This window comes from Echiichthys vipera, assembly GCF_963691815.1.
Source record: "Echiichthys vipera genome assembly, chromosome: 14".
Lineage (NCBI taxonomy): Eukaryota > Metazoa > Chordata > Actinopteri > Perciformes > Trachinidae > Echiichthys > Echiichthys vipera.
Window position 1 is genome coordinate 16,282,794 of NC_139839.1, and position 121,896 is coordinate 16,404,689.

Sequence of the window (121,896 nt, forward strand, 5' to 3'; positions counted from 1 at the left end):
TAGTGTGTAACTTCTTCAGCCCAGAGTAAGAATGGTTTGGGAATTGCATTAATAACGCTAAAGAATATTTTAGGGTGACAAAAGAAATCAAACTTTGTGATAGTTTTTGCCGGTGTATTATTTTTTTAGTTGTCGGCAGTGAATCATCTTATCGCGATACTTGTGCTTCGAGAGCGTTGACGCTGTTGCGCGATTGCGTAGGTGCATGGAGCGTGACGTCACTTGCTTTATCCAATCGGTGACCCGCTCTAAAGCGGAAGCGCATTGTTCAAAAATCCAAACGCAGTCGGGTAAAATAGCTCAGCTGGGCTTCAGTGTGCTTCCAAATCGTGAGGAAGTAATAGGGTAGTGTTAGTTTATGGTAGCTTTCATACAAATTTAACCCAACATTGCCGGTTTTTACCAAGTACCTGAGTTTGGGCGACCTACTCAGTAAATTTATACATCAAGCTAACTTAACTTACTGGACTCCGCGCCTTTTCGACACTGACGGTGAGTTGGATGAACCTTTTTTGATGCTAACAACAACAAACCACACATTAAAGCGGACCTAAAGATAGATAATAACAGTTTTTTAACGTTACTCCAGCAAGTCGACATTAACAGTCTTGTGGTATTTTGTTGGGGGTTAACACGATTTTCAAACAGGTAACGTAGCGAGAACGTCACACACACTTCTCGTGCACGTTTTTAACGTTACTCACTCACTCACCGTTGGTAGAAACAGTTTTTATTGAAATTCAGGTTTGTTCATATAAAGTCAAATCAACTCTTTGTAAAGTTGACCTAAGCTGTGAAACATCTTAACTTACACGAATGTAACTGTCAGGATACTGTACTGCCACTGCTGCGGGCCTGGTTCAACACTATGGAAGCCCAGTGCAGTTGAAAACATGTTTTTAGTAGATTTCAATAATGTCCTTCTTCTGCACTGATACTTAACTTGTCAGGACAGGTGATAGACATTTTCCTGTTGGACTAGTCTTTGAATTGGTCTGTTTGGCTTTGAAGTGCACAGCAGGCTCAATCCAGTTTCTCTTGGGTTTACTCACCTTGTCTCACTAACCCGCTCAACAGTCAGTGAGTTGCTGCTTATTGCAGCATTAACTGCAATTTCCCAGCTTGGGATCAATAAAGTCTATCTATCTATCCATCCATGGGACAATTTTATTTTGTGTGACAGCAGTTGAGACAGGTGTTAATAAGCACTAAAATCTCATTTCAACATTTCTATTATATCCTGATACGTCTTGATTCTGATCTGCAAAGTGACATGCAGGGTGTATTTTGCATGCATTTCCTCGCATACAGCCACGTTTGAAATATGTTTCTATTACTTCATACTCATTGTAATTTGTCTTCTTGTAACAGGTAAACATGTCGCTGTGTTTGTCCCCCCCCTTTGGATTCCCCTCTGATGAGGATGATGAAATGGCAGTATTTGAGTCCACGGCAGCAGAGCATGGAGGCCTGTCCAGACCACGTCTGCCTGAGATCTCTGTCATTTCCCCCGGCCTGGGTCCCCGACCATCCATTACAGAACCGGTGAGAGTTAACATGAGTGTGATATTTCTCAACAAAACACAACTTTTATAAATGTTTTGAAACCTATAGTCTTTTTAAATTGACTAGTTGTTTCTCCTTCAGGAATATATATTTGTATAATATTTTATGTCTGCAACAAAACATTGAAGATGCTTTTCATTTGTTTCTCTAGAAACTAGAGGTGAAACCTGCAGCGGTGAGACAGGGAAGCTGTGATGGAGGTAACACAGAGAGGGTGAAGGTTTTTCTCCGCATCCGACCGCTTACTGAGACAGAGAAAAGCAGGGGAGAAGAGCAGGTAAGACTTCTGATTCTGTGTGCATTTATTGCTCTAAGTACACATGTGCTCCGTGCTTACGGTTCACTCTTCTTTTAGGGTTGTGTGGCTGTCCAAGATGAAGAGAGTCTGCTGCTCAAAGCTCCGAAAGAATCTCAGAACATGAGAACCGCAGAGAGGGGCATCACCCAGAGCTTGCACAAATTCAGTTTCTCGAAGGTAGGAGGGTCACATTTTGTGCATTGCGTTAAATTAACAGGTTGCTTGTTATGATGGCTGGAGGTTTTCTCATCACCCATCTTCCATAGATCTTTGGGCCAGAGACCACACAGCAACAGTTTTATGAGTGCATGATGAAGACAATGGTGAAGGATGTGCTAAAAGGAGAGAACAGACTTCTATACACTTATGGTGTCACCAATTCTGGAAAAACTTACACTATTCAGGGTAAGATTTTTTTCTTTGCCACATTAGTATAATGCCCCTGTTTGATTGTGATGTTAGTGTTTGCAGCTTCTTAATTCTCAGACCTTGACTTGCAGGCAGTGGTCGAGAGGCAGGCCTCGTGCCCCGGGCTTTAGTGTCTCTGTTCAGGAAACTGCAGGGTCGTCTCTATGGTGCAATGGACCTGAAGCCTGTCATGTATCAGGATGTGAGACAGCTTGACTCCGGTGAGGTCAGGGTGGAGGAAATCCGCAGAAACTCTCTGCTCAAAGAGGTGAATGGTGGAACAAAATTTAATGGTCATGTGAAATTTAAAAATGGAATTCCCTTGCTAAATTGTGTTGGCAAGTACTCTAAGGTCTCTTGCCGCAAACTGTCAATAATGAACTTTTGTATATTTCTGTCCTTTTCAAGCTCTTACTCCTGAGTCTGTCTAGTTTAATGTCAATCAACTAGTTTTAAGTTTCCAAAAATATCCAGCCACAGCTAGAACAAGTGACCAGATATAAAGTGAGTTTCTGACTTTACGCACCGCTCGACTAAAAGCAAATAACAACTAAGTAAGCAATGTAGCAAACGTACATAGTTCTCCAAGTTTACACAACATAGAAAAAAAATGAAATTATACACTACATTTTATGGAACAGCTGCAAATGTGAGTTCATGAAAAGTGTAGAGAAAAGATAATTTTACTGCATAAAATGGATCTACAGTGCACATTGTGTACAGCTTATTTTTGCGTAATACTCTTTGAATGTTTGAGAGAAAATTAGAAGCTTCTGAAGAAGTTATTTAGGAGGCAAGTGAACTTGGGTGGTTAATACTCTTTTATTTATAAATACTGTTAGTACCCGTTGTGCAGTCTAAGTCCTAATAAGTTTTGTACTTTGAAATAAAAACATTAAGCACCTCACAGAAAATGCGGCCTATTTTATAAAAACTGTTTTGAGGGTAAACCTTTTCTGTATTAGATTCTTTTTATGTTATTTTTGACTGATCACACTACTCATAAAGAATTAAAATGTCTTCTTGCGCACATATATGACTTGACATACTCTTTTGTTTGTTACAGGATGAGAATCAGACTTCTCGACGAGGTGGTAACACTACAGTCTGGGACAGCGGCATCGGAGGACTCTCCTCTACAAGTAATCTTGCCACCCAGCTTGAAGGTGAGGAGGACAGCAGTGTATTCCACATGGAGACACATTTGGCAACATTTTCAAAGGTGGTCACACCTTTTTTAAATAATGCTCCTGAGGAATGCAAATATGTCAACAAGGTTGCAATCTTACTTGTGCAAACTCACAATTAAATTCCATTTGTAGTAATACATCCAGTTCATACGTAGTAAACGGGACCATGCCACCATTACATGGAAATCTTTACTGCCAGTGTGAAGGCCCTTTCTTTAGAAATGCATCATACATTTATGTTCATCTCTTTCTCTGCAGACACTGACAGTGTTTGTCTGGAGCCTGACAGCCTTTCACACAGTGCAGGAGATGATCTGGAGGAAGGCGTGCAGTTTTCTATCTGGGTGTCCTTCTACGAGATCTACAATGAGTTCCTGTATGACCTACTGGACGCCTCGCCCTCCCTGCAGCCCAGAAAAAGGGTCACGCTGCGGCTTAGTGACGACAAGCACGGCAACCCTTATGTGAAAGGTAACACAGTATAGAGCTTTTCTCATCTGATGTATGTTACATGTCATTAAGCAAGAAATGATCTTCTTTTCCCCCACCTTTCTTTACGTTCAGTCTTTTCATGTGCTATTCAGGTGTGAGTGCATTACCACATTATAGGAAACACTGAAAGAGATGATGGTTTAGCTTTGTTTTGATTTTGTCATGTATATTTTGGTACAGTAGCACATAAAACATGTTTCTTTATTGCTGCTGCTTCTTGTGTCGCGGTTTTATTATTTTTGCTTCTTCCACCCTTATATCAGACCTCGCCTGGATCCAGGTCCGCAGTGCCGAGGAAGCTTGGAAGATCCTGAGGGCAGGACGTCGTAACCAGAGCTTCGCCAGCACTCATCTCAACCATAACTCCAGCCGTAGGTAGGAGCACAATACACTTTTTTGCCATGTTTCTGATTTATTTTTATATATATTTTTGATGCACATTCCATGTCTGATCATAACTGTATCACCTACTCAGCCACAGCATCTTCTCCATCCGTGTCCTGCACGTCCGCCCAGAGGCAGACTCAGCCCAGGCCATGCACATCAGCGAGTAAGTTCACCCTTTGTTACCCACTCCAAATCTCAGCTTCAGTTCTTTTTGATTTTAATTAGGTTTTTCTTTAAAAAAAAAAAAATGACAGTGGTGTGTCTTCTTGCATTCTCTCCTCTTTAGACTGACTGTGTGTGATCTGGCTGGGTCTGAACGCTGCAAAGAGCAACGTAACGGTGAGAGGATGAAAGAGGCTAACAACATCAACACCTCCCTTTTGACACTGGGACGCTGCATTACTGCTCTGAGGCACAACCAGAACAACAAGTACGTGTTTAACCATACCTTGGAAAGTCGTTTGAGTGGTAGTAGCTGTGTAGTAAATGAGAAAAATGTGCATTAGTCCAAAGTGGACCTTTGAGTTTAGATGTTTATTTTTTTTTGTTCCAAAGGTCCAAAGTTATCTTTCATGCTCAGATTCTTCCATGTTAACTTCTGCCATAATAAATATTGGCAGTGTTTGAAAAGGTGCTATATTTTAAAATATTCCTAACACATCCACAGATCACGACCCCCTCAAGTGGTGCCCTTCAGGGACAGTAAACTGACGCGGGTCCTGCAGGGTTTCTTCTGTGGTCGAGGGACCTCCAGCATGGTGGTCAACATCAACCCATGTGCCTCCATCTATGACGAGACCCTCCAAGCCCTCAAATTCTCGGCTATTGCTACTCAAGTAAAAAAAAAAAAACACACTCTTGTTCTGTACATCTGAACTTCTGGGATTTTTAGAGAAGCAGATGTAGTCTTGCATGTAGGCTTAGGAGGGTTAACTGAGAAATAAAATATCCCTCATGTCATTTCAGCTGGTCCATGGCCCGTCAACAAAGACCAGAGTGGCCTACATCCTGTCCCTACTGCGTGAGCCAACAGCAAGTGGTAACGATAGTACGGTGATGGAAGACGAAGAGGATGAGAGTGATGTTGAAGACGGAGATATCACCATGTTAAATACTGAGGTAACAGCCTCTGCCATCATATGTGAAAGCTAAATATATATTCCACAATCACTTCCATAGCTAATTTTCTTTACTTCGCAAAATATGGCCATCTAAGCGCCTGTGTCCATATAACATCTTTTCTCTGAACAGAAGTGAAAGAGACGTTCTCAGAAAAACAACACTATGTGGACACTCAGTCTAAAGCAATCATAAAATTTTGTCATTAGGGCTTTCAGTGGGAGTGTTTTGCACATTTAGACAATACATTTTAAGATCAACTCAAACCAGCCTTTTTAACCAGCATTTGAAATATCCAGTATAACAGACACTCACCAGTGTTCCTAACAGCTGACTGCTTTATTAAGGCTTTGCTGCAGGCCATTGATGTCCTAAAGAGAGAAGTGCAGCGCCAGCGGGAAGAGAAAGAGGTTCTTGAGGCAAATGTGAGAGAGCAGGTGGTGTCTGAGATGATGGAGGTCATCTCTGGGATGCAAGATGGCTTCAGGTGTGTTTCTGCTTTCTTTAAATGTTTTTCAAGGAAGAATCAAGGATATTTCCTTAAATGGAAAGTTGTACTTTAAAACCTTGAGAAAATGCTTGAATTTGAAATGAAATATACTGAGTTACTGAGTGGTGTTGTCTTCTTCACCTACAGTGAGACCTTGGAGGCGGAGAGAGCTCTAATCGAAGAGAGATACGAAGACAAGATAACTAATGTGCAAAAACATTTGAAGAAGTTCTACAGCCAGGAGTTGAAGGTGAGAGCTAAATGATCCGCCTAAAGTTGGCATTATTCAGGCAATGTTTGTCCTTGTGGCATGTTTCAGTACACATAATCTGTAAAAATCTGCACTTCAGTTAAAATAACATCTTTCCCCCATGTGTATCCCTGTTGCTGTATCCGTGCTAAGATATTGTCACTAATTATTTTTTTTTCATCCTCTCCTCTAGGAGCGTGATCAGGAGATCGAAGCTTTGTCCGCCGCCCTTGAAAAAAACAAGGCAAGTGAATCGGTCCTTCATGGAGACTCTGCTGCGCCTCGACGTTCTCAGCGCATCGCTTCTCAGGCAGATTTTGGCAGGCTGCAAGTTGAGCTCGACCAGTGTCGCGCTGAGCTGCTCGCCAAGACACAAGGTGACTGAAACACTACTTTGATGAATGCGTTGATGTCAGGATATTGGTAACAATATTTAATTATCTTGTTCTGCTTGTCTGCAGAGCTGGCAACGCTTAAGATGCAGCTGGAAGTCCCAGGCTCAACGGGCACCCTCACTGGTGCTGCTGATCGCAAGCTCGAGGACGGTCAACGGGTGAGTTACCACTTTACCGCGTGAAATGCACCACTGTTTCTGATGCATGCACGGCCAGAAAGACTAAAATTCAGACTTTTCTTAACAGAACCTGCGTCAGCTGCGCCTGGATCTGCAGAGGCTCGGGGCGGACTTACAGTCTGGTGAACGAGCCTGCTGTCGCAACACAGGAGGTGAAAGGCTGCGGCAGGCACTGACAGCTGCAGATGAAACACTGGCCAAACAGGTACAACCGCAGATATGTATAGTATAATATTGTCGTTCACATTATTTTATAAACTGAGCTTCTCTGTTAATCATTTAAATGGGTGCTTGCCGTTCTGTACTCTGAGAAAACGTGTCAAAAACATTTAAATTAAGACAATTGGTTAAAAAAAAATTCCACTGATTCATCCCATAAAAGTTTAATTTATCATTTGTTGGATAAGACCAATTTCATACTGGGAATAAAAAAAGTTTTGTTATCTACCGCAGACGTAAAGTAACAGCAGTAGCTCAGCTCAACCAAATCATTATCCCTGTAAGCACCTCTGCATGTCACATATCAGTTGAGGCAGAGTTTTGACAGTAATTATATTTCTTATCACAGACGCTGAGTTTGGCTTCTCTCACTTTAGAAAGCACAGATTATTGGTATTTTACAGCAGGATGTTTTTCTTAATTTAAAATACTTTTGTTTTTCTCTCCCTCTACCCTCTTCATTAACAACCTTAATGCACAGCCAGCTTTTTAACTCAATCTAGGTTTCTAACATCTGCACCAGGTGATTACTGTGCAATGGCATGTTCAAGAGTTTCATTTTGACTCACTTTTCTCTCTTAACTCTCACTTTATCCTTCACTTTAGAGCTGCAAAGATTGATTAGTTGTCACCTATTAAATTATAGTCAAAATTTGAATTCTAGCTTCTTAAATGTGAATATTTTCTGTTTTCTTTACTCCTCTATGATGGTAAACTGAATATCCTTGAGTTGTGGACAAAACAAAACACAAGTGTCATCTTGGGCTTTGGGAAACACTGATTAATATTATTCACCATTTTCTTACATTTTATAAAACAAACAACTAATCATTTAATCAGGGAAATAATCGGCAATGAAAATATTCATTGTGAGTTGCAGCCCTACTTCACTTCCCCCTCTGTGGTCTTGTCTAACCCTGTTGACTGACTTCTTCTTAGGACCAAATCCTATTGGACCTCCAGAATGGCCTGATGCTTGTAAAAGCTGACTTAAGGCGGAAAGCAGAGACCCTGGCCCAGACACAGGCCACCCAGCCCCAGCTGCCCCCCTCAGGCTCCGCTGCCTCCACCACACCAGGTTTCTGCAAGAAGAGGGGCTGTGGGGCTGCTGCGACAAGTGACACTGAGAATCGACCTCCACAAAAACGGCCATTTTACCATTCTCTGTTCCCGACGCGTACCCCAATGCGTAAATACAACCCCCATGCTGTTGAAGAAGCAAATGCTACCCCTTCCTCACGGATCTTGCGGTCTCGCCAGCAGTCTCCACCTCGCAGCCCTGCCCCCACCCCTCGTAGTCTCAGAGGAAAGTACTGAGCTCTTTGGAGTGTCTGCTCTGATGTTATGCAAAAAAAGGCTTTGTTTGCTGGTAACTTTATGGTATTTTATATTGCTTTGTATATATTCACTTGTATTGCAGTTATCTCAGTCATGCCAAAAACAGTTATGCTTTAAATAGCGATATACTACCGTGGGAATTGAGATGATTGCAGTAAAGCTGCTCGGTGGTTATAGTAAATCATTATGGACTGTTGGGAGGATTAGTGCATGTGTGTAATCAGCTATCTCTGTAACTCCTCCACATGCCTTTCCTGCGAGTAATTTTCAGTTTTCTACAATAAAATATATGAAACATTTGTTTTTAGGAACATACTATAGCTGAAAATGCACTTTATTTCCATGTATTGTGTAACAAAAAGAAAATTCCAAAGAATAACAGACCTAGCAGGTTACTTTAAACTATTTACATGTATACAGCATTGATGAGGCGTGACTGCAAGTCAAAACATGAAGTGTTTGTGTGGTGTGTGTGTGTGTATGTAAATAGTTCAAGGTGTCCCTTTGAGTGTCTGTGCTCTGAAGGAACTTTTGTTTGTGCTTTTTTTTTTACACAGTTGAGCTAGCCTTGCATTATCCAAAAGCTGCATGTGTATTAAATCTCCTTGACCACACCCATTGCAAGAGCTTCGATTGTTTTTACATTTGCAGCATATAACTTGTCTCATCCTGGACAGAAATGATCAGGATTACAAACAAATGTTATTTTAATGTCATTAACAATTTCTATGCGTCCACAAGTAAATCCTTCCAACACTGTCTTTTTGCAAAGTCAACCCCCCAAAGCAATTGAATACACAAATTGTCCACTTTAAAGCCAGTGAATACACAAATTGTCCACTTTAAAGCCAGTGAATGGTAGGGTGGGTGTCAGGGAGTAAAGGCGATGAGATTTAGTGGAGACAACCTTCTGACCGGCGTGGTGGTGTTTGAGAGTGGCGCAAACAGATCTGCTGATGGTGTCTCAACCTGATCCCTGACCTGTGAAATCTGCCTCAACAGGGCCTTTCCTTCTTCACGGGCCTACAAGCAGAGAGGGATCATAGACACCAGTTAGTGTGTTACTGCTGCAACTGGAACGCAGTACTCCCATTATGCAGGCACACTTACATCGTTGTAGTCGCAACAGCGCTGAGCGCAGAGGGACGCCTCGTCGTAGAGCTTGTTCTTGAAATAGTACTGACCCAGGTACCGCAGCGCTGTGCTCACCTCAGCGTGCTCCAGTTGTTCCTGGGATGACAAGATTTTATAAGGAATGGATGTATTCAAAAACACAAAGAACTGCTGGGACGCCTTTTTAAAAATACAAGAAACCTTCAAATTTCCCCAGTATGGTAATTACGAATGTATTTTGTCATAGAGAAAGCATGAAAATGAAGTATACGGATACATTTTTTTATGCAGTCTCTGCTCCCAAATCATCAAGTCAGCCCCACAGCTTGACCACGCCAAAGTTTGATAAGTGTCAAAAAGTAGTATATGTATACAGATACAAAATGCTTACCCCACAAGAGAAAATGTCTTGGATGTAAAGCATGTAACACTGGGCTGCATCATCAGACTCATTCAGCTGTTCATGGAGCCTGCCAAAAGAAGAACATTCACAATTAGCCTCCACGTCTGGGTGATACAATTAACCTAGTGGCACGACGGCAGAGAGACACAGCTTAGATCTGTATTTTATTACTTTATTTTGATTTTTCTTCAGTTGTATTTCCTCAGGATACAGCGACAGACTTGCTGATATCAGAACTGTCAACTAGTTGCATTGACACTTACTTTGCCAACTTGAGTAGAGCCATTTTTTCCACATCTCCGACTGAGTATGCCCTCCAGTAACACTAGACACAAATAGAACATGTCAAAAACAGGCCGCAACTTTATTTACAATTTATAACACCACCTAGGAATCGCTGGCAGTTGTAACACGAGTACCTTCTTGGCTTCCACTTGTTGCGACAGTTTTTCATAGCTTTCCCCCAGTGCGACCAACATGCGTGAGTCATTGGGCCTACCAAAATACATCATTGGATGTCAAAACAAATACTGAGCATTTGGTTTATGAGCATTGCATATTTCAACACCTACATAAAACACCTTTTTTAGTGTCAAAAATTCATACCTGAGCTGGTGAGCCTTTCGATAATAATACAAACAGTAAAAAGGCATCTTGAGGATCTCATAGGTCTGACCCAGGCCATACCAGGCACGGTAGTCCCTCTTGTTCACTTCAATGGCGTGCCTGAGAGAAAGAATTTACGTTACCCAAGGAAACAACACACAATAACAATACAGCTGGTATGAATCCTCCCCACTGCTGTGAAATGTCTGACAGTAAGTAAATACATAATTTATTAAAGAGGAGTGTTTTCTGGTAATTCAATAGTTTATGTGAAATAACCACATGATAAAGCCTATTTTTGTATGCTCCCGTGTGAATTAAATACTTCAAATGAAAAGAGTCTTTTTTCATTTCATTAAGAACTTTAGAGCAAAATAAACAAGCTTCAAGTGATATTATCCAGTTATACACTGACTATTTTTACTTGCATGCATACAAATAGTGTGGTGTAAAAACAAAACAGCAATCTTCAAATGATATTAACTCAAAATACTTCACATTAGATTTTCTGAGAATCTGAAATTTGAATTAGTATGTGATTGTTATCAGTTTAAATTGTCATTTTATAATCACAATATATGATAAATTATCATACTAAATTATTGCCCAGCCCTGCGATTCTCTACTGCATCTTCAGTCTGACCTGTAGGCCTGGATGGCAGCCGAAGTGTTCTTCATTTCCATGTATTCATGGCCCATGAGGGTCCAGGCACCAAGGCATCGAGGGTTCAGTTTGAGGGCCCGCTGAAAGTACAGAGCTGCCTTCTCATGCTGAGAGCGTAAACTATAATAATTACCTGTGAATGAGACACGTTACTTATTACGGAGCCTGTGAATGTTCTCATTTGTCCAGGTCATCGTTGTCCCCAAAGCAATTTCAGTCAAAAGCACCTGGACTTGGTTATTTGTCTAGGAAGACGTTTCACCTCTCATGCAGGTCATGTACGCAACTGACCAGGCTGGGACTGGTGCAACTATCTGGTGTGGAGATCCAGGTATTTAACCTCTCACAAGGCAGATGATGTCACTGGGACCCTTTGTGCTCCAAGTGCCAACGACCGTTGTTAGAGTGGCAGTCGATGGTGGGAAGTTACTTATTACGCAATTGACCATTATATTCAAAATCCAACTCTTAAAACAGGTTGTCTGGCCAGCTGACAAATCTTTACAAGATAGAACCATCTAATATTTTTGTTCTTTAATTGGCAAATTAAAAACAATTCATGACAAGATATGTTGCATTTTAAGTATTCATCAAATAATTGTTTCATCACTGCAAACTGGTGCTGGACTTAATAAAGTATTGATTGTAAACAAAACAAAAAACTTGCTGGAGAGTAACACAGTGGCATCAGTGCCGATTAAACCATCAACACTTACCGATAACACAGCACGTCTCCACTCTGTACTTGTCGATCTCCACCAGGTTGTGGGCTAAGTAGCTCAACTCTGGCTTCATGCTCTGTTGAAACATCAGAAAAATTTTAATTCTACAAAAATCTATATTTTGGATTTATTAATGAGACTTCCAAAGCATCCAACTACTTTTTTTCCACTTAGATCCTTTGCTAAAAACATGACTCACAAAGGTAAGACTAAAAACATCCATGGTACGGACACCTGAATGTTGAATGTAAAGGGAAACTGTCAAAAGTGGTTAACACAGCTAGTAAAAATATAGGGAAACCCCCAGGTGCAACTAAGCGATAGGCATTTACTGCATACCAAACAGGAAAGCTCTTGACATAACAAGTGATCCGTCCCATCCATTGTATCTACAATTTGACTTCCTGGCTTCCCTTAGGAATGTGCTTTAGACTGCCACGAGCCACCAAGCGTCTGAAGGAAATGATTTGTACCAAGCACAGTTAATTAATAGTCAATACAGGGCCACCCCCTGACCCTACCCCTTATTGGATTTGCACATTTGTTTGCATGTTGCCTGTGATTTGTTATAGGCCTTTCAAACTGTATGTGATAGCATATGACTAGACTCCAAGCTCTGCCAATGTTTTTTTATTTCTTTCCAATTGCCTTACTTGTAATTCATGTTGACTATGGAAAAGACAAAGACAAATTCACACATTGTAGACAATAACATTTCAGTAAGCATGTGTCCCACTTAAGTGAACTTGTGCACTTGTATCCCTACCGGCTGATATTATTTAGACCTCTAAGCTCCCTGTGAAAAGACACTTACTTTATACTAATCAGTAAGGCAGTAAGTTTTGAACTCACTTTGACATAGAGCAGGTTGGAGAATGTGTCCATGTTGTCGATGCGATACGGATCCTGCTCCCTCAACTCGTTGAAGAGAGCCAAAGCTTGGTCAATGTCTGAAATGAAAAGAGACATAAAAGCACTGTAAGAGTAAACCTGTCCCCATCACATTCCTCTTACAGGCAAATTCTTATTAAAAAGGTAGAAAATAAAACCTCTGATGTTGTGGTAGGCCACCGCGATCTGTGAGATGATGTAGGTGCTCTTAGAAAAGCCAGCCTCAATGAGGTTCTGGTACTTCTGCAACGCTTCTTTGATCATCTGCAGCTCTGTGTACATGTGGGCCATGAAGAAGTCTTTAATCCAGCAGTCTGGCAGAGACAGTGACTTCAGCTGGGGAGAAAGACCAAAAGACCAAGGTAGGCGCAATCATTTCGGTCCATAAAATTGCTTGATATGGAGCTTTTTTATTAGTAACTTTACATAGATTGAATATGAAAATTTTTTTTTTTTGTTTTCCATTTGTTCTGAGACAAAATTTAGATTCACAAGGCTGTGGTGGGGATTAGTTTGAGTAGTAAAGACACAATTCTATCTACAATATGCGTGTGTAAACACGAAGGTAGTTACCATTTCAATGTTTGTGACAAGGTTACTAAGCTCCAGCCAGGCTCCCCAGTGCAGAGGAAGGGCGTGAATCGCCTCAACAAATACCTCCACTGCCTCCTTCAGCAAATCAAGCTTGCGTAGCACCACCCCGTACCTGTGTTCCCACATGCACAAACACACACATACAGTTTATGAGCTGTCCACTTTATCCGTCTGCATGATCTGAGGAAGGTATGTACGCTTTGGAGGGAAAGTTCTTACAGGTACAGGGTGAAGCCATCCAACTCTCCTGTAGTGTGCTTCTTACTGAGCTCAACCCTCAGTTCTCGCAAGGCTTCATTGCGCACTTGACCCTTCTCCAGAGGACCTAGTACCACACAAAAAACACCAAAAAGCTCAGTGTTAAGGGGTAACAAAAGTGCTTTCATTTCTCTTTTAAATGTCCAAACAGACAAGTCCTCACCCAGGCTGTCCACAGTCTCATCGTCCTTCTTTTTCTCACCTGACTGTAGAAAAATAAGGAAACTTTCACAACTCACAATCAGAGTGTAATCAGTCTTGTCATGAAATAAAATAGAGCTGTTTCAATACCATATTTTCCTTCCCAGTACCAATTTCGATTTGCTTATCGGTGTATATGAATACCAGTCTGATACCACGTAACACACTGGAACAACTCTAAAATTAAATCGGGCTCAAAGGATTTAAGCATGACATATTCCTACGGATTCTTACCAGATATCGAGAATACATATAGAGGAAATAAGCCTTCTGACTGCAGCAGCCTTTCAGGAAGTAAGCAGCACGGTCGTACTCTTTCAGGTCAAAGTAGGATTTGGCCAGTGTAAGTGCATCCAGGTCTCGTGCATCGTCCTGTATTTGGGAAAGTCAATGAACAAGAAAAGTCCTCCTTATTACAAAAAAAAGTTTAATCTCATTGAAAAACACAAAAGCTATCACGTTTTAACACATTTTGCTTTCTACAAACTGTCACCAGAGGGCAGTATAACATTTCCCTTCCAGGGGAGGACACAATTGATTAACATTAAACAACAACAAATTCACAATTTACTCCTGTTTGAGTAGCTTTCGCTAAAAACATACAAGCTGTTCAAGTGAATTAATTAGCCTTTTGAGAAATTAAACTAACGACACATTTGTTTCCTGTTTTTAAAGACTTTATCCAGGGACCAATAAGGTTGAGGACTATTTGGTAGAATTTAGGCTGAATTTTGAGCAAATGTGTGTATGATACAAAATCATCTAGTATATTTCCATTTGATGGAATGATGATTCAGCCATGAAAGCATAGATTCTTAGGTTGGTATACGTCCCTCTGTCAGAATCATACAGCTTTAATAAAGAGCTGGAACAAGTGGATACAGATTTTACTTTTTACATTAGGGGTGGGACAAAATATTGATACAGCTATATATCACAACCTCTTGTGATACATTACTGATACACTGGCACTAAAGAAACGAGATAATTGAGTATTTTTTGCATCACTGTATTAGTTTTTTGTAAATTATATGCATTATATATAAGTTGATTTACATTGGAATGATGGCACACATGAAAATGGACAAGTTGCATTTATAGTGTGTGTGTGTGTGTGTGTAGGCACTAAGTTAAGACTTAATGCTGCAGTTTGTAGTACATCATTTCATCTCAGCTGTCAAATTCTGTGAAAGATTGACACCACAATACAGTTAATGAAGACATAATATCTGCTTTTTAGGGTTTATTTTTCTTTTTTAGTTACAGATATTGTGATGTATCACAGATGATTATCTTCCAATATATTGAGTATCACAGAAATGTGATACCATCGCTATCATGAGCAACATATCCTCATAGTCTTGCAGTTTAGTTACTCTGTGATTCCCACCCTGAGAATATAAATGATACGGATAGCATGTAATATACTGCTTATATATGATTTTTAAAACCTAAAGCTACATCAAGGGGGAGGTGAGGGAAAGTGGATGGTAGGTAGTTAAAAATTATATAAACAAAACAAAAACAAATAAAGCTCCAGGCAGGGAGTACACAAACCTCAGTAAAAGGAGGTGACGGGGGTAATTCATCCTTGGGAAGAGGATCCAAAGCAAATGCCAATTCAGAAGCCCTAAGATGTAAACACAGGAAGCATGTGACATAAACGTGCCATTGATATAGTTACTTTCACACCATACGACTTCTTGCAGCAAGCAAAAACACCACAAAGTTAGTTTCTTTTTAATCCATATTCATCCAGTAACGTAAACGTGATATGTTGTGCTAAATGACAGCATTTAACTGCTTAATGTAATGGTTAATGAATGATATAACGTTACCGTTGTACATCCTGGTCATTATTAAACGTAAGTGCCATATGTATGTATGATACAACGACGCTCTTAACGTTAACTAAGACGTTAATGATGTTGTATATTTAATGTATTAATCAGCTCAATTGTTATGAGACTTGTCACGGCTAACTTAGCTAGCTGACTTCCCTGACTGTTAACTAGCGTTAACGCTTAGTTACTAAGGTAACAGAGCAGAAACACGTGCAGTTAATGACACATTGGTCACAGTCTGTCTCACCATTTCCCGCTGTGTAAAAGTCCTCTTTCTTTACAAAGCGATATCACCGATATTAGCTGTTTTTTTATTTGTACCAGGTCCCCAAACTCACTACAGAGAGCCGCCATTTTCATATTTTGCGAAGCAAGGATGCTATTGGTGGAAGTTACAAAGAGATAGTCCCGCCCACCAAAGATGACATCACTTCTGCCTCCTCTTTGCTTTCAAAATAAAAGAAAAAAATTTCTTCTTAAATTTACGTATGTTTTGTCCCCATAATGTAAGATTGTAATGTTCATTTAAAGGAAAAATGACCGCCATAGATATATATCTGATGATGCAGAAATGTTCTATAACTGTGTCACATGATGATAACGTTGTGAAAAATAAATAAATATAAATAAATAAAAGAACAGTTGTTGATATTTGGCAGTGTCATAAAAACTGAGCAAATCTATTAAACCACTTTCTTTCAAATCATATCTGAACATATTTGTCTGCTTGATTACACACGTAACCTAAACCAACCTAAATGCAAGAACAACATCAAGGAGAGATGATTACATTTTTCAGTGAACAATGACCAAGCCCCCACCACAGCGACTTCCTGGATGATCCAATAAAGAAGTGCCAAAAACTGCCACTATCCACTAGGGGCAGGTTTCATAATAGAGCAGTTTCTCATTGATCACAATGTTAAATAGGCTGTTTTCGCAGCATAATTCAATTCAATTCAATTCAATTCAATTTTATTTATAGTGTCAAATCATAACAAAAGTTATCTCAGCACACTTAACAGAGTAGGTAAAGACCACACTCTATGCCTTATTTATGATTTTCATGGACCTAACAATTATTGTTAAAGCATTTGTTAAAGTATTGTTTAACATGACAATAAATCATTATAACAACATTTATAGGTCAGAGAAGATGGAAAAGCATTATAAATCCTCTTTAAGCAAATTAAGTTTCAAAGGTATGTACCAGTGTACAGATGCTCCATCACAAGCCACCGTAACAGTATAATGAATGTCAAGGTTCTCAAAGATCTTCTTGTCAACGTGTGCTCCGGAGTCATGGTGGTTTACCAACAAAACTAAAGAGGTATGTTTCACGATATGTCACGTAGGTGAACAGCACATTTAATCACAAGGTGAGCATCAGCCTAAAAACACTTGTTGCTTTTTGAGAAGAAACCTCTGCTCGTCATTTCAAGCCATTTGAACTCTGATATCATCTCTTGTGAAAAGCTTGTCAGCACTGTAGACATTGATGACTGTTACCATTTTATTATTTAAATTGCTACAAGTAAAAGGAGGTGATGCATTTGAAATGACATGGGGCCTAACAACCAACGCATTTTTTTTACAATGACGTTACAGTAAGCTAAGCATGTAGTGCAGCTAGCATGCACACCAGTGTTTGTATCCAACATTATGTGTTGTGTTGCACTGCTTTGTTTTCTTTGCCTGAAATCATATACTGGATAAAGACATCACAACATCATAAGGACTTTTCACCCTATATTAAGCATTTGACCCTGACCTCTTTTAGCCCAGGGCTTACAGCTGCGTTGGCCCAGGGCTTATTGTCATTTCATACTCAAAACTTCTATTGTGGGATATCCTCACTCTGAGCCCAGGGCTTAACCCTGCTTCATATGAAGGTTATCCCTGACCCTCCTTGGTAAGGGGGGCGCAAAAGGGATTTTGTTTTGCCCGTATGCAACTCATACCATGCCACCATAAATTCCAGCTTAGTAGAGGCTCTCCATATCATTCAAAAAGTACTGCACATGGATACATTTACTGTGATTACTGTTTATTTGTTCTAAACAGCCAACAGAGCGTATTACTGCTTACTTAACTGTTATATTAGGAAATCGTAATTTTAAGGGTCTCAGGCATGTAATGTCTACTCACCCCCAATTCTTCTCACCGTCTTCCTTTTCTACCAGTGTGTGGGACTACTTCATGCATGATTCATTGATATGGATGAATATCAAAATATGAAGCCCTTTTTTTAAAGCCAGCTAATCATCAGCGTCTTATAAGAAACTTATTTGTGTTGTAGCGGAGCAGACCAGAGATGGAATGTGGAATCAGAATTCAGATTTGTCAAACCACGACTTCAATTTTTTTTTTAGATGTGAATCTAAAATGTGAAGAACATGAAGTCTGAAAAGACATTTGTTAAACTTTGAATGATAAAGTGTTTTTTTTATTCAGGGAGACAATTCATGTTTTTCAGAAGGGGGGGGGGGGGGGTCCGCACCCATGCCATAACTTGCCAACCTTATGAATATCTATTAATGACTAAAGCCTTGCTGCTTGATAATGTAAGCCTGTAATGCACTATAAAATAATTGCTGTCAAAGGGTTCGCTCTTTATTTACGTCTTTAGAAAGACTATTTAATGCTCTGCTAAACCCCTCTCCTATTCTGTCAGTATCTGATTTGCTCTCATTGAAACAACAGTTACTTAAGTTGTTAATCAATATCTAATTTTAAGTAGTTTTGAAAGAGCAGCAATATTATAATTCTTTCTTGTGCCAAAAATATCTCATTTTATAGCCTGCCCAGCCCCCATCACTGGCCTCTGTGCTCGGCCATGCTTCACTTGTGCAGAGCTGACATGCTCATCATGTTCTTGTCTGTCAAAATCAGCAGCATCGCCGGCTGTGGGATTTTAACCACACTGCACAGAAGCACAAGCACAGCTTCTTTAAGTTTGATATTCATACTCTCACTTTTTCCCTTAATGCAGGCCTATATGTGTAACACATTTTAAGAAAAGGAATGAAGACCCTCATGGAATAAGAAATGGTTGGGATGGTGGAGCTTTCAACCGTAAGTTTGTTGATATTGAGGCAGATCTGACCGACCATGGACAGACCACTGACTTCTTAAGCTGACGCAAAAGTTCAAAAGTTGTAAGGGAGAGAGAAGTTCTTATTCCATTCCTTCCAAAAGCTCAAAGGACCAGCATGCACCCTTGAAACCGTAGACCAACAGGTGTTCGCACACAGAGCGGCTGAAATTCACATGACATTTGCAACTACCCTTTGATCACAGAGAAGGCTTGTTCTTCAAGTACTGTTTGACCAAGATATATTTTTTTTACCGTCTCTTTCATGCACACAAAGACCACAGAGAGCACAAAGTGTTGTTTGATCACAGACCTCATGATATCCACGTGGTGTTATCCATCAATAGCAAAGAGCATAAGAATTAAAACTCCATCTCATCTGTTAAGGCTGAATAGACAAAGGATTTGGGTTTGGTGTTTTTATTTATAAATGGCTATTAAGTGAAAGTATTACAACATAAAACCTTGACACAGGAGCACGGCACCATTTGAGAAGAAAAAAACATGCAATGCATTTGGGAGAAAACTATGTCTGAATGCATAATATTACCTTGAAAACTAGTTCTGTATACTGGCTGATTATATAAGATTTGTTTTTGAATGAAACAGAGCGAGGTTTGAATGCAATAAGAGGATTAAACATCTGTCTTATTAATTTAGAAAATTAAGACTCCTTCAGTGAATGTATAACCATAATTAGTATCCCTATTATTAAGAATACACCCTCCTATTACACCTGTATCAGTGCTGCAGCAACTCTGTCTAATGCTGAGGTTTTTATGTACAAATTAAATAATGTTTTTGTAAAGTTTTTTGCCCCTTTGATGTAGTTCACATATCAATAGTGTGCTTTTTGACTTTCATAATTGTCTTTTTAATTATTTTTTTTCCACAGCAGGTGTCTCTGAATATATAATTATTTCGCATGTATTTTACAACTTTGTTTGGCATTAAATATGACCTTTATCATTTTAATGAACAGACGACATTATGTGCGCAAACATTTGACAGCTGGGGGTGAATTGCATGACAAAGTCAGTGCCTAATTTTGCCAAGGGGTGGCACTGTGTAACTGGATTCACCTCAGGTTGGAGGAAGAAAACACTCACTTTTACTGTAAAACACATTTCTATGATGTGTAGATCCAATCACCAAAGTAGAATCTGTTTCATCTTGTTAATGTGTTTACCTTAAAGTGCTTGGCTTAAATGATCTGCCGGTATGATTCATCTACAAACCTGACAATGGAGTTCTTCTTTCCCTCTTCTAGAAAAGTTAGGAGTTTTGTGTTTGAAATGTCTTTCTTGATTACTTGAATTTTATCCAAAAAACTGAAATGAGTATTTGGAAAGACAAATTCATTGTCTGGCTCCTCAGGAACCTCAGACGCCCGAGTTTTTGTGGTGTGTCTCAAGAGATTGCAGACAAACTTTTTATATCAGGTAAGATTTTTTGTTTTTAGCCAGCAAGCTCTTTAGCAGAAATGGTTTGTCATTATACACTTACACATAATAAAATATCATTAGTTCTTTCACCATTGGGTCATGTTGTTATTGTGCTAACTAACTAGCATATAGATTCCTTCCTGTCAGTTCTCCAGTTTCCTATTTTAAGTTATGAATAAACACCACCTGCTGGAGTGGAGAGTTGTTTCCTGCAAGCGCAGAATGTATGTAGCTTCGCGAGACCATCCTGATCTCACAAGCTCCATCGTATTTTTCTCGCAGATCAGTCTGGTAACGTGCAACGGAGAAAATTTGGAGCCGTTTGCCAAGTGAACGTCCAATTACCGTTGGTTTTGAGGTAAGTTTAAGTGCGACGCAACACATGCAAATCAGACCTGATCTAGAAATTGTGCCTTTTATCTGTAAATTTGCGTTACACAAATGGCAAATATCCTTTACTGACATGTTGTTTACTTTCTAAGCTTTGCTTTGACGCTCTGTTTGTATGTCATACGCTTCGATGATTGGTTGATTTGGCCTGATAGACAGATGGTTTATCCAATCAGCAACCAGAATTTTTGCCCCTTTCCAAAAGATCTCCAAATGGGAGTTCCCAGATGGATATGCAGAGCAATGCAAAGGTTAGAATGTAGCCTATGTTCAGTTTGGCCGATCTGGCTGTAGTCTTTGCAATGTATTCAAGGGCCTCTTTTTGGGCGGGACACACGCAACATGAGGTGACGCAATAGTTGGCCTTCGTCACCACTAGTTCTTTGTAGTCGGCTTGGTCTGTCCCTGCCTTTAGACCAATCTTTTACCTCCACATTGTGTGGAATGCATTTACAAAAAAGCACAGCAAAAGCTTCCTGCTTTGTCAACTGAGGTCAGCCAATGCAAATTGAACGAAGTACACCAATCCCTAACTGAAAGCTCACTTTTAACAATGTCTCCTGGTTCGAGTAGAATTAGTTTCTGCAAAAAAACCCTGCTGTCCTATTACGAGGGCAGGCAGTCCAGCACTTAAGTGGCAAAATGTTAGACCACAGCCATCCCCTGTGCAAAGAAAATCGTTTGTCCCTGTTGCCCTGAAATATCTTAATCAGTAAGGACAGACACTTTTTAAAGCCTGCTTGCTACCTCAGCACACAGAACTTTGTCTATTATTTAACCTTGATTCAGTCCTCACCACTGACAAACTGCTGCTCCTTTTAATGAAGCTTCTAATGTGTATTGAGTTTTTATGTAAATGTTTTTTAATGCACTTTTTTTAATAGCAGATTTTGCACATGCAAACAATGCACACAAACCAGAAGACAACTTAGTATATTTCTATTTCATTCTAAATCTGTAAAACACAGGGGGAGAATGGGTCCTCCACACAAGTGCTGCATGATACTGAGGTTCTGGTTGTTTGGTTTAAAAAAATGTGACGTGACCATTATTCACTCACAAGACAGCAGCATATATTTTCCCTTCATTTGAATGCCGTGGCTCCTCTCACCTCCCTGCACTTGCTTCCCTTTGTTGGACATCCTCTGTCGGACATGTCTCCCTAGTTTCTCCACAGAGCAACAGCCACTTTAGAAGACTGACAAAGTAATCAACTAGCACTGCAGTTTACAAGGCCGAGCACATGGCTCACTGAGCAGGTTGAAAGAGGTGCAGAGACAGGCCATATATAGTCCATCCCTTTCACTCAGTCTCTCCTCTCTTACTTGTTTCCACACACACACACACACACACACACACACACACACACACACACACACACACACACACACACACACACACACACACACACACACACTTTTCTGATGTCTTCTTTTCTCCTAGCCTTTATAGTTCTGATATACCCCATACACACACATATCCTGCAGGTATGGGGCAGTGGAGTGCATGATGGAGCCGCTGAGACTGAGAATTTTGAGACAGCTATGATTGTAATTGTGTGAGTGTGGGACTCAACACTGTTAGTAAACATCCATGCAATGCATAACTTTTTTGACCTAATGTATGTTGCTTTGATTGGCAGTTTTATTAATTACTAAAGTTGATTTTTGTTTTTAAAGTCTCAAATCGGTCAAATAATAAAGGCGAATACTGCTCAATTGATATCTTCAAAGGCAGAATAAATGTTCAAATTAGATCAAATGGATGCGGTTTTATCTCTTCCAAATCAGAAAATACACACTCATCCTCAAAAAAAGGAAGCAGGATATTGTTACTTTCTCAAAGCTTTAGATAGTGGAGTAGATTTGGTATGTCTAGCTGGGGTAGTTGCAAAATACTTAAAAAGAATCAGTCGAACAGTCTGAGGCAATAGAAAATGTATATATATATTTTTTTTTGTACAAAAAAACAGCACAATTTCCCCTTAAAGCAATAACATTTCTGTACATCTGTTACATTTGTGTAAGTAAGCGTGACAAATTAGCTTTCCGGCAAGTCTACTCCCTGTGGTTTTGATCTTCAGGGCCCGGTGCAGGACCCTGTGATTGGCTGTTGATAATGTTGTTTAGTTGGACTGAGGACAGCCAACAGCCATGTCTCATCAGGGCAGCCACCACCTGAGCACTGGGCACTGCACCATGCCTTCACAAGGACACAGTCACGCACTGGCCTTAGTGAGATGTTTTTGTCATCATGAAAAAAAAATACCAGTGGTGGAAGCAGTATTCCGATCCTTTACATAAATAAAACATCAATGGGAAAACACAGGTAAAATCCTGGATTCAAAATCTACTTAAGGTAAAATACAGAAGTATTATCAGCTCAATATATATATATATATATATATATATATATATAGAGAGAGAGAGAGAGAGAGAGAGATTGCAGAAAAACTTTTTATATCAGGTAAGATTTTTGTTTTTAGCCAGCGAGCTCTTTAGCAGAAATGGTTTGTCATTATACACTTACACCATTGGGTCATGTTGTCATTGTGCTAACTAGCTAGCATATAGATTCCTTCCTGTCAATAAACACCACCTGCTGGAGTGGAGAGTTGTTTCCTGCAAGCGCAGAATGTATGTAGCATATTATATATGACCTTTTTAGTTATTGAAGCAACATGTGGTGCTACAGCTAGAATGTAACAAGGAGCCAATACAAATCATTTCACTGTCAGGGTTACTCTCAAGTAAAAAAGGAATAATATTATTAATAATAATAATAATAAATACATTTATTTAGGAATACAAATGATTTAACTTTTAACAATGCATTTTATTTTATAAGCTTATCGTATATTTTGTTATGCAACATCTGAGTCTGGTAATCAGTAACATAAGCTATCACATGAGTGCAGTGAAGTAAAAAGAACAATGTTTTTTCAAATATATTGAAATATTCATGAATCCCCCTAAGAGGCAAAGCACGCTGTTCAGTACATGATCGTGAGGCAATATTAAGATCTTATAGGTCCCATATTATAAAAAGTGAGATTTCCATGACTTTTTAAAATGATTATAAAGCAGGTCCAGTTGCTATACAAATATTGTTATCAAATTGCTTAATCCACTGAGAAATGCGCACAGCCAGAGTTCTGTATAAAAAAAAGTAATAGAAAGTGTAGGAAGAAAGTTCAGTTACAGTCATTCCCTGGCTGCAATGACAGTGCAGAGACACTGAGAGTGTAGATCCAGAAGACCCAGTCTCACTGGCTTTTCTCGAGTGTTTCAGACAGAGGGTGAACACACATATATTCAGACAGACAGCAAAAAAGAGAAAAATGTTGTATTTTTAACATTAAAGCATGTAAATATGTTCTGGTATAAACCCAAAATACAAGAAGGAGCCTGGAAATGGGCATAATATGTCCCCTTTATTGTGCTTTCCACCTCATGTCTGTTGACTATATTCTTATGAAGCTGATTTTATTGAGGTTATATGAGGAGAAATGGGAGGAAGAGATGGAGAGGGAATCTTAAAAAAGAAAAAGAAAGTACTTCACATACAGTATACTGTAAGTTTTTCTCTCTTGTAAGTCAGGCAGAGCACTGCAGTAACTACATCCGTCATGTCAAGGTGGCATGTGATGTGTCCCAGAACCATGTCAGACTGTGGCTTAGACAGATGTGTCAGACACGGGAGAGAGCGATATGTTTGGGATATGGGATTAATACGCCTTTTGGGACAGGTGCTGTGAGGACTGGGAGCAGACACAATAAATCTAATGTTTCGTGCACCCCTGTGCCCCCGTGCCCCCGTGCCCCCTTCCCCCGTCCCCCGTCCCCCGTCCCCCGTCCCCCGTCTGACTTCACAGGACACTGGGAACTTGTAACTGCCTGATTCTTATGGAAAATCTCTGTCAGCAATATGCTTTTGCACCAGTGGTATTATTTCCTGTAATGCAATACCCTTCTTACTCTTGGTCTTCTTTGAGCAATATGGATTGTGGCTGGTTGCACTCATGTAGCCAGCTGGTGACGACAAATAATACCAAGTCATCCTTGATTTAAACCAGGCAGGACTGAAACAAAAAAAAACAAAAAACGTGAGTGCAGGTTTTTAATAATTTCACATCACAGGGTCCCTGGTCACTAGGAGTTATGGAGCATGGCTGAATGTATTAATCAAATTAATTATTAATGTAATAAGCCAGTCAAACGTAATTATCAACAGATAATTCAGTTCAGAAATGGAAGCACAGAGCGGGGTTGGACATGATGGGTGGCTGCACCCAAGGCTAAGTAAATACATTATTTAATATTTTATGATTCATGACTTTGATATAAATTCTCTTTCCTCCGTGAAACGCAGAAGAAATACCACACATTTATAACAGGATTAAATTGTCAAACAGGTAATTACAAAAACCATTAAAAATGTTTATTGCTCCTAATACACCTTTCCAGCTCATCTACTATTGTAAGTGAGCTTATTTTTCATGGGGCGGGCTCAAGAATTAATGGACAAAAGTGTTTTATCAGTGTAAGAAAAAAATGTATTTCTTGGCCACTACTGGAACAGAGAACAGAGACTGATGATGATCACTACACACTGTTGAGCCAAACATTTCTCAAACTCACAAAACTATATTTTTGAATTCAAGTGGAGATCCCAAAGTCGTGTGAAATTATGCACATGGCAGAATGTTGTAGAATGTTCTTGTGCTGCCATGCTTGAATTTTTCATTTGGTGTAAACAGAGCAGTAAATAGAGCTTCAATGAAGAGCTGGAACTGTCTGATACAAATGTCAGACAGCATGAAATAATAATAACCTTCAACATTTGCCAGCTGGATGTATCAGAAACATAGATGTGAAACTGAATTGGAGGGCGATTCTCTGTATATTCATCATTATGAGGGAACTGTCATTTGATATAGCAATATTATTATAAAAACTATTGATTATAGCTGCAGCTTAAAGGATTAAAAGGTAGCTGGTCTCTAAATCAAAACAAGAACAAATATATAATTAAATGATGTTGTGAAGTAGCAAGGGATCATGGGAGTTGTATTCATCTGACTTTATTGAAGCCAGCTTCTCTCAGGAGCTGAATTATCCTAAGGGTTCTCCTCTGCCCCAAACCAGACTGTGATTAAAACTGGTACACACACACACACACACACACACACACACACACACACACACACACACACACACACACACACACACACACACACACACACACACACACACACACACACACACACACACACACACACACACACACACACACTAAAGTTTGTTCAGCTTGTTTCTCACATATCTTACTGTAAGATCCAGACCCAACCAAAAATATAAAGTGTATCGTAAAAGTGTGGCTTAAAACTAGATAATAAGTCAATTTATGACCACAACGCTAACACATGCACAAAGAGTGAGAAACAACATGAAACCGCTGACAGGCAACCAAATCTAACGGACCGTAACAGAATAACATTTCAGATTTCTCTGGATTTGAATGTTGTTGGAAACATTTGGAATATATAATATCTAATCGTTTAGATATTTTAATGTGGAAATGCCACATGTTATACCTTCAAATGTCCAAATATTCAGCTATAATTTGAACTCTTGCAAACTATTTAAACCACAAACACTAATCTGTAGCTTGTTTTTACTTACTTTACTTGTTTTTATTTCAAACCTCGCTATTTTTCATTGTGACAGGTGAACAGAAATACCCTTTAAATTTAAAGGGGATGTTATTTGCTTCATGGTTATGCCCTGCTCTCCACATACTGTAGCAAATGTTAACAGTTTTGTTCACCTCACTGGAAACTCACACAGTCTGTGGACAGTTCATTTCCATTGTCATAACCGATGTGTACGTACTACTGTAAGCCACCGCCTTCTTTTGTGAGCTGGTTCAGATCATCTCCTCAATGGAAGGTTCCCACGCTAAGATGGTTGGTAACATTAACCACACCAGTCTGCCTTTTGAGTTGAGACACGCCCCTGGGGACAAAACACAACACTTGAGCAGAGTTTCATGTCAAACCCTGATGCTTACCACCTGCTACAGGCTGTGCAGGGAATGCCATGTCCTGCTGCTCCTCTCAGGCAGTGTTTTGAATGGACAAACTGGGTTGTAGTTTGGGACACTTTGGATGAACTAACTGACAAGAAGACATCACACAGAACATCACTGTGTGTGAAAGATATGTGCTCGCAGCATTGCAACCGTTGACAGAGAACTGCTCTTTTTTGAGATCAAGGCCCAGAAGAAGCAACACGTTGGAGACCCCATCAAGGAACCGAAGAGAGCTGAAACATCACTGAGTTCCAATTATGCCACTATTTTATTCCTCCGATTCCGACTGTTATTCATGCTCGTACATGGTGAAACACTTTGAGCTTTTAAAAGCTGAGGAAGCTATATCAATCTGGAGACAAGAAAAAAAAACACATTCTCTCTCTCTCACCATGTCTCTCACTTTGTTTCTTGCTCTTAAATACACACAGTGGCCTTGAAGCAAAATTAATTAAAAACTGGGCAAAATTATTAAGAACTGATGTGAATAAGGACAAAAGAATCATTCAGATGACTTGACAGCTGATTTCAAAAGAGACTCACTACTTTGTGTTTTTTTACATTTTCAGAAAGAGTTTGATCTCCTCCATATCAAGTGAAAAAAAAAATTTGGAGCGGCATTTTTAACGTAGTCAAATTTAACACCAGCTACTTTCCTCCTAATTATTGGCTTTTACATAATTTGAAGGTTAATAGCTGAGATACTCTACCTTCAGAGAGGGGGCATATCTCTTCTCCTATTAACTATTTTTTGTGGTTGTGATGTGTTTTTGTTAAGCACACTCGACAGCATGCGACTGAGCTTTTGTTTTAAACTCTGATTTAATTATTTCACATAAATGACTACAGGCTCTGGTGGTGTGTAGAGAGAGAAGTGCCATATGCAATAGTAACATTATTTATATGGCAGCTGTCATTCAAATGAGCGACCCGAATAAGATGTGGCAACAAAAGAAACAAGAAAAGCACAGCAACAAAATAATTTGCCTCAAATCATTTTTATTGTCTTACACAGTGATACATCATACCCTGTAGACACCAAAGTGACCAAAACTTCCACATGCATGTGAGAAAAGAGTCCCCTCCACCCCCACCCACACACACACAAACACACACAGACAGTGATCAATTTTTCATGTGTCAGCACTTTTGTAGGGTTCGGACAATTCATGTTTTGGTTTTATAATCTAGCAACAAGAAAATACACAAACATACACACACACACAGACATGCACAAACACTCGCTTCAAACAGGGTCAAAATATTGCAACTGATGCATGGTGCAATTACATGGTCTTTCTGATGTGTCAGAGGCAAAAAAATACAGAATCTGCCATATTAATCTTCTCAAAAGCCTTGAACGATGCTCACTGTAACAGGCTCATAAAACTTTTATCATACATTTTGTGATGTAATTATGATTTAATTATGTTTTTGAGCTTTAGGATGACTTAAAGTGTGATATTGCGAATCATTCAAGCAGATTCTTAGTATATTCTCTTACACCCAAATAAAAAGAATACCCAGATAGGTCTCTGATGGCATTCAGAGGACGTGTTTGGTCTGCTCATGACACAGTGATGCTGAATCCTAAGAAGTCTGTCAGGAGAGGCCTCTATATGCCAATTACTGTGGCATCACTCTGAATGTCACAAAAGTACAATCTGAAATGTAGTATCCTATTTTTCAGTCTTGTCTGCAGCCCAAGGTACTCTAAAGGACAAGTCTTGAGTCAGCTCTTGATTAAATAGATCTATGGATCAATTTTTCATCCTCAAAACCCTTTTTTAAATGACTCGAGGCAATTACTGCAGAGTTTGCTAAAGGTCTTCCCTGTCTTCCCTCGCTCTGTCTCTCCCTCATTTGCCTTTACTTGCATTACTCACATCTGCCTTTGTGAAGTGAATTAGTAAAAGACTACACTGATAAAAGATCAGCCAGTTGGAGCTCACTGATTGAATTAATAAGCAACATAATTATATCTGATCTGTAAAGTTATCTACAAGCTAAAGCATTAAGAGCTAGGGGTGAAGCACACTGGATTGCGTCTGGCTGCATGTCACATCTATGCATCTCCTCCCGGCTGCTGTCAATCCCATCTTCTAACTTCTAACTGCTTGAGATAGAGGGTTGCAAAGTATCTTAATGAGATCCCCTTCTATTTAATGTTGTTCAAATTAAAATGTTGAGATGCCTGGTTTGTTTAAGTCCACCTCCATCAAATGTGTACTGCAGTAGAATCAAAATATACATACACCTATAGTCCCTTCATACATCTTGCATTTATAGCTTGAGAAGGATTGTATATCATGACATGACAAACAGAAACACTTCCTGAGCCAACATAAGGAACAATTTTTTTACATACTACTGCACGGTGGTGTGGTGGTCGCACTGATGGTAGCACTGTCGCCTCACAGCAAGTGGGTTGCTGGTACGAATCTGGGCTGGGGCCCTTCTGTGTGGAGTGTGCATTTTCTACCTGTGTCTGCGTGGCTTCTCTCTGGGTTCTCAGGCTTCCCTCCACAGTCCAAAGACATGCATGTGTTAGATTAATTGATGACTCTAAATTGCCCGTAGATGTGAATGGTTGTGTGTCTCTATGTGTCCTGCGATAGACTAGCGTCCTGTCTACACAAGATTACACATTGTTCTTCTGTTTGTTGTATGGCATCTAAAGTATTCAAGCCAAAATAATTGTATGTGTCTTCAGTGTTTTGATTTAAAATTCATGGCTTTTTGGGTTAAAAGTGCCCAAAAGGGGCGGAGCTATGACCAGTGTAATGTCATTGGAATGTATTGCAGTAAATCACTAGTGTGCACAGAGTCGGGCAGTGAATCTTGGGAGTGTGTTGGTGTTCTTCAGCACAGCCATGACTCAGAAAACTGAAAGACTTCTAACTGAGAACTTCCTACCATCACCTCAGATACAGGGATTCAGAATGGATACTAGATATTCGGAGTGAAATATCTTGACAGCTTAGGATGAATTGGCTGCAGATAATTGTGTTCTCCTAAGGAATGTGATGAATCTTATGAATCTGATGAATCTGTGAAAACTGGCGGTGATGCAGAGGTGGTAGTGCACTGAAACGATTGCTCATGGCAATAGAGAGGCGCGAATAACAGAAGTATGAATGAACTAAAGGCAGAACGAATCATATTTAAACAGAGGCAGCAGGGTGAGGGGATAACAATAAATGTGGCCGTGCTATTGGATAGATTTGACTAGCCGATGAGAACAGCCAATGACATGATTGACAGCTCCAGACAATGGCTGCAAAGAATAATGCGTGAGAGGAGTGAATGGCAGAATGTATGGAAAATATAACAGGTAGAGAGTAGAGGGATTAACTTGGTGCACCACCAGCCACGTCACCCTGGTGTAGTAAAACAGATCTCCTTTGTATACAGTCTATGAGTATCTCTCTTAAAAACATATTCCTGTTTTCATCATCTGCAACCGCAGAGGCACTCAGCTGAAAGTCTCCAGTTAACAGGGTCACTGTTAATCCAAAACAACGTCACTCAGTCTGCTTTAAGTTTGATTCTGAAGTTATCACTTGTCAGTGTGTGGACGTGTCAGAATTTTGCGGTTTTCCCTGCTACAATGTTGCATCTGTGGCTGCTGGTAATGCAACCACATAAAAGTCTACTATACTGGGCTACTTTCATCATCATTATGTTTTTTTTAATGATGGCAGAGAGGTCCAGGGCTATTTCCAAGAGATCTGGGGCTATAGCCCCGAATGCCCAGGTCAAACGTGCCTGTGCGTCTCTACCTCTGTCTTTCCCCTACACAGAAATACCATTAAACACAGACATGGTTGTCAGTGGCCACACATTCCTCATGGCAATCAGCAATGCTACACACTCGTTAACGCTCACACCCTCCCTCAGGCTGTGGCTGTGTTATTAATATCAATGTAGAGGTATCTGTGTTTATTTATCAACAAAATTCCTGTAAATAATTGGTGTTTGTGGTGGAGAGAAGCAGTGAGAAAGAGTCACTGATACCCAGTCTATTAACTTGTTGACACTTTGGGGTCGGCCTGACTCTGGGCTAATGTGGAGTGTGACCGAGCAGAACCATCTTCATTATCCCGGCGTAATGTTTCATCGCTTCAGGCTTGTGCACTGATGGCCACCCGCCTGCTTCTCTGCTTCAACCTCTCTTCTTCTTCTATCCCTCCCTGTCTCTATCCTCTTTAAATGGAACTGCTCCTTGCCACCCAGCATTTTTTTAAACAGTAATTTCCACTGACTTCTAGTTCATTTCACCCTCCCTCCGTCCATCCATCTCTTTCTTCTACTTTCATCGTTCTCTGCAGTGTCAGAGTTTTATTGCATCATCTTTCTTTGGTGTACTTGTGCACTCATATTTCCTCTCTTTTCGCTTTGCCTTGAGATGTTGCCTTGTTGTATTATTTGTACATCTTCTTCACAATTTTGTTGGGCCAAATCACAGCTGCTCTCTGTAATTTCTTCTTTCGTCAGTCCCATTCGGTCTCTGTAGCACATTGATTGTTTTTCAACTATTTTTGAGGTAAAAGACCCAGTCCAGCAGGGTGTCTCTTGACACCTGAAATATTTTTTGAATGACTACTGCTTGAAAAAAATATATTATATTTTTCATTTTAGACATACGCAATACAGCTATGTGAGAGAAAAGCATTGTTATAAATCTCAAAATTGCATGCTTTGCTTTTATTGGTAATGACTTGTCAGTGTTGTGCTGTGACGGGGAGTCAGGGGAACACACTGTTTTTGAAACATGTCCCGATTTGACTTTATTTGCATTTTTGATCCTGATTGTAAATCATTGCACATGTACATGAGCTGTGCCAATTAAAGTGCAGGGAGTAAACAGCCTCAGAATAAATATGCATAAGAGGAATAACGAGAAATATGAAACTGTTCACAAGAATCGCTCACTGCCTTTCCCCTCCTTCCACACACTGTCATTTTGTCACTTGCTCTGTCAGGAGCTTTTAAATCACGCTAGCATGGAAGCATGAAAAAAACAAAACAAATGACCTTTTCTTTAGTTGGATTAATTGGCACAGATTTGAGGAAGAAGAAGAAGAAGAAAAGAAAAGTAGAAAAAACGTAGATACTATTGATTTAAATCCAAAACATGACATTTGTAACAAAATCTCCCCAAATCTCACCCACATTTCCCCACTCTTTCCTCCCGACACAGTCTAACGAGGCAGTTGCATCCTCATCTTGGAGCTACACCGAATTTTGCTGTAGGATTATCTGATGATAAATAGAAAAGTAAATGGGGGAGGGAAAAGTTTTCTTCATGAATGCATGTTTTCGTATCTGGATATTCCAAATCCATAAACCAAGATGTCTAGTTTCTGTAGATGATTTGGCATATGGTCCTGCATTAGAAGTTGAATGATGTTAAAAGCAAACTGGACAGGCTCTTAAGCTGGTTTCATAAAGATAGATTTTGACTTTGGCTTAGATATAACGGCTAGTCAGAGTTTAGATAGATATCTAAATTCATCTGGATAACATGGCTCTTAGTCCACAGTTAGCCTAGGGCTGAAATAGTCTAAAATGTATAGCAGTAACATGTCTGTAAGACTGGTCTAACTCTAAAAGACCAGTCTGAAATATATTTGTGAAACTGACCCCTGGTCATACCAAATATCCTCCTATGTCATTTTGCAAGACAAAAACAGCATTTGTACAACAGATTACTACTACCCATATTTACATTTATAGCTGCATTTATAGTAATTATGTCAGGAGCATAGGAGGAACTCAGTTGACGTAGTATAAAAAGCGACAAAGTCAGTGTAGGGAGGAGGTCGGTAGGATGGATGGGTCAAACAAACACAGGTTTGTGTCACATGTGAAACCAAAACTTTACACTAAGAGAAAAGTAAGTTAAGTCACATGTCAAACGCACTTATTTGAATCCCAAACCACAATCTCTTCCCAAACGAAAGCAAAACCAAAAGTGGTTTTGTCACCTAAACCTAACCAAACTGCAACTGCTTCACAACTTTAACCATGCGTTTAAAACCGCAGCCGTTACATTTAGGTATGAGGACGTGTTCATCTGCTATCACCAGTAGGAACGCTACATTTGGAAACGCTCTTGTGAGTCATATAAGAAGGAGTAACTAATGACAAACAAAAGACACATGTGGTCGTATGGGTTGTAGGATTTGTTGTGACACTTTGGTGTGCAGTCACCTGCTGCCTTCCAGTATCAAGTATGGTCTAAAAACAGCTGGAGGGGCTGTGTCAACACATCCCCCCACTGGGCTGCACATTCCCTGAGCTCCCAGCCAGTGAGTGCAACATGATGAAGACCAACATCCTCTTCTCTGCTGTGATTGGAGATCCAGTCTCTCCTGAGGTCAATCATGTTGACACTGCTGGAGAAGAAGTTCAGCTGGACTACAAGAGGGCCAGAGTGACCTCTGTCTGAGGTATTACTCTTGTTTCTCTTACGTTATAGACAAATTTAGTTGTACAGTACATAAAGTCATATATAGCTTAATAATGTATACGCGTATATATACTTTAGTTAGCAACTGAAAAACAGCTTTTGCAATAAACAATAAAATTAGTTACTGCATAAGCACATAATACTACTTCAGCTATTATGCAATATATGAACTTGATACAATGACAAAAAGAAAGAAACTGACCATAATGCAACAATTCAAGTGAGAAACAAACATCCTGTGCCAGTAGCATCACATAGATTATGTGTATGTGCATTATGTGTACATATTCACATAATTCTACAATTATGATGTTAATTAACAACTAATAAGTGCAAACACGTAACTTTTATAGAATGGATATTGTTTATGTATCAATTTAAAATGAGATGGTGCATTTCAAGGAAACAAACTCTATTCAACATATTCTCATCAATGGATATATTATATCTTACAAAAACGTATACACAACCGTTGAAATATGACCTTCTATCTAATGCAGCAATATCGCGACCAGTAGGTGACTGTTATTGTTACATTTAAGCAACAAAACAACTTGATTAATATTAATGGTTATGGTTTCACCCTGGGTGAAAATCCTGTGTTTTGGGACCCATCCAACACCACAACCCTCCAAATAAATATGTGCATAACGCACAACTTACAGTGCATTACTCTTTTTTAATTATACTGTATATGAACAGTGAATGAGGACAGCCTGACCAATCAGTAGTCTAACACTGATGGTGTACAGGTCTAAATGGATTGCTGCTAGTTGAACTGCTGTTATTGCTGCTGTTTTGACATCATTTTCTCTTTATTTCCCAAAGTGGTCACAGTACATTTTTTCCAACCCTTAATCAAAAGGAATCTCAACATCTTAATGAGTCCCTCTTAGTGTGAAATAGACTGAAAACAATATTCCTCGGACTCCTGATGTTTTTTAATCATTCTCTGTCACAATCCATGTGTTAAGGTCGTTTAGAAAGGAGGACGTTCTCTGTACTGTCAAAGCTTGTTTAGAGGTAGAATACAAGCGGACCATATGTTACCCTGACAGTAATCACTTGCTCTTTGTTCTGCATCATGGTCCTCAATTTCACATGCTGTGATTATCTGAAATGCCACAAAGGTCTAATGTACTGACATGATCACACTGCTGATGTGTTTGCTGCGTCTGTCACAGACATGTTAACAATGCATGAGTTATAGCTGCATCATCTCAGAATGATTTATGGTCAACCGAAACATTTCTGTTGTTTTCATCAGTGATGAGAAGACTTTGACCTTGGGCTTGTTTGCCAATTTGGCCTTTAAACGCACTGCGTCTCATCAGAGAAGATGGTGCTTGTATACTTTAATTTCCTTAAATCATCTTGAACCTCTGCAGTATTTGAACCTTTTTCAGTTCAGGTTTACGACTGCTCTATGTGCTTTGATTCCCTCTACATGGGCCCCGTAGCTAATCAAAGTCTCTCTTTCTGCTTAGCTGTCATGCACACAAATTCCCAACAGCACATCCTTATTAGCCCTGAGTCTAAAGCGCACCAAAGTCAACTGACAGGCCCTCCAGACCCTGCAAGAGTAATTCTTAAGAAGTGTTTCATTCTGTCTGTCAGACACATGTGGATCTGAGCTGACTTTCCATCTTATGTCTGATATTTTCTCCTCCCACCTCGGCAGCTGTGTTCAGGGTGTAATGATTGTCAGTGGAGGTGGGAATCAGCTCCGTGTATAGCAGTTGCAAGGATTTTGACCCAAGCAATGTCAAACTTCATCTGAAGATCAAGCACAAAATGTTCCTAGAGTCACTTTGATAACATCTTATCATCGGTACATGTCCTACTTATCCCCAGGAACTAGAACCAGATTTTAGTTTTTGGAGCCAAGTGATAAGCCAGTAAGGTGCAAGCATTCTCTTTTTTTACATACCTCAGGGTGCAGTGAACCGATGTCGCTGTCAATGGATAGACTAGTAAAGTGCGAAAATAGCTCTTTTTAAAAGAAACCTCTAACTTTGAAACCCCTGCATGTTGTCAGCATCTCAAGCAGTGAGAGGTGACTTCTGATGATTTCTGTTTATTTTGAAATGTTAAATTTGAGTATAAGCACCTTGAGACTTACCATCTTGTTTTCAAGGGGGGAGATACCAGAGAGATGTGTCAGCTGAACTGCTCTACTAAGGAAAACTATACTTATAACATATCAAGGCAACATTGTGTTACTGTTTTACCTCAAAATAGTAGTTTCAAAATCATTTCGATGCTACACTGACTTGTAATGGGGCAGCTGATTCAGACATTATCACTCCATTCGATGGGTGTGATCAGTGGTTCTCAGTCTCATAGCTATGGGTCAGAAGGCCTTTATCATCTATTCACACCGTAAACGTAACTTGGACTGCTTGGATTCAATTTTTAATATTGTCAAAATCCTGTCGTGAAATCAAACAAAACTAACATTATTTGATTAGGGTAAGCCACAAAACTATGCAGTCAGGTTTAGGAAAAGATTGTGGTTTGAGTTAAATGACTAACTTTTGTGGCGTTAGTTCATTAGAATGTTGCATAAGAAAGTTTACTCATATGATAATTTTTAATTAAAAAGACATCACTGTTGGCTTTTGACTTCCCACAAGACACAAACTCCAGTCTCCCAGGTAAGAGTCCTGCATTTTTTTGACCCATCACCATCTCCACTATCATCCTTACATTTTTTTTATACTCCCTACCACTATTGCTAGTCATACTACAGCTGACAGTGCAGTGGTCAAGCAGTCGAGAGCGATGCAGATGGGCGACCCGACTTACCAACAGAACAGATGAAAATGTCTTACTGAAAAGTAAGAGGCACTGCCTCATAACTATGGTGTTGATAAGCAACAGATAATGCCTATTCACTCAGCTGATAACGGACAAATTGAAGAAATAGGGAGAAATAGGGAGAATGATTCTTATCATTCCAATTCCGTGCCCTTTTGCTGGCGGGGAGCAACATTGGTTTCGTGCCAGAACCGGGTTCAGTAGCCTCTATGAACATCATGGCATAGCGAAGAGAACGAAGAGGACGTTAACATGGAAGATAAGAAGTGAAAAGGACAGAGTGACCGAGCAAGAAGCCGCAGGGCAAGAGTTTATCTGGAACTGCCATTTAGCTTCATTAAATAAAAGGATGCAAGACAGACACCAAGCTGGCCATCTTGCTGTTGGACGAGTAGTTAATATTAGCTGGTGTGCTCTGTCATGTGTTTTAGCACTTGCTTGATGTTTGGCAGTGTTAGCAAAGTTGTCGACTTGCTATTTATTGGTGATAAGTAATGTAATTCACATGTATAACAGTTTTGAGAGAGACTTGACTTGGACTTAACAACTGAGACTTGATTTGCTTTATTCTTAACTTGTCTTGACTTGACTAAGACTTGTTCCAGACTCCTGTGGAGACGTTAATATGTTCTTAAACTTATGTGAATCTATGTAATAAAGGAAATATGAAGCGCTCAGTGGGTCTTCCTCCCGCCCAGAGCGCCTGCAGATGAGCTTTCGCCGGAGCTTACTCTGTTCTTCTGTGGCCTTGACAGAGCCGATGGATTATTCAATAGTGTAATGAATGAGGTGTCAGAAACATTCAGCTTCGCTGTTGGGCAGAATGATTTCTCTCTGTCTACCTCTGCCTAGCTATACGTTGCTCTTATTGATTATGATGAGGCTTTCTCCTCTCCAGTTATTACAATATTGATCTCAGACAGATGCAAAAGAAAGGAGCGAATAGAGGAGTGAAGTTTCAGAGGCTGAGAATCTAAGAGCAGAGGCAGAATCAATGGGTTGGGACCACAAATGAGCACACTAAGCTGAGTGTGCTATTGCTTTAAGATAGGTAGACAGTTTAAGTATCCTGAGATGTGTATTGGGGGTTTTCAAGTCTTTATTATGGGAGATGACACACTAGGCGGGGTAACTTCTAAGCTTCAGCCCTTTGGGCTGGCTTTCTTTCATGGCATTTGAGTTGCTTGAAGACGTGTCATCAACTTCTGTGACCTGTAGAGCCTACAACAAGCACACATGGCAATGGTTATGTTGCATGAGTAAGAGTGTTTTCAGGCCCAATTCAGGGACTAACTAATTTGCAATTGTCGCTAAGTACAGTTTCCCAATAGACGTACTTTTTGTCCATGTTATTTTCATCACATTTGCACAAGTTATTGGTCTCAAGAAGGACTTTGCTTTGAACAGACCTCCCTTCAGTCTTGTGTTTAATTGACGACTGTAGACTTTACATCTATAGGACTTTACTGAGGTCATCTTGGCTGTCCCCCTTCACTTTTTCTCCAAAGACAAACTCAGTAGGTCTGGGGAGGATTGCATCCCCTCAGTTAATTTTTTGTGTCTGTTTGCTCCATCCTTAGAGCTTAGTAAAGCAGGAAGCCAGTCTCTCTCCAAACTCAGTCTCCTGTGGTGTGCGACCTCAATTACAGAGGCAGAGAGATTACGGGTCAGAATTAATACCTCTCTTAATCTGTACACACTCCTCTCCAACTCCCTCTATCTGCTCTCACCCACCATCGTTGTAGCCTTGAATCAATGCCAGTTTCATATAATGAACATAAAGATAGAATGACTGCTTGTTTCTTTCTATCACACATGCACAGACATCCACTTTCTTCACCTGGCCTCTTTAGGTGTTTCATTTTCACAACAGATGTTCGTCTTTAGTCTTTCAAACACTGTCTGCAGACGTTGTTGTCTGTCCACATCATTATCCAGCTACTTTTAGTCACCTGTAATCCCATTTTTGATGAAACGAAATATATAGGTTTACCTGTGCTGCAACTGTAGTAGATATAATATCAGTTACTCAACACACTGCCACTAATACATTCATTACTGAAGTATTCACAGGTTCGTAGGAAATCAAACGAAAGGTTATCCACAGAAATTTGTAAATGCTGCACGGAAATAGGTGCTGACGGACCGGAAGTCTGCCACTAAGATCCGCCACCAGACCTCTGAAGTGCTTAATGCTAATATCAGACAACAACTGAACAAAAACACGTTAAGTGACCGATTTTAGTCAAAAAAAAGAGACAGTCAGGGTTAGGCATGAAAACCAGTTGGTTAGGATTTGAAAAAAACACTGTGTTCACATTATGTTTTATAATTCACGTACATACCAAACTGCCACTGTCATTTAATTACGCGCATATCTATTTGTCAGCTTGTCACTGTTACTGCCATTATATTTGATTAGTTGTCTTAATCATCAGTTTGATATTCTTGTTTGGAATCACTTCTGCCAGGATTTGTTTGTGTCAAGACAACTGTTGGTTACAGTGCTGTCAGCTGTCAAGCAGCTGTTGACTGCCAGTCAACCGAACTCCATGTGCTGATTTATGTACATACAAAGTAAAAATTTAAGAGAGAGGGAATAACTGAACTTGATGCCGGTTTGACACATGTGGCCACAAAGTGCATGAGGGAAAGTATTTTTTCTTCTATTTCATTGCCTTGTCATGATGTTTCCTGAATTAGCACATCTTTCTTAGACTTCCTTTTCTGCAGATAAAGCCCCAAAATTCTGTGGCAGGTTCTTCTGACTACTTGCACGACTTATTTATCATGTATCACGTTTGCATATGGCACACTGTCAGAACTCCCTAGGCAGTATTTATTTGGTTTCAGATTAAAGCTAAAGATGAAAACTTCTTCTGTTTCTACTCATGGGTGATAGAACTTCAAAACTAACACACAGGCAACTGAAACGCCTACAAACCATGAATATTAGCAAATTGCAAAATTAAAAATTAAAATGAGTAATGCCAGGATATCTGCCTGGGGTTGTTTCAGTTCTGATTCCCTCGTTATCAACATCAGATCAAATCAACTTTATTTATATAGTATTTTACACACAACACAGTTGCTCCTTTACACCACACACACAGGAAAATAAAATATAGAAGGGCACAAACACAATAGAAGAGAAGACATTCTGAGTGATAATAAATAACAATAATAATAAGAATAATAATAATATATTACTATTATTATTATTAATATATTAATCATAACACAGAACTACTGAGACTTCAGGAGAATACCTGAGCTGGTTAAGTTAGGGACAGTTACGTAGAGGTGTGTTTTAAGATGCTTCTTGAAGATCTCAACAGTGGAGGAAAACCTTCATGAAAACATATCTTCTTTTACTTCAGGCTATTCCATACAAGTAAAAGATAGTGCAGCAGTGTGTTTGTGCATCAATGTTAGTTTCCGTATTTATGATCGGAAGGGCGGAAAGGGAAAAGAGTAAGAATGTAGAAGGAGAAAAAGCCCACATCTCATCAAGAAAGGAGGATTTACAGCTTTAAAGCCCTCGGCTGTATCTTTACCTTTAGAGATAGCTCATCTCCCCTTCTCCTTCATTCCCATTCTTATATCCCTTCATCCCCCGTAATTCTCCACACTCCCGGACATTTCGCCATGTTCTCCCCAGCATATCTATCTCAGAAGAGAGGACCAGAGATGAATCCATTAAGTTGCATAATTTACCCGCAAAGCAAAACCCTCGGCCATTGTGTGTGTTTCAATGGAGAGGAAGTGCTTTTGTGTAAACCTCACCCTACCAGACTGTAGGCTTTTAAAGTCTGACCACTGGCCCTGGTGTACTCAAAGGGCTAAAATGCCAGTTGAGAATTAGCTGACATGTGTCCTGAAATGACTTTTACTGCTATCATATGAAAAAATCACAACCGACTACATCAAAATGCGTTTAGGCTCTAAATTGTATCTTTCTTGTGAGATTATGGGTGTGTTGGTAAGTGTCTTCTTATGACTATTTATTGTATAATTTTATGGATCTGTGGGTGAGTGCGCCACTATATCTGGAGGAACAAAAGGCTGCCATGTCTGTCTAACAGAAATAAGTGCAGTGACATCATTGGGCACACTCTTGGTGACATTTATATCATCATAATAGTCCTATGTTGTGTTTATGCAGCAGTGTGTTGCTTTTCCATGATGTGTGTATGTCCATTTATGTTTGTGTTTGGGTTGAATGAATATGAGCACATTAAATTTTAAGGTGGATTTTAAATCTCAAGGTGAAATAAAACCAAGAGAGAGTCGACTGTATTAAAAGAAACGACACTGGCACTCAGAATACTACATGGACACAAGCCCTAAGAGATTACAGCAATGCTGCAGTCATGCTAATGGCTCTGTAAAGCTGCACTTAGGCATAGTGGTGCTTTAAGGTAAATGCTCATGCATGCTAACATGCTCACAACAGCAAGTGAGATACAGATGCAGATTGAGCCTTCTGTGCGTATTTCTGCATGTATCCTGCAAGCTTGCGGATACGTACCAATACGGACCAAACGTTGCAGTACCACCGGAAATTGTGGGGGCAGTGTCGGGCATTGTACACAAAAAAAGGCCATGAATAGCAGGAGCTAGCAAGTCATCGAAAGCCCCGACAGACATCCTGAAATACTGAAATTGACGTTCGTCGTAAAACCATTGTCTGGAATTCTCTGTCCACACTCTGGGATGTATTTAATGGCCTTAAACACCGCCGCTGTCTGCAACACTGCCTGCAACGCTGTCTGCAACGCTGCCTGCAACGCTGCCTGCAACGCTGCCTGCAACGCTGCCTGCAACGCTGCCTGCCATTTTGCCTCCTTCTCAATAAAGCAGGATCGTTATTTCCTCCATCGTCGCCATGTTTGTTGTTGTCATAAACTTTTTTTAAAACTTTACTGGAGTAACTTTTGAATCTGAATAAGGCCCTCTAGAGGATGTTTTGCTCAACATCCATTCCAACGTAAAGGACGCATTAAAGCATGAGGACAGGGATGATTAGAACAACGATAACGCACATCTCTTTGTTTTGGTTTACAAATAATTACTACTGTAATAAGCAAGTACAGCTGAGACTGATGGGAATGTCTGTATTTGGTCATAAACAAAAGTATTGGAGAAATTAAAATTTAATGATGGTGCCAAATGTCAGAGATCTTTTAGGGAATTTTATTTATAGTGGGAAACAAGTGATTCACAGAAGACACAATTGAAACATGACAAGAGACATTCAACAGCAGCATAGAAATACAGATATACAGATAGGCTTACGTTATTTACAGGAGGTACCTGACTGGAATTGCATAGATACATTTAGGCTTTCTAATTGTACAGTACTACACACATGAGTAGGAGCTGGGTCATGCCAGAGTATTATTTATTTATTTATTCATCTTTCCATTTTTAATTTATTCTCAGTTTTCATTATCTATGTATTGGTTTCTTTGTTGTTTTCCTTTTCTTTTCTTTTTTACTTCGTTCATTCTTTCCTTGCTTTCTCCTGCTTTAGGCGTAGGAGTCTGCTGTCTCTGTTCATTTGGATCTGAGAAACAACTTTCTTCTTGAAAGTGGAATTGTCTCACCATACTTGTACATTCCCCCCAAACTACACTCAGCTGCCAGTGTTTGGTCAGAGATCACCAAAATTATTACAATTCATCCTAGCGGGACATGACTGTGACACATTTATTTTAACTCAGCCATTGTTGGGGCATTTTACTTAAAACCATAAATTTAAACCTCATGATGGCTGTGGTGCTAGAGGAAAAGTCAGAGCTTTACATAAGTCAGTAGTGTTCATCATCTAGGAAGCATGTATAATGTGCCAAGAGTCCAGTAGATGTTAAGTAACTGGGTAATGAAAACTAGATGCTAATTCAGGGGATCAACAAAGTCAGTGGGACCATGAATATCTGTAGCAAATTTCATGGCAATATATCCAATAGTTGTTTCAGCCAGGACCAAAGTGGTAGGTGGTCCAACTGACCAATACAATAGATTGTTACGGACTACTTTGTTCTAGGGTTTAAAGCTAAGGCTCTATCACTGAAAATGAGGAAAGAAATAAACACATGTAGACTATTTTCAATAACCAGAGAGCAGCGAAGGTGGGTTAACTTACCCAGGTAGCCGACCTGTTGGTGGATTAGTGGTTAGTGCATCCTTTGTGAGCGGCAAGCTCCATCTTGTTGCTTCAGTTCAATTTAGGTTATTGTTGGTGGATGAATCCCTAAACAGGATTTCATGAGCTGAAATGGTCTGAACCTGTAGTATAGTCTCAGAAGCATCTTCAGAAGCTAGTGTCTCTGTCTTTGAACAAATTTTGGAGTTTCTTAGCCAACAGGTGTTAGAAAGGCAGTGAAACTTAATTCAACAACAAATTCCTAACAAGACTTTTTAAACACCGACTTCATCATGCATGATTATATATTCAGAGTAGGTTTTCAAGTATCTGATGAAAGTGTCTGTTGGCTAAAAGGAGAACTTGATTGTATAACAGTGGTGCAGAATAAAAATCGTTTGAGTGTGATATTCTTTTGGCGTACAGAATTCCTGGCTAAAGCTCCTTATTCATCATCTGTGGTTCAGCTTCTGATTATAACAGTTTATGACATTATGTGCTTCAAGCAATATTCAGAATTGCTACTGTTGGACTGTCGTATTGAAAGGGAATATGAGAGTGGAGTCTACAACGCCAGTATAAGCTGTAAGTTGTAGATTAACAAACCCAACATTACAGACCCCCAAACACGATTTGTTAATTGTGAGGATGTTAAATGAATTTCATTCATTCGCTGAAGGCTTACCCTAACCTGAGCCAGGACTGTTACCAACGATTGAAGATATATTTTGTTGATTTTCATCCAGCTTTGTGCCATGACAATGCGGGCAGTGTGTTCATATGAATGGTGTTTGGCTTCCCTCTGCACTGAGTCCGGAGCATCGGACCACCGGACCATCGGACCATCGGACCATCGGACCATCAGAGTTCCACAGAGAGTCTGCTGAGATTTCAACAGGATTTCTGCCATGGAGGGAAGAGCTGGTTTAGTAATAAGAATTACATTCCTACAACCTTGTCGGCCTCATGATGGAACGTGTTTGAAAAATTATAGATGTAGATGCAGATGTATATTTATTACTTCACATATTCTTCTTTCTCGTAGCTTAAATTACCTAAAATGCTACGTGACAACCGATAGTGCGGTCGGAGATTCATTGTTATGCTAATAGCGGCTAATGTAGCGTAAATACAGCGTTGTATGTCCTCAGGTGGGAGCTGAGTTCCCACAATGTGACAGAGTGAAGTGGCTTTTTCCCCATTATGTTATTAATACATGAATCACACACACACACACACACACACACACACACACACACACACACACACACACACACACACACACACACACACACACACACACACACACACACACACACACACACACACACACACACACACACACACACACACACACACACACACTCACACACCTCTTAAAGTCAGCCACCTCTGCTTTGGATTTTTTTAGGCCTGTCATATAATGTTGTTTACAGAAGACATTCTCAATATCTGACATGTATGCTGAATAAACCAACAGTTTTCCATAGCTCCCTTCATACAGCTGGTGACTCAGTTACGACTGAGTTATTTCTGCTTCACTTGAGGCTGTTTTCTTTAAAAAATTATATATTTGATTAGGAAATGAACAAAGGATTAAACACACTGAAGCTTTGATTCTGGTCACATTCTGCATGCTGCAAACAACTGATTGAAAACAAGATTTGTGATTTAGCTTGGATTTTTTTTTGTATTTTAGAATGGGTGCCCCCAAATTTATGCAAGCACTTAATTATGGCTGAGTTTTATATTCCCAGGCCTCTTCTGTAGCTTCAACACTGTGCATCCTGGAGCATGAAGGTTTAACAGTGCAAAGCTCTCACTCATCACCTTTTATGCTCACGCTGACAGGCCTGCCCTGTCCACTGGCAGACTTATTCATTGGCTGTGTTTTATCATTAAGGCCATTCTTGTTCTCAAGACATACATCAGACACTTCATCTTCATTTTCCTCCTCCTCCTCCTCCTCCTCCTCCTCCTCCTCCTCCTCCTCCTCCCTCGCTCCTTCTATTTCCCCTCTCCTCAACTGGACACATTATGCCTGTACATTGTTGTGCAGAGTGCAATTTGGTGGATGATGAGGCATAATGACATACAGTTGCTTGGCACTAAAATGCAATCATTGGTAAGAATAACCATTACTGTTTAAATATTACATCAAAATTGTCATTCTTTTTATCACCACAAGTGCGAAATACGCATCTCAAGCTTAATAGACTCATACATATCAATACATTGTCTCAGGCCTAATTTTGAAGCACATTATTGCTTCTCCTAATAAGGTTCTGATAGTTATTCTGTGGTGTATGCAGGGCTGCATCCCCCACTCCCTTCACTCTCTGGAATATCATGCTGTCCGCCTCTATGGGCCTCTTCTCTCCATCTGTTGCCTCGTGTCTCTCACTATGTGCTCTCTCAAGGAGACATTTCCTCCACCACCTCGTCAACCAACACCCCCTCCAAAATCCCTCTCCTTCCTGCTTTTAGCCTATTAAGAGATCTGCAAAATTGCTGTCCGGCATTAGTTTCTCCTTGTATTTTTACTTTACCCACACAGTTCCTTATAGGTCTGTATGCAAATACTTCCCACTTTACCAAAAAAAACCGTCTTTCACACATTCTCCCATGCGGACGTTTTTCCAGTCTTTGTTCTTGATGCAGTATGTGGGAATTGCTTCCTCTCATCATTGCGTACCTCCTCTAGATAAATGTACTTATTCAGCCAGCTGCTGTGTTTTGGCTGAGGCTCCTCTCCCCCTTGCTGGCTTTCTCCCCAGGTCTGTGATCAGGCTGTGTTATATCCTGGGCTTTCATACTCTTATCTATTATATCTGCATCCAAACATTTCCATGTAGTCAATGCAGCTGGTCCTTATTAAAGCTTATATTACTTTTCAGAATCTTTAACCAACTTGCACCAGTTTAGCAATGTATCAAATGGAATGAGCGACACCAAAAGCAACTGTCATAGTCCACTTACATTCACCGTTTTGTGAAATATCATACCATTTTGTTGCAGAACTTTCATACAAACCTGTCGACTAAATTGTGCAATTACATCTCAGACATATTATGCTCCTTTTCAGGCACTTGTATTTGGGGTTTTAACTAGAACATGTTTAAATGCTTTAATGTTTATACTGTCTGAAGATATCTGTATTCAACCTCTGTCTGGAACACTTAGTTGTAGCGCCTGCCTCTTTAAGCCCTGTTTCCAAAAAAGCACACACTGCTCTGATTTTTAAGTAATTCTTAAACATTTTCTTTAATATCTACAAACTGTGCTTTTAATTTAATGGACACTGAAATAGCTGGTTCTTGATAACTAATAATAATAATTCACGATTTCCAATCACGCTCCAGAAATTTTCAATTGCAACATTATTTAGTTTAATAGGATCAGACCAATTCTTTAGAAGTCTCAATTACTTTTCCCCTTTGTATTGTTAGTTCAACATATGTCCTTGAAGGTGAAATACTTCCAGATTAATTCAAAAATCTTTATGCAACTCTGGCATTAGCAAGAGCTCTACATTTGACATCGATAATTCAATAGTAGTTACTTTAATTGTTGTAAAGTCCTTGTGTTAAAGCAGCTGAATTGTTGATCAAGTGAAAAGCCTCTTACACAAAATAATCAACAAAGGAGAATAAGGAGCCCTGTCTGTTATTTGCGTTGTGTGTGTGTGTGTGTGTGTGTGTGTGTGTGTGTGTGTGTGTGTGTGTGTGTGTGTGTGGGTGAGTGTGTGTGTGTGTGTGTGTGTGTGTGTGTGTGTGTGTGTGTGTGTGTGTGTGTGTGTGTGTGTGTGGGTGAGTGTGTGTCAGGGGGTTGGAGGCAACTTAATTAGAGCAGCCTGACAAGGACACAAAGGAATAAAATTAGAACCAGAGCAGGCGTGTCTGAAAATATGGCACATTAGGTTTGATAGATGATTTATGAACAGGTTTAATCCAAATATAATCAGAATATCCAAGGTTTTAGGTGATAGTAGGGGAAATGGTGTAAAGTCTGTCAAAATTGGCTGTACTGAGGTGACCAATCCAGAGCCTGGTCTATAGTTACAAATAGACATATAATAGGATTTACTCAGCTTAAATATGGAGGGATACAACTTTAAAGTATCAAAATAGCTCCAGTGAGATATTTGGTCTCTTGTGATACAGATGAGCAAACTCAGCAAAGAGGGAACTAATTGTAGCCATAATCAATCAATACAATCAAATGTATTTTTTTACTGCATGCTCACTGAGTATATAAATTAACAATCTAAATAGATTTAGATTGCCACTATCTGGTGTTTAGACGTGCAGCAGCAAAAGTTTAGGGAGATTATAAAGTGCAACCTCAAATGCTAAAAGGCAAATTCAGAAGTTAAAGCTGTCCTAGTGTGACTTTGTATTGGCAGGGGAGATAAACCTATCCAAACTAATTGAAAAGTTTAAGTGTACGAAGGTAAAATGTTAAATAAATCTGACAGCGTTAGAGTCAAAGAGGAGCAGAACGGTTCAGCAGAATGCAAATGAAACTAAAGAGACACAGCCAACAGGCACAGTCAGAAATGATTGGATATCGTAGGGCAGGTGCAACATGGACCATGAAGCCTTTTGGAGGAAAGAAATGATTCAGAACAAATACAGGAGGAGGCAGTGAGGCCTGTCAAAGGAAACTCTTGTGCAAAGTAGCATCAGAGGAAAAAATGTGAGGACATGAAGAAATTCAGCTGGATGGAGCTGCGGAGAATGACACATCTGGATGAAATCAAACCTGTACTCAGGTCAGTGTTAGAAGTGCTACAATATCTTCCCATGAAAGCACTGAAAACACTTCAACATTTCATGCCTTCATCATCACCACCTTTAAATCTGCTCAAGACCCGATCGTCACTTTGTTCTTTCCCATTAAGAGATATCAAAACCTCCTGGATCTTTTGCGAAAACCTTCCACACACGGCTGACATGCTGACATCACTGAAAACTATCCAGTACACCACAGATTCAATGACCCGGATCATATGGTCAATAAAATCAGATCGGCTCTCAGCTTACACACGTACTGGAGTCCGATTTATGACATTGTCGCATAATCCTTGAATGGTAGATGAACACAATGTTCACATAAATGTGAGTCCACAAAAACATAATCTGCATTTCATAGTTCTCAGGAAAACTAATTTCACAAGATGTGCTGACTTTAGCCTCCATGTATTTCAGTGTGGTAGGTCTAGTAGAGTTAAAGCATTGTCATACTGGATATTTAGCACTGTAGGGCAGTGTTTATACTGTATGCATAGCCACAGTGAGAGGTACTGCTGTTCATTTGGAAGACATTGTGTAAATAGTCACAAACATTTGGGCATAAAGTTGCACCACTCTCTCTGGAAGGGAAGAGTTGCTCACTGAGTAAGGACACAAACTAAATGTCGCGTTCCTTTCAGCGAGTGAAATATAGGGAGCGGTGACTGTTGGGAGCTTCGTAGGAGGCTTTCAAACTTTTGCAGTGGTTTTTGATTTGGTCGATAGTTTTGGTGAATTCCAGCTTTGTTGAAATACTAGTTTGAACAACTCGTTTCAAGCTTTTCGACGTGTTCAACAGTTCACAGCTGAATGTTTTAAGGTCACCAATACGTTGTTTTGGCTATTATTTTAGGGTCTGCCCACCCCCACATTGTTTTTCATGTATTTTTTGTTTTTGTTTTAATTGGATTGTCATCTACTCATTGGTTAGTTTTTCTGTTCAATTTGAGTTTTTCTTGTTATTTGTGATCATTTTTTGGGGTGATTTCCTAAATTGTTCCTAAAAGTTAGCTTAGTATTTGTTCTTCGTTATTGTTTGTTTTTCTTCTCACGTTAAAGGGAGGTCCCTTGCTTTAGCCTCTTGCCTCTTGACTTTTCCTGATACATTCTTAGTTTTTTCATTATTTGGATTTTCATGCAGCCGTATGTGTTTGCAAATAAAATGAATATATAGACAAATCAAAGTCTTCAATGAAAAAAGTTCATATCAAGACCTGATTGAAGCAACATTAGCTTGTTATTCCAATGTGCTGCGATCAAGCAGAAAGAATACATTTATAACAAACGGAGAAAAATGATCAGATTAAGGTTATTAGGCGCTAATATGTTTTCCAATCAGGCCGGATCAGGACAGTTTTTTTTACGATTTTGGTGTTTACATGAGGCATTTTTATTCTGATTGAGCTATTATTTTCATTATTAGGGTCCATGTAACCTGGACAAACAATGTAATGAATGAACACCACACACACACACACACACACACACACACACACACACACACACACAGATGCATGCACAATTCAAAAGGGATCAAAAGGGAAACATTAACTCTGAAACACCTTTGTTCCCTCTGTAGCACCAACCTATATCATGCTTAAAATGAGTGATGTGTCAGTGCAAAACATAAATGATAATTGGAATGATGATTTCAAAAACAATAAACATACAATATTTAATTGAGCTCATCAGCCTGAAAGCATCACACAACAAAAGTCTTAGACTGATGATTTGGACATTACATGACTGCTACAACAGCCCTCCACGGCTGCCTCGGAGGCTTCATGGTGTAATAAACTGAAGTGCTCTGTAACAACTCAGTCAGTGAGACTGGAGACGTGTGGATAATGAAAAGAAAGGGAGAGATGAACACACTTTGTTGACAGAGATGGAAAATACAGACTGTGTGGCACTGAAACATTAAACCGAACAATAACACATTTTCTCGTTGAGGTACAAACAGATCTGGACTTGCAATAAAGAAGATAAAGCCCTTTTCAAAACACAACATTGTAACAACACAAAATTGTTTTTTTTTCTGTCTAATTTTACTGCAGTTTTAGAAATGCATTTTTTAACCTTGTCATTTCTAAACAATAGGACTGCAGAACCACGGTAGCACAAATCCTTGACATGTCTGAGTAGAACAAAAGCATATAAAAGATATTTAGGAATAATAGTTTCATGTTTAACTAAATTTGACTCACTTAAAGTTATTATGGAAGTATTATATATTCACTCACTATACTTTTTTGCATAAACACCATTGACCAACCGAGACCTTGGATAGTATACATTGTGGGTGTGTTTTCTTTAGCAGCTACATTTCCATTTCTAAATGTCCATCAATCATGTTTAACTCTGACAGAAGAATAATTCATTTGCAAAATTTGCAAAAACTGATAAAAGCCATTCTGCAAACGAATAAACCAACATCAGTTTGACTGATTTTCACAATTAAAAAAAAAAAAAAAGATTAAAGGACATGTTATTAAAACAACCCAACACAAGTTTGATTGATATTCCCTGGAATGCACAAAAAACATGATTTAGGAAAATTAACCTTTTTTTGCAAAAGAACCCTTCATATGCAAAAAAAAGGAAATGTCTCAGCACTTTAACCGGCACCCCCACCCACACACAGATATGCACCATTTTCCACTTTTTACATTGACATGAAAGTTTAAATAATTGTACCTGAGGATTAAATTGTGAAAGTCTGATATAGAATAGAATGGAGAGTAATAAATGTAAAGTAAATGCAGAACTCTATGTGGGCACCTGCACTTTCTTTATGTTAACATATTTATCGGCAGGGGATGGTAACTATCACCTCCAGATACAAATATATATCAGCTTATATACCTTTCCTGCCTCCTCAAATGCAAGCACCACAAACTGTGAGTAGGCTTATTTTTTTTTTGCAAAATGTCAGAGCACATTTCAATCAAAGTCTTCCACTCATGGATGAAAATAATTGCGTGCCATCCTTTATTAATCTGACAGACATCTGCTCCACTGTATTTCAAGTGTTGTGTAAGTGTAGATGTTGTGGCTGTTGGTATTGGTTGGTCTTGGTTTTGAAGCCACAAAATGTAATTTTACTCAGTTTTATCTGAGTTTTGTCATTTTTACTAAATAGGATTGAATATTTAATGATGCAATAATACTCTTGATCAGTGCAATAAAAGACAAAAACAACTTGCACGCTCAAACATAACAACTAAGATATAGTAAATCCAATGTAATGTCACACTATTATAAGAGTTTGTATTGCACTAGAATAAATGTTAACCTGTCACTGGTATGGATGTAATTATTTTACTAGAACAAAATTGTATGTCTAGAATAAATGACTCTATTGCACTATTATTATTGCACAAGATCCAGCAGGTTGGCGCTTGAAGAGACGGTCAACCAACATATTGCCCATGTGGGGCCATTCAGTGTTTGGAGGAGTTGAGTGTACTTATGGCCCAGGGAAATAAACAGTTTTAAGTCTTGTAGTCCATGCTTTGATGGAGGTGTAGTGCCTGCCAGATGGGAACAGGTCAAACAGGATGTGTCCAGGATGAGAAGAGTCCTTTAAAATGTTTTTGGCTCTGCTGAGGCCCTGGAAGCAGAGGGCAGCTGATGATTTTCTGTGGGAGGTTGAAGAGCTCCGGAGAGCTCTCCTGTCAGTTGTTGAGAAGCTGGCGTAGCACACTGAGATGCAGTACATCAATCAATAGAGAAGAGATAGAAGACCACCAGCAGCTTTCCTTTCAGTGCAAAGGCACCACATTGGAAAGCCATGAAGCCACTGCATCTTTGCACGCTGTCATCTTGAACACAAAAGAGGAGCTGAACTCTGATGTATCAGCAGGGAGCTACGTTTCTCTGTGAACTGGTGGGAGGTCAGACAGGTCCACAATAATGACTCATGAAGCAATTTTGAAGGGAAAGTCATGATGAAGTCATGGTTTTCCAAGTTTAAGATAACACAGAAAGCAGAACTCAGTGATATCTGATTTAATTTTGTCATATCAAAAAATTATTTCCAAATGCAGAAGAGAAACAGTCGGTTTAAGAGTTGGGAGATTTGTTCTCAACCAGCAGACACTAGCCTTCAACTGGCAGCGAACTCTGGGCAATAAAGCATATTTCCCTAAATGAAAACAACAAAAACAGTCAGCCTCAGATCACTATCAGAACATGCAGCTCAATGTAAAAGCAACCCCACTGCAAACATCCCTCTGCAGACTAAAAGTCTAAAGTCCGTTGCAGCCTGTCATGGTGGCAAAGAAAAGGCCAACAAGCACACAAAGAAACATCGACAACTGTTAAATTAGTTTGTTCTATTACAGAGTTATATACTTCCCAATATATGAGCATGAAAAAGACTGAGCTGGGATGAGTTTCCATTAACATCAAATCACTGCTACACACTTCACTGATTAATTTACCCTTTCTAGTTTGAGGTGTGCTAATCAGTGAAATGATCCACTGAAAGCAGGAAACACTGACCAGGCCAGGGCGACGCCGCTTTACACACAAGTAATTATTTTTTTCAATTTTCAAAGACCATGTTTGAAATGTGTCCTTCTGTTCAGTCTGATAGTTGAGAAATATTTTCTTATTCTAATTGATTAATAAAATCGTACTTTCAGGTCAGTCTCTATTCTGGTGAATGAAAAACTCTAATTAGTCTCATTTATTACAGTACTGGTACCAGGGAGAGGAACAATAGTGACACGGAGTTTGTTTGTAGAAACAACTTTTTAGCTTCACTTATTCCCAAGAAACAAGTTCACAGAGGGAGGTGTGTGCCTCTTTGAGTTCTTTTTATAGTTATAAACAACACAATATATCCAGCTCAAATCAGGAAACTGAAACACAACGTCTTATAACCTTTCTGATTAGACAGGTTGGAACATCTTCACTTGCTGAGAGAAAGCACAGGGTCGGTTGACCACGTCACTGTGGAGACATATATATTATATTTTATACCTACATGTATTTTCTCAACACATCAATGATCTCTGTCTCTATAGGCCCAGACACACCAATCTGACACCAAAGGACTAGTGGGGATGAAGGCCAACTCTTGCAAAAAGTTGCACTTGAACACAACGCAAAGACTACAGCCAAGGAGCACATATGTTATGCACCTGTGTGAGAGAACAAAACTCTCCGTACCAGCTGGCGGGGGTAGGCAGTAGTAGAAACCAGACCGTCAGGACTAAATCAATATTCTAGTTAGCACATTAACAACACAACCTGATGTTGAAAGAACTAATACACATTATGTAACAGTAACACAAAAAATGACAAACTGTTTCTGTGGATAAAAAAGAATCTTACCTGATAAAACAAGTTTGTCACGGCCTCTTGACCTTAGCCATTTGTTTACTTACCTCACTTGTTGTTTTGATAATTATGATAGGCAAAGAAAAAATAATAGAACTGTTAAAACCCAGGAATTGAATACACTAGAAATATGTTAGACATTTCACTGTTACCGCCTCGGAGGTTAGGTTGGAGTTTTTTAACCTTGTGGACAAAACTGTAGGAGGTTGAAATGAGTTTCCTGCCCAAAACATCTCCAGCTGTCTGTTAAACTGCCCGCATAATGTTTCTTCCTCACAGGCAGACTTGTGCCTCATGTCAACTCTATCACAAGGTGAATCAATGAGGCAGTATAATCACAGGTAATGAATCACCCTTATACACTTGGCTTTTACCTGAATCTGTTTTACTTTACCCTAAGTCTCGAGACTTCCTCATTAGATGCTCTGAGATCATAACATGACAATTCACTGTTGAGCTGTTATTGTCTTTCCGCATGGAAATATCTCTCATATCTCTAATATCTCTCTTTATACCCTACACTTATAGTTCTTATCGCATCATTATAGCAAGCAGGCTGAAATGATTAGATCTAGATTCACCAAAATAAGTTTTTGTTAACTTTTTATGTAAATCTTATTTATGATTACTCAGTGACACATGCCTGTGTATCTGTGTGGAGACAAATTCTTGGGGAAACACAAGAGCAGCGCCAAACATTAGAAACGGGAGAGAAACTAATTGGGTGATCTGATTAGACTGCAGAGTTTGTTGCTGCACAAATTATCATATTAATAAGAAAACCTAATTTACCTTAGTGATTTAAGACCATGCCTGAGTTCATATTAACACAATCCATGTAACATGTGAGGACAACTACTGTTTGTTGATTATCTGCAAATGAGTGCATTGATTTATTTAGTAAATAAACACATTAACAGAACTGCTTATCTTTTATATATATTATGAGGATTGTGCTTGGATATTAGGCAGCTGTTGTGATGACTCTTACCCCACAGAAAGAAGCTCCTGAGTTTGAACCCGAACAGAGCCGTGCTGCTGTTCAGTGTGGCCCAGTAACGCCAAAATCCTGTGTACTTTACATTTTTAGGTTTAGACTTTTTTATGTATTTGTTGTTGCAGACAGCTCTTGGTTTCCATCCATTTGAGCAGAGTTTGAAATTCAATTAGCACGGTTGTGAAATCGCATTAATTACAATATTTTAACTTTAACAAAAAACAGCAGCCAAAAATAATTACTGCAATTGCTGGGTTGGAAAAATGTCCTTCATGTCGATCTCAACTAAGCATCTGTAAAGACAAAATCTGCTCATGGCAAAATACTCAAAACGTGAAAACAACACCAGTGTGGCTGAGGATAAATACCTTAAAGTTACAATCTCAAAGATCTCGTGCTGTCCTTTTTGTCGACTCCCTTAGCAATGAGCAGTAATTGCAGAGGTTTTTTCCACTTGCTATTTTTCCCAAGAATGTTGCCACACACGTCCAGTTCGTATACTGCAAGAGCTTTGATCAGCGGGCCAGAGGCTCAATCACTATGGTGTTACCTCATTCGATGAGGTGATAGATAATGATTTAACAGACATTTATTTAAATGAAAAGCCTCAAGATTACTTATTAAATCTATAAAGGGATGCCATGGTTTGAAAAGGTTGGGTACCTCTGTGATAAAGCCATAGCGTTAGCATGAATATTAATTAGCTCAGGAAACTTTGAGAGGGGAGGTCGTGCCTCTTGTTGACCTGCCATACCCTTTCTATTCCCTAGTAGCAGAGAGAGGGTTGTTTAGTTGAATATTTAGTCTAGTCTGCCTGACTCATTGATCCTTTATCTCACTGAGGTTTGAGCAATTAGAATCCATGGCCCCATCCATGGCTATGAAATATCAGTAGCCTAACTGTGCCGTGCCTTGATAACTCCATTTGTAATTGTGACTTTTCGGGGGTCAGTCATAGGGTGGTTTGTGAACAGGGTCCGTTCCCCCTGTTAAAAATGAACTAGGTCCAAATATAAAACTAATGATGGCTTCCATTAAGCTGTTTCAGTTTTATGGTCCTGATGCTGAATAGAAACCAATGAGACCTGGAATTATAGACAGGTTTTTTTGCAAGTGTGCAAAATGTTTAGCTGGTATTTAAAGTATATATGATTAGCAGTAAACGGGCTATAAACATGCAAACCACTGATATGCTTCTTTTAGTCTTTGGCCTCGGAACTTCGTCCCACTGCTCCTAGTTAAGATAAATAAAATGCAGAAGATAATTTTTCCTCAGGGGGATTAATAAAGCATAGCTTGACTTTGTAGACAGTTGGCTGAATTCGGACATAAAAACAAAGGCCGAGCGCCCTCATGCTGTATTTTCTCTTAATTAAAGTGCAGGCTGTTGCCATTGAAGCATAACTGCAAGAGTCCTGGCTCACTTTTTCCAAAGTGGCTGCACTTATGAGTTATTTAAAATTTCTAGACCATTCAGTTTTAATTAAAACAAATCAAAGTCCAAATAGTAGCAAAGTTTTATATAAAACTTATTTATTAACTTGCCAATTTGCACTGGAATTGACATTAAACTTGTCAGCAACACTCCTAATTGCATCAGCCTTTCTCTGTATCCCTTGTAAATAAGTAAAAAGAAGAAAATGTTCAAAAAATGTTCAATATTCAGACACAGAAGTCATTTCTTGGCCATACAAAGACATTTTTTTCTGTCAGATGGAAATTTCCATGTGACTTTTATTCTTCTTTTACCAAACCGGCACACTGTTCCGCTATGTCACAAAATTACACAGTTATAACACATTACAGACTGAATTATTTGGCATGTTTGGTATATCTTTAAAAGAAGGTTAGCATGTGAAACATAGTACTGTACAGAGTCTCTCAAATGGATTTTCAAGATACAATCTAAAAACGATCTAATTTGGGTAATATTTACATATTTTCTTAAAGAATTTTGATTTATGGATGGAGAACAAGCTTTTTCTTTGAAACTCCTTAACTCATCAAAAAATACAAGCAACGTTTACTTTACATAGTTTACAAATACAACTGTATAAACAAACCTATGGAAATGTGTGAATACATGGAAACGGACATTCAGTCATTAAGGCCAGATCGCACTGGATGCTGTTTATTTGATGCTTTATGAATAAGCAGCATCACATAAATGATTATCTTCTATGTTCGGGTTCATATATGTGGATACCAGCTGGTTGTCCAGGTCTACTTCAAATATTGTGTCCAAATGTATTATATCCACAAAGCTTGCAGTCACACTTCAGAGCTCTGACTGGCCTTTGACTGGTCCTCATCCATTTCTTGGCTTCCTGTTGCCAAACTCTCAAAAAAACCTGTATGATGTCATTTTTCCCCAAGCTGGGTAACAGCCACTACAAGTTAAGTCTCATTTTGACATCTAAAAATCAAACCCAAGTTTGAAGTAGTCATGAAGCAGCATATGCAAAAGCATAGCTTGCAGTGCGTTTCTGCCTTTATACTGTCTGTTCTTATTAAACGTTCATTCTTCTTGTCAATAAACCATTGTGTAAACAAGTCCAAAAAGTGGTGTGGTCACACTGCCTCCTCAAATGATATTCAAACTTCCAAAAATGATTTTTGTTATATGTCTTTAGAAATGTTTCGTGTTAATCTTGCCTGGGTCACCACCTTTAAATGCGCCTACTCCACGGAGTGTCTCTTGCATCGTGACATGTAACTGCTGTGTCTTGGTTGAAAAAGCAATAGATCCAATGGGTGCCCCAGCAGGACTAACTTTTAAACTATCGTTGACCGTTGTCAAGCTGTGTTCACATAGATACACTCAATATTGTCTGACATTGTAGTCTATTTTTACTTCAGTCCACTTAAGGTAAACTTTGCCGATTCTCAACCAGCTCTACAAAATGGGTGGTGCGCACAGTTAGAAAAGTCCACGTCGCGTCACCAGAGGACCCCTATTGGCAACACGAAGGGAAAACACAGTTCAGCTGCAAACACACTGCAATGACAGGAAGTGTGTTGAAAATTGGTAAAGTTTCCCTTTAAAACCACAGCAAAACCAATATGTTGGCATGGCTACACATCAGTGTCGACTTAAAATAATGTTAGATGCACGGCAGATATGTTGGTCTCTAGTGATTGGTTAGGGAAAATCCAATCCCTCTCCCCAACGGGAATTGGTTTCAGTGGCGACAATGTCAGACGGAAGAGGGAAACAAAGTTTAACGAGTGGACAATTCTGTCTGATATCGGTCAAATTGGATCTGTTACATACAACAAAATGAATGTATAACCACAATGATTTCATGGTATAGATTTTTTCTGTCAGAGACCACATGATCTTGCAGAGCTCAAAGGTTATTTCCTGCACATGCGTCCTCAAATTAGTTTCAAACCTCTACAAAAACTTCACTATAATTCTCATCACCTACATCCCTGCAGCTGCGTAATTTCACGAGAAAATGAGCCATAAAAGAAAAAAATCATTAACATCAGCAAATGCTATTTCAGGCGGGGAGAATGTCTCAATGTGCTGTTCAATGATCGAAGCAGCCAGCAGGCTTTACAGCCTCCTGTGTCCATCCCTTTCTCCGCATCTCCCTCTCACAACATCTGAAGCACATGATGAGCAGGGAGCACTAAAAAGGCGCCTCCTGAGGATAAGAAAAAAGTAGACGAGTAAAGAGTATGACGTTAAATTGACTATTTCCTCCTCTGGACCTTACTCCAGACTTTCGTCTATCCTGAGCAATGTTGCGCTGTAATTGCTCATGTTGCATTTCAAATGCGTATCATTTTACAATAGAATTTGATATCATTATTTTTGCCGGTGGATGAATTCTCAGTCAGTCACCTTGGTAGGAATAATAGGAAGTGGTGTGTTCACAAAAGACGCAGAGCGACTGCTGGACTCTACTCCATGCTACAAAGTGAGAAGCAGACATAAGATCTCGAATGTGACAACACATTTGGTGTCTTATCACTTTCTTCAAGTTTTTTTTCTACAAAGCTTTTTAAGTGTGGTGCAGTTTTCTAATTAGCTTGTTGTAAAGTAGATTATCTTACTCATCCATAATGTGAAGCGGGGAGAGGAGGAGCCGAAGGGGCCAACGAAGAAACGGATGTGACATGAGTCATGAAATAGAAATCAAAAGCCGTGCTCCAGCCTGGTTGGAGTGGAGTAGACTGGTTACGGTGTGTATAGTGGATATGGCCTTGGGCAATGGGCTTCTTCTTAAAAGGGAGGATGGATGTACTTTGAGTGTGAAGCAGGCTCTAGATAGAGTATTTGCCCAGACAGCATTTCTAAATTCACCCATGCACTCATATAGCTGCTCACGTTGTTCCTTGCATTTCATAGGAGAGGATTTGAGCAGAGACCCGGCAGACACAGCAGGGCTACTGATATATTTTAACTCTTGAGGAGGCAGTGATAGGAGAAGCGGAATTATAAAATAAAGTCAGGGTATTTTAAAAATGCAAAAGAAAAGAAAGACATGGAGCATTTTGCGAATGTCCTTTGTGGCTCATTCTGAGTGCTGTGATGGATTTGAAAATGATAGTGAGTGTAGAAGATGAGTGAAGAAGATGAGATGGAGGCTTCAGTAGCTCCAACTCTCCCAATCCAGGATGAGCGACGGCAGCAGCAGTAATGTTAACACAGGTAATGCTGCTCCACGTTTATTCCCTCTAGCCCCCGATTCGGTGTGAGAGTCCTTCTCAGAATACGGTGGGATGACGTCAAATCTCTCGCTTTCTTCATCCTCCTCTTCCTCGCTATCTTCCATCTGTAAAAGCAGGGGAAAGATTAACTCTTCCCATTAACAGAAGTGGTGGAGCGTGGAGGGAAGAGAAAGCCATATATATATATATATGAAAATATCCATACAAGCTGCAGCCAAAACAACCAGGAAGCTATTATGTTAAAAATTTGAACAAGACCATTGACCAACTGACAAAAGACACTTGTGTATCACTTGTTTTACATTTTGACAGTGTCAGACAGGTTATGATTCAATTATTTAGTAACTATGAAAAGTTTCTGTGAGTTATGTTGTTCAGGTGTTGCCTTTTTTGTGTGCAACCTTCTCTGTCGGAAAATAGAAGTATATGTTCATAGACACCGTTTAACACACTTAACACTTAATGTTCATCTATGATGGATTTTATTGACATTTCTGCATAATCTGAAAGGTCTTTCTAAACCAAACTCAAGCGAGCATAAAAATGAAGCCCGTTCCTCAAATATTTGAGGCTGAGTCAATCTCCATAGACGACCCCCATCTTAAATTTTTAAACTTCACAGAAGAAATAAGCATTTTTACAACCTTTTACCTTGTTTTGGTCTGTATAGCTAATTACACTATTCATGACAACTGTACAGAGGATGAAATTTTATATCACTCACCCGTTTAAATTATATTAATGCTCAAAGTTCTGCATAATTAAGAGCTTGGTCGCTTTGAGTGACAGGAGAATGTAGGCTTCATTAAGCCTGCCTCAGCTCCATCCATGATCCACCTTTAGTTTAGACGGGAGTTAGGTAACAATTGCTGAAGCCCCTGGGAGCCGCCCACTTTGAGCTTCATTTTTGGCTCTATGACCGAACTAGACTTACAGGCCTCCTAGTGTAGAAGTAATAAGTATAAAAGTATACTATCATACAGTAAGTCAGATTTGGAGGCATCAATAAGTTGTGCATCATCGTGGTTGAGAAAACAATAACCGCTAGCAGAAATCCCACAACTTGATCAACACCAGAATCTATTTGATGATTACTTGGCTCAAAACCAATCTGTCTGACCAAGTGTCTGAGGTTTTGCTGCTGACAGTTAAAAGACTTTTCCAGGGTGCATCAAACAGGAGTGGCCTTTGCCATCTGATTTGGCGCAAGTCCAAAATGGGAAATGGTGGTTTGAACAATACAAACATTCCCATATGTAAAAATGATGAACATGACAAACAAACTAAAGATTTGTAGCAAGCTAACCTCCCTTGAAATCATGACATCATATAGCAAATATTACATTGTACCAATAATATAATAATTTCTAATGCAAAAATAACTTTTAGTTAATGAGATCAAAACCACATTTAAGGACCCTTTCCATGTATAACTTTCAATTTCTGTATTACAATTTTATTAATTAAAATGATTTCATGTGTGAGTCTGTCGCCCAGAAAAATACTTATACCAACTCATTAGAAGAGAAACATAAAATAAAGAGAAAACAATAACAGACAACAATATGCCGTAGTAAAAAGGCAACAAACGTTCATCTCCAGTCAGCTCACTCAGCCAGTAGCCGTCAGCCGACACTAAACATGCTAGCGGTTAGCTCGGTACATGTAGGCCATCCCCATTGTTGACCCTGTAAATCTTATCTTTCAGCGGGCTGCAGTGATGCATGTTTTGTTTAAAGTAACTTGTGTCAATAAATAAAAATAGCAAAGATTTATGTCAATATTCGAAATATTATTTTAGAGAACTTACATGTTTATAGTTTCTCCTTCTTTCTTTCTTTCTATCTGGCATTTGCACTTATATAGGGATAGTTTTATAATTCAGCAACCTCTCACCGCTGAAGGGTTTTATAGTCAACAAGTTCTCCCTACTAACGTCTTTGAGAAAGCTCTCAATACACTGAAGCCTCCACTTAAACACAGACAGAGGGGACTGTGTGAGGGTGGGGGCTGAAAACAAACTGAGACCTTTTTCTGAGATCTTTGCTTGAGCCTTGAGTTTTATTTTTCACACTTTATCTAAAGGGCACTGGCATCAACACTAGAGCAGAGCACGTGTTGTTTCTCCTTTCTGTTACTGCTGTAGCACAGCAATCCATTTTTCTGTGTCTACTTTACATTTTTAGAGTTTTCACGGGTAACTGAGTTTGAGGTTTTTCTAAAAGCAAATCTAATTTATGGGCTAATTTAGGAAAGCAGACATTCATTTTGTCGCTGGAATTAGAAAGCATCATCTCAAAGTTAGAGCTCCATATAAATGAGGAAATGCAAATGCATTATCTTTAAATTAGTCTGGTTCACTGGATGTACAGTGCTTTGATAAAGCCTGACATCCAGCGCACCATGTCTCTTCCACTGTCTCTGCTGTGTGTTTTGAAAGACAACTGTGATTGGTTAAAAGCCAGAGCATTTTTTCCCCCTCGAACCGAGCATGACAAGCCGATTTGACCTGACCATACTCCAGCTGCTGTGGAGATCTGGCTATGTGAGACTATCTTTAAATAAACTGCGTCTGGATGTCCAGCATGCAGCGCCAGTGGCAGAATGTCAGTGCTGTAAGGGATTGTGGGACAGGAGAGGAGGAAGAGGAAATGCAGAATGAGAAGGATTAAAATGGGGAGCAAATGGGGAATATGGAGCAGATGGGTGTGCATACATGAATATTAACAGTAAGGGCTGAGTCTAATACTGCAGATACCTTCGGCTAATCTTCAGCCACAATGAGGTGGGGGTGAGGGAGGGAGGGGGGAGCTGCTGGGCCCAACTCACTGCTACAGTCCCTGGTGATAGTTAGGTGTTACCTCCTGATACACAGTCGAATATTTCCGTTCAGCTTGCAGCAAGTGTCCAACACTAGCATATGGTGAGAAAATAAAGAAGTAGAGAGTGCTTACACTGTTTGATTCAGGGAGAGTGTTAACACCGGCGTGGACCCTCTCCTGGTAGACGCGTGGGGAGGGCTGAGAAGCTGGCACGGGAGTGTTTTCCACAGGAGGAAGTGCGGGAATTCCCATGGAGTTGATGGCATTGCCTGAAACACAATCAGCAGGCACCATCTTCATTAAGTTCACGTCGTTATATTCATCCTTGAAGCATCACCAAAATATGATCAGTGACTTTTAAAAGCATAGTTAGAGCCGCCAAGTCTGTAAATACCGTGTGTGAGTGGGCAAGACACATTTGAATATGTTGGTAAGTGATGGGAAAATTCAGAACACTATACCTCTATAATGTGTCAACTCTGGCTGCATTCATTGTTTTGTGTTCCACTGTGAGAAGAAGGACCTTTCTCACAGAGCATGTTGAGGAGAGTCGGCGAGGTGTTTTGGGAAACCTGGAGATAACTACTTTTGTTTTCTAAATATATCACCAGGACAACCGTTACTGTTCAACTGCATGTTAAATGACTTGACTCAGGAGGAATGCCTGCAGAGCATGTGAGACACTGATGTTGCAGTGCACTGTGTTCTCTGGTTGTACAAGAATAAATGTCATTTTACTTGGAAATAACTTGGAATTGATTCTGATCTGGTCCTTGTGTTACAAGTTTTCCTAAAAGTTGTTGACTTGGTCAGTCAGTCCACCACCTTTGGCCAGGCTGATTTATCTCCACAACTATTTCATGGATTGCCATTAAATTCACTGCATACATCCAAGTTCCCCTGCAGGATGAATTGTAATAACTCTGGTGATCCTCCGACTTTTCATCTATGTTAGAGTTGTCATCCTGAGCCATGGATGCATAAAGGCCAACATATACAGAGTTCATACTTTATACTCCACTGCATCTCTAAGGGAATTGCTCTACTCGTACATTTATTTCATTATTTCAAACTATTATTCATCTCATGAATTATTTTAATGATATATTATATATGAAACTATCCATAAGTATATAAAGAATTAGAAATCAGGTTCATGTTTAACAGCTGCAACGATAACGTGGTGAACTGAATGCATCAATAATTATAATCCAATTATGTAATGTATTTTATTCTGAAATGGAAAAACTGATATGATACATAGTGAACAGACTTTAAGTGAAAGTCAGTGAGACCTCCGACCTCCTATTGGATCCCTGCACGTGAATGACATGAAATAATTCAATCATGTGGCTCTGCTAGACTTTCCAGATTTTACTGGATCAAACGGATCAATCTTATAATGAAATTAGTAATTTCAGTGGGTTTGTGATGCTCGTAGAAATTCCCTCACTCCTTTGCCAATGGTGTGTATGGGAGATTCAATTAAAACTGACCTATGACTCTGAGTCTGTTAGTGTTACACAGTGCATACTAATTGTTGTTACTGTGAGAGCATTTTAGAGTAACAGCCCATACCAGTGCTTCTTGAGGAGAATCTTTTGATGCCAGCCCTGCTGGTCTGGCAACAATTCAGCAGGAAGCCATTTTATGTTCATCACATTTAGAGAACTGATTCATTGACTCCACAGAACTTGGAAATTACATTCACGTTTGGCAACCAACCACACATAAGGGGGAATTTCTCTTGCCACTTGCTTATTTATAAGGAAACATTACATTTCCATGGTTTGCCCTCTCAGTCATCAATTATGACCCACCGCATCTGAGTTCTGTATTAATGCATAGCTCAGTTTGAGCAGCATCTGAAGATCAATTTGGTTTATACTCTGATTTGACAGCTAAATGGTCACATTTCCTATTCCATTATGTTGACACTTGCATTTGTCATTTAAATTACTGGATAAAGTTGCAAGAAAAATCAAACGTTAATACTTCTACTCAAAACACTCAGGTTCCAAGTGAATGCACTGATTCTTAAAGTTAGAATTACTTTGATATTACTGACATGACTGACATTCATGTGAGAAATATGATTTTAAATCATCTTTTCTAGGTTTTATAGATAAAATCATACCATATAATGTGTCATATAAAAACATTTTATCATGCAATTGTGAAATTATTTTTTAAGAAATGATGATATGGTTCTTCAGGTCAAAATTGTTGGCTGACCATGCCAATATGAGCACAAATTGGAGTGGCTGTTATATTTTGATATGTTTAAGTAAAGGTTACGTTTGCTAACTTTGCCTAAAAAGTCTGGTAAAAAAGGAGAGGGGGATTATTTAAGTAGCATTTATTCTGATTTCTCAGCACCATATAGAAACAATTTTTTTAATTATGAATTACATTTGACAAAATGGTCTGAAGACTGGACTGCGACACATGCTTGAGTTGCTTCTCTGTTTTTGTTTGTTATTTTGAAATTTAAAGGCATCACTCTCGTCCTCAAATTCAATCTAACTTCATCATTTAACTAAGTGCATATTTGGGCTCATTTCACAGCGGACCCAAAAACAACCCGATGAATAACTTCACAAGCACGACACTAAATGGACAATCATCTTTGCAACAGAAATCATTTAATTTGAAACACACCTGAGTGTATCTACATGGTCACACACAGTTTCTATCATGGAAGCTGCACGTAGAGCTTTAACTAATTATACCTATGATTAGTTAAAGCTCTACATGTCAATAGATAAATTGACATGCAGCCCTGCAGGTATATTGTACTCACGCAGACATATATTGTTGCTGAACAAGTGCAGGATGCGCTGACAGCCCTGCCATTCATTCCCACTGCCATCACACGTGCACCACTGGGACACTTCTGTGCTGCTGTTGCTCACATAGTTAGGAGTCATGATGGTGCCTGGTTATCATAAGAGGACAAATACAGGTATAGAGGTATACAGGTATATATCATACTGCAGGTGCCACTGTAGGCAGAAGACTTTCACTTTGAGCAAACATGGAAGGTAAAATGCAGTAATGTTGTTAATATTAGTGCCCTGGAGACTCTGTGTCACCAGTTTTCCAGCTCTCGATATTGATAATTTCAGATACACAAAATTACTTTTTGAAAATACAGTGTGGGAAACAGAGGGGAAATATATTACCTGCTGACTTCGTAGATCTGCTGGAAATTCAATTTTTGAATCAAGTTTTTGAAAGCGATGCTGACTGGAACTGCCAGAGCAGCAACATTTAGCAGTTGGCCATTTATGTGAACCCATACAGAGTTATTTTGTGCAACAAGATGAAAATGCTATAAGCCAAATATCAATGTTAGACACCTACTGAGGACATCCTTTCGGCTGCTATCTCTATTCCACTTTCATCTATTTTTCCTCCATCTCACCTATGAGTCCAGCATAGGCCTTCAGGCACATGGCTCTGCTGTCTCGCATACAGCCAGAGGCAGACAGAGGGGAGGGCTGACAGTTGTGTTGGAAATCAGCGAACCGGGATCTGAAACATGCACACACACACGCACACACGCACGCACGCACGCACGCACGCACGCACGCACGCACGCACGCACGCACGCACGCACGCACGCACGCACGCACACACACACGCACGCACACACACACACCCATACACAAATAAGAGAAAATCATTTTTAATTTGTCAGCACATAGTGTGTGTATTTCAAAGTGTTTTGTCAATTTCATTTTGGCATTCAGGTTTGTATTCAAAGTGGAAGAGCTCAAACATAAAATAGATAGCTGTGCATGTGCATGAAAACAATGTGTTGTTTGAGTAGACATTTTTCAGTCGTCCACCGACACCACCCCTTTTCTTAAACCTAATCAGAATTAAATTGAATATTTCAATTGCATTGCTCAATCACACATACAGTTCACAACATCAATTGGTGATGTTTACCTGTTTGCAACCACAAGGGTGGCTGACAGTGGCAGCTAAAGTAAAGGAGGTTTACAAACTATTAAGTCGATCAAGTTCACAATTATTCTTTTAAACACTTGCACACTACGTCTAAAAAATCTTGTCTTTGTGTGTAGCTATAGTATTGTATAAGTCAAGTTAAAACTGAAGAGGCTATAAGAATGTTAAGAGTATTTCTGTGCTTTCCCCCACGCTTCCCACAAGAAACACGTTGTAGCATTGCGTTGAACAGAATAACCTCATGTCTGTTAATGCTCATCTTTATTCTTGTTTTAAATGTGTTACTCATTCTGCATGACCTTCTCAGTTTCGAATACCACTGAAGTGTGTTTTTCTCTCATCATCAATAACCTCTGTTGCATTTAAACAGACTAGACTGGTATTAATGTAAGAGCCCTACATTCTACATCTATAATATGCAGAGAGACTAAAATTAGCCTCATAAAAGCCATTATAACCATAGTGATGAGCAGGTTACAGTGATGAATTCTGGGCCACTAAAAGCAGCCTGTCCTCATCCTTCCTCTCGTTCTGTCTGAAAAACATAATCCTTCTTGAGTTGTTGTAGCCCCACAGGACTGACACCTGCTTATATTCCAGGATAGGAATAAATGTTTGAAAATGTATGGAAGCGTAATGGTTCTTTCATTACGTGCACAATATCTTCCATATGTGATCGTAACTGTGTGTGTGTGTGTGTGTGAGGATTAGAGCTGAAACAACAGTCGATAAACCCGTGACACACTATCTTGATAATGACTGAACAATTCTGTAATAATTAGTAATTTTTCAAGCAAATATTCGCAGTTCCCGTTTCTTAAGTGTGATAATGTGCTGTCTTACATTACAATACTGATAACTGAATGTCTCTATATTTTGGACTGTTGGTCTGGAAACAAACATTTGATTTATTTCTTTATTTTTAAATGTCACTCTGGGGTCTAGGAAATGGTGATGGTGTGTATTTCACTATTTTCTTATGTTCTATAAAAATAATCAGCAGGTTGGTTGATAATCACAGTAATAATCAGTTACATCCGTACATAAGGTACAACCAGGCACCTACTCATCAAAACACTGCTCAATAATGCAACTAGTGGTAAAAAAATTAACATTGCGCCTTTAATAATTTTTGTACACAAATGTTAGTAGTGTTGACAAGAGAACTTCTTGAGTTATTCTTTGAGGTTTACTTTGTGGTACAATTTCTGATAGTTTATACATTGGTGCTTTGTTGTAACATTGTGATATCTGCATATATTCTCTTCTGTGAGGTTTCATGCTGAAACCCTTACTAAAGGCACTGATAAAACACCGTCTTACCTACACAGCTCGTCTCTGGAGCAGTAGTTCTGCAGACTGAGGCAGTTGGGCTTGCCCACTTTTTCCTCCCCTCTCCCGTTCTCGTCGTAGGAACATGACGGCACAATGGTTTTCCTCCGGCGCTCCCCACACAGAGTGTCAGAGCAGGGACAGAAGAGCAGAGCAAAGCTGTACTCCTCTGGCACGCGCTCCAGGAAGCGCCGCAGGGCTTTGTGGCATTTCTGGCGGTTACAGCTGTTGTCAGAGACAGTTGCTCTTTTGGTGCAGGCTACAGCGTATTCTGACCGCAGGGAGCCGCATTTCTCATACAGGCCACAGTCTTGCGCTGCCTTTAGACACTGGTTTTGGCCGTCCACAGAAAGAGAGGAAGCTGGAAGTTGTCAGGAAGAAAACTGTGTAACTCAGGATAAAAGAAATATGACATAAAGCAATTTAGATGCCAAACTTTTAGTGATGAGAGCAGTACCTGCCATGATGGAAGCCATACGTGACATCTCAATGTTTCTGACCAGGTTTAACTCCAGCTCTTCATATGGAGACACTTCATACTCATCATATGCTGAAACAACAGTGGAGAGTATTATCACATGCAGCTGAGAATTCAAGCACGCAGATGCCAATGCTTCAACCCACCTGCAAATCTCACAGTCCAGTAGACCCTGAGGCAGTGTTCCTCCCTGCGAGAGCCACGCTGACACTTGCAAATTTGAAGGGGACGGTAATGCTGCAGGGAGTTTTGTGCCTCCAGGCACTCCAAGCGGGCGTCTGGGCCGAGGGGCGACACAGCCTCCTCGGCTGCACAGTACTCCAGCAGTCGATAGAGCACCATGCAGGACTGCTCCTGGATGCAGCCCTGCTCCGCCACCAGACAGTCTAAGGACGCAGATACTGGCGCGCTACCTGGAGGAGAGGTTAGAATCAGAATCAGAATCAGAAAACCTTTAATGTCCCGCAGACGTGGGAAATTCTTTTGTCACAGCAGCAACAGGATATGACAAAATAAGATAAAAAATAGCAAAAATATGCAATAAAGTTAAATTTAAAAAGGGAAGAAATGGAAATAGACATATATACATATTCACATGATATAGTGCAGTTGTTCTTGTTTTGTTTGTTTGTAATAATGTAACATGGAGTGAATAAATATGATTAAATATGTCCAAATAGGGCAAAAAACACAAGTGCCCATAGTACAGGCATATTGCACAGTGCAGGGTACAGGATGAGGTCAATAGTCTATTGGGAGCAGTGCTGATTGTAAAGTCTGACAGCAGCAGGAAGGAAGGAAGTGGATGTCAGTGCTCAACATTACTACCAATATGCGCATTGCTGTGTTATGCAAAGAAGATGAGTTTATAAGTTGCATCATTCACTATAAGTTATTAAGCTAAATAGGCTGTAATTAAGACAAGAGAGCACAGTAAGTGCACTCCATAGACCCACCACTGCACTACAGGTTATTATAATATCCAATGAGGAGGATTAAATGGAAAGCACACAAGTGTAATAAAGTAGCAACGTGGGCGAAACCTTTATGTTCCTCAGAAACACGGGAGTCTCTTGAATAAATGAATTGAACACTACAGGGTAACGTTAAGGTTATAATTATTTCATACTTGTTTTTTCATCTTCTCATTGGGACTCCTAATTACGTTTTTATGTACACATTTGCCCTTGTATTAATGCACCATATCTTTTCAGCACAGTCACAGTCAATCTTTATCCTGATAAGAGCTTCGTGTCCATCCAGGCTTCTGGAAACGCTTCAGCTGCCAGTCACCTCATATTCTGGTACTGTGAGTTGGCTTTATCTTTCTTATCACACGCGACAATGTTCCTGGGTCAGTGAGCTCAACACATGCATCATAAATTTAGAGAAATGTTTTGAATCTATGGTGCTTTCCTGTCAAGTATCAAACCTGCTGCCAATATCCTCCTCTCTACACTCTGAAAACTCTGTCAAGCAGTTGTTGGTGAGCTAAGATGAGGAATATATGGGCAATATTTAAGGAAAATATAATGATTTGCTTCACAGATATGCGACCATCCAAGAAGAGTCAGCTGCCTAACAGCATTGCATTCAAAAGCTAGTCAGAATATAAAAGCTAATAAACAACCAAACAGTGATGTTGGGAACAGTGAATCTGTTTCCTCCATCAAAAACCTTTCTGTTCAACAGCCATCTCTGAAGTACGCTTTTAGGACCTTTCTGCAAGTACTTGAACCAACAACAAAGGAACAATAACTAAAATGACAATAATAATATTTTGGCTTTAATACTGGTATAAATCCAAACCCATATCTGGAGAGGACAGCAAACCAACCTAAAAATATTTGCTATGCTGTTGAAAATCATTGGACGCAATGTTAAATATACAGGATAAAATGTGGCCAAAATATGTAAAAACACTGGTGTGGTGCTTGCGCGTTTTACATGTGACATATTTACTATCTTCAGAGACATGTATGCAGGGATGTACTGTACAAATGCACTGCTGTTATTATTGTAAAAGGACAAATGAACAGCTGGGGGCCAAACTTTTTGCCGCAGGGTGCCGCTTCACCTGGAACAAGCCGTTCCCCAATGTCAGACACCTTCTCCACATGTAATGCTTAAGACAAAACCAATATATTCAGCACTGTTCATCTCTTTCCCCACCAGACCAACTGGTACTTTTGCCTCCAATTTTGCTTTCAGACAGAGACTCCCTCTGGATACTACATTGAGACAGTGACTCCACTCTAATGTCCAATATGAGGATGTTTGCTGAAGTTCCCGTCGACAAAATATGCTGCATGAAGATATTGTAGCATTCTATCAGCCATATATGTACCCATGTGTATTTGAATCATCCCGTAAATTTATATGTGTTGCATATCAACAACCACATTTCCTCTAAAATGAATACATTGATCAGTAGAATGACAGCCATAGTGATAAAGCATTACGAGTGTTTTGATAGGCAGTGTTCTGTCTAGAATGACTAAAAGTGATAAAACTACAAAACATAATATTGATTGCTGCTCCGTGAGAAACACAATGCAGGAACGCCAGAGGCAGCCCGAGAGAGAGAGAGAGAGAGAGAGAGAGAGAGAAAGAGAGAGAGAGAGAGAAAGAGAGAGAGAGAGAGAGAGAGAGAGAGAGAGAGAGAGAGAGAGAGAGAGAGAGAGAGAGAGAGAGAGAGAGAGAGAGAGACAGAGAGAGAGAGAGACCTCATCATAAAATTGCATTTCAGCAAACTAATTTTCTAAAATGTGACCCATAACTGTTTCCACAAATTACACTCTACACAGCAATTCTAGAAAAAAATATCTTGGGTAGGCAAATTATGCACATCCTTTTTCCGTTTTATCTTGCTAACTTGCTATATCCTCTCACTTTTTAACTGCACAAAGGGAATCAAGTGGCGGACAGTTAAGAATATGTTGCGCAACAAGAAATAAATGGAGGAATGTTTAAAGTTTCCAGTTTACAAATCTTCACTTATTTTATCCTCACATGGACTTGTGCTTAAGAACATTATCATATACATCACACACACACTCCCACACATGCACACACGTTCACAGAGCATTGTGTTAGATCGGTCACACTTTGATTAAACTCCTGCTGACTGGCGGCACAAAGAGCGACTGCAATCCAATTCTGCTGCTGCATGTTTTGTAATCTCAGGCGCCACATGAGGTCCATGTCTCACTTTGGTATGAGACATATCATAAACAGGGGCTCCGCTTCATTGCTGCTGCAGGAAACCTGCCAAGGCTACTGCTGTGACTTTACAGGGAGAAGTGGGGAGGAAAAAAAAACTACACACAGGGCAGTGAGTCATACTCACAGTCACAGATCCCCAAGTATGCAACGGTGATGATTACCTGACTATTTATGTATCATATCTTTATAATTATAATTATACTGCAGTATTAAATTCTGCCATGTATTTAAACAGGCTTCATGTAATCTCCTGTTTGGGCAGTGAATAGCAAATTCATTATTCCTTCCTAGTGTTTGCTGCCTCTGGCTTTCCACTGATAAAGAGAGACTATCAGCAATTTTAGTTTTAGAGCTTTTTCTTTGTACACACACACACACACACACACACACACACACACACACACACACACACACACACACACACACACACACACACACACACACACACACACACACACACACACACACACACACACACACACACACACACACACACACACACACACACACACATACCAAAAATCCTCCATTAGTACAAATCAGTATTCTTAAATCTTGTATAGTAGACAGGTCATAATGTTTTTAATAACTTGAACATTATTCAACGTCATGATGATAAAGTAGAAGTGTGTTTACATTAGGCTGCTTGAGATGCAGCAAAATTGCTAAAGTAAACATGTGGGTTAAGGGCATTGTTAAAAAAAAAGAAAAGGAGGGAAAAGGGGAGATGAATTACTGTGAAATGTGAGCCATAATACACCCTATTGATTTCTCACTGGGGTGATTAATAGAATTTGTGAGGCAAAGCTGATGAAGGTTAACGCCATAAACGACAAACCGCAGACCACACACAGCGACATTCACAGGGACCAAACTGCTTTTGCAACATTTTTCTTCCTTCCTTTCAAACGCTTGGGATGGGTAGCAGATCATCCAGATTGTTGGGCAGTAATTTGACTTGAGAGGAGACTGTGGGGGGTTGTGGGGGCTCTGATATGAAATGTGTTAACGGGGTTTGTGACGGAAGGGACATCTTGGAAGTTGGAAGGAAGTTGTGGGCTCAAGGGGAAAACAGCAGCATGGGGACAAAATGGAGCAAAATTAGACTGGAGAAACTTGCCCTTGGCAGCAACCATCACTACTTGCACTCGTTCATCTGACCTGCAGTCAGCAGTGGGAGTCCTGAGTGCACCGCATAAAAACGAGTGTTTTTACATGCACTGTTATATTCCACTGAAAGGCCAGCTGCTCTTCAGTGGAATATGGTTGTCTGGCTTATTGGATGAAGAGTGTTTAGATAAAGCCTGATATGCCCCTTCTGTTATCTTCACTATCTCTATCTGCACTATCTCTTCTACCTCCGCTATCTTTTGCAGGGGCATCGTAGCTGCATCCGGGCTTAGTACTGCCCAGTACAATTGTGTTTGCCTTTAAATAAATTAAAATAAGCCAGAGCATTTTTTCACTCTTCCCCAGAACGATAAGCCTGTGTAGCCAGACCGACTCCTGGCTACGCAAAAAGAATATGGGGACAATCAGTAGATATACCTAAGTTTTCCTTCACCTGAAGTGACGTGTCAAAACAAATTGATTTGACAGAAAACTAATCAGCAACGAGTTGAACAATCGATTAATAGCTCAGGTCATTTTTTAACCAAAATGCACTTGTTTCTGTTTGTCTCCTTTTGAATTTAGGTCAGACTTAAGTCAGACAAAACAAGCAGTTTCAAGATGGCAACTTGGTTTTGGGAATTTGTGATTGGCATTTTATGCTACAGTATTTTCTGACATTTAATAGACCCAGCAATAAATAATTAAATAAACAATATAAATAATCTGCATATTAACTGATAATGAAAGTACTTGTTGAAGTTAATGTTATGGCTGGAATAACTTTGAAATTATTGATCCCTATTGTATTTATTGGTGGCAGGTTATTTTGATGATGTGTCTCAATTAATGAGCCAACCCGAACTGACCTCAGCATATTTGAGCCCAATATACTGTGCAGTTAATGGAGTGCTAATGTGAAAGCTAATTGACCTTACAAGATTTTACTGAAAAGCATTGGACTAAATCAATGAGATTGAGTATGCTGCAGGACAATAGAGCACATGTTTGTAAGTCAAAACAATGATTTCCCTGCCAAAATACCCATTTTAATTTTGATTTAAGCTACTACATCCAATATGTATATATATTTATTAAAGAATGGACAGAGCAGGTGGCAAATGAGAGAGAGAGGGGGGGGGGGGTGTCTTTGTAAACATTTGCAACAGGAACTAGTAGAGTAGGTCCAAGTAAAAAAAAAAAAGACTCAAAGAGTGACTGACCCCATCTCATTCCAAAAATTGAAATCCCTTCGTTTCACACAGTACAGTTAGATTAAAACACAGCACCATCTTGTGCCATTATCAAGGACCTGTGCACTGATTCAGTATTTTTGATTAACTCATAATGTATTGTTTTCCAGTGGACAATACTAATCAGTGCGCCTGTGCAGGCCCTTATTGACAGTCATTTCTGCTGAGATCTAAATTTAGCACTTTCCACCAATTGGCTTCCAACATTAAAATTTGTATTCTATCAAACATATGCTTAGGAGTTTGCACATATTCTCTTTCTTATGAGGAGAATTACAGGCACTGCCCTGGGCAACTTCAGTCAAGCAGTTCTATTTAAAGAAACAGGACAAGTGTTATTGACTAAATTAAATTGTTATCCCTTGTCATAAAAATGTGTATTTCCCAACACAATGTTCCCGATTAGTTTGACTGTAATGACCCCTGAACCAATCTTTATCTCTCAGATATTTCAGAACCTCTTCCCTTGTTTATTTCATTTTTGTAACTTTCCTCCCTCCTCAATCCCTCCATGATGCTGCACCTGCCTCTTTTCCCCCCAGTCCTTCAGAATCTCTTCACACTCTGTGTGTCTACTGCACATCTTTCCAAATAGTGGCTCCCGTGGCTTTCTTCACATCAGCACCGATGGCAGCAATAACATGTAAATAAATAAAAAGAAAACAGTGCATACTTTCACTCGGTAACCAGCACAATATACATTAATCTTCCTTACAAAGTCCACTTTAAAGAACAGTTTGATTTCAATATTTCAATGCCCTGTCTTCAAAAAAAGCTACAATTTTAACAACAGCTTTGAAAGATGCCTTGCTGGCTTCTTTCCAAAAATGTTGTAGATGTTTCACACAGCTCTGCATGCACTGGTAAATTACACCTTTGTTTGTTTCTCAATTTGTGCAAGCTAACAAGGCTGAATCTCTGTGTGACTGAGGCGTTAAAACGTGTAGCACAGCTGCTTTAATCTTTTTTTATGCACACCACCCTGCAGAGACGACTCCAGTGCTGGAGTTATGTGCAGTGCTATGCCTTTAACAGAATGCACTCTTGCAGTGAGGAATAAGCTACTCAATGTGTGACTGTTCTCATTATGTTGACATACAATAAAGATGGGGAAGGTTCAACCAAAAGAGAATAACCCTAACCACATGGTCTTTGCCCAGTGTATCCAGTATATGGATATGGCCCTATTTAATGAGCTGGATTGTGCAGCCACATCACGCATGCAACATTTCTCCTCTGTACTCCAGGTAAAATACTTGCGTCAGGTGCCAAATCAGCCAGTCAGGGTGCGTGGAGCTGTGTGAATATTTCAGGCTTCTGCTTCCTGCTTTCTGGTGCAGTCCCTACGTTATGATGTGCCAAATGATTTCTTGGCCAAACAGCGACACGCAGGTTTATTTTTTGGTACCATCGAGTGTGTGCAAGTGACAATGAGGATGCAGAGCACACACACCAACAAATGAGGTAGAAGAGGCAGACACATAAATTAGACAAATCAACATTCATGAGTGTGATAAAGAGTTCCATCAGGTGATAATTCAGAAAGCCACATTTTTATGTTAAAGGTATCCTTAATTTGCATATTCGGAAAGCGTATTTCATAATTTTTATCTAAATAATATCCAATGGGCATATTGCCAATTTAATCTCTGTGTGCTGTCGTCCTAAACGAAACTGAATTACAGGCACAGAGTGCATAAAGACAATGCCTCAGCAGAAAGAGAGTCTACGGTACATTGGAAATGATAATGAAGCCAAGGATTGGATAAACCTGTGTGAACACGGCACATAGTCAAACCCTGAAACAGCTCAAGCATGTGGCTATCAGTCCACCTAAGACCTATGTAACTTTACACAGGCGGAAAATTAGCTCTAATAAATTCATGACCACCATGTTCCGGCTCATTCATTAAATGAAGAACCAAAATAGCAGCACTCAATCACCAGTTGCAGTCTCTACTGGGACTTCAGCAATAATCCAGTGGCCTGGCAGCAAAGGGTCAAATCAGGTTCAATGGCATTCAACAATAGCTGACAGTTTATCTGACAAAGGTAGTGTGTACGGTTACATTCAAAGTGATCTCATGCATGATTTAGGAGATCTAATGTCTATATGATTAAGACAGGGATGAATGTGTAAGTGATACGTAACAGAGTTTTCTTGTTGATTCCTCTCTTACAATGCTAACACGTGTCACTTGAGCATTAGGGACAAATCAGTGACACATAACGTTGGAAACAAAAGTCTCTAAATTATAAAATGTGTGGACCTTCTTGTACTTTCTTGGTTGCAAAGTATGAAGTCATGAAGCAGATTTTTTTTTTGTTCAAATGGGAGTTAAAAGCTGTAGTGACACAGGCAGGTGCAATACTCCCCTTCCGTTTTGGATGTTTCAATCTTGTGAAGACACATTAAGGAAAGTGCTGGTAAGACCTGAGCTCTGCGAAGCATCAATGGTGACAGACACTTTGGGAAGGATACCATTTGAGTTCCCTCTGCCATTGTTTAGGTCACAGAGTAGCAAAGGAATGCAGTTCAGATGGGCGTTTTATACAATCCCTATACACCTAGACATGCATGTCCATTAGACTGAAACAGCAGCTTTGCCCAAAAACAAGATTAAGGTCTAAGGAGCGCTGCAGAGATTTCACCTTTCTTTAATGATGTCAATTAACAGCATTTCAATCCAATGATTTATGTTGCAATCAGGAATAATGGTAGAATTCAACATCATGACACTTATTTGCATCAGTAATGACTCAGATACCGATTAAAAAGCGCTTGAAAATAACGGCTTTTCTTACTGTGATTCCACCTAAATGCCTGGCAGGTGGGTTTGACACACTGGATGATAAACTGGGTGCCTGAAAGGGTTGACATTCACAAGAAAGCATTCATCATTTTATGATCCTAATCTCTAATGGGCAGCCTCACCTGACATTATCTAAATTCTCCTGGATGCAGTGAAGCCCAGGAGGCCTGTTGGGGGGGGGGTATCAAAGGAACTCTAATGTATCTACCGTAATGTAAAATATCACCATATTTTGCCCATTTGATCATCGGCAAAGACAAAGACTTATAAGAGACATAAATCAGGGATACTACAAACTGGTCCATTAGCCTAGGTTATGATTTTTTTTTTTTTGCTAATCCTTCAATTTCTAATGCACATCCTACGTGAAATGTAATGATTTACAGATGTGGTAGTAAAAATGCTTTCATTTAAAGGAGAACATCATTTAGATTGAACAGTCCATGTGTGATATTGCCATGGTCTGAGGCAGTCCAATCAATATTTGGGAAGATGAACAGCTCTTTTTGGAAGGAGTCCAAGGCAGAAATAATAGACCTGATATCATCCAGATGTAAAAATCTAAGGGTGCTGCAGCTAGAACGGATGGAAAACTACTTTATGGACCTCTGTAATATTGTTGTAAGTCATCTTGAAAGTTTCACTTAAACCTGGAATAATAAATATTTTAGAACCCAGTATCCCTTTTCTCCTTTTAACTAATGAGCCATAGCTGCCCTTTAACAGATTAGCCTAAACTATGAACTAATGGCAAATATTTACAATAAATACAAACATTTACAAAAAGTAACCAACTTATTATTATTAACTTATTAGTAGAGTCTGAGCAATCTAAACAATATCGACTGAAAGTCAGTGTCCTTGGATGGATCTCGGCTAGGGGCTTCATTCCAATCTGTAATTGTTAATATATTCATCAGACATTTGCATTGGGGGAAAAGCAGTCAATATTTTTCAAGTTCTGGGTACTGGGAGACATGTTTGTATAAGGGAATACAGACCTACCACATTTTACAGACGGGATCTCAACAGCGGCTGATGTACTCTACATCTAAAACAGAGATACCAGCTGTTAGAAATGATTAATGGAGTGCTTACCATGAGAGAAGACATGGAGCAGAAGTCCAATGATCATCATCCCGTCCGGTGACATTGGAGATTCGGGGACTTGGGGAAACTCGCGCCCGGATTGCTGCAGCTCAGTGACCCGTCTCCTGCCACATCCAGCCTCCTCCTCTGCTGCTTGCGCCCGCACGGACTGAGGCAGATCGGGTGAGCTACTGCACAAAGTTGACTAAACTGAACGCAACTGTAGAGCGATGTAAATTCTCGCGATTATTGCTGTCCCATTTATTTAGTATCCCAGGTAAATTGGTCTCTAGTGGATGCACATTTCAAAAACATTTATCCCCAAAAAGTTTCTCTGCAGCTGACCATCACCGGCCAGTTCCAGTCAGACTACAGTCTCCGAGTGCGAGTTGTGTCGCATTCGGACTTGAGTGTGGATGCGTCGCAGCTCCGCAATTGTTCAGCCGGAGTTGAGATCAGTGCGCCCAGACTGCATGGCGCATCTCTGTTAAAGGCGCAATGTGATTGGCCACTGAAAAGGGTGAATATGCCCATGGGGTGTTGAGATGTTTCCCGTGGGAGAACAGCTGGGCTGCTTCGGCCATTAGTTCAGGCATCAACATGATGGACAACACAAGGTGCATAGACTGCATTAAAAAGTCAATTATGTTTAGGGGGGTAACATATTTGTTGCATAATGTTTAATTAACCGAAACTGGTTTGTTTTATTGTGTTTGAATGGTTTTAAAGACTGGCTGTGTTCAAAGCAAATATCCATTGAATGGACAATAATGGATTTGACCTTCACACTGAACTTATAGTAATGGGGTTTAATTTGTACCCACACGGAGCTTCATTTGAGCATTTTCCATTTGGACCATGTGCTTGGACGGTGTTTTCGGTTATACATATTGGTTTGTTTTGTCTGCTTCTCCCCCACAGGTGCCTTTAGGTGTCTGCTGAGGTGAGCTTAAATGTTAAATAAAATATGTTCACTCCTCTGCCTTGAGACCATGTCTGCAGCCCAAAAGCCTTTTCCATTCCTATCATTTTGCAGCAGGACCGGGGCTGTGAAATCTTTACTTGTTCCACTGCTGCAGTAGGCTATAGCTGACCTGTGGGTCGAAAGGGTTGGTCCAGAGAGGATGTCATGCAGTGATAAACCCTCACACACTGTTACTCACCAGTAAAACTGACTTATCCTTTTTTTTGGTTTGTTCATTCAGTGCAGTTTGTGTATGTTTACAGATGCTGTACTGAAAAGACGTTCTCTCCTAGGATGTAAACACAAAACTATATTTGGTAATGTGATCACACTGCAGCTGCATATGTGCTGGTGCCTTCTGAAAGTTATGGCTATGACAAACAAATCAGACTGATTGCAGCCAGAAACAGTTATTTTTCATTTTAACATAATTTATACACATATGTTTGATACATGTCTATGAGAATACCCAATTTACTTTAAAAAAAGAAAAGAAAAACTTCACTCCAAATATGATTACATAAACCCACCGCTGACTCTCACTAAAAGAAAACAAAAGCCATTGCTGCAAAGAGCACACGTCATTGACCTGTTGTCCTCACTGTAAGTTAAGAGACAGCAGATGGATCAATGGATTAATTTACACCTCCTGTTCAACTGGATGCTAAATTGGCAGAAAGAAAAACAAGTGTACAACAATGCAAGGCGCGTAATAAGGCACTGTAACCATGGCAGCAAAGGGAGACCTTTCACTGCACTCGGACTAAACAATCTACTTTTGACAAAATGTTGCAGAGTGAGTAAGTGGATTACCCTTTGTGTTTCCCAGTCTCTGTTTAGTCAGGTTGTATTCACTGTCATCTTGGTCTTCTCCTACTCAGAGGTTTGACACTGACCACATGGCATTGTAGCAGCGCCCCCATGTGGTCAACCCCGTGCACATGCAGGCCCCTGTAAGTTATACAGGCAAACGTTTACTATGCAGCCAGTGTTGTCTTCAGAACAGTCTTATCTGAGTTCTGTGTGGTCACACTAAAAAACATGGTTTGTAAGATATAAATGTGGCGCTGAAGAAAACTATATTCAACAGCTGGCATTTATGAGACATATATATCTTTGATTCCATTTTTTTGGTTCAATGAGGCTTAACATAAAACAGTATAGTTCCTAAAACTGTCAGATGCAGGAGCATGTGATCACTGGATCCATATTGTCACAACATTGAGACTTTGAGTGCAACAGGAAGTCAGCATTTTGTCAGGCTTCATCAGCCTTTGGGATCATGGAAATAATGTAATAAAGGCACATTCACATTCATTTTGTATAAAAAAAAATGTCAGGTTAGATAGAAGTTAGAAATACCATTATCTTTTACATAGCCACTTGAAAAAAATCCATCAGTGTATGCTTTAAAAAAAATGTTTCAATTAAATTATAGTTTAAAAATATATATATTTGTTCATTGAATTCGTCTGCATGCAGTTTGTCCATGGGGGTTTAGTCCATCAGCTGAATAAAGAGAAAGAAATGAAGTCTCTTGCCGCCCTCTGGTGGACAACTTTGATCGAGCCAAAACTGGATGAATGAGACTTTTATTTTGGAATTGTATCACTTTATGCAGCACTTGTCGCCATCCGTGATAACAACAGTAACACAGATTAGACTCAAGTGTTAGCCTACCTACTTGGAGAGCGTCCAAATGAAACAGTTCACCTGGTAGGCCTAGAGCCTACTTAATAGGCTAGCTTATGTAAAAGCAGGCTGTTTCAGAGGAATACACCTGAATGAGCAGCAGTCGTGCCGTATGATTTAATTCATCCAGCGGCCGTCACATTGTCTGAGAGTTGTTAGGTCTATTTTGTTACAGTCTATGGTAAATTATGGTTAACACGCCTCTGTGAAGTCATGAAACCTGTGAACGACCCCGTGACTTTGCTCCAGGACCAAGCCGCTGTCATTATTGGTGTCATGGGCGTGACTATGGGCAGGAAGCCAAATAAGAACAAGTCCACGCAGTTACTAATTTAGGGTTTTCCGTCTAAATTTAGTCACTTCACATGTATTTTGTGTTATCGTGATTTGTCGTGAAAAAAAACAAAAAACTTTATTTAATACAAAATAGGGAAAAAAAAAACGTACCAATAACACACATGTGCTGAATATAAGAACAATAGACACGAGTGGGAGGAAATTAAATACAAATAAATAACAATAATAATGCCAACAAAAAGAAAGGTTAAAGAAACAAAGTTAAAGGCAAATACCAACGCTAGGGGATACAGTTTTAAGCAAAAACTTTAAGGGCAGTACATGTTGTTACAGTTTTAATAGCTTTGTATTGCTTGAACATATTAATAAAGACACAGCTTCTTATTTGTGATTTTGCATTAATGTTTATGATATTTTGCCCTTATAATAATCCAAATAATCATATATGCCCGATTGTTTAACTGTATATTATTTTTTATTAAGTGTCCAAACAATACATTCTTCCAATGCAGGACCAGATTCTCATCAATACTTTGAATAATAAAAATCCTTTTTTTTTTTTTTTTCAAAAAAGTGTTCGCAACCGGACAGAGTCATAACATATGGATTTATGAGCCAAGGGCACAGCAGAAAAGTACCATGGACATAGAAATATACGCAAAGTGACGACAACATCACTATCTGTGCAGTTTAATTGGCGGAGAGCCGAGTGACGTCGAGGGTATTGGCCAACATCGTCAAATCACAGTTCTCGCGTTGTATCGCGATCCATTGTGTTATATAAATCCGCTGAGCGGCTATACAATCGGCCATTTCGTCGGTGCAAGCTAGCTGTGGAGGGCAAGTGGGGTGTATCTAGCATACTGGTTTATCTGAAAGGCACATCAAGAACATCGCACCATGTCTATGAATGAGACAGCAATCTCCTTCGCCAAGGACTTCTTGGCCGGTGGCATCTCCGCTGCCATCTCCAAAACAGCTGTCGCTCCCATCGAGAGGGTGAAGCTTCTCCTTCAGGTAACATTAACGATCCTTCCGGGCAGTAGCCGGCTAGCTGCTGCTAACTTGCTATGGGACGAAGTTCAGCGCTTATCTGTGCCGGTTGTCATGACGAATACGCAGGTTCAGGGTCCCATGTAAGCTCAGTAGCGTATGGCGATGTGGAATTATGGAAAGTTTTAAGAGTGATGAGTTAAATTAATTAAGGTCATCGTGGTATGGGGAAATGACCTACACGAGCTGCTAACGTTAGCATCCCGGCATCTAACCTTAGCCTGCGTACCAAGCTAACAAAGGACAAACACTTGTGCTGTTTAATGGGACAATTTGTACAAATAGACATAAACACCCCTGAGTTGTTTGCAATTTTCTCTTTTTCATGTGAGCACTCCAATACAAAATGTTGGGTTATACTTGAGCTTTTTATTGACAATGAATTATTTCCCATGGCTAATGTACCCATTGGTTTTAGCTAGTAAAGCGAGATGGCTGCAGCGAGGCCCAGTGGTAGTCATTCACAGCCGGGTCAACAAGTGTTACATCCTTTCCTGTTAAACCTGCACCACGACATTGTTTCTAAACCACTCTATACCTACCCCTGGTCGTCTTACTGTATTTTAATATGGGAAGATGTTTTCTCTTAAGAAATAATGGGTTGAACAAGACTAAGCCATAATGATGTGATTGTTTACCAGTTACCACTGCTGTTAACTGCACCTGAGAGCAGACCTGGTAGCAACTTGGTTTAACATGTGCCAAGGTCATAACAAGGAGTCTTTTGGATTTACACATGCGGAACAGTTATTTTGCCTCCCCATTTGAAACTTAAAGGTACTTTCTTTTCTCATTTTCCAGGTCCAGCATGCCAGTAAGCAGATCACCGTGGATATGCAGTACAAGGGTATTATGGACTGCGTTGTCCGTATCCCCAAGGAACAGGGGTTCCTTTCCTTCTGGAGAGGTAACCTTGCCAATGTCATCAGATATTTCCCCACCCAGGCCCTCAACTTCGCCTTCAAGGACAAATACAAGAAGGTCTTCCTTGATGGCGTTGACAAGCGCACCCAGTTCTGGAGGTACTTCGCTGGTAACCTGGCCTCCGGTGGCGCTGCTGGAGCTACCTCTCTCTGCTTCGTATACCCCCTCGACTTCGCCCGTACCCGTCTGGCCGCTGATGTGGGAAAGGCCGGAGCCGGAAGAGAGTTCAATGGTCTGGGAGACTGCCTGGTAAAGATCTTTAGGTCTGATGGCCTTAAAGGTCTGTACCAGGGCTTCAATGTGTCTGTGCAGGGCATCATCATCTACAGGGCAGCATACTTTGGCATCTATGACACAGCTAAGGGTATGTTGATCTTTGTATTGCCACCCATTTGCAGACTAGCCTGTTCGGGTAATCTATTCGGTAATCTGTAAATATTTCCCCTCTGTGTTTACAGGTATGCTTCCAGACCCCAAGAACACCAGCATATTGGTGAGCTGGATGATTGCACAGAGTGTGACAGCTGTTGCTGGCCTGACCTCTTACCCCTTCGACACTGTCCGTAGACGTATGATGATGCAGTCCGGCCGCAAAGGAGGTGAGATGATTCATATTAATGGAGGGCTTTGCAGTCATACATGCATACATATCGATGTAACTGCTTTTTTTTTTGTATAGTTGCTTCTATATGTTATTGATGAATAAAATTCACATTTGAACTAGAACTGAATCTTCTGTACATATGTTTAAGTCTACCCACATTTAACTTCTGCTCTTCTGTTTGCTTTCCTCAGCTGACATCATGTACAGTGGGACCATTGATTGCTGGCGTAAGATTGCACGCGACGAAGGTGGCAAGGCTTTCTTCAAGGGAGCATGGTCCAATGTGCTCCGAGGCATGGGTGGCGCCTTCGTGCTGGTGTTGTACGATGAGCTGAAGAAAGTCATGTAATTTGTCATATTGTCACGTCACTGTCCAATTTGGCTAAATGTATTAACTCTCCATTTCTATGGACTCTGCATTCTGCCTTATTTATGGGAACAAACTATAGTGTCTCACCCCTAGCGTTGGGCGATGGCTGTACGTTGTGCATCTTTTATGATTTTAAACGTTCCACATCCTCTTTACCATTGTCATTCCTGTTAAAGAAATCTGATACCTCCTCCAGTCACTAGGTTTGTATGGTCCCAACTTGAATAAATCTTTCTGGGGAACAAACTAAACCATTGATGTCAACTGTCTCCTCCACTGTCCACTGCATGAGATGAGCGCTCACTCACTGGATAATGAAGTGGATTACACCCAACTGCTATATTTACTCGCGCTTATCTCTTCTTGAGCCTTCCTGGTTTGACCGTGGTCACTACTGGGATTGTAGAGCGGAACACTTAAGTGTTAGCTCGTTTAAAAAGGACACAACAGGCTCCTTATGGTCTGCAGCAGAAGATGGGTTTTATGCTTGTTAATATTGTGGCGATAAAAGTAACCGATCTATTGAGATTTTGGTTGTTTCCAGGATACCTTTCACATCAAATCTTAATGACTTTCAAGAGTGTAGTTTCAGTTACTTAGCGAAAACAGCATGGGAATATAGACCAACTCTAGGGAAAGCTTCATTATTACATTCCTGTATATTTTAGCGGCACAAGGAACACTAGAACGCTTCCGCTGCATGTGAATGAGTAATGCCAACAATTCTTAATGTCTTGTTTTTTTAAGATTAAAATGTACCAGGCCGTGCAGAACGACTACAATTCATCTATATGCAGTACATGATCATCTATTTTGACAACAAACACTATTCGGTTTGTAAATGGTGTATCGAACTTCTCATCACAGTACATGAACTAATTTAGCCATGTCCTTAATTGGCATGTTGGAACAAATATGATAAGGTGTGGGTGATCCAGCAATTAAAGGCTCGGCTTGATGAACACCAACAGTCATATCTACAGTAATCGTACATTAAAACATTTGAAGGAGAAGTGGCTTATGAGTCTTACATGGTAACGTTTTACACACAGGTGTATGTTTCAAGGTACACGCATCTAAGATTTTAATCTTCTACTTGGCCGGATATATTAAAAACATACAGCCGGGCAAGCAAATATGAACGTCGGACTCAGAGTGCACAGGTGATATATCTCCTAAAGATACTGTGAGGAAGTATTAGGCAGCAGTGTGTCCCACTCTGATCTAATCGTATGAATGAAGGTAGATGCGGTATCATCAGTGTAGTTTAATGCTACACAGTACACTTAAAATATTGTTAATTCTGCTGGCTTATAAATAATTGCTAAGAGGTGTTGTCTGCATTGTACTCTATCGTGTACAAAGTAACACACCGTACTATATAAATGAACACATGAAGCATGTATAGTCATGCCTGTAAATAAAAGAATAGAGACAATAGAGTCAAAGTGGCCATTAAACAGCCAGTATGTGTGGGTACCATTGACATCATTTAGCGATGTGTCTTTATCTCATTTTAATTTGTGTCTCAGACATTACAAAGTCCATTCAAACAGTGTGGCCAAAAGTAATGATCATGTGCAATGGCTGTGATTGAGCATGCATACAAAGAAATATGTGCTATTAATATAGGCTTATGTGTACCTTTTTATTTTTTATCACTTTGTTAACGAGGCTGTCAGTGTATTTCTCAGTTATGTTGACAGCATTGCTTTAGCCAATATATAAACTGGAAAGCTGAGAAAAAATGAGATGGTGGAGATTCAAATAAATAATCAGGAATAAAAAAGCCACATTATTCTTCAGACGAGTCAATTGTGAATTCATAAACATTCATGATTTATTCCACCAGATAAATCTTTCAAACCATTTTTTCAATACAACCTGAATCCAGTCTTGGAATAGAAAAAGAAAAATCTTCTTTGTAACATTAACACAAACATTTCATATTAAAAATGTACTATGGTTATTACTCAGTCTTGCTGACAGCAGCACAGTTTGCCGCTGTTAAAGGTGGTTATCAGAAATCTTACTTGGATATGCATGATGAATTTTAGAATATTCTCATTTTATCTGTTTTTGTCATGAAAGTAATATTTTCTGGGAGTGTCCGCATAGTTAAATACTTTTGTTGATCTTACAGCACAAACTCTCACTAACTAATATTGACTGTATTCTGGTAAAAAAGACACTCTCCATGCAGTAGACTAAACAGAATGTTTAAGTAATTTATGGGCTACACACTGAGTAGCGCTTTGCAGCAACTCAGAGGTTACAGGCAGTCTGCGAACTATACCATGTGGTGGGGAGCTTGCTCCTGTCTTAAAAGCACGTAATCAACGACCAACAATACGACCAACTACAGCAGGGGACACAGTCGGCCTATACTCTGCAGAGTGCACAAATAGGACAAAGGTCAAATAGCAAAACAGCCTGTAAATGCACAAATGTATAGAGCATTAAATCAAATGTGCAGGGCACTCCAGGCTGCCTACAAGGCTTGAGTCCTTATCAACAACAATGTGCAACAAAGTTACCCATCACATATAGATGATCACAACATGAATGCATCAATCATACAGCAATAATAGCCTAATTTTACATATGATCCATGAAGATGAAGACATAGAAAAATCAATGACAAAAATAGCATATTGTCAATGGTCAGATTTTCACAAGTCATGTTTCCATGGTATCTTATTAAGAGGAGATAAGCTCCTCCTTGCTACCCTGTCATTTGTACACTGGTTACAAACATCTCACAGTAGGGTTGTAGGAAATATCGATACATTTGAGTATTCAAATATTATGTTTTGTACTGCATGATCTAATCTTTTTAATTGCTATTTCACATGTAAATGCTTGTGTCAGACAGCGGTCTAACTCACAGCAGGACAAACTCTGGCTATGGTTTCTGTCAAATCTTTTCTGTGCTGAGTTTACTCGCTGGCTGCATTCGTTTCCTCCCACAGTCCAAACACTTGAAGTGATTGAAGTGGACTCCACTCTTGCCTTTAGGTGTGAAGTGGAGTGTGACTATGATTGTTTGTTAATCATTGTTAGATTTGTAATTGACTGGCAGCTTGTCCAGGGTGTTTCCTGCCTTCTGTCCAGTGTATTCTGGGATACGATCCAACCTGTTGTTGTCACTTCCAACTGTACTTGGAATCAACACACCAGCAGGATAATATTATCTATGGGTGTAATTTTAGTCATTTATCTGATTATTTTTGACTATCTATCTATCTATCTATCTATCTATCTATCTATCTATCTATCTATCTATCTATCTATCTATCTATCTATCTATCTATCTATCTATCTATCTATCTATCTATCTATCTATCTATCTATCCATCTATCTATCTCCATTCCCATTCAAATCAAGCAGGATGGTCAGAGCAGTGGCCATTTTTAAACTTCCGTATAAACTTATGATTAAAGGGCAACTCGCTGACTCACTGAGGTAAGGTCTTGCAGTAACGACGTACTGTGTGGTAAAAGACTCCATTCTGCATAATGATGTATTACTTTGTTGCTGCCTTAACTTGTTTTTAAGAGTTTGACTAATCAATTAACTAACTAATTCATTCAAATTAATTCATTTGGATCTTGAAGACTAAACGCAATATTAACAGCTGCTAATGTGATGGATATAAATATACATTCACAAATCAAAACAATTGTTCTTGTTATTTTTTATCAATGTCATCATCATCATCATCATCATGAACCAAAAAGGACTGTAAATTAAATTCAGCTGGTACCGAACAGAAGCTCCTGTAGCACCTCCTGTAAGGCAGGAGGGGAGGTCTTCTCAGGAAGCAGACCCATCTCTGACCCAGTGATGCTGATCTGATCCTGATACTTACAAGGAGAGAGCAGTTGGTCAAGGTGAGGAGGTTCTGAGAAACCGTCACAGGATTAAGAAAAGAGAGACAGGGCTTTCTCACAACTTTTTTACAGCAGCGGAGCTAGCTATAGCAGGAAAGAAGGACTGCTGCATCTGTGATTGCAGAAGCGAAAGCTGCCGCGTGGGTGGATCTCCACAAGTAGTTATTGGTGAAATAGCAGATGATTGAGCAGTGCCAGGCAGGGCTTTGTCCATGATGACCTCCACAGCAGAAATAATTTGCCAGTGGAAGGAATATTTGCTCTCTGTGGAGCAGGCAGTACTGAAGGGCTTTGAGGAGGCTTGGCCCTCTGTCCTGCAGAGACCACTGAGGTAGTGCACAGTGGCAAGGCAGCGTGTGCCTTGTAAACCGCCCTCACATAGCACCAGCTAAACCACCCCATACACCATAGCAAACCAGGGCTATTGTTATTATATATATATATATAGTTATACAGAAATGTAGACAATTGTTGACTAATTATATGTTTGTGAAAAGCATAATCAATCAGCTACTTGATCAATGACCTGTGTTTATGTTTTGCACCATTAAATCTGTAGGGAGGAAGATGTGGCGGTGAATTGTTGTACAAAGCATCTGACTTTGACACCAGAGTGATTGTGATCACAATGGGGTTTTTTTTATTATTCCTGACCAGGACCTTGGTCAGACCTTAACCAAGGAAGTTTTATTAACTTGCTCCTTAGTTTTATCCAAACCTTGACCCTAGGAGTAGGAAAGTGAAAGTGTTTGTGTCAATTGGTTTTCAGTTGGTATTATCATAATTATAGTAAGTTGCGCACTCAAGTAGTTTTTATGATTTTAAGGAGGGATTCTGAAATATTGTTGTACACAACTCCAACACTAAATTATTAGTCCAGGGACATAACCCATATTAGTGTGTATACTGCGAGGGAAAAATTGTCCTCCTTGTGGGCCACAAGAGAGAGAAAGGGGGAAGAAGGAAACTGGTACACAAATGAATGATGCTATCTAAACTTTAACTTTAAACTTTATTGATGAGTGGTCACATACAAATGCTAGTACTATTCAGTGAAATTTGACTTCTGACTTTAACCTAGCGTAAGCAGCAGTGGGCAGCGCTCGGCGCTCAGGAAGCAATGAGGGGTTCAGTGTCTTGCTCAAGGACACTTCAACATGTAGACAGGATGAGACAGGGATCTAACTGAGCACCACAGTTGCTCAGTTATTGTGTAGTTTGTAGGAGAGAACGGATAAACAGATAAGATGACTGCTACCTGAGAAGCAACGAGTCAAAGCAATGACACAACAGCTTGGTTCTGAATTGCCAACTGAAGTTACAAATCATGAAAACACCAGGGTTTAAACAAGCTGATGAAGGTTTTGTAGATATATAGTACGTGCTTGATCCCTGGGGCAGCTTCTCACTGAGAATGGAGTTAGGGGTGAAGGTGAGAAACTGGAAGTTGGCCAGTCCTGGATTTGAAAAGTTCCCATTGGGAGAGAGCTCCTGGTTAAGGCCTGGTTTCTCAAATAAGAGATTATTATTAGCCATATTCCCCTGAATGAAGGTCTCATGGGCGGTGATTATCATTACCCAGTAATGATGTTACTCTTTTAATCTTTTAAATTGCATCTAAATCTAACAATTTTCACCACTCTATAATTGATAAAAAAAAAGGTCAAAAGTCCCTCTAAAACACCACATTTAGAAACCAAGACCTTCATGAACACCATTGAAAAAAATCCATATTGTGAGGTGTAAAAAACTTTTGACATCTGGAGATTTCTGCAAGAATTGCATTTCTCTGCGATTGGATGGCGAGCGCTTGGAAGCTGCTTAGAAACCCTCTTATTCTCAATATATCTAGGGATGCCATGGTAATTTGTGGTTTTAAAATGTCATGAGGCTGTGATCACAACGCAACAGCTCATTTTATAGTGAGGTCAAGTTCAAAAACAGGGTCTCACTACAATGAAATGGCTGCTATGGGAACGAACATAATCACACATGAATACACTTGAGCTCATAGAATCGACAAGAGTCCCAGCTTTCCAGTAAAATCCAATTTGTAATCGCAATACACCTTAACACATTTATACTGCAGGAAAGACTGCATTTTCTTTAGCCAAACGGTTAGGGATTATCATAAAAAGGATATTTTTGGGCACCCATAGAACCCATTTTCATTCAGATGTCTTGAGGTCAGAGGTCAAGGGACTACTTTGAAATGTTTTTTTCCTGCTCCCACATACATATTTTCTATAGCTTTAAAACTGGGTCCACCACAGCCTCTGAAAGACCTTTTTGTCTGGCTGAATTTTTGACTTGACACATTGCAGGTGAAAAGTAGTCACATGCTATAGCATAAATGAAGACACCTGATGAAAAATACACATTTTGTGTGTTTTATAACTGATCACATGGGGATATGCAGCCCAACATTGGATATCAGCTGCTGTAGCTATGTGGGTTCCTGTGTGTTGGTGCACATAGATAAAATGACCACCAGAGGACAGTGCTCAACCATACCTGCTGTGAGCACTCCACTGATAATGTTCAACTATTTTAGACTTACCTCTGAGTACTTCTATCATGTCAAAGCAAATCCATATTTGTAGGCCTACTCATTTCCTTTAAATACAAGATATATTAAATACATGTTGTGCAATAGGATTAAATTCACTCAATATCACTAAGGTATCTATCTATCTATCTATCTATCTATCTATCAATCTATCTATCTATTTATCTATCTATCTATCTGTCTATCTGGTTTGATGGATTTGGTTTGTAGTTTTTGGCAACTGCAATCATGCATGAAAGCATTATTGCACAAACCTTTAGCCTTGTTAAAGACAAAATGTTAAATCTGTATACATTTCTGGGCAGTATATCCATGAATGGACATTTCATGACTGCTCTGCACTGACACCGGACTATCATCCCCTCTGTGCCTTGTATCCTTACTATAATTACCACTGAGGTCACTAGTTAGCCGTTACTTATATTATCTGCAGCACATTCATATTTGTATTATTTTTACAAAGTGATACACTGCTCATATCTGCTCTTTGAGCCATTGCACTATTAATCCTCCAACACTACATTTACAGTTATTCAGCATTACTGATATTTATATCCATATAGTCATACATTCACAGTTGTAGTGCTGACTAACTTTTTTACTCCATATTTTACTGTTTTTGTGCCTGTGTTGCATTTTGTGTATATTTTTGTGTTAGCACCTTGGGCTGTGGGAAAAGGGACATTTCATTTCCGAACACCTTGTATGCAAACGTATGACAAACTCAAACTCGATGAGGAGAAAGAACAGAAAAATAAAACAGCAACAAGACTTTCTGTGAAGTACAGGAAAGTACTAGTTTTTATTCCTTCATAATCAAACTTCACAAACAGCTTGAACTTGTACAATACCTCAGAGAGTGAAAATTACAAAAAAAGTGCTGGTAACATTTACAAAAATCATCCTTACTTAGCAACAATCAGTTTATTCTTCCACACTTTTTTTAGTCTTTTGTATTAAGGCTTAATACTTCTGTATAAAGTATATGCAAGATAAGTCTTCACAGTTTTTCGAAAAAAGTCACAATATTATGTAACATAATGAAGCTTTTACGGCTATTTTCTTTATAATAACAAATACACATCACTGGTAAATATATGTGAAATACAGGGCTTATTGTAAAATGGCAAGTAATGATACTGTTTGCTGAGATAAATTGATTCCACACACTGTTATAGGAAAGTTTTGACATACCATTGCTATAACTGAAAGAGGAAAAAGAAAATGATAAGCATAAACACTTGGGAGATCGCCTCCAAACTTTGGCACATCCCATGAAACAATTTCACAAAATATGAGATTTTATTTTTGAAATCATACATATGGAAGAATAGCTAAACTGGCATAAAGTGAAAACATGCTGTGTAGTAAGGTGCTAAATCAGAGATATTACATTGCCAGCCTTTTTTTCCCCCACATGGACTGACATGAATAAGGTGCATTTGTAAGACTCAAAGCATGTAGGTCTTTCTTAGATGTCGACAAAATATGTAATAAATACAAGTTCTCAAAAACAACCTAAATTAATTTGACCAATAGTCTTGAGGCGACCTCGTATACTCATGCATTCCAATGGATTCAGAGAAATGAATATCTCTAATGCAGTTGTGTAACTCTCTAACTGTGGCATGTGAAAGTAAAAGCTGTATTGTATTCATGGTGTGTATTATTTGTTTTTTTTTTTCCTATTTTTTTTTTTTTTTTTTTAACTGTTGTGACAAACTTGATGAGTAAGGAGATGGAATTGAAAACTGAATGCGAAACTAAGCCAAGATATATTCACAAGATCCTCGAAGCTGCACTGGTTTACAGGTCAACAGATGAGAGCTCTAGCCCTAGACTTACCAATTTCACCCTCATGCATACTGTACGGTTAAAGTGACGCAACAAGCTTGCTTAAATAGTCTACATCACAAAAGCAATTTGGTTTTAGTGCAAACACAATTGGCTGGCTTCAGCTTCTCAATAATAACAAGCTCACCAAGGTTACAAGAAGGCACATACTTATGCTTCCTCTAACACGCAACATATTTAGACAAACCGCAACATCTTTCAACAACACCACAAAGCGGTGAAAACAGGAAAGCTACTACATCCAGATAAAATGGTGAAGTTTTGTGAATTATTCAAAAATTTACACTTATCCATCAACAAAATAATGATGCTAAGGTCAATAATTACTGCTGTTGTGAATGACCTTGTTGAAAAAGGTTGAAGTATGATACATTTTGGTGGACGCAGATTCTCTACATACATACTCAATGATGCTGTGTTTGTACGACAAAAAAGGTGCATTTGGATTTTTTTCCTCTAATAAGTATTATTGTTTTTACTTTAAAGCATTTCTTTTTGTAACATCCCCAGAAAAAAAGCACTCAAAGTGACCAAATATGCAGAGAAGACGAGTGTTTCTTTTAAGGGACAGGTGTGCACGACATTGGACAGCTGGGTTTTACTTTTGGTATTTGTGTTCATCTTCGAATGCGTGGTGAAGATGATCGACATTTGACTCGTGGTAAATGATTCCTTCCCTCATACATCCCGTCTCTCACTTTCAGAGCTGCTTGATTTGTCCAAAACAATCACAGGAGGAAACAACAGTTTTAATGCCCCTCAAATCTGTACACTAATACTCGGGGTACTGCCGTATATATCTAAAAAAACGCATTTTTAAAAACGCCTAATTTCGGTACCTTTGAATACAAATACAAAAACAAATCAAAACTGGTCAAATCTCACCATTTACTCAGCATGGGCGACAACTATGGTTAAAAAATGTGTTGAGTGAATTATATTGCTTTTGATAGAAGAAGACCAAAATAAGTCTAGTGCAAATCTCTTTTCTGGTTTGAGAAGTGGTGGTTAGGTTAATGAGACTCAACTGTCATATCTGCTCTACCATAGCAAGAACAAACCAGGTGATTCTGATGACTGGATAGCTGTCAAGTGGTATCCCTTTACCATTTTTCTGAATGCACTCTATCAGAAAATTAAAAAAAAACAATCTGTCACCAGTGGATGCCATGCAGCGATTTGGAAGGAAAACCCTAATACATATTTAATATTATATATAACCCATCACCCAATGAATGCAATAAACCAGCACAAAGGAAATGTCATAACTTCTAACATCTAAATGACTCCTATTTTGAACGGGAGGATGGCGGCCTTGTTAGTCACCCACCCCTGTACAGCTGGGAGGATGTGCTTGTCTGTCAGCTCGCAATCTGTGCTACCGGGTGTTGTCTGTGCAGTTATGTCTGTCAAATACATCTCTCCACTTGGAAATGTTGGAAAACTCACTCCAGTCCAGTGTTTGACAAATCATATTATAAAAACGTCCTTGCACATACATTAAAAAACAAACAAACTTTATCCCCTCTTTCAAAACAGCAGTCAATACATTTCAAACAAGCTTGTTTCATAACAATAATAATAAAATACAAACCAACTTGGAGCATAAATTATCAAAAACAAACTGAAAACACATTACTGCAGCATATATTTCAGGGTTGCTTAGTTGTGATGTTTACTACCTTTACTACAACAGCTCCACTTCTGCCAAGTTCAGAACAGTATAGAAGAATTTTTGTTTTTTTAAGGGAAAAAATAAAACATCAAGCTAACGTAGGCAAAAGAAAGCCTAACAAAATATACACATATTTATAAGCACATCTCATAGTTCAACTCAAGTGCATGTTTACAAAAAGCATCTACATACAGGATATGGCAGCAGAAAGCCTGAAAGCCTGATGAAAATAAACAGAAGCTGCTTTAATTAGGGCACATGTTATTTTTGATTTCTAATGCCAATATTTGAAAAATTCTGTCTTCGCACCAAGTACAAAACATCGCCCGAATTACAGTAATTCAATTTCCTATTTTGAACACACAGGATGAAAAATATACAGCAGATTCAATTAGACCTTACAGTAATAAAATATCGTCAAATTCAGCCAAATGGTTTACATTCCCCTCCCAGATGATGTATTCTTTTTTTTATAAAAATATATTTAATCACTTTCATAAACATTTGGACCACGTTGTCATATTTAAATTCGTTATGGTTTGGTTTTTAATTTATTTTCATCATGTAGTGACGGCTGGCTCTGATGCTTTTTCTTTTCTTCAGTGAACACGAACAATATTTGCTTCGAGGTCATGAACACCTTTGCTAGATTTGACTTGAATTGCTGAGAAAGTATCATAACTCTCTTTCCTTTTGTTTTTGGCTTAACAAACAACCTATAAATATGTGCAAACTTAACATCTTGGTCCATCTCAGGTATAAATGGCTAAATGTACTCAAAGTCACAATGTCAGATTAGTATTTTAGAGACAGCCTTGAAATATTAGACAATATTTGAAGAAAACTGCAATCACAAAACTATTTCGATATAATCCAATGTGAAGGTGAACAGGTCTACACTGATTTGCTAAATGTGTGTATAGAAGGTGTGAACAATGATTATTATGTTTAGTCAGAGGAACGATGCAACATTTACAATCGTATACATGTTTTAACATGCGATAGTTTACGTCACAGCTACTGTGTCAGATTCATTTTTATGTTTTGTTGCATTTCTTATAAAAAAATCTATTTTGGTCTACAATAGGCAAATAAACACAACCACAAAACTATAAACAACTGATCAATTGACAAAAACATAGATGCACTTTCACAAGCACCCGGCAATGAGAAGAAAAACAGAAAAAAACAACTGTAGCAATTTAAACCCAATCGTATAGGAACCCCACACACATAGAAAAAAATGTTATTTTCTCCATAAAACTTAAATTATCTTAACCCTTCTTTGGTTTATGAAAACAAACATTGTCTAGAACAGTTTCTTTTTTCATTTGACTTCTAATGATTAGCATGGCCCCACTTTACAAATGACCATCACCAGCGTCCGTTAGGTTCACTACAGAGCTAAAAGTCTGAATCTAAGTCTGCATGTCCATTATGGCAGACTACGTGCTGGCTGAGACAGCGACTAACATCTTTTTTTTTGTATTTTACATCTCTGCATTATGAAAGAGAGAGACCTACAAAGAGAAAGAGAGTGATAGCATAGTGCATGTTGCCTATAGAAGCATAAGCAGTGCTCAAAGCTTATAAGGTTTGTTGCAAAATTTGAATCAACAGTGAGATGAGATTAAAAAACCTGATCTATTTGAGCTGAATCTACATTTGACTAAACTTTGATGTAATGGGCAATGTTTGCTACGACATGACCAAAATATACAACGGATCTGTAAAACCGTTAAATGCTGGCTATCCTCCTTAATGTTGGGTTAGTTCAGTGTGAAAAATGAATGCCAGACTAGGAGTTGGAATGCTCTGGACTTGAACAGGAATGCATTTTTTCAGTTGAAACGACTCGTCTTGTCGGGCTGGACGCAGCCAAAAAAGACTACAGCGAGTGAGAACACAAAGAGGCTCAATGTTTAGTCTCCAGAGGCTAAATCACGCCTAAGTCTCCTCATCATGGTGATAAAAAAAAAAGATACAGAAAGCCTGTAATCGAGGGACACTCAAAATATAGCTTGTGCTCCATCAAAAACAAGAAAAATGCTGTGTAGACAGGACTGAATGCTTCTACTGGACTGATGGGTGGTAGTTACCTGATGGTGATATTTATTAAAACCTCATCAGGGGTAGGGTAATAACTGCATGTTCGGAGAAAGCATCATTGCGAATAATATAATGTAGATGTTATAGCTTAGTATAGCGATGTCGTACTTAAAAATCTGAACAGCTGCTTCGCTGTGTGTGTGTGTGAATCAAAACAGAATCTGGATGTTTGACTGTAAAATCTGAAAAGACGCTGTTTACGTGCGTCATAGTGACAGCTGGATGATGGGGACTAGCTATATCGCATTGCCTATATTGTTAATGCTTCATCATTAAATGTCTGTTTAACTAAGCCTTGAAATGTGCATTTGTTAATCATAGCTGTTTTCTCCTATTTTCTTGAAAACTATGTAAGAGGGAGGATTTAAAGATTCAAAAAAGGCAATCGCTTCTTTTGGGTATGACGCATGTTTTGTTGCAATATATTATGTTTATGTTTGTAGGTTTTGCGGAAATTTCTTATTCGAAAAAAATATTTTCTATTGCTTTTGCCTGCCTGCTTCTCACATCTAATTTAACAATAGCAGTACAAGTACAAAAAAGTATTTTTTTCCTCCTAAATTTGGCACCATAACTAGGCTGGGGAAGGTTACAGAGAAAACTGTGGTAATTAGTCCACAGGGGACAGAATAATAAGCCATCCCAAAACCTTTTATCTCGCAGCCACTCCGTCCTGAAACTTGATTTATGTTTTTTTTTATTCTACTAGGTTTTCTTTTGGTTTTGTTTTCATGTTGTCAAACCACTTAAATGCTGTGTGTGTGTTGCCAAAACTTTCAATTTGTCATCCAATTTTGTCTCCAAGAACTGCAGTGGTTATAAAAATCTAAATTATTTGTTTCTTTTTTTTTTCACGTTGCTCATTGCTTGCCCTTTTACAATTTCAAGCTGCATGTAAACATCAAGGCTGTCAGATAAGATAAACTTTAATGATCGTTGTGGGGAAACTGGGCATTGGCTTGCATGCGGAAGAGCCTGTCATCAAGGTCAAAGGACACAAAGTGTACTTTGGAAAAAAAAAAGGCAGCTGCCAGTTTCTACAGCCTGCAAACCCTTTTTTCAAAAACAAAACAAAAACGAACATTTACAGTAAATGCCAGAGGAGGTACTGCCATCCTTATAGATGTTATTATAATTTGTAGAATGGCAGTATTTACCAACAAGATTAAAAAAAAAAATCCAATACTCTACTTGGATTTTTGTTCATTGTGGCCGTCAGTGTTAACTTCACCTCTTCCAGTTGATGTGTGGCCCCCTCTGCTGTTCACAAAGTGCCACTGCCCTTTCCCCCACAAATATACAGTACAGTATATGGCTTGTTTGCAAATGGCAAAAACTGAAACTAAAAATGGCATGTGTAAAATGCCAAAACAGCAATGAGAGAGAGCAACATGGAAAAAAAACCCTCAAATTAAATGTTAATATTACATAAATATGCGTCAGGTACCATTGGAACCTATCTGTATATTTTTTCTTAAAAACGTGATTGCGTTCGATATCTTTGAATCCTCCAAACTGTATAAATGTAAGATAAAAAATAAAAATAGCAGATGTAGCTTTTACTGTATATGAATAGAACATTTCAGGTATTTTAAAGGGTTCTCTTAGGGTGTACTCACAACCACCAGGTCTTAGCAGTAATAGTATAAATAGTATTTTTTTAATAGACCATTGTGTATATACTGTATCTGTGCAATGTAGGAGAGAAAAACTATGAATATTCTGTATAGTTGCTGTATGTACTGATAGGCACTTGATAGGCATATTCCCTATATCCCACAAGGTACTGTATACTCTAGCTGCAATTATGTCTTTATCAAACTATCTGAGAATGCATTCGTCATCTGTGTGGAGATGGTGATACTTAAATATATATAGTATATTTGTAAGAAGTTATCTATTTCACTCTTATGTGTACTGTACGGTAGAAGGCCCAAAAAGACAAAATGCAGTAAAGTATTATCTGAATGTTTCCATGTGTTTTCTGTATTCTGCTCTTAACTTTGTGACTTTAATTCAAGCTTAAATTAAACAAAAGATCTGACTTTAAAAATGTGTGGAGACAGACTGAAAGACAAACAGGAAGACAGACGCATGCTTATCACGGTAAAATGAACCTGTTCCTTACTCAACATGACCCTCACCATTACTATCTTCCATTTCCTTGTTTTCATCTCAATGCAAAGCATATAAGCATATATAGTACACTGTGAAGTATGATTCAATAACTGACTATCCTTTATCCAGTTGCGTGAAGCTATGTATGTATAAACAACACCACTATGATCACCATAAAAAAAAGCAGGAGGAAGTCTGAAATAAAGAAGTATAACGATGAATTAAACATACTGCAAGAAGGACAACAATGTACTGTAGACCCTGTGTCTCTACGCTAGATAAACAAAACATGAACAGTAATATATTTGAAACACAATACAAACAGCTGCAGGCTCAAGGCTATTATCTACTTTTCAATATGTTTTGTTCTGGAAAATATGCGAACACTTTGCAAACATAAAGTCTAGACTTTTTTTTTTAAACTAACAACTAGAAGAAGCACGATTGAGAGATAAGGACTTATTTTCTGGGTAACGTTGCAACTTTTCAACAATTTTTCAACGAACTTGTTTTGCAACACTGAGAAAAGAGAATTAAGCACCACCACGAGTAGCTGAAGCAGTATAAGGAATATATAACTATGGACAGTGAAAAGCGTGTGATGCTAATGCAACAGGGGAGGGGGTGGGGGGTCTGGGTAGCACGTTATGACACACTGGAGAGAAGGTTCTTCCCCTTCCAAGCCTGGTCTGTTATCACACACCTTATGATACAACAAGTCAACTGACGATGGGACGAGTTATTAGCCCTCATCCGGATAATAACGTTGAGATTGGCTACTTTTGTTATTCCAAAGAAAAGAAAGATAGAGAAACAATTGATAGTGTAATTCGGAAATTAAATATTTCATAAAAACCAACATCGAGCTACTTAACCTACTATTTAGACCAATGATACCACAAAGCTGGTTGTACTCATCTAGCTACAGTCAATAGTGCATTTGATATATGTGTTTATACAAAATATGTAAAAATTTAGGTGCCATGAAGGAATGCTAGATTACTGAATACACACATTACACTGAAACAATTCAATTCATGTCTCTGCCTTTTCTTTCAAACGAGTGATGATGTAAGTTTGGCAGTGTTTAAATTGGTACTGAACAGACAACAAACACCAACACCATGAGCTGTGTGCCATACATGTGGCAGTACTGTTGGAAAGAGATCTCGGCAGTTGCTAACATATTCTATTTAGTGCATTGTCTGTTAAGGCATGAGATTACCCTCCACGTGCTGTGTAGAGACAAATATAGCACTAGCATGCAGCAATATTGCCATCCTGGCAACCACAGCTACAAACAGGAACCATACAATTTAGGCTTATATGCACACTATAGGAGACAGGCCCAATCAAATGTTAAATAATGTGCTACTTTTACTGAGGACCAACCTCACGCTTTTTCCACTATAGTGTGGTTGTTGTTGGGTTTTTTTCTTGATCTGAGGAGAAATCAGAATACAGAATCTCTCCAGGTCTCACGTTTATCACTTGACTCCGCGTAGATCAGAAATCTAGAAGCGGCTTGTGAAATTTCAAAACGCTAGATATAACTTCTCCAAACGGGTACGATGAAGTACAACAGGACTACTAGGTTCTCGTCAAATCTCAGAACGAGTGTTACAGGTGGCGTATTAACCCAAACGGTTGGGAAAGCTGCTTCTCATAGTACCTGCGCTGCATATTGCAAAGGAAGCCCTACAGTTCAGATATTCCACTTATTAACAGTTTGATTAGGCTATATACCACACAGACACTCACAGACATACAAACACTAAGGAAGGGACACAACTGTGTACAAGTGACAGACAGATATCAAAGAAGCTGCATTCCATCACCTCCCCACACCTTTAAACCCACACAAAGTTGTTCTAGGACACACGTATCATTTATGTTACACACACACACACACACACACATTATAAATGTATTATTATTATTATGAATAATATAATAATAGTTATTATTATTATTACTACCTCCGGACGGGAGTTGCGTTTATTATTACTGTTTCACTGTTAATGTTGTTTGGCTTGGATGTTGTTGTAGGAAAATTCTTGTCTGTTTCTAAAGAAATGCGATTGATTAACTGTTATAGGGAAGCGACTCCATAAAAGAATGAATTCAAAAGGTTCAAACATAGATGAGCACACATAATGGTACATATTTAAATAAAAATAAAGGCTTGCATTAACACGGCACAAGGATATACTGTAGGTAACTGCAAGCGATAACAAAAGCCAAGAACCGCTGAATTACTTAATGAATAAATTGGAACAAAGCTTTTCTATTACATGTGAACTCTACAACCAAATGTTAGATTTAAAAAACAAAAACAAATCCTCTTTTCTAAAACTATAATATCTCTGTTAACAGTAGTGCACTTATTGGTTTAAGCAGTGCAACATATATGCAAGAAAATAATGCAGTCCACTTATCAAGATTTAAAAAAAAAAAACGTTTTTTTTTTCCTTTGAAATTGAATAACAGAAAATCATAAAAGTTCTTTTAAGGAAAATGATTAAATATTAAGCACAGGCATTTTAAGAAAAATGTGCAAAGTAGCACTGTTTTTTTAAAAATATACAGCGGGTCTTTTTAAGACCACTGTACACAGTTAGTTATTCTTTTAACAATACAACTACGAAAGTGTTTGCTCACATAAATGAGCAAATCCTTCAGACTGCAGTTGCAGGCAGTTGCATGTGTGTGTGTGTGTCCTATTTCGAATAAAAAGCAATACGAAACAATTCAAATATCAGAAATGAGCCTTACGTGATGTGATGCGTGGATGACAACTTGCGCACCCTAGCTTCCAAATCTCTTCTGTACATGCTGTGTCTAGGTTTTTAGAAAAATCAGGAATGTATACTACTATCTAGAAAGTCCATCTGCAACTTGTGGTATATCATGAAACAATGTGATTTTAAATGGAGCTACTTGTTTTGCTTTCAGACTGTATATCCTTTCAAAACGTTGCATGCCATTTGAGGGTTCAGGGAGAGCCGATGCATAAAGGGTAATGCATTTAACTCCCACTTGCTGAAATAGCTTTGCAACAGTAATGAACAGGTTATACAGCGGTTCTAGGATCAGGATGGCATTTATTTCCCATTGATTCAAATAAAATCCCTCCCTCTTTTACACTGTTCCAATCAACAACAAGCCTAAACCCCCAAATTTTGTAATGCGATTATCAAATTACAACCATGTAGACTACTCAATAACAATAATTAAAGTGACAATTTGAATCTACATCCCCGTAACAGTCAGGTGCAAGTTGAGGAGCAGCAATTATGAAGGAGAGAGTTTAGTCGCATATGCCAGCCTGCCATAACTGTGAATGTGAAAGGCTAAAAAACCCATCAGCAAAAGAATCTTTCTTTTTTTCTCGTGTTTTGAAATGGAAGAGGTTTACTAGCCTTAACAGTCTTTTAGGATATTATTGGCAGTGTATGCAAATGAGTTAAACTCCAAACTTCAGAAAAAAAGAAACATATTTTTGCTCAAATATTGTCTCATCAACACACCCTAATTTAGTAAATGTAATCTTAACCATCAAAATGCATGGACAACAATTACAAAACATATGAGAAATATTTGTCCCCGTCACCATCAACAGGAAGTCACATTTCAATAAAATGATTGAAATTGGTACCTTGACAACAGCTGCATTATAATCCCCCAATATAATAGGAATAAATAAAACCCAGTGTCAAATTAACTACACTCCTTTTTTTATTTTACATAAGAAGGCAATCGTGTGACCATCAGTATTTTTTAGAGGGAATATGTAGCCCAACCCCAGGTGATCTTTTTTTTGTTATTGTTGTTGTAAATTATACCACAGTAAGCTTGGACATCTATAGTTTCCAAACTGGTCAGTATGGGTTCACATCTGCCATGATTTATGTTTCATGGCAATGTACACACACACACACACACACACACACACACACACACACACACACACACACACACACACACTGGGACAAACAGACAGAAACATGCCAACACACAGACGCTCAAATATGAATGCGCATGTATATTCATTCAGACATATCTACACTAAAGGTGTGTTTGTGTGTATGTGTTTCTTTCGTAGGCCTTTCGGTAGTGTTCAACACATTAATCAGTATTTTAGGAAAGCATACATTTAGAGGCCTGTAGTTAGGATCCATCCAGTAGATCAATATCAAACTACTAAGCCTTAAGGCCACCATCTTTTTTTTCTTTTAGAATAACAGAAAAAAAAAGAAAAAAATAAGAAAAACAATTTTTTTTTGGGAAACTTAATGTGCCAGTGTCTATACTCATTACTCTTCATACCTCAAAATAAGAAAAGGAAAATCTAGTGCCATTTTATTTGTCATTCTTTTTGAAAGAAGTTTATCTATTAGTACTTATCCATCGGAGACATGCATTCGCATGTGGTCATTGAAGTGCTCCATTTGGTCGAACTTGGCAGGGCAGACGGAGCACACGTAGGTGGTCCCTTCTTGGCAGCTTGCTTCTGCAGCTACACCCACTCCTGTTCCAACCCCAGCCCCTACTCCCGCACCTCCGCTCACTGGCATGGCGAGGGCCACCACTCCAGCTCCGGGCTCAGGGACAGCCATAGGCATGGGAATGGAGACTGGGCCCGGGGTACCTGCACTCCCCGACAGCCCTGTGATGGCGCTGCCTGTGCTGTGCAGGGCCATGTGCCTCTCCAGCAGGGTCTTGTGTGAGAACTTCTTCTTGCAGATGTAGCACTCATAGGACTTCTCTCCACGGTGCAGCCGCATGTGGACATTGAGAGAGCTCTTCTGGGTGAAACGCTTGTTGCAGATGCTGCACTGGTAGGCCCGCACCCCTGTGTGTGTCACCATGTGTTTGATTAAGTAATCCTTCAGGGAGAACGAGCGCCAGCAGATGCTGCACTGATGAGGCTTCTCACCTGGATGTACATACAAGACAAAAGTATTTAGGGGGGGAAAAGAAGAGACATTTTGAGGATCAGATTTACAAAATAGGGAAGAACAGCAACATTTGACATTTGACGCCTGAAGCCACAAAACATACCTCAGGCTAGAATTATTTAATCCCGTGTATAAGCTTTGTTATGAAGCACAATCCTCTTTGTGCTGTGCGCTACAGATTTCTGAGAAAATATTTCCTATAAAGTAGATCTGACGCAGTTATGGCAACATTTATGCATTGATTTTATGAAAAGTACAAATTGCTGTAATGACTTTCCGGACACAAAGGTGGAGTTATGAGGAGTACGTTTTGTATGTACAATAATGTTAATTCCCAAATGATGCATCTAGTTGGTATTTTTGTCAGTTTGTTGAGACTCATTTTACACATTTGTCTCTGATGACATTATTGGCTGTAAAATATTATCATAATAATAATTACTTGAAAGTAACAGGTAGAGGAAGAGACAACACTGCGAATAGGCAAGTTGCATCATGCAAGTTAATGAAGTCCTGTGTATCTACTGTTTGCTGCTGCACTAAGCAAATTATTGTGTTTTGTATTAGTGAATACAATACATGAAATTTATGAATTTTCATTTTTTTAATGACTGTTGGAGATTGTTCTCACCCTCCTCTTGTATCATGGCATCAAATATAGTATACTATTTTTTGTCAAAGTAAATCTTGATTGCTTGTTTTACTGAATAAAAACAATTTGTGTTGTATATGTATTCCGTGAAGGGTAATCTCATAGCATACAACATTTATTGCTAAATTATATAGACATCCTGTCTTTGAATAATAATTTATATAAAGGTCATCTGTCACTGATTGCCATGAGAGGTTCAGATCAATCGATCAGTCAGTAAAGGTAGAAAATTTGGGTTGGAAATAGCCGTCATAGGTGATTCTGGACGGGCCGTGGATTCTAATGAATAATAATGGCTATTTGAGTAGGCAATTTTTTACGAGATCATCTAATTATGTGATATCTAATTCTTTCTATCTGCGATGATGATTTCTACAGTTTATGATTGATAAGGCTGTCAGTTCTGGAGGAAAGCAGTGCACACTGTAATGATGTGCTGCATGAGCAATCTACGGCACTGTAAGTCAGATACAAATGATAACACGCTAGTCAACTGTGACCTAATAATTGTCATTTTTGAGGCTGTCCCTGTACTTTTGCAGTATAAAAACACAGCTAATATACTAAGACTACATTATGTTAATATTGCAATAGTGGCATTAATGATAATGAACACCCTTTTTGACTAATATTATTTGGTATTATGATGATGAAACAATACATCTTTAACATGTTATGAGTATTCACATCGTACAAAAGTTTTCATGTCACTGGCTAACCAAAACATATTTCTGTAGTATTTCTGCAACTACAACTACAAATGAACTACGGATAATGCAATCATTTTACTACGCTTACTAACATAAGAACAATCTTTACTACTAACAAGACATTTCCACTTACCAGTATGGACAAACATGTGTTTGACGTAGTTCTGTTTAGCAGTAAAGGTTTTACTGCAGAGAGTGCATTCATAGGGCTTCTTTTCCCCCGGACCAATTACTCCTACAACCTGTTGCTGCTGAGCTGGCGCTTGCTGTACCGACAAGGGGTTCGGGAATGATGGCATTGCAGGGGGCGGTACGGCCACAAACTGGGCTTGTTGCTGGCCAGAAAGGTAAAGGAAAGGCTTGTTGTCTCTAGCCGGTTGCGTTGGAAAGAGTGTGGGCAGGAAGGTGCTTCCAGCAGTGCCCATCACTTGGGAGTTGCTGGTCACGGTGAGCGGCATCCTCAGATTGCTGGTGTGTGATTCTGCCTGGCGTATGTAGTGCTGGGCACTTGACAGGGACTGGGACATGACTGAGTTTGGCAGGGACTGCATCATGCTACTGTCACTAGTGCTGTGGGATGTGTCCCCGTCCTCTGTGTCTTGCACTTGCTCTGGGGACGAGTCATTGACCTCTATATGCACTGGACCTCCTTCACCTTGGTGACCATCCCCGCCCCCGTCTCGGCTAAAGCTTGTCAGGTACGGCTGCTGCTCCATAGGATCTGGCTCATTACTGATGGAGGAGCTCACCCCTGAGTCAAAGCCTTCGACCTTGGATTCACTCTCCACACCCTCAGTATGATCAGTGTCGTCTTGGCAGTCCCCCAAATTATCGTAGCAGCTGTACTCATCCTCGGCCTCCTGCTTTATGTGCATCCCTCCTGTTTGTATGCGTACCGGTCGTGGTTGCTTGCGGCAATGGGTGGATTCTGCTGAAGCGGTGATGAAGCGGTCGACCTGCTGAGATCTCTCATGGATGCGGTTCATCCAGGGCGGATCTTGAGATTGCTGGTCCTTCTGAGTGCTGAGAGTCGGATCGCAATTTGCTGTCATAGGGTTAATGTACAGGGGGCGCTCGCGGGTGCCGTTTTGCAGAGTGAGGCCAGAGTAGGAGTACAGTGATGTGTATGCACGGTCCATGCTTTGTGATGTTGCTTGCATATAACCTGACTCTGCGTCGCTGCTGGGCCCAGAGGTGCCGGACTCTGGAGTGCCACGGGGTGTTTCCTGACCAGAGTCTCCTGGTATAACAGGGAACCCCCCCGGCCCAGCGAGGCCCACATTCTGGGACACAATGCGCGTACACTCATCAATGACGGTCTTGATCTGTAGGATGCTGGCAGCAGTAAGGATCTGCAGGGCCTCTGACTGAGATACACGCAGAATCCCACTGTACATAAAGTCAATCAGCTTTTGGATGGATTGTACTGAGACCACAGAAGGGATCTCAATGTCGCTGTAGCCCAAGAGCAGCTTGTCCTGAAAGAAGGGGCTTCCAGCAGCCAGCACGCACCGGTGAGCTCGCAGCATACTTCCATGGATCCGAACAGTCACGTCACAGAAGTGCCCACGGTTGCGTTGCTCATTGAGGGTCTCAAGTACAGAATTGCTGAAGTTGTGGAGATTGATGTTATGAATGCGCTCGGTCATCCCCTTGCAACTGATGTCACCTGCAAGCAGGAAGCAACACACCTGACGTAAAACAAACAGTCACCACACTACCTTTTTCCCACATACCAACTACATTTTGTTGGATTGCAGTATTACTGATATATTAATAGTAGTAATAAAACTGTGTAACTTAATTATTAAATATACACAATATAATAGAATAGTTATGAGCAAAGGAATCACAAAAGTAGTATTTTTGTCTCTCTGTAAGAAAACAAACCATGTGACAGTACTTCAAGCAGTTAACTATATGATACGTAATAATGATGCTTATTTTAAACGGACATAAGAGTTTAGAGGATAATCCAGAAATTGCAATTCCAATAATTTCTTTCCTCAGTCCTAAATGTGTCTCATGAATTGTGGTTTAAAAATTGAAAAAGAAAGACAATTAAGATGGTTCCCATCTAATTATTCCAAGTTTACCTCTCTATATGTATTCCTGAAATTCCTCCTACCACCATTGGGTGGTGCACTGGGCTTAGATGACAACAGGCCTCTTTTGTTAGCCATGTGTTCACTGTGATGGCGCTTCCTAACTATCCTAGGAATACACTAGATGTGACCCGGCTGATCAGTGTGTGAGATAACTTAAGATGCTTTTCTTCTTTCCAGTTAGACGTAAAAAGAAATGGAAATCTAAATCCAAATTTGATAGGTAGTAAGTGTAGGAATTATTCAAATTGTGGGTTTCCATAATTGCTGTAAAATTAATTCCTTTTGCATATAAAACATGCATGTGAATAATTGAATTAAAGCGGCTGACCTTATTTCGATGATTATCAAACACAGCCCTTTTCTTGAAACGCAGATAAATGACCTCATTTGATCTTGTACATATTCATGTCAAAAATGTTTTAGATGATTGGTTTACACTATGTCCATGTCAATGAATAACAATAATATTTAGGAAAACGTTTTGATGAAATGTCAGAATCTACACATAACTGCTCAGTTTATGAAATAAAACCTTGGACATGTAGAGGAATGCATTATAATTTGAAATACAGTTGTACACTGAATAGAAATAAATTGAACAGTGATATTGACAATAAAACAATATTCGGTGGTAAAACAGATTTGTTCAACCACATAAAAAACCCAAGTAGTCCTATACTCACAGTTAGATGACGTTTTGTTCCAAAGATGCTTGTGTGGCTGGTGATGAAGTGCAGGTCAAGCTTCAGTTTGCTGGTGAAGATGGCTGATCAGAGGCCGGGTGCTAGGCAAGGCTGTCAGTCTTCTCTGTTGAAATCATGTGTTGCTCTGCCACAGTGTTTGGAGGGAGAGAGAGAAAAGACAAAGACAAATCTTAATGCCACATACTGCTTCGTCGATATTGCCACTCCCTTAATGAACCGGGAGCCACAGTAACACAAAAAAAAATCTTCCACTGACACGCTGCAACAGATGTATAAAGAGTTTTCAAAACAAGACGAATAGACGTTCCTGAGTGCACACCGCCACCAATTACAGAGTAAGGTTGAAAAAAATATTGGTCTTAGAGACAGTTGTTCTCTCAGCAGTTATCTAAAGCGCTGGGCAACAAAACCACACCCTTATGAAGAAAAAAAATTATCTAAATTCCCGATAAATGTACCCATTTAAAAATATTTCAGAAAAGGTCTGAGTCACATCACAAAGTGTGTGTGTGTGTGTGTGTGTGTGTGTGTGTGTGTGTGTGTGAGTGTGTGTGTGTGTGTGTGTGTGTGTGTGTGTGTGTGTGTGTGTGTGCGTGTGTGTGTGTGTGTGTGGACATATATGTGTTATTTTTTCATTTTTTTAAATCCACACCTAAACAAGACAATGTCCAATACAGATGTAGTACAGACGTTAGAAGTTGTAATAATAGAAAACAAGTTGAACATTAAACACACAAGGCATTCATTGGAAAAACACAAGACAGGCATTCAACAACATTAAGCATGTGATGAGCTGGTTTGGCACGAAGAAAGCCTCACACAATTGAATGCAAAGCTTCGACCTTCAAAAGTAGAAACAAATTATATAAAAACCAACCACATTAAAGTGACATAATGATACCATTTAAGGTCAGGCGGGCTGAAAAAACACATTGAAACAATGATATAATGCCCTTAAAATGTATGCCTTATTTGTCCCAAACTGGTCAGAGAGTCTTCAAATATTTCAACTATGGCAGTCCTCCATAAAATAAATTCTTAGTCAACTAGCACCGATCCGTCAAAACTAAGCATCTACACAAAGAATCATGCAGCATTAAAAAAAGCATAAAAAAATGTCTAATCAACTTCAGAAATCTTAATCTTCTAAGACCAAAACAAGTGATTAGTCTACTTATTGACTTTAAGAGGGCCGCCTTAATTTCAACCAACAAAGCTTTAAAAGTATCCAGCCTCATGCTGGGATGTAGATATTTATCATTCACAATCGTTTGGATCATAATTAAATCATTTTTTGGAAATTGTAAAAAAAATGTTTCATAGTTGTCACGCCAGCTACAACACAAACATAAAGTGCTCTCTGTCAGTGAAATGCCAGTTACAACAGTGTGCTGCTGATTGAACAGGACGAGGCAAGGATTTGACCAGACCTGCACGTTAATGTTGCCACATATTATTTTTTTTGCTTTTACAAGAACACACCTCCCGCTTTAAGACGGTGAGGTGAAATCCTCAGATAAAAAAGTATGTGATTTTGAAGTAAGTGACCCCTGGGTTTTTTTTACACAGAGGTGTCAAGGTAACACTGTAACAGATACAATTTTGACCAAATAAGATGATCATTTCGTCTATAGTTTAGCACAGATAAGGAGAATGGTATGAGAGAAAATCGGAGATGAGGGCCTAAAGTGTAAAAACTGAAATCGCTGTCTTCACAGACTGCTTTGTGTCCACGGCCCCCACTTAGTGAAGTGCTGCCGGAAGCGAGACATTTGCTTCTTTTCTTGAAATGTCCTTGTCAACTAACAAATCTGATGATTAGATCTAGACAAGTAATAGCATGTTTAGCAGCAGAGGGTGATCACTCGATACTGAGACGGATTATTATTTGGCACCAAATCTCTCTCTCTCTCTCTCACACACACACACACACACACACACACACACACACACACACACACACACACACACACACGCACACACGCACACACACACACACAGACATACACATACATATACACACACGTACACATACACACATACACACACACACACACACACACACACACGCACACACGCACACACACACACAGACATACACATACATATACACACACGTACACATACACACATACACGCATACACACACACACACACACACACACACACACACACACACACACACACACACACACACACACACACACACACACACAGGTTAGTTCTTCCACATTGGTCAAGGCAGAAAATAGATTTTACAGTGAAGTCCTTAACCCCTAAATCGAAAAAGGAAACTTTAACCCTTACCTCTAACCTTAGCTGTAAACATAACTCCGACTGTAACCTGTTGGCTATTTTATGATAGGCCTCAATATAAGTCTGAACCCCAAACATGAGCCCTGTTTTAACACCTAACTTCAAAGCTAGATCCAACTCAAACCACGCACCCTGTAACCCTTGCCCAAACTGAAATAATTAAACATTGACTTAGTCAGAGTGAAAACCAACAAAAAATATCATGTAAAAACCTTCTCTGAAAGAACTGCATTCAAACATGAGCCAAAATGCTTGAATCCATAACAGTGGCAAATATTTGACCTTTTTTCTTTTCCAGCATCAGTTAGCTTGAGATGTAACTGAACTGTACTCTGATGCCATGGGCCTTTTTTTTTTGTTTTTGTGCCTACTGTTAAAACAATGCAAACATATATGTTCCCTCTCTGGCTTACCCATCCAGACATGTAAATCCACCTGCCTGAGGGGTAAAGTGAGGTGAATGCTGGCAACAAAGGAGCAGGCCAAGGGAAGCAGGCTTCAGTTGCCCAGACTGCCACTCACAACAGTGATTCCATTTTAGCCGTGACACAGTGGGTGAGCAGCAGCCAGCGCCTACCTGCAGTGAATTCTAATCAGCCCAGGGGTCTGTCTCCCTCCCTCCCTCCCTCCTGTACCCTGCCTTGGACTAAAGGGGCTGATGATCCTTCAAAATTAATTAGATCCTTGCAGGAGGCAGCCATTTTCTTTCACGTCCTAACGTTCCACCAAAATTTTGAATTAAACTAAATTTGGGTTGTGTATCTTCCCTCCCTATCTTGATCTCCTTCTATGCACGCCTGCCTCTACCTGTTTCCTGTTTCATCACGCTGGAACTCTCTCGCCTGTCTTTTCTTCCATCTGTCTGTCTCTCTGTCTGTGCCCCCTCCTCTTCCTCCCTCGCTCCCTCCCTCCCTATGAACCTTCCCCAACACCCTCCGCCCCTGCCTCTCCATGCTCCCAGCTCTGTGTCTGCCTCTGTGGAGTTTGCTGTCAATAAATCCCCAGAGGTCAGTTTGTCTGCTGGAAATCAGACACAATGCTTCAGACCGCCAATGCAATGCATGCTCTGCTGCTGCCGCCACAACAAAGACAGAGGAGGGGTGGAGGGTGGGGAAGAAGAGGGGAGCAACAAAAAAAAAAAAAGGAAGACAGGGAGACGAGGGTTGCAACTTCACCAGCCAGACTCCAGGTTAATCAGCTGCCTGTATTAGGTGACAAGCTCATGAAATACGCTATATCGAATTGGACATTAGTTAATCAAGGGGGGGTGGGGGTGTTAGGTGGGGGTAAAATGGTGAGAATGGGGGATGGGTTCGGGAACAGACATAAGAAGTGTGCTTATGAAAGGAGCAGCATCAGCCATATAAATAATATACATCCTGAATATGCAAATACTGCTTACAACACACACACACAATACGAGCATATATTCAAGGCTCTTGATACATTTAAATATGGAGACAAAAGGGCCACGGGGCATTGTGAAAAGCTCATGTCCATGCATGTGCATACAGCACCTCCATGAATCTGATGCAGATTTGCACTTATCAAGAGTGTTTTGTGTTGCACCTAATTAACAGTAATTTATGAGTTTGTTTGAAATCTCTGCTGCTTAACCATCGCTGTCCAACATTGTAATTATTAATTTCAATCATCCATTTAGTCCAAGTGCATTAGCATATAAACGACCAGAAATCATGTTTTAATAGTATGGTTTGGTGATCTAATGTAATTTAGTACACAATGTAAATGTGTAGCGAGTACACTCGGAAATTTTTTCAGCAACATTCAAGTGATGAAGTGTTGATGAAGTGACAAGTGATAATTCAAGGTGTGTTCGAGAACGTTCATTTCACTCCGAGAAAACAATTTACAACTGAAACTCAATGTAACCAATCAAAATGTTAAACTTTTCTGAAAAAAATTAAAAGAAACCTCATCTAACTGTGTCTTGGTTCCCTTTGATCAGCACAATGAAAAAGTATTCTTTTAGGTAACCGTATACTGAACTGAATAAGCAGTTAACAGGTAACTAATGCACCTAAATCACACACACTTCACACACAGTTGGAGCAGAAAACACCTCACAGTCTCAGCATGTAATTGATTTGCCTTTATAGCATTCACTGAAAATCATCAACAAGCACGTAGGCTGTTGGTAAGTTGAGGCAAGATTTTTTACTCTTTTTTTCCTTCTCACCAATGAAATATTTTTTGAAATGTGTCTAAATGTCTGATGATAATTACAACATGTATGATTTACACCGGAACCATAGGCTGTCCGAACAATTTTGACATGGAACGTCTTCCTGTACTTTGAACGGGCTCTTCACCTACAACAAAGACCAGTCATTCTTCCTTCAGCTACAGTTTCGATTTCAAGCTTACCACCAGGGACAGTTTAAAAATATGCAAACACTGTGAAATAGCATTCCATTAATTCACAACTTGTTTTTTTTCTTCTGCAAATGCTCTCTTACTTGGTCAAAGCATTGTAAAGTAATTACAGAGTGTCAGCGTAATGTTATGGCCAGTGCTCAATCGAGATTGCTTTAATAACTTTATTATGTTCATGCATTTCTGTGCATCATACATAACTGGAACTGTTGTTAACTCTTTATAGTCCCCATAAATTGACTCTAACCAGTCATGTTTAGTTCCACTGCCACTAAAATGTCTCAAATAGCACAGCCGATCAATGTGATAACGCATTCAGTCCAACTGAAAGCCAATGAAATGTGACAGGATGTGCGGCTTTCAAATAAATCCCTCAGGCAAACAAATAACAAGACACACTACAATACCATTACACAAGTAAAGAACAGTTTAAATACTTTTTGACAGGACAGCTTGTTCAACTTCGTCATTTTTCTGTCAAAAACACACCCACCACCACCCGTTATCCATAGCAGATCCTTTGTCTATTTACAGATGGGAGGATAATCTACTTCTAATATACTTTTTTTCAGGCACACAAACACTTCATGAATCAGTGCTATCAGTTAATTTTCCACACTGACTTTTATGAAGTTTTCCGAAAACAAACAGCCACTGTTGGCTTACACCATTAAAATTATAAAGACAGTAGCTCACTTTGGTACTGGAAAAGGAGACTTTCAAGACAAATTCCATAACTGGCAAATGGCTGTGGTTTTGCAAATGAGCATTTGACCAAAAAGAACCATCTGACTACTCATATGATAGTCACCAAAACACCTCTAACCCCCGAAGCAGATAATGCTAAATTCAAGAGTTATCATTTAGGCACAAGTGTCCACAGCAACTGCCTCTCTACAGCTACTACACACGTCGAGGACATTTTGACTCTCCAAAAAAGGAGACCTTGCAAGCCATTGAGAGATCTTCATGGACCTACAAAGATGCTCATCCAGGTCTTCTCTGTCTATCACTAGTGTATCATGATAAAGGGTGGTAAATTAATTCTGATTGGCGAGAGATATCATATGTCCGTGTTCATATGACTCATAAGCAAGCAAGATCTCTACAAGTGGGTAGTGTGTAGTAAAGAAGGGAATATATGTAGCACCTTTATATCTCTGAGAGAAAGCAAAGCAACTCCTGACTTTATGTCCTTGGGAGATAAAGCAGGACAAAGATGTTTTGTGCTAAATTATGAGAGGATGGTGTGGGGCCTTTGTTAACAAGCAAGCAGCTTATGGAGTACAGCGCAGCCGCTGGATGTGTTTAGGTTAAATGTATACTATGTTTGTCACTAGGTACACAAAAAAAGAATGAGCAGTCTCACAAGTACAATATCTAAAAGTAGTTCAGGAAACAGAAAAATAAATGGTGTTCACACAAGCCTTGAGTAAGGCTGAGTGTCATAACCAACACCAACACTAATATGTATATACATATATATATATATATATATATATGTGTGTGTGTGTGTGTGTGTGTGTGTGTGTGTGTGTGTGTGTGTGTGTGTGTGTGGTGTGTGTGTGCGCACGGTTAAACAGCAACGTATCTTAAATAAGATTATTATGGTTCCACATTCATTCTGATGTGTTATATTGATGATAACTGGAATAAGGTCTGGGAAAGATGTGGATATTGCAATATGAGACTTGATGTCATCTTAGATTTTGGAAATCTTAATATGACATACATGGTGTTCTTTCTTGTTTTACAGACTCTATTGGCCTACAGTAAAGTGATGTCATTTCACTGAGGTCACATGGTCAAATTTAAATAATTTATTTTAAATGGGAGGATAGCAGATTTGATTTTGCTTACTGAAATTGAAAGCTCATTTCAATCTTAAGTAAATATTTTGTGAAAGCAGCAATGGTAACAATATTACAAAGATACTGGTCCCTACAGTATCGTCGTAATATTGATATCGAGGTATTTGGTTAAAAATATTGTGATTTGATTTTCTCCATATCGCCCAGCCCTGGAATAAACACAACGTCACAAGTACAGTATTTAGAGGGAAACAGGAGAGAAAAAGAAAACCGAAAGGCTTGAGCCTCAGAGTGAAGGTGTTCTCTCGCTCTCTCTCAGTTCAGTGGGGCTTTATTGGCATGGGAAACAAGAGTTAACTTCGCCAAAGCAACTGAGCACTCTCACTCTGATGTTATGTGTAATATCACATCTTACAATATGTCTTGTCCTGCCATACACATGTGTGCATGAAGTGAACATGTAATTGAATAAGATTGCCAGTCAAGAAAAATCTGATTAAACCACCAACTACTTTCCGCACCGTTGATAATTACCATTATTTTCCAATTTACAAATGTGATTGTGATCAGCCTCAGAAACTTGTGTGCCATGTGTTTCCTCCAGCAGCTGCACAAGGGTGCACGAGCAAGCTAGGTCTGTAAGCTAGCCCATCTCGGATCTGGCAAACTCAATACTTATCAAACAGGTTCACCAGCATAACAGAATAACACCGATAAACTGTTGACCAGCAGCTTGTTAATGATGCAGAAGGAAATGAGCTAGTGAAAATTAGACTTTGCAAAAGGTTTTATGACGTAACATTCCTCTTCAGCCTGTAGCTACGGTAACAAAAATACACATTGCATCGTTGAGATAAAAGCGAGTCATTATTCAGATAAAAACTAACGATACTTCAACAAACTGTGTCTTCAACTACAGATTTCTGCCTTATTATGTGTACAAGACATAAAATCCAGATGACTTAATATAAAATATTCTGCGGTTATTTTGAGCCCTACGAATGCTCTCACTTTTTAGAGTATTTTTAGTTTATATATGTCTTGTCGGATCATTTGACAAATGACCCATCTAAAAGTGTAATGCTGACACATTGAAACACAGTCGACCACATAAATTCTCTATAGATAATTTTGCCAAGGGTTGGCACCTCTGATCCAGTGGTCTGGACCTGGGCAATACAAGTAGGTTATAAAAACTTAAACAGCAGTGCAGTTTGAAATTAACAAAAGTTGGCACAAAGTTCAGGTTTTCTGTTACTCCAACGGGGGGAGGGGAACTTTATCCATATACCGTGTTGCAAGACAAACTTGTTAAGCAAGCCAACTACAGAATTTCACAAGAAATTAGAGAAAGGCCAAAAACCTCAAGATTTCACCTTTTAGTATTGTGACATTCTAGCAAAGTCAAAAGAAATTCTCGATATTATCTAGAAATTTGAGCTGATTGAAATGTTTCCAATATACAGTGCAGCACAGTGATGGCCCCGTTTAAAAAAGGTCTGTAGAAAGTATCAGCTAACATAGGGTATTTATAACAGCTATACATACAACTAACTATATCCAAAGAATACTGTAAGACACACACTCAGTAACTACATCTTTGGAGAAAAACGGAATGTACTACCTCACCAACACAAGTCCTAAATAACAAGAAGTGGTCACCTTTAAAGTTATCATCACACATGTAAACTTATAACACTGCTTACAGGAGCTACAGGAGCTTACAGGAGCTACATTTATTGTTGTTGATGAATCAGTAAGAGCATTCATTGTATGTTAGTGTAATACTTGTGTGCTTGGTGCGTCACAATTTGGAGCAATATTTTAAAAAGGACACTGTGGTTAATGACTTAATTTGTTTTTTTAAGGATGTGCTTTTGGCTTCGTTATGTTAAACTCCAAGTTGTAAATGAGTTTGTAGGCAGGTTTTCTTTTGTGCACACCCTATTTTTTATTACCCACTGAGCTCAGGAATGACTGCGGGGTAAAACTATATCTCTGTGTGGTTAAACCAGTTCTATAGTGTGTTATATTTTATGTATACACTGATCACATATCACACCTATCTGTGTTGCAAAGACATATAGAGTGTTAATAAAGTGAGGCCTCTTAGGCTGTGTATCCATCGTGGAATCTACTTTTTTCCCTCATTTGAGACATTTTTACATGTGTTATTATGATTTAATGTTGCTGCAGCTTAGGTCCTCTTCTCTGATCTGTTATAAGTACAGAAAGCAGAATCAATGCAGAGTCAGCTCACAGCAAAAAACGGAGAGATAAAATGACTAGCCTTCAGCTCTGTTATGATACTCAACTAGCCTTTTGGCCACGCTAATGGACAAGAATTGAATGAATTTATCCTCTCATGCCACATCGCTGTGCTTCTTCTAAGTCACGTGTGGTGTCATTGTTAGACTGAGGGGTTTAGATGTTTCACTTTTAAGACAAGTCTATCTACTAGCACACCTTTAATGATGAGCTTCTGTTACCTCTGTTACCTACCTCTTTCTGTGTTAGCCCAGGGTCAGGGTGCTGCTCTGCCTTCCTCTCAATGTATGTTAGGATTCTTTGAAATGACCCTGAACAGGACTAAGAATAATAATTAATAGTAGTAAGCAGCCGAGCCTACTGAAGTCCAAAAACATCTAAAAGGCATTCATGTCGGTTAATCTATTCATAGAAATTATAAAAGAAAAACATATGTAATGTAGGTGACAATTTAGGTACTGCTACGTGGTATTTTATTCTAAGTTTTATAAGTGCACAACTACTACATTGGTGTACTAACCACTTAAACATCTAACGGAGCCTGACACATGTGCTTCATCTGTACTGAAAATGTAATGCAGGTGTTATAAACTAGGGTTGATGTTACCAGAATGATCTGAATCACTTTTTCAAATGCATTGTGGAACAAGCCCAGCAGCTTTGATAAAAATGAAAATTTGTTTTGCCATTTGTCCGTTGTTGAACAGGTTACACATGCTTTCACTTGGTCACATGGACCAACTGTCGTAAATCATCTGTAACAGTCCAAGAACACAAAACATGAATTTATCCATAATGAGATAAAATAAGCTAATAATAAGGATTGCCAGCTTCATTAAGGAGTTTATTTTGAAATCTCTTTATCAAGGTCATTTAAAAGTAGGGTATTCAAAAGTACACTGTATTATAGCAGATATTTCTTTCATTTTCACAATTAAAAAAATTAATATTTAAAAAGAAAATTCTCAGTTAAAGAATTTATTGCCAACCGACAAAATGCCTGACAGTTATATATTGCAGCTGTATTAAAAAAAATGTAATTTATGATTCATTGGAAATACTTCCAGCAATCAACATTTTGTGATAAAACCGCAACAGAAAAACTATTGGGTAAATAATTCCCAAGTTTACCCATTGCACAGTGCATACAAATGTACCTTGAGTGAGACAATCCTAACATGTTGGCTGTGAGTGCTGTTTTCTGGCACGAGGCTTAAAAAGTCTTCCTGGAGCCAAGTTAGAAGCAAAGAATAAACAACACTCATTCTCTGTAAAACAGGTTAAAAAAAGAATTTTTGAATACTTTTTTAATTTGCTCAAACCCTCTTTAGATACTTTCCCCCTCGAACTAGGCAGTGATCTCACCGTGACTTGTAGAAAACCATATGGGTAGCAGGGTGAACTGAGGACACACATGCACCTTGGCAAACACACAACTTCGCTGTTAGAATCCAGGATACATTTTTCACATCAATTGAATGCTCTGGCCTGTGTGTGTGTGTGTGCTTGTGTCCATGTGTGTGTGTGTGTGTGTTTGTGCGTGTGTGTGTGTGTATGTGTGTTTGTGCGTGTGTGTGTTTAAAGAGGGGGAATACCAAATAAGTTTTAATGCATGTCATGTTCAAAAGGTGTACATAGGATTTACACATACATTATTACAACAAGTTGCATACGTCTAAAATAAAATAAAAAGGCTGGTACTTGTTAGATTATTTCTGATTCGAGTTGTTACACGATACTTGGGCACAGTTCCTCAAACAGATAACTTCCAATGAAAAGCTTTCGATCAAGAGTCAGTTTGAAATTTTAGCCAAGGTAATGGAAACACATGGTCACAGCCACAAATGGATTATGTAACTCTAGATATACTGTAACCTACAGTACAACATTTTATAATAATTATACTGTGCAAGAGTCTAATCATTCTTATCTGCAAATAATAAAGTAAGACAACACAGGACTATCGTGGTGCGAGTGTGTGTTCAACTGTTCCATGTGGCATATATATATATATATATATATATATATATATATATATATATGCGTAATGAAAGCTCACATTGAGACTCAATAAGTATTTGGGACATGCTACTGGGACATATATATATATATATATATGTCCCAGCAGCATGTCCAAAATATATATATATATATGTATCTTGGAAATATTAAACTGTCAATCCCAAAAAACTGTTGCATTTGCCACCAAGTGATCTTTGAACAGCAACCGTGTTTCATAAGACTTTATAAAGTTTTAGAATCGAACAAAAGCTTCCTGACAACAGCATGTCCCAAATACTTATTGAGTCTCAATGTGTGCTTTCATTACGCATTCCTGTGATACTTGCAGGGAGGGGAGATTCCAAAACAAAAGTCCTTTGAAAACTGAAAAACATGCCTTAAACCATACCTTTTTGGTCTGCCAGTTTTCTGTATGCTCTGACAGTCTTTTGGTTTCGAGTGAAATTCACTTTTGTAAAAGTCAATTTCATGACCAGTCTTTTAGCTCCTTACTGCCAATTTACTAAAAGGAGAAGTATTTTTTAAACATCCTGCTCAATGGATGTAAACATTGATCCAGTCTACAAACATTGGACATATAGCTGTCATGAAAGTCTTTTTTAAGCATTATGGATGCATAATACACAACTGACTGGATGCCAGATAAAAACCTTTACTTGATTCCAAAATGCTTTTATCCTGGCAAAATGATCATCAATAAATAAGATACATTTCCCCTTCCCTTAAACAAGGCACATTATTTTCCAGCCTTGCCTTATAGCTGGAGGAAATCACCATAACTCATCGTAACAGCATTTCTGTGTTGCATAATGCAGCTGAAGGGGAAATTCTCTCCTTAATTACAAGCAACTTGTACGGATTCTCAAAAGGTTTTGCAATTGTGTTGTTCATATTATCACAAATTAAAAAATAATATAACGTGAAGCGAAGCATGTTATGTGTGAAAAAGGTGCTTTGTGGGTAGAAGGATCCAAGCCAGTTAGCCAGGAGGCATCTAGCCTGCCAATAATTTCTAGTTTGCAAAAATCCACATGCTTATAAATCCAGTTAACTAATTAGATTATATTTCAATATGATCACGAGTTATGAGGGAAATTAATACTTATAACATGTTTAATATAAAATAATTGAACAGTTCTTGAAGCTTTAGAGGTATGTTTTTTTAAGGTTGCCATGGTAACTGGGGACTCAAATGCAGTATTAAAGGTGCAGCTGCTGTAAAACAGCAGTCTTTGCAATAGACATCATGTGGGAAACTTAATGTGTTCTTCCTAAACAAAACCAAATCTTTAAACAAAAAGTCTATTAAAGGCTTACGGCTATTCTGTAGTTAATTATAACACTTATCATTAACTTTAAGATGTGCACCTGAAACCAGTTTCAGTTGGCAATCACATCAAAGACTAGTTTTGCTCCATGGGGGAATATTCTTCTAACGAGAATTATACAGGAACCAAAAAAAAAAAAGCAGGGAAAAGGATAAACACTGTCCGAGACAAAAAGGCCAAGCAGCTAACAAGCACTGTGACATTCTGGATGCAATCCACAAAGTGGCTCGTTATATCGATGGATCTCTACTGCATTCCCAAAATGGCTGCCAAATATGTTCAACTGGGGTAGACAAAGTGCCAGGATGGACTCAAGTGCATATTTCCTTTTTACGCCTTTTGTTATACTACAGTAAACTACCCTACTTAGAATTCTGAACTACAATATTTTATTTTACCACCGGTGCCGAATGCAAGATTTCATATTATTCTATTATTATATTTCTAGTGAATGCAAAAATCTGCAACCAAATTTCAACCTTGTGAATTTGAATTATATATTTAAATACATTTTTACTTAACAACATACATGGCAAAATAAACAGTAGATTAAGGTGTATTCCACTCATGATCAATACTACATGCTCTCTCCAGCATCTCTCTTCCTTTCCACTTTCCAATAAACCACCAATGCCTAAAATCTTTTCTGTATTGAAACAACACAATAAACATATATTTGTACATTTTTAAGTAGGTTATGGGCCACAAGGAGGGAAAGACTGGTGAAGAAATAACCAGAAATGTGGCCAATGCGGAGGCTTCAGAGAGATGACTCTCTATCTTGCCTGTTTGGACAACCGTGCCTTTGCTGCGCTTAAAAAATTATTTGGAATACCGACCTGCCATCTGTGTGCATGTACAGTACAAGATGATTGATTTTTTTTTTTGTTATGTCTCTTCCAAAGAGGCACTCATTACAGTACAGCATGGTTTCCTTACACATTTTCACTCGTGTAAACCCAGATAATCCGGTGGGAGCAATGTGAGAAAGAGTGACTAAATCAGCTCGAAACATTTCAAAAAATGTAATGCTGCGGACGCATTATATGAGTTTGTTGGTCAATAATAAATGGCCAAACGTGAAGAAGAGGGTGTCAAGCCAAAGAGGACGAGTGAAGGATGGTGAAGCCAAAAGAAAAATTGGGATTGATTGCCCCCCCCACACACACACACCTTCCCCCCTCCCTCCCTCTGCCTTCATCTGAGCAGGTCTACAGTTTATCTGCTGGGTCTCCTTCATATAATAATGAGTTTCCTTGGTCTGCAGACATGCTCTTAAATATTCATTAGTCATGGGTGGGTTTTAGCCGTGACACAGAAAGCTGGCAAATGGCGATGGCTCAAACACTGTGAATATTAATGTACATGTGGAATATATACATATAAATACTCATTAGTGACTTAACTGAGATGAAACTGTGCACCTGATACTCTGGACTACAAACACTTCCAATGCACATTATGGCTGTCTCTCGTTCAGCAGCTACTGTACACCTCTGGGCTGATAAAACGAGAGTTTTTGACATCAAGCTGTGGTTATGAGAGCTCACTTAACACACAAGACAAGTACCCTCCAATTCATCAAACAATGTAAAAAAAAAAACAGGTTGTAAGTTTACGTGGAGTTTTTTTTTCAGATAAAGGGTATTCCATCCAGTGTAAGATGTGTGACAATATAATTTCTACTTGACTCACCCACACAGCAGTCTGTCAATCAATATGCTCCGATTCATAGGACAGATTCATAATCATGCTGGGAATCTTACATCAAAAGTGAAATGTTGGATTGTTTTCTACGCTGGGCTGCACGCTCAGCTCTCTGTGTTCTCCAAATGTGTCCATTCAGAAAACAAACGATCCAGTGCAGCCATCAATTACATAACCAAGCCTATAGGATTGCAGCCCATTTACGTTGTGGAAACATATTGTGAATGAAGGCGGGAAGAGGAAGTGATCACAACAAAAGTGTGAAGGGATGAACGCACAATCATGTCGTAAACACACAAACACATATAATGTATACACACACGCGCACACACACACACACACACACACACACACACACACACACACACACACACACACACACACACACACACACAAACACACACACACAGATGCACACACACAGATGCACAGCCACAGACCGGAGGTGGACGCAGCGCTGCGCTCTCATGCGTTCTCCCCGTGTCAAACCCGGGACCGGCCTTCTTGTGTGTGTGTGTGTGTGTGTGTGTGTGTGTGTGTGTGTGTGTGTGTGTGTGTGTGTGTGTGTGTGTATACTCGCGTCCTCTCAAGCAAACGCCTTCAGTGACCACACCGGAACCAACCTTTGACATGACTAATGTGCTGATGCACAGCTCTATACCTGCGCACAACTTCTGGGGGTCATATAGGCAGCCTGTGCCTTTTAATCAGACACAGAACGTGTTGTATTGTAGAAACCATCAGTGGCGCTTATAATAGACACAAGAACATGCTGTAATACTCTCTTTATCTGACAAAGCCAAGCGCTTTGGGACAACATCTGTTTGCCACACACACGTACGCGCGCTCACACGCACGCACGCTCGCTCTGCCCCTTTTGCAGACACACACACAAGCGCGTGCACGATCGCGCACGGATAAACGGAGCCCTAAAGAACAAGACATGTTGCTCGGGCTCAACTCCCCATAGCCCTTTTTTTGGCCAGCCATTACTCCAATTATTTATTTGTATTTATGATTTGCGCCAATGCTGCACGTATAGCCTCCACATGATTTAACTTCATGCAAGAGGTGAAGTGCCTCTATATGCTACTGCCATCTAATAAGCAAGAGCAGAGGAATCAGAAGTTGCCCATGAATATTTTGCAACAAAATGTCTCAAAAGGCACGCAGGAAAAGCGTCTCTTGCAACTTTAATTACACCAGAGCATGGCCTCATATCTAGGCCACCCTTTGCCAAAACATCCTCACATCGCAAACATTTTTCACAAACTGCAGGCTATGAATAAAAGCGGATTGCGACAATTAAAGAGATCATTCATTTTGGAGAAACATGGCACCAAAAAAAAAAAAAAAAAAAATCCAGACCCACTGGATCCAGTTGGGATTTACGTTTTACCTTCAGACACAATATTAGACAGCCTTCCCTCCACATAGCTCCCTGTAACCCCGTCTCATAAATGCCACGCCGGATTCACATTAATTCATAAAAAAAATGTAGGCTAGACATCTGTCTGAGTGTAAGCGCTGTACGAGCCGCTGTTATAATGTATTTCAAATATCGCAACCACCTTTTCTGACAAGTTCAACAAACTGAAATGTATTTTAGAGAAAGAATCATAGTGAGAGTTGATTGCGCTAAGGAAACCCGTTTCCTCGGATTCAAATAACTGACCTAAAAGCCAAATGCGCACGTCGGCTGCCACAGTTGTTACGGGCTCACAGTGTGTAAAATGTGAACACGCAGCCTGCGAGCATCGCTGAGGCTTTCGCTGATTGAGAGAAACAGACCTGTGAACAGTTTGTCCGGAGTATTGTTCTCGAGTGTCCCCTGTCCGGCTCAACGAGCAAATCCGAAAGTAAAGGGCTAAAGGTAAAGGGGGCACGTTGAGAATAATGACAGATGGGGAAACTTGCGTCATGCCAGGGCAGCGCGTTTTTGTAGTCGAATATAAATGGACAACAAAACCCCTGGCAGCCCAAACTGAGCCCTCCAACACGAGACACTCGTTTAATTTGGTACGCTGGCGTCACATTTATTGAATGTCTGCGATCTCTCTAAAGAATGAAGTTTCCGATAATGTAGGGCTTAATATTTGGTTGGTAAAGCCAGCAACAACTACATGGAAGTCAGTGGTTTTTCATGCACATCACCCTAAAGTCAACGGGCATGTTTTCCTCTCTCATATAGGAAACTCCTCTCATTTCTCCCCTGTGATAATAGCGTTATAGATATTGTAAAGACCCATCCCTTTTCCTACTTTTCTCAATTTCTTACCTGCACTTCGAAGCTCGTTCAAAAAGTGGCGACAGCGTTTCCACGGCTCCCCCTGTTTTCCCCCGACGAAGCGCGTATAGTTTTTTTTTTTAATATGTTCCTTTACTTTGTTTCATTTCTCACTTCCATCTTCTTTTCATCTCATCAATAAACACACGCTGCAGCCTACCTTCATAGAGCAGCTCGGTTCAAGTGTGCCCTCCCATTTTTTAACTATACATCGAGTACTTTGAGGGGTGGTGGAGGAGGAGGAGGAGGAAGGGGGAGGAAGGCAGGCAGGCACGCCTTTTCACTTAAAGCTGTTATTGGAAGAAGAGTGCACTGTCTTGGGTTGGATCAGACATCCGTCAACATCATTGTGCCCCAATCGCAGGGAGCACAGTGGGACGGTGAAACCGGCTCCATTATGGTTCTCTGGAAGTGGTGGGAGTTATAGTAGTAATAGTAGTTGTAGTAGTAGTGTTCCTCCTACTCAAAGTGTTTAAGTTTCCTCCTGT

At 39.4% G+C, this 121,896-nt stretch overlaps 5 protein-coding genes across 5 annotated transcripts; 2 read left to right on the plus strand and 3 right to left on the minus strand.

Moving 5' to 3' along the window:
• Positions 1 to 361: 361 nt before the first annotated feature.
• kif20a (kinesin family member 20A) lies at positions 362 to 8,319 on the plus strand. Its single transcript, XM_083927670.1, has 19 exons — positions 362 to 492; positions 1,372 to 1,545; positions 1,718 to 1,843; positions 1,922 to 2,041; positions 2,131 to 2,269; positions 2,365 to 2,540; positions 3,339 to 3,438; positions 3,721 to 3,933; positions 4,218 to 4,329; positions 4,430 to 4,504; positions 4,628 to 4,771; positions 5,009 to 5,177; positions 5,308 to 5,460; positions 5,808 to 5,947; positions 6,098 to 6,200; positions 6,394 to 6,577; positions 6,662 to 6,753; positions 6,842 to 6,979; positions 7,933 to 8,319. Exons 2-19 carry the CDS (start codon positions 1,378 to 1,380, stop codon positions 8,308 to 8,310), a joined length of 2,730 nt encoding a protein of 909 aa, XP_083783796.1. The 5' UTR covers positions 362 to 492; positions 1,372 to 1,377; the 3' UTR covers positions 8,311 to 8,319.
• An 848-nt stretch (positions 8,320 to 9,167) lies between these two features.
• On the minus strand, positions 9,168 to 15,987 carry cdc23 (CDC23 (cell division cycle 23, yeast, homolog); the record flags this gene model as incomplete). The annotated part of the gene is made up of 16 exons (XM_083927671.1): positions 9,168 to 9,354; positions 9,442 to 9,561; positions 9,836 to 9,914; positions 10,111 to 10,172; positions 10,267 to 10,342; positions 10,454 to 10,573; positions 11,097 to 11,250; positions 11,834 to 11,915; positions 12,692 to 12,789; positions 12,889 to 13,066; positions 13,304 to 13,436; positions 13,544 to 13,649; positions 13,746 to 13,788; positions 14,018 to 14,155; positions 15,341 to 15,413; positions 15,875 to 15,987. The coding sequence occupies 16 exons, from the start codon at positions 15,985 to 15,987 to the stop codon at positions 9,202 to 9,204; spliced, it is 1,728 nt and encodes a 575-aa protein (XP_083783797.1). The 3' UTR covers positions 9,168 to 9,201.
• Positions 15,988 to 57,710: 41,723 nt separating this feature from the next.
• LOC310956958 (GDNF family receptor alpha-4-like) lies at positions 57,711 to 76,138 on the minus strand. Its single transcript, XM_083927344.1, has 8 exons — positions 76,024 to 76,138; positions 66,671 to 66,937; positions 66,504 to 66,596; positions 66,038 to 66,407; positions 64,164 to 64,273; positions 63,540 to 63,674; positions 60,869 to 61,005; positions 57,711 to 58,018 (listed from the first exon to the last, which is right to left on the minus strand). The coding sequence occupies exons 1-8, from the start codon at positions 76,076 to 76,078 to the stop codon at positions 57,833 to 57,835; spliced, it is 1,353 nt and encodes a 450-aa protein (XP_083783470.1). The 5' UTR covers positions 76,079 to 76,138; the 3' UTR covers positions 57,711 to 57,832.
• Positions 76,139 to 79,785: 3,647 nt separating this feature from the next.
• Positions 79,786 to 82,169, plus strand: LOC310956238 (ADP/ATP translocase 2). Its single transcript, XM_083926406.1, has 4 exons — positions 79,786 to 79,984; positions 80,822 to 81,308; positions 81,403 to 81,543; positions 81,740 to 82,169. The coding sequence occupies exons 1-4, from the start codon at positions 79,868 to 79,870 to the stop codon at positions 81,895 to 81,897; spliced, it is 903 nt and encodes a 300-aa protein (XP_083782532.1). The 5' UTR covers positions 79,786 to 79,867; the 3' UTR covers positions 81,898 to 82,169.
• A 6,984-nt stretch (positions 82,170 to 89,153) lies between these two features.
• zbtb20 (zinc finger and BTB domain containing 20) lies at positions 89,154 to 121,577 on the minus strand. The gene is made up of 4 exons (XM_083927036.1): positions 121,400 to 121,577; positions 105,252 to 105,396; positions 102,594 to 104,129; positions 89,154 to 101,076 (listed from the first exon to the last, which is right to left on the minus strand). The coding sequence occupies exons 3-4, from the start codon at positions 104,107 to 104,109 to the stop codon at positions 100,541 to 100,543; spliced, it is 2,052 nt and encodes a 683-aa protein (XP_083783162.1). The 5' UTR covers positions 104,110 to 104,129; positions 105,252 to 105,396; positions 121,400 to 121,577; the 3' UTR covers positions 89,154 to 100,540.
• Between the last annotated feature and the right edge of the window lie 319 nt (positions 121,578 to 121,896).

Bases quoted from the DNA above. Each gene is read 5' to 3' on its own strand.
- LOC310956238 (XM_083926406.1), top strand. From the start codon at position 79,868: ATGTCTATGAATGAGACAGCAATCTCCTTCGCCAAGGACTTCTTGGCC. The intron at 81,309-81,402 runs GTATGTTGATCT...CTGTGTTTACAG, and splicing joins CATCTATGACACAGCTAAGG to GTATGCTTCCAGACCCCAAG. The intron at 81,544-81,739 runs GTGAGATGATTC...TGCTTTCCTCAG, and splicing joins GCAGTCCGGCCGCAAAGGAG to CTGACATCATGTACAGTGGG.
- LOC310956958 (XM_083927344.1), bottom strand. From the start codon at position 76,078: ATGTCACCGGACGGGATGATGATCATTGGACTTCTGCTCCATGTCTTC. The intron at 63,675-64,163 runs GTGAGATGGAGG...TATGATAACCAG, and splicing joins GGCCTATGCTGGACTCATAG to GCACCATCATGACTCCTAAC. The intron at 61,006-63,539 runs GTGAGTACAATA...ATTGTGTTTCAG, and splicing joins CAGCAACAATATATGTCTGC to GCAATGCCATCAACTCCATG.
- zbtb20 (XM_083927036.1), bottom strand. From the start codon at position 104,109: ATGACCGAGCGCATTCATAACATCAATCTCCACAACTTCAGCAATTCT. The intron at 101,077-102,593 runs GTAAGTGGAAAT...ATGTACATCCAG, and splicing joins ACACATGTTTGTCCATACTG to GTGAGAAGCCTCATCAGTGC.
- kif20a (XM_083927670.1), top strand. From the start codon at position 1,378: ATGTCGCTGTGTTTGTCCCCCCCCTTTGGATTCCCCTCTGATGAGGAT. The intron at 3,934-4,217 runs GTAACACAGTAT...CCCTTATATCAG, and splicing joins CGGCAACCCTTATGTGAAAG to ACCTCGCCTGGATCCAGGTC. The intron at 6,754-6,841 runs GTGAGTTACCAC...TTTTCTTAACAG, and splicing joins AGCTCGAGGACGGTCAACGG to AACCTGCGTCAGCTGCGCCT.